At 32.9% G+C, this 144,179-nt stretch overlaps 2 protein-coding genes across 2 annotated transcripts; both read right to left on the bottom strand.

The window, feature by feature from the left end:
• Window positions 1–28,002: 28,002 nt before the first annotated feature.
• Rop (Syntaxin-binding protein Rop) lies at window positions 28,003–84,040 on the bottom strand. The gene is made up of 15 exons (XM_085820948.1): window positions 83,904–84,040; window positions 83,542–83,673; window positions 73,367–73,443; window positions 70,183–70,258; window positions 68,536–68,639; window positions 67,918–68,063; window positions 66,330–66,414; window positions 60,732–60,976; window positions 55,154–55,364; window positions 54,223–54,361; window positions 52,203–52,312; window positions 48,961–49,062; window positions 44,550–44,641; window positions 38,958–39,112; window positions 28,003–31,193 (listed from the first exon to the last, which is right to left on the bottom strand). The coding sequence occupies exons 1-15, from the start codon at window positions 83,929–83,931 to the stop codon at window positions 31,132–31,134; spliced, it is 1,764 nt and encodes a 587-aa protein (XP_085677074.1). The 5' UTR covers window positions 83,932–84,040; the 3' UTR covers window positions 28,003–31,131.
• A 9,607-nt stretch (window positions 84,041–93,647) lies between these two features.
• Window positions 93,648–131,621, bottom strand: Nubpl (NUBP iron-sulfur cluster assembly factor, mitochondrial). The gene is made up of 10 exons (XM_085820947.1): window positions 130,888–131,621; window positions 124,552–124,675; window positions 120,679–120,713; window positions 120,481–120,571; window positions 116,209–116,248; window positions 109,936–110,026; window positions 108,732–108,825; window positions 104,472–104,678; window positions 101,214–101,296; window positions 93,648–97,820 (listed from the first exon to the last, which is right to left on the bottom strand). The coding sequence occupies exons 1-10, from the start codon at window positions 130,954–130,956 to the stop codon at window positions 97,740–97,742; spliced, it is 915 nt and encodes a 304-aa protein (XP_085677073.1). The 5' UTR covers window positions 130,957–131,621; the 3' UTR covers window positions 93,648–97,739.
• Window positions 131,622–144,179: the final 12,558 nt, after the last annotated feature.

The following is a 144,179-nucleotide window of genomic DNA, read 5'->3' as shown; positions in this document are numbered from 1 at the left end:
AAAGAGAGATGTCGTTCATTTTTATTATGTCTGAAGACATGATAAAAATGAACAAAAAGTATTTATAATATATATTACATAATATATATATTATATAATATATATATTATATAATATATATATTATATAATATATATATATTATATAATATATTTTTTATTTTTAAAATTTTTTTTTCAAATCTCTCAGAAAATATTTTCCAGCTCATCTCAAAATGACCTTCCTACTCAGTTTCGAAAAAAGAGACTGTGTCTTACTACTCTCCATTTTTTCAACTTTCTAAGAAAAAAAAAACTATTTTACCACTTCATCTCCCACCATGAGCCACCTTCATGCTTTCTGAAAAACGACACGTTGGTATTGTCTTCATGGGTGTTTCTCTGAGATCCTTTAAAAATGGTTTCAGAATCCACTCGACAGGATTTGTCAAAGTATTCCGAGCTTCACTTCAGAGGGCGTGCGCTGCTAAACATACCTCATTTCAGGGAAAAGAGTTCCACGAGTCGTTGGAGGAGATATCCAAAAAATATAACATGGTTGTGAGTCAAAATAAACGAACCCTTTTCACTTAGGAGCCATCACGAGATTTCAGTGACCACGAGAGGTTGGAGAAGATATCCAAAACACATCTCGTGGAGATGACTATCTCGTAAGAAAGAAAGCTAACCATCCCATGACACCTACACAAACACACATGTTTTTTTTTAAAAGGATCAAGCTTTTATAAAATCATTTCGACTTTGAATAGGAAAATCATGTTTTTAAGAGAGGGTCTTATCTAAAACGTAGAGTAAAAGATATGAATCATGCCGGGTATAGGTAACCCTAAAATTAGGCATTGAAATTTTTTAATAGATTCATGATAAAAAGGAAATAATACAACGTCTTACTTGCAACTATTTAAAAGAATCCTTTGAACCCATACTTGAAAAAGAAATGAAGAAATATCCAGCTAGCTCGTCTAAAGTTCAGAAAGGTTAAGAGATTCTCAAAGAATTCTTCTTTAAAACATCTTGGATTCCCAATTTATGTAGAGAGGGAGACGTGTTGCCTTTTCAACAGCCCACAGTGTTCTGAACAGAAACTCGAAATACTTTTATAGAAAAGAGAAGGGTTGAAAGTGAAAGTCGAAAAACGAAATGAGATCGGCTGGGAAAATATTTCAGAGCTCAGAAAAAAAATTCTGAGATGTAAAAAAAAAAAAAAAAAAAAACATTTGTTAATTTTTATCATGACTTCTAGACATGATAAAAATTAACTCATTCCCCTTTTGTATGGGAATGTTGTCTCCCACTTTCTAAAAATAGACCATGACTCATCCAATCTTTTCTTGGAATTCTATTCTTTAGAAAGAATGAGTCATTGTCTATTTTTAGAAAGAGTGAGACAACATTCCCAGACAAAAAGAGAAGGGAGTTAATTTTATCATGTCTAGAAGACATGATAAAAATTAACAAAAAGATTGTTTTCTTTTTTTTTTTTTTTTTTACATCTCATAATTTTTTTCTGAGCTCTGAGAAATTTTTCCTAGCCGATCCCATTTCGTTTTTCGACTTTCACTTTCAACTCTTCACTTTTCTATAAAAGCATTCCACGTTTCTGTTCAGAACAGTGCGGGCTGTTGATGAGGCAACATGTCTCTCTCTACCCAAATCTGGAACCCTAGTCACGAGAGAATATGAGACTAGAAAAATAGTTTAGCTTATTGATTTAAAAAATGTCCCATGCTAGAACTCAGATTTATAATCAGAGCGGGGCTTTCCAGTATCCACTTCCAAGATTTTAGATTTGCCATGGGTGACATGTTCCCAAACTCATAAATTCTTCAATTATAGTCCCCTTCTTTGACAAATGGCTAAGAAATTCTTAAAGAATATCATGAGATTGGGTAAAGAGAGAGACGTGTTGCCTCTTCCACAGCCCACACGGATCTGAAGTGAAACGCGGAATGCTTTTATAGATAACTGGGGAATTGAAACAAAGTCAAAAGCCAATCGAAAGTAAAATCCCAACAGAATTCCACAAGAATGAGTCATAGTCTATTTTTAGAAAGAGTGAGACAACATTCCCAGACAAAAAGAGAAGGGAGTTAATTTTTATCATGTCTAGAAGACATAATAAAAATTAACAAAAAGATTTTTTTTTTTTTTTTTTTTTTACATCTCAGAATTTTTTTTCAGATCTGAGAATTTTTTTCCCACTCGATTTGATTCACAAAACCAGATATATTCAAATTATTTCTATAGAGGATTCTCATCTATTTAAACCACTCGCGTTTCAGCTTTAAATCAGTCTGTGCTGTGCACTGGAGCTGAATACACGCTTCTTCCTTCTGGAAAGAGGTTTTGTGAAGGTGTGTGGAGATATTGTTTTCAGCTGTCAGACATTTTTTTTTCCAACAGCCGACTCGATCGTTCAAATGACACCGTGGAAGTTGGAGAGAGGTCAAGTCGATTTGGAGGACGGTAAAGCATTTGAGGGCTATTTGCCTTAAGAAATGCCTTCGTGGAGGACTTTGGAAGGGAAACTGGCTCGTATTCACGTTACACATGGGGAAAAACCACGAAAAAAAAACACCCATGCAGCCAGCTTGAAAGTCAGTCGTTCACGTTTTACAAAATATGAAATGGATTTTATAAAAACATATTGGGATCGTATTCAAAATTGGATCATTCTGTTGTTTTATCAGAATATACCAGTATACGATTGAACAATTCTATTGAATCACATGATTTTGCCTTCTTGAAAGTCATTTGTTAACGTTTCACAAAATATATATCAGTATAAGATGGAACCATCGTGATTCGTTATCCTGACTAATGGAGTCAGCAGTGGATCACAAGACCTTGCCTTTTTTGAAAAGGATTTGTTAAAGTTTCACAAAATATATATCAGTATACGATTGAAAAAAATCATGATCCATTATCCTGACTGATGGAGTCAGCTGTGGATCACAGGATCTTGCCTTGTTGAAAACAATTTGTTAAAGTTCCACAAAATATATCAGTACACAATGGAACTATCGTGATCCGTTAATTCTGACAAGTCTAGTCAGCTGTGGATCACGAGATCTTGCCTTCTTGAAAGTCATTTGTTAAAGAAGTTTCACAAAATATATCAGTATACAATGGAATAATCGTGATCCGTTAATCCTGACTGATGTAGTCAGCTCTGGATCACGAGATCTTGCCTTGTTGAAAACAATTTGTTAAAGTTCCACAAAATATATTAGTATACAATGGAACTATCGTGATCCGTTAACTCTGACGGGTCTAGTCAGCTGTGGATCACGAGATCTTGCCTTCTTGAAAGTCATTTGTTAAAGAAGTTTCACAAAATATATCAGTATACAATGGAACAATCGTGATCCGTTAATCCTGACTGATTGAGTCAGTTCTGGATCACGAGATCTTGCCTTCTTGAAAGTCATTTGTTAAAACTTTCACAAAATATATCAGTATACGAGGGAACAGTCGTGATCCGATTACACTGACGTATCTAGCCAGCTGTGGATCACGAGATCTTGGCTTCTTGAAAGGAATTTGTTAAAGTTTCACAAAATATATCAGTATATGATGGAACAATCGTGATCCGATTACACTGACGTATCTAGCCAGCTGTGGATCACGAGATCTTGGCTTCTTGAAAGGAATTTGTTAAAGTTTCACAAAATATATCAGTATATGAAATAATAGCATGTTTTCTATAAAAACAGCTATTGAGTAAAACATTTCTAGCCTTGAAAAACAAAAACAGTAGCAGGGGGGAAAATATTACCCTACCTCAAAGTATTGAAAGGAAATAAGAATACATTTCAATAAAATGGGTGACTCAATAAATATTTGTAGTCTATGAAATACAAAAGAGTAAGAAAAAAATGTTCACATACCTTCACAGAAGCTCTTCCCAGGAGAGTGAGAAGCGTGTATCCACGTTGAGTGCACAGCACAGACTGATCTGAAACTGAAACGCGAGTGGTTTAAATACATTAACGAGTTGCTTCTAGAAACCGACTGTGAAAAATTCTCAGAGCTCTGGAAAAATTTTAACACATAAAAAAAAAAAAAAAAAAAAAACCTTCCTTTTTTCTTTCTTAATTTGATGTCTTCACTTTTTTTATTTCTACAAGGTCAAAAGAATGAAGACATCAAATTAAGAAAGAAAAAGGAGGGTTTTTTTTTTTTTAAATTTTTTTTTCAGCTTTGAAAATTTTCTTCCCAGTCGTTAACATTTCGTTTTTGGACTTTCAGTTTCAATTCTTGGACCCATGATGTTCTTGTAGTATATTCCTATACAAATTCACTCCTTTTCCCCAAAAAAGATATCTTTTTTTTTTTTTTTTACCTTCCAATTTGTATAGCTATATACTGAAAACAGGCTTTAAAGTCCGTTTGTAGTATGTTCCTATACAAATTCACTGCCTTCCCCCCCCCGAAAAAAAAAGATGTCTTTTCTTTTATTTTTTTTACCTTCCAATTTGTATAGCTATATGCTGAAAACAGGCTTTAAAGTCCGTTTGTAGTATATTCCTATACAAATTCACTGCCTTCCCCCCCGAAAAAAAAGATGTCTTTTTTTTTATTTTTTTTTACTTCCCATTTGTATAGCTATATGCTGAAAACAGGCTTTAAAGTCCGTTTGTAGTATATTCCTATACAAATTCACTGCCTTCCCCCCCCCGAAAAAAAAGATGTCTTTTTTTATTTTTTTTTACCTTCCAATTTGTATAGCTATATACTGAAAACAGGCATTAAATTCCGTTTGTAGTATATTCCTATACAAATTTACTCCCTTTTCCCCAAAAAGATGTCTTTTTTTTAATTTTACCTTCAAATTTGTATAGCTACATACTGAGAACAGGCGTTCAAGTCCGTTTGTAGTATATTGGTATACATGGTCTATTTTTAGAAACAGTGAGACAACATTCCCACACAAAACGGGGGTAGGGTTAATTTTTTTTTTCTGAGCTTTGAAAAATTTTTCCCAGTCGGCAACCAAGTGAAAATTCTACAGCCAAGACGATTGGCCTTTTACTTTCACTTTCAACACTTTTCTATAAAAGTATTCTACGTTTTCTGTTCAGAACTGTGCGGGCTGTCCAAGGTGCAGCATGCTTTTTCTCTCTCTACCTCATCTGGACCCAGGACCACTCTTCTATAAAGAGATTCTTGGAACACAAGCTTTTTTCCAATTTTTGACTTCTCACAGAATAGAAATCATTCCTCCTTTTAGGGGAAAATGTTTCCCATTTGAAAAGCTAGGACCCCTCGTTTGGATTTCATCAGCAACCGTTTATCAGGGTCTAGCGAAATTGGATGATCCATCCATGGATCATCCAATTTCCCATCCGTGGTTTTTATGCATCAAGATTTCAACATAGTTTAAGAAAAATCCTTCAATCCTATTTGAAAGGAGATGACATTTTCCCATGACGGACATTGAAAGACATTGAAAGACATTTTCCCATGACGAAATCTCTCTATCCCACACCTTCTTCTAAAGTGAAGTTAAAGAGATTTTTCATACCGGGTTTTCAATTTTCACCTCAAATCATACCGTTGACGACGTGTGACACACAAACCGTGACATAAATTTCAGTTTTCATGACAGCTAACAGTCTTGAGGTTTAAACAAATGTATGAAAGAATTTATTTTTGATCCGTTTCAGCGATTGAGTGGGCTGGGAAAAAAGGCTCTTTCCATGACAGCTAACACGCTTGAGCTTTAAACATGTATGAAAGAATTTATTTTTAATCCATTTCAGCGATTGAGTGGGCTGGGAAAAAAAGGTTCTTTCCATGACAGCTAACACGCTTGAGCTTTAAAAATGTATGAAACAATTTATTTTAAATCCATTTCATCCATGACAGCTAACACGCTTGAGCTTTAAAAATGTATGAAACAATTTATTTTAAATCCATTTCAGCGATTGAGTGGGCTGGGGAAAAAAAGGTTCTTTCCATGACAGCTAACACGCTTGAGCTTTAAACATGTATGAAAGAATTTATTTTTAATCCATTTCAGCGATTGAGTGGGCTGGGAAAAAAAAGGCCCTTTCCATGACAGCTAACACGCTTGAGCTTTAAAAATGTATGAAACAATTTATTTTAAATCCATTTCATCCATGACAGCTAACACGCTTGAGCTTTAAAAATGTATGAAACAATTTATTTTAAATCTATTTCAGCGATTGAGTGGGCTGTGGAAAGAAAAAGCTCTTTCCATGATACCTAACACTCTTGAGCTTTAAAAATGTATGAAAGAATTTATTTTTAATCCATTTCAGCGATTGAGGGGACTGGGAAACATTTTCTTAGAACTCAGGGAAAAACAAGGCTCTTTCCATGACACCTAACACTCTTGAGCTTTAAAAATGTATGAAACAATTTATTTTAAATCCATTTCAGCGATTGAGTGGGCTCGGAAATTTTTCTTAGAGCTCAGGGAATGTGTGTCCAGGTTGAATGCACAGCACACACGGATGGGTAGTCGAAACTCGAGTAGGTTAAATATATATACGAAATTTGGGTCATCGAGTGGACTAGGAAAAATTCTCAGAGCTTTGGAAATAGTTCTGAGTTCAAACATGGGACATGAGAACAGAAATGTATTACAATCATCATGTCATCATTGTTTTCGAAAGCCAAAACAATTCCTCATGAAAGAACATCTTTTTTTCCTGGTTGTGGGATGGAGTAGAGTTGCTGCATCTTGAACAACCCACACTGATCTGAACGGAAATATGAAATGTTTTTATAGATATAAGAAATGAACTGAAAGTGAAAGTAAAAATTAAATTGTATTGGCTGGAAATATTTCTTGGCTGTTGAATGGGAAAAATATTTCCAGAGCTGAAAAAAAAAAAAAAAAAAAAAACTTTTCCTTTTTTTCTATTAATTTGATGTCTTCACTTTATTTACTTTGGAATGGAGAAACCCAAAGACTATGACTCATCCTTTCTAAAACATATAATTCCTAGAATGAGTCATGGTCTATTTTTAGAAACAGTGAGACAACATCAAAATTTTTTTTTTTTTTCCTGAGCTCTGAAAATTTTTTCCCAGTCGGCAACCAAGTGAAAAATTTCCAATCGGCTTTTACTTTCACTTTCAACTCTTTTCTATAAAAGCATTCCACGTTTTCTGTTCAGAACCGTGCGGGCTCTCCATGGTGCAGCATGCTTTTTCTCTGTCTACCTCATCTGCAACTCTATGACAGCTAACACGCTTGAGCTTTAAAAATGTATGAAAGAAGTTATTTTTAATCCATTTCAGCGATTGAGTGGGCTGGGAAAAAAAAGGCCCTTTCTATGACAGCTAACACGCTTGAGCTTTAAAAATGTATGAAAGAATTTGTTTTTAATCCATTTCAGCGATTGAGTCTACTGGGAAATATTTTCTCAGAACTCAGGGAAAAAAAAGGCTCTTTCCATGACAGCTAACACTCTTGAGCTTTAAAAATGTATGAAAGAATTTATTTTTAATCCATTTCAGCGATTGAGTCTACTGGGAAACATTTTCTTAGAGCTCAGGTAAAAAAAAGGCTCTTTCCATGACAGCTAACACTCTTGAGGTTTAAAAAATGTATGAAAGAATTTATTTTTAATCCATTTCAGCGATCGAGTCTGCTGGGAAACATTTTCTTAGAGCTCAGGGAAAAAAAAGGCTCTTTCCATGACAGCTAACACTCTTGAACTTTAAAAATGTATGAAAGAATTTATTTTTAATCCATTTCAGCGATTGAGTCTACTGGGAAACATTTTCTTAGAGCTCAGGGAAAAAAAAGGCTCTTTCCATGACAGCTAACACTCTTGAGCTTTAAAAATATAGGAACAAATTTATTTTTAATCCATTTCAGCAATTGAGTCTGCTGGGAAACATTTTCTTAGAGCTCAGGGAAAAAAAAGGTTCTTTCCATGACACCTAACACTCTTGAGCTTTAAAAATGTATGAAAGAATTTTTTTAATCCATTTCAGGGATTGAGTCTACTGGGAAACATTTTCTTAGAGCTCAGGGAATGTGTCTCCAGGTTGAATGCGCAGCACACACGGATGGGAAGTCGAAACTCGAGTGGCTTAAAAAATAAATATACGAAAGTTGGGTTATCGAGCTGACTAGGAAAAATTCTCAGAGTTCTGGAAATAATTCTGAGTTCAAGCATGGGACATGAGAACCGAAATGTATTACAATCATCATGTCATCATTGTTTTCGAAAGCCAAAAGAACATCTCATGAAAGAACATCTTTTTTTCCTGGTTGTGGGATGGAGTAGAGTTGCTGCATCTTGAACAACCCACACTGATCTGAACAGAAAAATGAAATGTTCTTATAGATATAAGAAATGAATTGAAAGTGAAAGTAAAAATGAAATTGAATTGGCTGGAAATATTTCTTGGCTGTTGAATTGGAAAAATATTTCCAGAGCTAAAAAAAAAAAAAAAAAAAAAAAAAAAAAAAAAAAAAAAAAACTCTTCCTTTTTTTTTTCTATTAATTTGATGTCTTCACTTTGTTTACTTTGGAATGGAGAAACCCAAAAACTTTTTAAAACATATCCTTTTTAAAAACTTATCTTATCTTATAAACTTTAAACTCATCCTTTTTAAAACATATAATTCCTAGAATGAGTCATGGTCTATTTTTAGAAACAGTGAGACAACATTCCCACACAAAAGGGGGGTAGGGTTAATTTTTATCATGTCTAGAGGACATGATAAAAATTAACAAAAAGGTGTTTTTTTTTTTTTTTTTTTTTTTTTTACATCTCAGAAATTTTTTTTTCTGAGCTCTGAAAATCTTTTCCCAGACGGCAACCAAGTGAAAAATTTCCAATCGGCTTTTACTTTCACTTTCAACTCTTTTCTATAAAAGCATTCCACGTTTTCTGTTCAGAACCGTACGGGCTCTCCATAGTGCAACATGCTTTTTCTCTCTCTCTACCTCATCTGCATCTAGGATGTTTTTCCTTCTTCAAGAAGTGAAATTCTTTGGGAATACCTTACAATTTCACGAGCTAGCTGTTTCTTATATTTCGAGGAGATTTCAATGAAATTGTTTATAGATGTCACCTATTGCAGATGGGGAAAAAGTCTGTACTGGATCGCTGGAGACATCTCACCCAGATAGGTCACGTTATATTTTTTCCCACACCTAAATAAATTGGACATGAGCCATCCTTTTGTTTTCTCATCCAACAAAGATAGACAGTGCAGACCGTTTTGGGTTTTCACTCTTCGCGAACCGAGACGAGCCGCAGCGACACTTTGCGTTTTCTCTGAGCGCAATAATGGATCACGTGAGCAACCATTTTGTTTCCCATCTCACCCAGATAGGTCATGTTGTATTTTGTTTCATACACCTAGCCAATTTTGGACATGAGCCATCCTTTTGTTTTTTTTTTTCTATCGAACCAAGATAGACTCTGGAGACAATTTTGTTTCTCAACGGAAAAGTAAATTTTCTGAATGGGTACCGGTGTTCGAATACTTTTGTGACCGACTGTACGCTGATCTTCTGCTTCATAACAAGGTACGTTGGTTATCAAAATGGAAAAATTTAAAACGTTTCGCGTCCCTTTTTCCGAAAATTAAAGCATTTCTCCTTGAGAAGGGTGTTCACTATCCAGAACTAACAGACGATCAGTTGATCCAAAACTTTCATTTCATGGTAGACGTTACGTCTCATCTAAATCAGCTTAATTGTAAACTGCAAGAGAAAGGAACTTAATTTTTTTTTCGGTGTTAGAAGAAGTAATAACATTCGAAAACAAATTACCCATTTTTGCACAGGATTTTGAAAGGGAAACATAGTTTCCCTTTTCGAGCCTGCTGAAGCATCGCCAAGAAAATAATTCCTCTATTGATAAACACCATTTTAAAACAGTAATTTTAAATATGAGGGAAGCATTTCTCAGTAGGTTTCAGGAATTTAAAAACAGCAGAGCAACTTTAGCATTTGTCAAAAATCCTCTTTATTCTACGATAATGGAGTTGAAATTTTCTCCTTTTGAAATTGGCATTGGTAGCTTTGAAATACAATTGCTGGGTTTAAAAAACAAGGAGATATGGCGCTCTAAATTCGAACGTCTTTGTGTTGAATTGGAAATACTGGAGAAGAAAAAATGTGATCTTAGTTCACAACACAAGTGGTCTGCTTGAATGACCTGGAAAAGGAAGACATGATCATTTTCAACTCTTGGAATAGTATTCCTGACTCTTACGATCAGCTGAAAAAGCTCGCGTTTGCTGTTCTTTCACTTTTCGGTCCTACATATATATGCGAACAATCTTTTTTAAGCATGAACATTATCAAGAGTAAACTGAGAAGTCGTCTTATTGATGAGAACTTGGAATCATGCCTAAAAGTAAAAACAACAACATGCAAACCTGACTTACTCAAACTTTCCAAGGAGATGCAAGCACATTATTCGCATTAATAAATATTTATTAAATATTAAATTTAGTTTTAATTTAGTGTAATAAAAGTTTAGTAAACGAGCAGATTTGGCTCCTAATTTTTCAAAAAAATTGTTGTAATGTTCATATTTGGCTCTTTGGCTAATAAGTTTGCCGACCACTGAACTAGAGCTATCATTGGCCGCATGGATGAGGTTCATGCTGCCCCGCTCCTATTGACAAAATTTTTGTGCTATTTAATATTTTGGAAGGCATATTTAGGAGACATTTATCTGGTCTAAATAGAAACTATGTATCTGTGATACTGTGCTCAGAATTTAATAATTTCTGCATTTATTTTCAGTCTGTGGGGACTTAGGTAACTTTGTATTTACTCGTAGCTTATGTATTTGTAGTTTTGGTTTGTATTTTATTAAGTGCCTTATATATTTTCGTAACTGTCTTTTATATGCAGTGGCGTAGCTAGAGGGGGCAAGGGGAACATCTGTTCCCGGGCGCAGCATCCAGGCGGCCCCAAATTGATGCTACGAAATATTTAATGAAATGTTTTCTATTCATGGCACACGGAAAGGGGCCCAAATTCTTCAGTTGTCCCCGGTCGCTGGAATCCTAGCTACGCCATTGTTTATATGCCATGCTTCGATTCTCACGTCTTCGTCTAAACAGCCCCAACTAATTTCCAGACATTTCTTGTTAATAGTATGCTTCTTTAACTTCGGGACTTTTGTAATTACTGTTAGAATCTTCTTTTTTAGTTCGCTTTGATAAATTCGAAAGTGGATTTTCTTCGATGAAGGTAAGATTAGTGCACCTAGTTACTCCGGTGTTGCACCATTCTACTCAGAATTATTATTTGCATTCTGTTGAGGAAAACGGAAAGTAGAACATATGGTAAGCCCACCAGAGGCCGAGCGGTAAAGTCGCTGAACACTGGTAGTTCGGTCCGAGGTTCGAATCCCGCGAACGGGCTGGCTGCATGGGCGTTTTCGTGGTTTTCCCCATGTGTAACGTGTATACGAGCCAGTTTCCCTTAGAAAGTCCTCCACGAAAGGCATCCCTCCCCTTAGGCAGATAGCCCTAGTGTGCTTTGCCATAATTAAATACACCACACACCACAAGAACATATGGTAAAGATCCGAATCTTAATAACTCATTAATTTAAAAAATAATAATCTTATAATTTATGCATCAAATCAAAATATAATCTAAATTTAAATAAATGTGTACATATTTTTCAAGATTTTCTAGATTTTTTCTAGATTACATATTTTTCTAGAAAAGGAAGGAAATGATGGTCTAGCAATCGTGAAAGGAGAACATGGGACAAAAAGGGTTGAGAACCCCCCTATCGTGTGTACTGAATTTAATTAATATTTAAACAGCAATGGTGCAACTAGTTTTGAATTTTCAAATTACTTAATTTCGCAGTCACTGAATTATTTAAATGCGAAAAGTGGAGAGGCAGAAATGAATCTGAAAACATAAGTTATGAAAATAACTTAGTGTATATACTATTAAGTAATTTAGGATAGAAATATAATTGTTAATAAATATAAGTCAAACTGCCTTCGTATTTCTGGTGAATATATATCTTTTGAGCTATCATATATCAGATACACATGGCAACCTTATATAATTTTAGGCAATTTTTGGTATAATAAGCGGGATTCAATGCCGGTGACAAGAGCAGTTGTGAGCAACAAGATAACTGGTAATAGATAGCTTATGCAGAATTTAAAAGAGATGAAAGCGGGTTAACACCAGATCAAAGAAGGTCAAGAAAAGATGGAAGAGGGCATCAAATCTGTTAATGAAAGATAAAAGCAGTCCAAGAAATGATTGAAGCAGATCAGCAGGAAATTAAAAGAGGAATTATTGCCATAATAGAAAACAAATTCGAGGCTCTGAAAGTCAGAATATACACTGTTAAAAATGAAGTTGGAGAATAAGAAAAAAATGTTTCTGTGGTCGAATAACAAATCGAAGAACGAGTTTCGGTAGTCGAACAACAAATCGGTGACAAAGTTTCTGCTGCAGTCGCCAAGAACTTTGATAGCTTAAAAAAAATCCATAGTGACATTTGGTCATAATGCTGATGCCTTTAAATTCTTAACTATGTCCTCTCGTCCCATTTCTAAAGCTATCCACTTATCATGTAAACGCTTCTTGGCAAGTGTACAAGACTCAGTTCTCTATAGTGGTGGACACAAGTGGATGGGATTTTCAAGTCGAGGCCTTCCATCTCACCGCTTCTGTGAGAGCAAATGCAGCGGATGTCCTTTAGATTCTGCGAGAAAGCCAGAGGCTAGACTCTGAAGCTCTATCAGGCGCGTTGGAGCTGTGCTTTGGCGAGAACTGTATTAAAGCCTAGGAAGCTTCACATAAAATGGAATGCCAATGGAAAATTAAATGTAAATATCCCGTTTAGAAGAACTGCCTGCTATCATACACAGTATGTCGCATATATCACAGACCCTTGCATACTCGGATTAGATTTCCAAACGAAATAGATTTTTTCCTTGCACTTAAATCATGAACTTGCATTCTGCCTTTGACGACATAATTCTATTCGAAATCAAAGGAGACAATTATGTCCACAAATAACAGCTCAAGATGATATCACAGTACCAGCGACAACAGAATTTTTAGTATTTAGATCCACAGCTGAAAACAGAAATTTCCAGCAATGCATAATGGAATATCCTAACTGTGACAGCCCGAAAGGAGCAATTGTAGGCTTGGCACTTGTCGACCTGTCGAGGACAGTCATTGGGGTTAGAGTTGCCAATGTAACTAATAACGCGAAAGCCATTAGGAAAGGTGAAGTGGTTGCAGCCTGTACTCCAGTAATCTGCATTAAACGAAACATTAACCCTAAAGAATCTGAGTTTTCGGAGTCCCTAACAGCGACATTATTGCAAAATGCGCAGCTAAGCGAGAAGAATAGTGTGCAGCCGAAGCTGTCATTTAAGAATTTCAAGATATTCCCCTCGCATAGCTTCTGATACAGAATAGAATTGATGAGGTTAATCCACTAATCAAGCAACGTCAAGATGTCTACCGATTGCTAAACAAGAAGAAGCAAGGAAAGTTCTAATGGACATGCAAAGACGCGACGTTATTGAGCCTTCTGCAAGTCCTTGGGCTTCACCAATGCTCCTGGCCAGAAAGCAAAATGGCTAAACTAGACTTTGCATTGGCTATCATGGGTTGAACAACAACACGAAAAAAGACAGCGATCCTCTTCTTAGAACTGACGACAGCCTGGATACTTTTTACAAGTGTTCTCCAACGCTTGATTTAAAGCGTCGATATTGGCAGGAAGAAATACACGCTGATGACCGAGAAAAGACGGCATGTACTACTGGACAAAGTCTTTGGCAGTTAAAGGAGATGTCATTTGGATTATGCAATGTGCCGGTAACATTCCAGCGCCTCATGGAGACCGTGCTGAGAGCTTTTTCCTATGAAGCCTGTTTGATATACCTGGAGATATTATAATCATCGGAAGAAGGTTTGAGGAGCATTTAGAAAATATCTGGTTTTAACGAAAGTTTTCCTCCAAAAACCGTTCTTAATAAAGTTGGGAAAAAACGTGAAAATAGTTCCTTTAGTGTAGGTAGTAATCGCCACTCAAGTCTATGAATTTCTGCCAACGTTTTGGTAGTTTTTCAAATCCTTCGACCCAGAAACTTGGTGGCCGCGATTCCAAAGAAAGATCAACCTCATTTCGGACGTCCTGTTCAGAATGGAAGATACCACCCGAACAGAGGCGTAGCTAGGGTTTTCAGCTCCCAGGGACAACTGAAGACCTTGCGCCCATTTCCATGTGCCACGAATGAAAAATTTCATTCTGAAATTTCTTAACATCAATTTGGGGCCCCTGGATGCTGCGCCCGGAGACAGATGTCCCCCTTGCCATGCCACTGCATCCAGAAGATGTAGCTGTAGAGGTGAAAAAAGGTAGAAGTCCGAAGTAGCAATGCCGAGGCTATATGGTGCGTGTGGCAAAAGATCCCATTCGAGTCCGTACAGAGTTCAGCCGATGAACGCAGGCACATGTGGTCTTGCATTATCTTTATGGAACATTAAGTTTTTGCGCTGGAACTCAGTTTGACGCTTTTCGTTGACAGCAGCAGCAACACGGACTAGCATCTCGTTATACACCCTACTATCGAGCGTTTACCCACGGTAATCCCACCAGATACAAAACATGATCTTTTTATTAGTCAGATTGCGCTTTGTGTCGCTGCAGATGGGTTCACCGGGCGCACACAAAACCCTTGTCGACCTGTGTTGTTGAAGTAAATCCACCTTTCATCAAAAGTGACGTTCCGGGTCAGAATTTTGTCCTTTCATTGATAGTCGAACTGATTAGTGCAAGTCCGAATACGTCTGTCCTTATCTGTTTAAGTCAGCTCATGCGGAACCCAGAAATGGAACTTGTACGTCAAGTTTATGCGACGCAGAGCACGACTAATAGACATGGCACCAACGTCTAACTCCTTAGCAAGCTCTCGAGTACTTGCTGATCTTTTTCCATAAGTTCTCGCTGGCGGACCTCATCAACACCAATAGGCCGGCTAGAGCGCTCTGCTTCTTGAATGTTATAGTCCTTTTTCGAACTTTCGGTACCAAACCTTCAGAGTATCATATGATACTGCATTAGTACCTAAAGCTGTATACATGATTTGGTGACATTCTGTAGCTGACTTTTTGCTATAGAAGTGGAAATAAATGATGGTTCTAATCTGCTAGCTTGATAGTTCCATTTCAAACACCTTGTACTTAATGATAACTATATTTTTTTACGAATTTCACAACACAATGTTCCAAAGCAAGTCTCTTTCATCAAATACCCAAAATCGTTTGACAAAATATGACTAAATACGCCAACGTGAACTGTTTGCGCAGACGACATTTGCGGTCGCGGGAAACTTTCCTTGAAACTCTATATCAGGAAGGTGCTTCAGAAATCCAAGGAATCCAGTCTGTTATGTCCTGCTAAATGTGAATTGCTCAAACAATTCAAACAGCAAGTTTTTGTAGACAAAAGAATGTAAGGATGTATTTAAACACCTCGAGTAGGCTTTAACACATGCGACAATCCTGAAGTATCATCAGCTTGACAAACCATTTATTCTTGACACGGGATGCGAGTAATGAGAGTGCCGGTGCTCTTTTGTCTCAGAAAATAAATGTCCTAGATCGTGTCTTGACATACTGGAGTAAGTGCCGGAGAGAAATTGCCGTGTCACCAGAAAAAACGTTGGTCTCCACAGTGAAAGCTGCAGAATATTTTCCCCATTATTGGGACGGCAGAAAATTCCTGTTCTGCACAGATCATATATTGTTGACCTGGCTCTTACATTTCAAGAATCCCAAAGCCATATGAATACAAACACTCCAGGAATATGAAATCACTATTCGTCATCAGAAACGCTGACGCCTTGTGTAGAAAACATTGCCCAAATACCTGCCAATTTTGTTCTAGGGTAAAAGCGAAAGACAACCTGGTTAATTCTGTCCATACCAGATTACAACTTTAACACCGCTTGATCCAGACCCATGAACAGGTGAGAAAGCCAGGAAAGACCAGTTGGATACAGCAACATCAAACCCATAATTGACTTAATGGAATCTTAAAATAGGAAACCTACCTGGTAGGACATTTCGATCAATAGTCCTAAGACAAAGCAGTATTGGACTCTCTTTGACAAACCCCACATTCGAAACGGCGTCTTGTAACGGAAGCTCGAATGGGATAATGGAAGAGGGTTCATATGGTAGCTGATGCTTCCAAGATCTCGGATCCTTGATATTCTTAAAGCAGTACGTGGTAGTCCGACAAGTGGCCATTTCGGAATAATGAAGACTTTGCGTAGAGTTCCAGAGCGCCATTCAAAAGACTAAGTAGTTAGCTAATAAGAATATGCTTCTAAGGGATAAGACTGATTTATCTCTCTATACGTTTTGCGAAAACAATGTTTCCCAAATTGCATTTCCGTTTATTCAAATTTTCATCACTTCAGAAAATGCGAGGATCCCGAATTAGCTGGTTTCATGTGAATGTTTTTACTTTTTTCGATGTTTAACAGGAAAGGGGAAAAGTTTTCTTTAAAAGTCCTTCACTAAGGCATCCTCCCTTTATGCAAATACTGCTTTGCCATAAATCAGGGGTTCCCAACCCTATGCCCACGGGCACCATGGCACCCACCGATCGTTTAACGTGTGCCCACCTCTGTACGATCACAATTAAAACGCTTTAGCTTTCAATAAAATTCTATGTGAAAGTTTTGTCATCTTTAATAAAATAGAAATCGTGTCCAACGCAGATACCAGCACAAAGCGAAATGCGACTGATCTCTCTTTTCATGTGCATGCCTATCCAACTATAAATTCACCTTAAAAACGTAAATGGTGGGTAACGTCCAACAGATATTCTAGAATGTGCTCTTAGGGACAGAAAGGTTGGGGACTCCTGACATAAATTATTAAACCAACAAACTGAAAATGCGAGGCACTGATATGTTTTGATCGTAACGACACACATTCCGGTGACCTCAAAATTACGACTTATGTATAGCTAATGTAAAAGAACAAGGTCATTCTTCCTCCCCTTCTCTTGCTGAATGTATCTCATTTGTTGCGGTGTGGTTGAAAATTTTATAATTCATCAAAACTTTCTCCAGCAAACTGTACAGCCACATGCGGCTCTGCCTTGTTAAATGAGCCTTGCTTCGTAATAAGCAGTTGTTTTACTCATGAGACATAGAATTCAGCAAAAATATTTTCATGCTATGGCATTTGTTTATACTGATCACTAACTTAATTTTTTAATAAACGTTATTATGGATTTAATAATTTCAAAATGTGCAAAGCACGTTAAGTTGTAAATGAAATACAAAAATTTTGTTTCTGGACTTTCTATTCTGGAAAAATTGTTTTTAGAATAGGCGTTAATTATCAAGATAGAAAAAAATACATGTACAAGGTGTCTAAAAAATGTAGCGACTAACTTTTACGTAGGGCACATCATAAAAATTGAGAATTATAAAGCAACTCAGGACCAGAAACGTCGGGGTAAGTGGTAGCAGAGGTAGAAGATCAGAAAGGATATAAGAGAATGATTAATTTGAAACATTTAATGTTCATCATGAATACAAATGGTGTATGAGATAAATACAGATCTAATGTTAGAACAGATGCTCGAAGTCTGCACCATCATACACCAAACATGCATGACACAGACGGAGCGGACACGGTTCAATACACTGGTAGCAGCAGCGCAGATCAGTACTGCCTCGAGATCGATTTCAGACTCCGCTGGTTCTTGATACATAATAGCTTTGAGGGCTCCTCGCAGAAAGAAATCAGGTGAGCATGGAGACCAGGAAAACGATTCACGACGCCTAATCCATCAATGCTGGAATAAACTGTCCAAATGCCTATGAACAGCAAATCCAAAATGAGCAGGCACCCAATCATACTGGAACCATTTGTTGCGCCTCACATTTGATAGAACATCATAAATCAAACCGCGAAAATCCTGCTAAAAAACATTTGATAATTCGTCGCGGTCATGAGGGAGGTAAAAGGATTAAGAAAACTTGCCCCTACATTTACTGCGATGTGATGTTGTGCCGCATGGTGGTTCTCTTGACGTCTCATCAGTGAACAACACATAAGCTAGGAAATTTACACCTCAGACACTTTGCTGTAGATACCACTGTGCGTAATGCACACATGCAAGATGATCATCGGGGAGCAGTAACTGAAACACTTGGAGATGAAAAGTGTTGAACATTTAAAATGCCAGATACACACAGAGGTTATATATATAACTTTACAGCACATTATGGTTTAGCGAATCATAAACAAGACACAATAAACAACCAATCAAAAATAACAAAGAAAATATAAACAAATAAAATAGGATTAAGTTTCAGAATACATCGGACGTGACAGAAAGCTATAATTCTTTTTAATCAATAAGAATGCGAGTACAGATACCTCAACACCCCCTTAACCCTCTCACTGCATACTTTTTTGTACCAAAATAGGTTCAAAAATTGCGTAATTTTTTATTACATATTTCAGATCTGCATATATTTTAGAGTTAAAATATAGAAAAATTTTTTGTAAAACAGTTTTTTTCACTATAGAATTAGATCATAGAAAAAGGTTGTCAGAATACTGAAATTGAAGAATGTTATAAAAGGAAAATTTTGAAAATTAATATTGGTTTAATTATGATTTTTTATTTAAAATAAAAAGGTAAAACATATATATTAATGGAAATATTTGCATAATGTAATATTTTGCATCACTATCGAACGTTTTCAATAGAAACTGAATTTTCAGATTCATCACGATCTGCAGAGGAATCCGAGAAATTTTCATCAGTTTCTCTATAACTATCTTCAATACACTTAAAATCAGTGGTTCAGAACTACTATCAATGTTGGAAATATCGTCAGGAATATAGGTTAGATCACTCGCGAAACGCTTCCTGCCAGACATCTTCGAGCTCTGAAAAGCGCGCGCAAAATGCTACATTACGTATTCTTGTATATTTGGCAGAAATGTGGACAACCAACGCCATTTGTTAGCACACATCTAAATAAACAATTAAACATCACAGAAAAGCCGAAAGGAAACCTTGAACGGGGAAAGAGCGCGTTGCACTGTTAAATAGACGGCAAAAATTCATCCCCGCGGAAATCGCGGGGTTGCGCAAATTTTGGTACTTTTACGTTGCCTATGGAAATCGCGGGATGCGCAGCGAGAGGGTTAATCGCATATTATAGAAAAGATAGAAGAGTTACACAATTTTTAAACAGCTCAATGACAATAGTTCATGGAATTTTGTTTTGGACAGAGCCTTAGTTAACATATCTGCGATTTGTAAACTTGATTATACATACTCAGTTTTAATATTATTTTCTTTAAGTCTTACGAGTGAACTTTAATTTTATATCTATATGTTTCAACGTAGCTGAAACATTTTCATTAACAATACTTTTATACATGACTGGTTATCTTCAAAAATATAAACATTTTCAACACTGGAAATTTCATTTACTACATTTTTTATCCATAAAACACCTTGAATACCTTTGCATAAAGCAATTATTTCAGCTTCTGTTGATGAAAGTGCAATACACTTTTGCTTGTTACAGCAATACATAATAGGACAGTTTGAAAACATTATAAAGTAACCAGTAATTGATTTCCTATCTTGAGTATCTCTCCCCCCCCCCAATCTGCATCTACATACAAACATAAATTTGCCCTTTTCAAATAACCCTTATTGTATATCAATTTTAAATTTAAGGTGTTTTCCAAGTACCTAAGAATTCTCTTTAGAGCACACCAGGCAACATTAGTAGGATGCTCCTGCAGTTGGTATAAGCAATTTATTGCAAATAAGATATCTGGCCTTGTAATATATGCTAAGTAAAGTAAAGATCCAATTAATTCTTTGTATAGGCCATGAAGTGCATTTCTTTTCTGAAAATCAGCTGCTGTAGATTTTGGTTCAATGGGAGTTTGGGGAGTTTTACAATCAGACATTTTATATTTATCAAGTAATTTTTCAATATATGGTTTCTGATCTAAATATTAACAATCAGATTCAAACTTCAGTCTAATGCCTAAAAATTCTGAGACACTTTCAGATTTTGACATTTGAAATTCTTTAGATAACAATGATATTATAATACTTGTTTCTTTTACATCAGAACCTGCAATTAACAAGTCGTCCATATAAAGATCCATAATTACTTTCTTACAATTTAGATTTCTGATGAAAATACATGGTTCAGAGTCCAATTACTTAAAATCTAATTTAATAACAAAATTAAGAAATTTCTGATACCATCGTCGAGGAGACTATTTAAGACCGTATAAACTCTTTTTAAGTTTACATTTCTTACCACTCATATCATCATATCCTTTGGGCTGGTCCATGTAGATGGTTTCTTCTAACTTACCGTTCAAGAAAGCTGTCTTGACATCTAAAGTAAAATTTGCAAACCTTCATTATTGATGATTACTAGGATTAAACGTAAAGAGCACATACTAATTACTAGAAAAAACGTGTCTGTATAGTCTATGCCTTTCTTTTGCATGAAGCCACGAGCAACATGCCTGGCTTTATAAATTCCATCTCGTTTTTACGTAGAACCCATTTTCAGAAAATGGCTTTTTTTATCAGGGGGTAAATTTTGTAGATCCAGATGTCGTTATCTTCCATAGATTTTATTTCCTCATCCACAGATCTTTTTCTTCTTTCGGTACATTTACAATACCATCCAAATGTCAGAGTGTCCTGTTGTGAAAACATCACTTGGTAAGTCTGAGATTAGGATACCTAACTGGTTATGTCTTTTCTCTTGTAGATTTCTTTTATTCCTCCTTCTTATTTGCAGCATTTAATTCGCCGTTATCAGGGTCTGAAATTGATTTGTCTTCATTTTTAATGTCATCATTGTCATTTTCCTCAAATCAGAACTATTGGAAATGTATTTTTGATTTTCTACTTTCTTCATTAAATTTAACATTTCTGGAAACAATGATGCGTCTTGTTTCTGGAATCACTAAACAATATCCCATTATAGAATAATCTACAAATATCATTCTGACAGATTTTTCATCTAGTTTCTATCTTTGGGATGGTGGCACACGAGTATAAGTATCACAGCCAAATACATCCATATTTGACAAATCAGGATTTTCACCGTACTTCAGAAAATAAGGAACATGATTGTCAATTGAACTATTTGGGAGTTCATTATTTATATAAGCAGCCGTAAGTACTGCTTCATCCCAAAAGAATTTTTTGTAAATTTGCCTCAAGTAGCTCTAGCTTTTTCCAGCACAATTCTATTTGCTCTTTCAGCAAGACCATTTAGAAAAGGTGTGTATGGAGATGCAGGATCTATTTTTACACCTGCGCTTTTAGCAACTTCATAAAGTTCTCCACAAACGGCAAAGTTATTAATGGCATCAAATGACACAACACCAAAAACTTTTTTTCACTTTCGCTTGAAAAACCTATCATATCATTCACGAAAAACCAAAACAAAATAAAAATTCCACGAACGATAAATTTTGACACTGGCATAGAAGGTTCAATGAAAAAAAAAAAAAAAAAAAAAAAAAGATCAGCGCATTCAAACTTTTGACGAACCACGCTCTGCTGTTGACTATTTAAAACGCCATGGTTCGAAAAACATATATCGTATTTGATGGCATATAAGACGCACTTTTTTTCCTAAATTTGGTCTCAAAAATGTTACTTGCGTCTTATACGTGAAGGACACAGGTTAACTTTCAATACTGAATGCTATTTTTAGCCCGGATAAAGGTCTAGACACACATGTTTTCTACATCTGCCATAATTACTTTGCGCATGCGTGAAATATCTGTTGTCAAAAAGCATCAAAGCTCGAAGCTGATGTCGAAGTTCGAACAGGTTCGACGGTCACATTACGTCTATGGAGCCTTTCCTTATTTACATAGACTTTCTTTGACTCAGCCGACACACGTGTCGGTATCGGTGCTACTCTGTATAAACGTGGCGGTATCGGTGCTTAAAACTATTTGTTTAAAAAAAATACCCTGGAAAATATGACTACAGGAAACGAGAGATTAAGCTATACAATTCGGTATAAACTAGGAAGGTTAAACTATGCCAAAGTGCATGGAAACAGAGCAGCAGCAAGGCATTTCGGTCCACCACCTACCGAAAAAATGATACGTACTTGGCGACTGCAGGAAGATCAACTAAAGACTGCTAAAAAACAAAAACATAACCTTCGATCCCAGCTCCATCTTGGCCTGAAATTGAAAATGCCGTAAAAATGTGGGTGATAGATAAGAGGAAATCTGGGATAAGTGTTTCAAACAAAATGATAATCAATGAGGCCAAAGGATTTTCAGAAAATTATGGGAATCAGAACTTTTCAGGGTCTGAGGGCTGGTGCTACAGGTTCATGAAAAGGCAAGGCTTATCAATGCAAACAAAAACAACTATTGGACAGAAAATGCCAGCAGATTATGAAGAAAAATTACTACCATTTCATAGGTTTGTTATTAATGCACGCAAGAAAACTTCTTCTGAGCTCTGTCAAATAGGAAATATGGATGAATTTCTACTCACATTTGATGTACCATCCAACAAGACTGTGAGTATTAAAGGGTCTAAATCAATAACCATAAAAACCACAGGTCATGAAAAAACCCAATATACGGTAGTTCTAACATGTTGTGCTGATGGCACAAAACTACCGCCGTTTTTCATATTCAAAAGAAAAACTCATCCGAAAGAAAAACTTCCAACGGGTGTAATTGTTAAGTTCATCCGAAAGGCTGGATAGACGAAGCTGGAATGAAACTGCAGTTACAAAACGTATGGGCGAGGCGACCAGTGGACTCTTAAAGTAAACCCTCTCTTTTGGTTTTGGATCCGTTTAGCGCCCATAGAACTGAAACCATAAAGAATAAAGCGAGAGAATTAAAAACCCAGATAGCTGTCATTCCTGGTGGACTGACTAGCCAATTGCAGCCTTTGTGGCTTACCATTACTGTCCTGCTACTTCTTAATGACACGTAATTACACAAATTTTGGTGTGGTGGTGTATTTAATTACGGCAAAGCACACTAGGGCTATCTGCCAAAGGGGAGGGATGCCTTTCGTGGAGGACTTTCTAAGGGAAACTGGCTCGTATACACGTTACACATGGGGAAAACCACGAAAACACCCATGCAGCCAGCCCGTTCGCGGGATTCGAACCTGGGACCGAACTACCAGTGTTCAGCGACTTTACCGCTCGGCCGCTGGTGGGCACACAAATTTTGATACACAGGTGCAAACACATTATGGTGCAGTTGACCTGTGAAACATTCTCGATAAATTCGTTCAACGTCCCATTCATTGCCCTCAGCTGTTCCATACACTAAGTGCATGTCTGTTAACTCACCATTCGTGCACCAGTGCTACAGGTGCTATTGTACAGTAAAGTGGCCATTTCTCTGGTATCCACAAAGAAAATATATCTAATAATTGTTCAGCACGCTTTTAAATAGCATTAAATTATTTACAAAACCAGTGCTACAGGTGCCATTCATTGTACAGTGAAGTAGATCATTGCATTAAGCTACATTAATTTTCATATTGAATATTCTTAGAAGAAAAAAATAGCAACAGATTAATATTTAAAAAATTAAATTCATGTGTCTAAAAGTAAACACATTAATAATAAAATTAACATAATGTGACTTCAATATTTTTATTCTTTATGTATTATTTAAACAGACAATATTTCCTCCATACCTACAAACCTTAGATTTATAGATGAGTCTCATGAAGTAACAATTTTCTGGAAGGAGAGATACAAATTTCATATATTCTTTCTTTGCCTCAACATTGTACACATATTCATTCTCTATTCTAATGGCAATGGTAATAAATTTAGCGAGATAAATCAGAATCTTAAAATGATAATACTGACTTCAAAAATCCAACTTAATTCCTCAAAAATCACTCAATAGTGAAAAGGGAAAAACAGAGATATGCTTGAATGATAAATAAACATTTAATTTTGTAAGTAACAATGAATTTGGTGAACCTCCCCCCCCCCCAAGATAATGAAACTTTAGAAAATGGTAAAAACATTTTTAAAGAAAATCTGAAAACTTAAACCCTCAATAAAATATACTTTTGGTTGGGAAGTTAACTGTGCCTATATAGGGATACGAGCATAAAATTATTAATGAAGAATGGATTTTATTCGGAGGGAAACTATTAAGTATCTTATTCAGAGAAAATGGCATATAATCACATGTTAATTTCTGTTAAGTGCAAAACATTATGAAATTCATGATTTCATAAGTTCAACAATTTCAATAATGAAACCTGGTGTATGTGTGTATTTAATTTTTGGCAAAGCACACTAGGGCTATCTGCCTAAGGGGAGGGATGCCTTCGTGGAGGACTTTCTAAGGGAAACTGGCTCGTATACATGTTACACATGGGGAAAACCACGAAAACACCCATGCAGCCAGTCCGTTCGCGGGATTCGAACCTCGGACCGAACTACCAGTGTTCAGCGACTTTACCGCTCGGCCGCTGGTGGGCAATAACGAAACCTGAAGTAATACTATTGTTACGAAATCGGTATTTAAAAAGCTAATGTTAGTTCAATTATAAATTAAATGGTTTTATTTCCTGCACAGTGCAGCGCGTGACGAATTTTAAAAGAAAGCTAAGCCGGAAAATTGAAAGTACAAGAGCGCGTGCATTTAACATTTAATAAATATCTCTTTTTGATTTCGAGAAAGTACTAGAAAGTTCTCGCGCACGATTTTAAAATCTTATAAAAGGAGGAAAACCTCTCAGTTTGTAGTTAGTTACTTTGTTGTTGTTTAAGAGTTTGTTTAGAAAACTGCTCTTGTTGACTGTAGCGAATTCGCTGATTAGCTTTCTTTAGCTGTTTTGAATTAAGTTCTATTGAACGTTTGAGTACTTAACAGATAACTACTGTGAGATATTGTACTACTACACGATTATTTTAGGAAATTTAAGCATATTTGTTGAGATAATAATAAATTTTTGTTCATTTTTCATCGGACTTGTGCATTCATTTCGTAACGAACCCGTACGCACGCAACAATTTTTGGTGTCAGAAGTGGGAATTTTGAATGCCAATTACTAGAGCGATGGAGGAACAATTGAGGCAGCTTATTACTGCTTTTGCTGCATTCCAAGAAAAGATGGAAGCTGACCAAGCATCATTTAAAGAACAGATGACAGATTATGTTAAAGAGGAGATGAAATTCAGCCAGGAATCTGTTAAGGACAAAATGAAAGCCATTCAAGCTGGTCAAGAAGAAATGAAAAGAGAAATTACTTGCATAATAGAAAACAAATTTGAAGCTATGGAAGGCAGAATTGACACAGTTGAAAATAAAGTTGGACAAATTGAAGAAAAAGTTTCTTCCGTAAAAGATCAAATTGAAGAAAGAGTTTCTTCGGTGAAAGAAGAAATAGAAGAAAGGGTTTCTTCTGTAAAAGAACATATAGAAGGGAGAGTTTCTGCTGTGGAGGAACGAACTGAAGGAAGAGTTTGTGCCGTCCAACACCAAAACGAACAACAAATTGATGATAGGGTTTCTGCAGTAGCCAAAGAAGTGGATATTTTAAAAAAATTCGTAGCAACGGCAGGGAACAATAGTGGTTTTAAATTTTTATCCATGCCTCCTCGTCCCTCTCTGAAGTTATCCACTTATGATGGGAAGACCTCCTGGCAAGTGTATAAAACACAATTTTCTATAGTGGCGGATGCGAATGGATGGGATTCCCAAACTAAGGCCTGTCATCTCGCCGCTTCGCTGAGAGCAGACGCAGTGGATATCCTGCAGACGCTTCCCGAAAACCAAAGACTTCACTTCGAAGCTCTATCCGGCATTGGAGCTGCGCTTTGGCGAGAAATGTTTAAAAGACTACAGCAGGCTTCAATTAAAATCCCGTCAACAGAAGCCCACCGAAACACTTCAGGAGCTCGCCACGGATGTTGAAAGGCCGTCACATCACGCCTTTTCGGAATGCCCGACAGAAACAAGAGAAATCCTCTCACTGCAATATTACATCGATGGCACCCAGGACCCTGAAATAGAGAAAGCTATACAAATGGCGGATGTGAAGGACTCGTCTGGTGTTTTCCAAAAAGTGCTCTGTCGTACGCAATGAAATTTGAGGCAGTCCAACAAGCAACTCATAGAGACCGCTACCCAGTCAGAGCTGTGCGAGTCCACGAGCCAGTGGATCAACTGATGGCTCGTTTAGATGATTTATCCAGAGAATTCGACGCTTTGATATGGAGTAGCAGTGAGAACAAAGTGGCTGTAAGGTGTTGGAGATGTGGTTCTGAAGGCCACCTACGAAGGAACTGCAGAACACCCCAGAGCACGGAAAATAAGGCATACGATTTAAACAGACAACTAAATGCCACAGGAAGGAAAAGGACTGACAAGAAACCAAAGTGCTGGAACTGTGGAGCTGAAGGCCACGTACGAAAGAATTGCAGAACACCCCAGGATACGAAAATTGAGACCATTTCTCAGCAACAACGCAGGAAACAAATTAATGACCATATTAAGGAACGGAGGTTGCCAGATAATGAAAAATCTTGTTTTAAAGCGCTCAAGATTTCTACAGTGAGTGGCAACAGTAACGAACTATCAATCAACGGGCATATCGATGGAGTTCCTTGCAATATGATCATTGACACAGGAGCTAATGTTACCATCATTAGAAAAAAATTAGCTGAACAGTTTAAAGATAAACTTATTTGGATGCCCTCCTGTGTTACCCTTCAGACTGCGTCTGGTGACAAGATCGACATAGCTGGAAAGTTAAATGTGAACATCACGTTTGGAAGTGCAGCCTACCATCACTTGGCTTATGTGGTGGATATTACAGATCCATGCATACTCGGATTGGACTTTTTAAGGAAATACAATTTTTCCTTAGACTTCAAAAACAATAAGCTGTTCTCAGCATCTGAGGACATGACTATCCATCTTCAAAAGGGATCCTCACCTGAGAACGCCGACGCCTTGTCTGAAAGACCCAGCTCAGAAAGCTGCCGATATCATACTAGGGTCAGAGAGTAACACCAGACTACCGGCTTTTCTCCATCTCAGATGCTCTTTGGTCCAGACCTTCGTCTGCCTTGTGACCGCCTGTTTGATCACCATATGGATGCGCCTTCATCGCCTGAGGAATACATCCAAGATGTCCAGGCCCGTTCTGAAGTGATGCACCGTTCCGCACGAAAGCGAGTCAACTTGGCAACAGAAAACGTGAAGACCAGATATGACACGAGAGCTACTGGACACAGATTCAAAGGAGACAAGATACGGTTGTGGAATCCAATTCAAAGAAAAGGACTTAGTGCTAAATTACACTCACCTTCGGATGGTCCATATACATTCCTGAACAGACTGAATGACGTCATGGTTCGGATCCGCAAGTCTTCGAACTCTTACGACAGGTTAGCTCATTACTATGGCCATATGTAGTGTACTATGTAGGCCGTATGTACTATGTAGTGTAAATAATTGTAAATAGTGTAAGACCATGGTCCCTTTTTGTTTTTAAATGCGTATTTAGTATTTGATTGCATTTATTGTTCTTTTTTTTTTTTTTTTTTTTTTTTTTTTGTTATTGTAATGTAATGCTTATTATTGCCTTTAGTTGTAAGTTTGGCTTCCTGTCCAGGGATTGCACTGCCCGGGACGTGCAGTATTTGGGAAGGGGCAGTGTTTGCAACACCATTAATTAAAAATTAATACAACATCTGAAAATATTATAAATTATATTAAAAATTAGATAAAATAATTTATTTTAACTATTCTTCAGTGCTTCTGTGTTTCTGAATTTTCAAACTGTATAAAATAAATGCTAATAAAAGAATTTTACATTTTAAGCATATAAAGGTCTCAAGAGTGTTCTATGAACCATATTTAATTATAAAATTTCCTTATAAATGAAGAAGAGAAATAATAAAAACAAACCATATATTTAAATAGCACTGCAATTTTATTCTATTATTACAGTCTACATAGCTAATAGGAATGTCAATGTTAAGTTACAATGACTAGAACTATAATATAATAAGTCATCGAGTTATTTATGTTTGAATACTGTACACAATCTCTAAGACAACACAAAGAAACACTTAAGTTATCATTTAATTGCATGTTTATATATCCAATTGCCTCTTACAGTAAATTTATGTTTGCTAAGCTCTTTAATCACACAAGAAATAAACAAATTAAATTTGGCATTCGGTCTATTATAAACATGCTTCAATGCACTTCTCATACTATTATTAACAAATTATGTTATATGCAATGATTATCCATAGTCTACTGACATAAAATGTTACAACAACTGAAATTTCGATAAAAATTTATAACAAAGAAAATATTTACTCAAACACCATCTTAAATTATCAAGATTTTAAAAGAAAAGTATTTTTGGGTTTTAAGTATCCTTATTCACTAAGCTTTGTGAATATGCTATATGCTTCAGTGACAGTTACAGAATCCAGGGGATAAAAATGTTTACAATAGAAGGTTAAATTCATTAGCAGTTTAGGAAACATTTAGCAAAGTTCTTTTTTTCCCCTTAAAAGCTTCAAACAATAATAATAAGAGCAGTTAAATGAAAAAAATTCTTTCTTTAGATAATTTTATAGCCTGGAACAATAAAAATTTTAACAGGAGAATCTACAAACATGCAACTAGACATTACAACAAATTAATTTTCTTCTTCTTAATAATAATAATAATAAATAGTAAAATAAAGTTCTCATAGATGTAATTTTATCAATATAATGACAGTATTCTCTTAATATAAAAAATGCCAATACATATTTTTTGCAAAGTCTGCAGCAATTCATGATATAATGCTAATAAAAAAAATTACAAAACTGCAGTAACTACAGCCTTGGCATTTTATACAGTCAATTAATTTGAAAATTAAATATAAACCATTTCATATAACTGTTTCATTACTATAAACATAATTACAATTCAAAATTTACTTGCTTCTTGCAGTTATTAATAGTAAAGCTAAGTTAACCGGAAATACAAAGACTATGAACAATCAAATGTAATTCAATTTATTTAATATTCAAAGTTTTATAAAAGAATTTCACATGTAAAAATTCAGAAAACTATAATTAGATAAGTTAAATACTACAAAACATTTAGAAAATGTGAATGTCTATAGTTTTGATTTCTAAAGTGCTACATTTCATATTGATAACTATCCAAATTCTCTCTATTTTTAACATACACAAGATCAATAAAAATAATGTAGTAAAATTTGATCCAAATACTGCAGCATTTATCTTTTAAACTTTGAATAAATCAAAAAATGATTTATAAAATTTCAATAGCAAGTTCAAAAGAAAATACAGACCCCTAATGTTTAAAATGCAAAATCAGATTAAATGTACTTTAGTAACTATACTATAGCATATATACAAAGATATATGATAAGAAAACACACATAATGTACTGATTATAAGTAATATCAATATGTCATTATACATATACAACATCTCACATAAAATGATATATGAAATACAACACTTAATTAAATCTCATGCATACACAGAGAAAAATATAAGATAATTAGCTTTCGGATTATAATAAACTAAACTTTAAATTATTACACTTGATATGATTTAGTTTTTAATAATAAGTTCAAAAGTATCCACAGTCTCACACTTTACACACTTTTCTTAGCAGAAAAACTTAAAAAAATAAAATTTAAAATGAAACAAAAGCAAAGTTATTAAAAAAAAGCGAAAGTTTACAGTTTTTTAATCCGTTAAACAATGCAAAGCTATACACATATTGCAAATCAGAAGTGTGCAAACATAAGAAAGTTTGAATTATGAGATGATGAAGGAAAGGGACCACAGAAGAGTGTTATTCATACACATTTTTGAATGGCAAACAATACATGAACATAAACTTTATGATTAAAGACTTACTCTTTCAAAACTTATTGAAAAATGACATGGAGAAACACAGTTCTGATTTTAAAAAAAATGTTTATGACAAATTTGCATCAATTCTTACTTTGAACATCTAATGCTTGCTAAATCTGATATTTATATATATGATATAACTATTTTTACGTTACTAACAAAATTATTATTTCACCAATCTGAATATTAAATAATGAAAATGATTTAAATTATCACATAATTAGCTTGAAAACACTCATTATAAAATACTGATAACTACTTTTATTTGGACCCTCATAATTAGAACTAAAACCTACTTTCACTTACTCGGTGGCATACTCATTTCAAGACAAGCATAAAAAAATATCCAGGTAAAACAATATATACACGTTAGCAAATTCTGTCTTTCAACAGTTTTAAATGAGTTAAATACTTGATTATGAAAAACAGCATAAAATACTGAAAATTTTTATGAACTGCAATATATAAACAATTTTGAACAGAAAGCTTAAGACTTGGGAAAAAAAAAAAAAAAAACGTAAGATCTCTAATGAATCATCATGTGCTTTTACAAATACAACCATTTATCATTTTTAAAATAAGCAACTTTATGAAGAAAAAAAATTCAAAAAATTTGAAAATATGATAAAAATACAGTGTTGAGTCTTGACACTTTTATTACACAGACGAATTCTTTACAAAATCCAGTAATGCCAAGATACAACTATATCAATGATAAAGGTGAAAAACTCTGAGAACAATTACAAACCTATTAACAGTTCAACAATTATCTACATTACAAACATTTATAAATTAGCATCTGTAATATTTATTACATTTTACCTTGAGTATTTTAAATGCATTCATCAAGTAGTCCAATCAACAAAGTGAAAAAGTAGTGTGCAGCATCAATAAATCTATCAGTGGCTAATTATCACATATTTAAGATGCCAGCTGATAAAACTTGCACCGAAAGCACACAAAGCTACCCAAGTTAAAAACATCACAATTACTCACTGGATGAAGAGGATACTTATTTTTAGAATTTAAAAAGGAGAAAATTATTCATATAAATGTACTTCAGGCATGACTAGCAGGAAACTGTACATGAGAACTGGGCTAAAAGACGTGCATGAAATAAGATCTCAGAAGCACACCTCAAAATTTAGCTAGTTAAATCTCTCAGATCAGTGAGAAATCCTTCTGGAGTCAGCAAGTGGTCACTTCCTGAAAAGAAAAGAAAGCACAGTTATAAATATTTATAAAATCTGAAATACAAAATGTATAAGCATAAACAAAAAAACTTATTTTAAATGAATAATAAGAGATAGAAAAATATAATTTCTATAGTGTCTGCTTCAAATAAAAAAAATCAACTGATGAGGTTTTTAAAATGATTGCCTCCACAGGTGATGAATGATATGGTGATGATGTGTGATATAAATGACCCTTAGTAAAATACTGCATCAAAAGAATTAACATATTTTGAGGTCTTCAGAAGACTTGAAGGCCTCGTAAGAGACTTTAAAATACGCAAACTAAAGTCAGGGCACCATGGAAGCTTATGCATGCTGCCTGGATAGATGACAGACTTTAAAGAGTCAGGCCAGAATGAATGCTCATGCATGTTACCACAACAGACCTACTAGTTTGGCCTGAAAGTCGAAAAGATAATATCAAAAATAACCTGTGATCAGCACGGAGGCAATATTTGTCTTGCTGAAACCAACAACTCTAATCATACATAATTCTTGAAACTTCAAGAAATATATCTTTTCAAGGAAAGCATTAAATTAAGCTGTATTTACAGTTCTTTCAACAAAAGGGACCGAGAATCATTTGAAATCACCATCATCACAAAGCAATCAAACTGTGATTTTTCGACAGCATTTCAGGTATAATATGTATCTTTGTAATGCTATTCATTCAGATGCATTCACTTTAAAAATCTAATAAATGACTGCCTTTTATTTCAGGTATATGCCTGAAAAGTTATATATTTCTATCACTCGCTATCCTCTTTCAATGAAAATTTTTTGCTTGTTTAAACAAGATTATTTATATGCAAGATAAAAATATGAAAGCAAACTTATAATTTTAATTGGCTATAACCTCTATTGTTTTTCATTTAATTTGGGGACTTCCTTTCTCTGTCTTAAAAGCAGTGCTATAAGCCTAAACTGCATCATTCAAATTAAATCATGCGATCCTATCTAACGCTTAATGCAGATACCTCTTGCCTAGTTACTAAATAATTGTAAAGCAAAACTTTTTTTAATCAAACTGAAACTTTTTGACTTCTTTGATTCTTCCTCTTAATTGATGCAACACTTTCGCTTATGCTTTTCTCCTGGCAGGATGCTTAGCGGCTACCTTCTTTGTTCACTGAATATGTGCTGAGCTAACAAAAATGTAGGGCGCATAAGACGCTCATCTGTATGTGAACCAAATATTGCAAATTTCCTCAATAATAATTATCTTGAATCCGGCCATGTCTGCCTTGCCAAGTTTCTTCGCTAAGCATCTATTATGCCACCACCAAGTTCTAAACCATTCGTATAAAGACATATATATATATATACACACACAGATACACTGAAAAGATATACACCTACGACATGACCCTATATTACAGCACAACAATAACCAGTGGCTTGCGAGCTGGCTGCTTTTTCGAAGACTCAGTGGCATTGCATTAACAGCATGAAGAACAGCCTTATATCAGATTACTGGAGGTTTTAACGCAGGTGCTTCCTCCCATGTCTGCACAAGTATTGTTCATTGGCAATTAGCACAACTTGGTTATAATAGCTAACAGTTATCTCGGGTTCCACTGGTAATGGAAAGACATAGCTAGAGGAGCAACCGCTGAACAAAAGAAAACTGGAAATGTGTCATCTGATCTGATGAATCAACATCCCGCTGCTGCAGGCAGATGGCAAAGTTTCTGTGTGCCTTAAACCACAGGAAGCACTACAATCATAACCTACAGAATTACTTACAATATAACATCTATAAAATTTTCAAGATTATCTCAAGTTTCCCTCTACAGAAATAAATTCATAGGGAAGAAATTTATTTAGATTTTAAAAATTTCTTTTACATTTTTAAAACTTACAAAAATTAAATGTCATATTTTCACATATTTATAAAATGTTACAAGGTAAATAGGAGGATTTAAGTTACTTTTAACTTACAGAACTTAATAAAAATTATGCATATGTAAACCAAATTATAATTAAAATTAGTAATAGCCCCTTAATTCCTTATTTTAATTTGGCTACTTACCGCATTCTAAAAATAGCAACAATTTTTTTCTGAACTGTGTCATTTCCAGATTAATCTTATCCTATGATTTTTACATAACAATGATGATGTAGCTAACTCAGAACTCAAAATTTGAGAAACCAAACCTTTCTCTTAATAAGCTGCCATAATGGATAAATGCACACTTTGCTTCTACCTCTTTTCTAACAAACATGATGCCTCCCTGCTTTCCTATCGCAATAATATCAAAAATCTAAATGTTCTTCAAAAGGCACATTAATGTGCCAAGTGAATTGTGACTGCAAATATCAATTAAAATAAAAATGAATATTTAATCTGTGTTGGCTGCTAAGTTTGCTCTTCATCATGTATCAACATTTCAGCACTATTAATGTTTTCTATAGCATTATGAAATGCCATATTTCTGTGTGTCTATGCAATCAATGTTCTACATCATAACTTCTAGGTATGCTTCATTACAATGAATGTATGTTTTCATTACAAGATTCTATATACATAGTTTATATTTTAGATAATAGAAAAAGAAACTTAACAAAAAGACATGGGTTTTCTAGGCAGAGCAAGCAGGCAAAAAATGTGATGCATAACTGTAGTTATATTTATTAACCCGTCAGCACACGCGCTGGGGTAAAATCCACCCTACGTGTATTCTTTCTTTAGAAAATAAGGGAAAGTTGTACGTGACCTTTCCAGTACGTCCTGTACCTTTCAAGGTCAAGGTTAGGAAGGGGTCATCCAGAGGAATTTTTCCCCACGTCCTTGGGATTTTGTGTTTTCGCAGAAGAAATGTGAAATGGGATTTTAGCTACCCCGCGCGTGTGCTAAGGTTTCACTTCTAGAGAGATTTTCATTGAGATGAGTGCGTACGAGCGAGAACAGCAACGACTCCGGGATCTTCTCGCAAGTGTTGAAACTGATAGTGAAATTGAAGATTCCAATTCTGACAGTGATAATATTTCTGAAAGTGCTCACGAAACTGATTCCGACCAGGAATGTGATAATTCACATGATTTAGGGAGCATATCTTCTATGGTTTCAGATGATTTTTATATAGGAAAAGACGGAACAACGTGGAGTAAAAAAGTACCTCAGAAAACGTTCGGATACGGCAGCACAATATAGTGACACATTTACCTGGTGTTAAGAAAAGCTTCAGAAATTTGAAAACGCTGGCTGAGTGTTTACTGCAAATTTTTGATGATGAAATAATGGAAAATTTAGTGAAATCCACAAATATTTACATTTCATCAATAAAAAGCAAATTCTCTAGAGAACATGATGCACAAGACACAAACGTAGCTGAACTGAAGGCATTGTTTGGACTATTATATTACGCTGGAGTGCGGAGAGCAGCACATCTCAACGCAAAAGATTTGTGGTCAACTGACTGAAGCAGAATAACCATTTTTCAAACAACAATGTCTATCAACCGTTTCCACTTCCTGTTGAGGTGTATTAGATTTGATGACTTAAATTCAAGAGCACAGCGAAAAATGACGGATAGACTTGCACCCATTAGAAATGTTTTTGAAAAATTTATCAAAAACATACAAAACACATATTCTTTATCTGAATATTATACTATAGATGAAAAATTAGAGCCCTTTCGAGGAAGGTGTCAATTTAGACAATATATAAAAAGTAAGCCCGCAAAATATGGAATAAAAATTTTTGCTTTGTGCGATTCTCACACTTTCTACACATACAACCTAGAAATTTATGCAGGTCAGCAGCCTGTCGGTCCATTAGACAATCAAATGCGGCACTGGATATTGTACAAAGACTTATTGCACCCATAAGTGGCACAGGAAGAAACATAACTATGGACAATTGGTACATGAACATTTCTTTGGCCAATGAATTATTGAAAAAACACAAATTGACATGCGTTGGAACTCTGAAAAGATAAGCGTGAAATTCTACAAGAATTTCTGCCAAATAAAAATAGGCCCCTGTACTCTTCACTTTTTGGGTTTAGAGCTAAAGAATTAACTCTTACGTCATATGTTCCAAAAAAGAATAAATCAGTTCTTGTTCTATCATCCATGCATGAGGATAATAAAATTGATCTATTGTCAAAAGAGCAGCTCAAGCCCGAAATGATAACTTTTTACAACTCTACAAAAGGTGGTGTTGATACTGTAGATGAGTTATGTGGAAATTACTCAGTTTCAAGAAAATGCCGCCGTTGGCCTCTAACGGTATTTTTCGGACTAATGAACATTGCTGGTATAAATGCTTTTAATATTCATAGATTAAATAACGATCAAGTGAATATGAACCGAAGAGCTATTCTCAAAGATTTAGCATTAGAGCTTGTAAAAGAACATCTCCTAAAAAGGGCTGAAATTCCATCTCTTTCGAAGGAACTCAAGACTGGTGTAAAAAGGTTGGCAGGAATAGAAGATGCAGGAGAACTTCAACCTAAGAAATTCCAAAAAAGGACTTCAGGACGCTGTGATGTATGCCCCAGAAGAGACGATCGTAAAACCTCTGTATCTTGTACAAATTGCAACAAATTGGTTTGTAAAATACATGTTGTAACACTATGTGAGGATTGTTCAAAACGAGGGTTGATCTTTACAATATGGTAACTGGTAGTTTGGCGACATTTTGGAGGCGATAAAGGTTACTACCTGGGACTTTGGTAATAATGTGAGCAGTACTCAGTTCCGATTACGCATTATTTTGTGTGAGGGAAATGAGAGATCATGGGATATGTCATGTGATATTAATGGACGAATTACGATTCTTTAATCGGAAAAGGGGGAAAATCGGGAAAAAATCTGGAAATTTTGTATTTGGCTTTATTCTGTGTTGTGTGAAACAGTGTTCGTGAATTTTTGGATCCCATGGCCGTAACTAAAGTGAATTCGAAATGGGTATTTATGTATGTATTAATTTAATGTATGTGCTCATTTATATTTTAAGTAGTGTTTTTGAATTTAATTATATTTTAATTAAATGATAGTTATTTTGTGAATTTTATGTTTGTAGGAATTTGGTATACGTTTTAGTTGAAGTAAACGTGCATGGAAATAATTTAAATATTTGATACTAAGTATTTGTAATGCTTGCGGTATGAATTCGTTGGTGACGTGTATAATGTAATAGATGATTTAGAGGTAAAAGTTTTTGGATATTTTATTTATTTTATATGTGGAAATGTTCATATTTGGAAAGGGTAAATACTTTTTCGCGATCAGGTAATTTCATATATGTTCTTTTTACCGGGTTTAAAGATTGAGAAAATTGTCATGTATTTCCATGAAATTTTTCTAATTTATGAGAAAAAAGCAGTGTACATGGATATAGTGAAGAGTGTGCGCAATGCCATTTTTGTGCAATTCTGGGATTTTTTTTAAGTAAAAATAAGTCGGCGTGTACATGGTTTATGTGTATGTGTTATTTTGAAAAACGCGTAAGGAGTATGGTATTGTGCAATTTTTCCCAATTTTGCAGTGAATATTTGTCACGATTAAGCAGTTTTGTTAGATAAAATTTCTAGCATAAGTGTAATTCGGCTAGTAGATTGTTGGAAGAAGTGTTCAGTAGATAAAAAGAAAAGAAACATGTCTTTACGCGGCGGGAAAAAAAAATAGAGGGTTGCTGTAGGAGAGTTGATCGCCAAATTTTCACCAAAAAAACGCCAAGTTACCATAATGTAAAGATCAACCAAAACGAGATAGTTGGAATAATTAAAATCAGGTAAGAGAAAAAAAACCTATGAGCTATTTATTTTTTTTAATATTTGTATTTAGTATCTATTCTTTCATTTGTATAATTAATTGTATGACATTATATTAGATTTTATTGAAAAAGCTAGTAAGAATGCGGGCTTTTAATATTCCTATAGTGCTTTATCAAAAAACACCCTTTAAAATAAACTCTTTAAAAGTTTAAAAGATAAGTACATATTAAAATTGTTTTTTCTAATTTAAGAAATCATATAAATGCGTCTTAAATAAATTAGTAATTTTGTATAAATTTCGATTTTTATGGCTTACCTTAGGTAAGCAATATTGAAAATGCATTTACTTATGCATTGGGGTAAAAATTCCAAGCAACAAACACTGGGGTAAAATTTGTCCCGCGCGTGTACTAACGTAGCACACTGATGCGCGTGTGCTGAAGAGTTAATAAGCTTGGAAAGTCCTGAGCAGCAACTGGACGAAAAGATTTACCACTGCAGTTACTGCAGGGAAAGCATGAGGTAACATGCTGCAGAGTGATGGTAAACATATCCTTCAAGACATGATGTGTTCATGACATGATGTAAAATTTTAAGTTCAGGTTCTGAGTAAGCTACGTCATTCGAGTAATGCAAGTCATTCAAGATGGATTGATCTAGAAATTATGCGGTACAGAAATGCTATTGTTATGATTTTTAGAATAGAGAGAGGGAATTAAGGGGTTACCGCTAGTTTAAATTTTAATTTTGATTTACATTATTTTTTATCTTGCATATATATAATATAAAAAATACGATGGCTTTGCTCTATGCGAACAGGCAACTTCTAATTAACTTTCCACAATTTAGGATCTCCCCCCTAGTACCTTCGAGAACATTCTAGCCTATTACGTAACAGCTAGTATAAATAACGAATGCGCCCCATTTTGCAAACAGAAGCTCCTCTCCTCCTGTGCTACAACACCTCGCTGCTGCTTATCTCATCCTTCCTTTGTTAGAATAGCTATGACGTCAAAAGCCTAGATTTCCTCTTATTCAGCTTGAAACACTATTGGATATGTAATTTAAAGAATTTCATCTAAAAGGAAAATGATATGATATTTGAATTAAATAAAGAGGTGCAATTAAAAGCGAAATCATTCTTTGTCATCCTTCTGCTGTATTCCACTCAGCCAAGCTTTGTCATTCATGTCCACGACTGCCATATCATCACACATACATATATGTAATGAAAGCATAAATTTTGTAAGCAATGCATTGGAAGTTAGTTCTCCGCACTTTTTCTAAAGAATTTGCAAAATGAAGTAAGCACCATATTTGAATACTCGATAATATCTAACCATAAGAAAAATGAAATTGCAGATAACTTTTCCCATTGGAGTTCTAGGCAGCAGGTACACAAAATGACATGATATAAAATGAATGATTTGGAACTTGGCGGTGGCGTAACAGATAAGCAGCGAAGAAATGTGACAGACATATCCAGATTCAAGATTACTTTATTATTGAAGAAAAGGAAGTCGGAATTCGCAATATCTGGTTCACATACGGACAAGCGTCTTATGCGCTCTCCATTTTTGTTACATCAGCACATATTCCTTGAACAAAGAAGACAGCCGCAAAGCGTCTGACCAGGGAAAGATGAAGTGAAAGCGTCTCAACAGGATAGAAGCATAACGCAGAAGAGAGTGAGTGTCGCAGTAGTAATGCAGAGGAAGAAGAGGGGAGGCAAAAGTTTCAGTTTTGAGTTTTGGTTTACAATTAGGTGATTGGTCAAGAGAAATCCGCATTAAAGGTTATGTAAAATCGCATGATTAATTTGAATGACACAGTTTAGACTAAGGCGCTATTTTTAGGACAGATAGATGAAGTTCCCAAATGAAATAGAAAATAAAAGAGGTTATAGTGAATTAAATTTAGAAGTTTGCTTTCTTACAAATATACAGCGTCAAAATTTTATGAAAGTGACAAACAAAAATTCCATACTGGGATTAAAAAGAGATTATTCTCACCTATAATTACTTCCCAATTTTTGTATTCCTTAGTAACTTCATATGCACATCTCAACTCAGAATAGCAAGTTCCTCCAACAACGAACACAATCAAACGTGGAAGATTCTTTACATTTGGGGCATTTTTGTCTTTGTGCCAGTGACCATATCGCACACTGGAAAATAAATTATTGATCTATTATAAACATAATGAATAAACAGAAAAAGTTTATTTCAAATTAGCAAAATAAAAAATATAACATTATCATTTTTACACTATTTGTTTTAAATTAGAATAATTTATATTCTAACAAAAAAAAAAAAAAACACATACACAACATTTTTCAGACATATGTCATTTTCCAACATATTTCAATCCCCTTAAATTGAACTAAAATGAAGTTGACTACGAAGGCTAAATGCAAAAGCTGCTTTTAGCTCAAAAGCCATCCTTCAAAACATGCCCCCCCCAAAAAAAAGTAATCAGGAGAAGCAAGGTGTTAGGTACTTTTTCAAACAGTTATGTGATTAAAAAATGTAAAATCTGCTAAGACAGCTTCTTTGGAATACAATTAGGAAACAGCTGGTCTCAGTCTTTCCATAGGATATTGTATGTGCTGCTTAATGATTTATTTATGAATAATATCCCAGAAAAAGGCCAAGCATAACAGAGAAAAACATGATTGCTGAAGTCAATAGCTTTCCCATGTCTAGAAATATTACACTGGTTATCATAAATTAAGGAAAAATCACAAAAATCACAATTACTGAAAAAGTAACACGTAGAATGTTATGAAATTTACCCACAACACACAGTAAGGTATCAAATAACATAAAAAGAAATTACCAGACAATTATGGTAATATAGAAATTAGCACATGTATAAAATGAACAAATCAAAGATGTCAGTTTGCTATAGTAAAAGTACCTTCAACATGGAATATAATCACCTCTAGAAGCAATACAGCGCATTCAGCGATGTGTGATGCTTTCAATTATGCGGTCTATCAGTTCCACAGGAAGCGAAAGCCATTGCTCTTGTAAAGCAGTTGCAAGTGCGGAATGGGTCTAAGGGACAGATTGAGAGCAACTACACGTCTTCCTAAAGCATCCCAAACATGCTCGATAGGATTCAAGTCCAGGGATCGAGCTGCCACTCCATGCGCATAATTATTTCCTGTTGAAGATAATCATATACGATGTGAGCCCTGTGTGGTCTTGCATTGTCGTCCCGTAACAGGAAAACATCACCTATTGCCCCGGCATATGGGCACACATAAGCATCAAGGATGTCATCTCTATAAACATGAGCATTCAGGTTCCCCTCGGAAAAATACGGAGGTCTGTGCATCCACCCAAAGAGATGCCACCCCAAACACACACACTGCCTCTTCTATATGCATCTCTTTCACGGATGTTTGACAGATGATAACGGGTTCCAGGTTCTCTCCATATCAAATAACGGCTACTATCGCATTCTAGACTAAACCTGGACTTATCCGTAAAGAGAATAGTACTCCATTGCTCAGGCGTACAGTGGACACGTTGTCGTGCCCACTGCAAATGGTCCTTCCTATGATGTGACTTGAACGGCACGCAAATGGTTTTCACCTCGCATACAGCCACCTTCGTGATGCCTTGTACGCACAGTTGACGTTGACTCCAAGTTTCCAGTGGCTGCAGCAATGGAAGATCTAAGAAGAGTCAGAGTAGCAGTTCTATTCCTGAGTGCACATAATGTTAAATATCGGCCATCAGCGCTCGTCGTAGCAGTTGGCAGTCCTTGGCTGAACCTCCTAGGTGCCAAATCTGTGACTTGAAATTGCCTCCAAAGTCTATGAACCACAGAAAGACTCACATTTAGCCATCTGGCCACTTCTGTTTGACTTTGTCCTGCCTCTAGTCTCCCAATGGCTCTCTATCGTAGTTCTGGTTGCTTGGAGATCATTGTTACGATTTGGCTATCTCAGATTTCTGATGTCACTATCACAGTGAAATATGTGGGCTTGCTCTCAGACATGGACTTTTATGCTCGTCGCAAATGATGTTTCCAAGTGCAGCGCCACTAATTTGCATATTGGAGTTTTACTCAGCTACTCTTACTTGGCAACATATTCAAATTTTACACGGTTTGACTTATTTTTGAGGGAGTTATTGCCATTTTTGTGATTTTTCCTTAATTTATGATAACCAGTGTACAATAAAGTAGAATATATTGGTTTATCAGTTAGTACTGGTCATACTAGTTTATTTATAAATTGTTTATGATTTCTAATCTTGAACTAGATAATATTAATTAGCAACTTCACTTCTGCAACCTACTACAATACAAAGTCCGAAACCTGGACGTCCATTATCCGGAATGATCTAAAATCCGAATGTCAAAATCATCAACACCGTTTTTCTTGCAGGCTTTATGTATGCGCAGTTAATTCCCCCCTCCACGCATAATAAAACATCTGAAGAGTCTTGATTCTTAATTTCATCTCGACACTAAATAAAATACCTTGTTATTGAAGAAACAAACAGTTTAGCATAAATTTGTACGATCAATAATTTGGCTCTGTTGCTGCATATCTGCTTTTTGGCACACATCTCAAACCAAAACATTTCCCATAGATGCATCGTTGATCTGATGCCAACCTGGCAAATAATTATTTATAATACTTTCCTTTCAATACCGCATGTTTATCAAAACATGACAACTTGAGTAATGACTCATGTGACGATACCTAAACAATTTTTTTATGTTAGTAATTGAATAATAAAGGAGTATGGTAACCATTTATCTCAACATTATGCTTGGTGATGATTACAGATTTAAGTTAAATGCACTAAAAAAGGTTGACGAGGAAAAATTTACCAAAAATTTCTCCCATATGCTAAAAATAGATTTTGTTGATGATACTCATAGACACAAAGACTACATTTAGGGCTATTTGAATCAAGAATAACTGATTTGTTATTCACATAAACCCAGAACCAGCAGCAGGACTTGTACGGCCGCGACGAGTCACAGAATTTAGGACACACAGAGACTGCATCAGGCGGTAAGATATCTAGCACCGGCCCTCAATAAGGCTTAAGTATATACGGGAATTTATTTATTCAGAACTCTGATAAGTCTTAAGCATGTGCAATAAATATACATAAGTATAATAAATAACTAATACAATTCAGGCTTAATTGTCTCAGGGCACGATAGAATCAAAATAAAATTTAAAGGAACAACTTGTCATTAGTCACCAAGATCATGATGCATAGCCAAATATGTATAGTGAAGGATAGCTAAATTTGCTGATGATAACTGCTAATTTTAAAGGTTTCGGCTATCGCAAAACAAAGGTGAAATTTTCCAATTAACGGATTTTATAAAGAAATGTGGAAAAGCGGTAATAAATGAAGATGATATAAAAGAAGTTTTTCATTGTGATGACAATGCTTCTCAATCATCAATCAATTAATGAACGGTGAAATCTGTAGTATGGTTCTAGATCTACAAAATATTGCTGCCAACAGTGAAGAAAGTGACAGAGAAGTTACTGAAAACGAGAAAATTTTGATTGACAAGTTAGTCGGAAATCTGGAAACAGGACTTCAAGAATGCAACTAAACAAGAGATTACATTTGTCTACAGAAATAAAGAGAAAGTATTAGCACAAAAAACGAAACAACTTACATTAAAAGAAATGTTTAATAAGGTAAACAAATATAAAGCATTTTTTTTTTGTTATAAATTTTAATAACCTTTAGATCATAAATACTTCATTATTTCATAAATCACGATTTCATATTTTTAATTTTATAATTTCTATATGCCATCTTACTAGATTTAAACTGATGATCTAATATACGGAAAAATCCCACATCTAGAATCGCTGAAGTCCCGACGAGTCAGGATTTTGGATTTTGTACCGTACTCTGTTCATAAAAACAAAATGAATGAATGTTGACCCAAGAGTCAATTAAAAAACACCACACTTAATAGCTATTGATGAAAACTAGTTTAATAACAGCTATTTAAAAACTTGAATTTTGGCTTCAAAATCTTAAATGCAAAAGTCCACAGCATGTGCTAGCTCAAATATGCCATTATGAAAAAACCAGAATGCCCTCTGATAACATGCATCTAATGTTTGTTAAGAAGATATCTACTTGAAATAATTCAATGCATTTTTGTGGCATACTCCTGCACATTCTATGCCCATTAGTAAAAAACATTTTTCTAGGCAAATTTAATCATTTATATACAGGGGGACAGTTATTGAACTATATGAAATAAAAAATAAAATTTTCAAAATCTATTAAATTAAAAAATTTTATTCAAATTTGGAAATTAATACAGATATTCAAGTTTATGACTTCTTCGATACGCTTGCCATAAATGTCTACGATGTGGGACAGACGAAAAGCAAATTTCTGCAAAACTTACTAAAGTGTCAAGGTATCGATGCTTTCGATGACCTTCCTAATGGCTGTTTTGAGCTCAGTGATGGGTTCGGTGTTATTAGAGTAAACTTTGTCTTTAATACTGCCCCCAAGAAATGAATCACTAGAATTAAGACGAGGAGAATATGGTGGACAAGCAATTCCATTCCAGTCACCTATGGGTGCCCCAAAGCCAGAAAGTGCTCTCCCAGGACTTCAAATACTCTATTGGTCGGATGGGGGTCGTGCTCCATCTTCAACATGGAATGACATCTTTTCAAAATCTGGGTAACTTTGAATAAGAAGGATAACATCTAAAATTTTGACATAACTTTCAGCACTAACTGTCCTGTGATGAACATTGCACCAACTATTCTGCAACTTGATACAGCCCATTAAACAGTTACAAATTTGAGGCAGAGACACTTCTTGATTTCAAAATGGGAATTTTCAGTCCCCCTAATGCGAATGGCGGAATAGCCAAAGAAATTGGCCCTGGCAGGAAAAAATATGTTGGCCCTAAGGCCCCATATGAAATGTCGCTATACATATAAGTTATCAGTGTCATCATCATAAAAATTAATTTTATAAAATAATTATATATACAAATAAACTACACACAATAAATAACAGTGACTAAATCATTATATAAACAAAACAGCAGTTGATTCATAATTAAAAATTTTAATATTTTTTAATTCCAAGTGCCTGACTGAGCAAATATTTCCTCCATTATATCTCAAATTTTTGCTTTGTTCATCAATAGCAGTGACTCCATTGCTTCATAGTACTCCTTAATCTACTTTTTACAATTTTTAATTTTGAAAAAGCTCTTTCGCATTCAACTTGCATTGTAAATAGGGTAAGTACAAGCTTTTAAGCAAAAAAGACACTGGCATACGCATTACTATACAAATTATATTTCAAGAGTAATTTATATACACACAGCTTTGGATTAATGCTCATTAACAGATAGAGCACTTTCTCCTTCTGACTCATCAGATTCAAAATAATGATTTTCAATTGAATTTTTTAGTAGTTCCCATTTAATTACTAGAAGATGAAACAACAGGTTAAACCAGTTTCAATGAAAACAAATTTCCCCAATTTTTTACAAAATGGCACGTTTACTATCAATAAATAATATACTTATGAACTGAAACCAGAAATACTACAGATCTATACCTGGTTGGTGTCGGACGTCCGTAATTAGTTGGAGCTACACGTCCTGCTAAGAACGGAAAATGCTTGGCATCCAATTTATCATCTATAGCATCCTGTACATAAAAAAGTTTCACAAAAAGACATTGATTAACAAAATATATAAAAACTGTAAAATAGTTACACAAAAAGATAGTGGGTAATGAAATGCATAATAATTAATATACAGCTTAATTCACTCAATACAGCTTTCAGGCATCATAGCACAAAACGCCGTCATTGAAAATAGAGAGGTTAAAAAACATTGCAGCTTTAAAACATAGTCATAGAAAATATTGTGGTAAAAAATAAAGCTTCTACAATCCTCACACGATGATAAAATCATATACCCGCATTTTCAGGCTACAAATAGTTTACATTAAAATTTGCATATTAGCATGCTAGTGCAAGAAGGATTGAAGAATATTTTTACTTTTATATTTCATTTTTTAAATGAACTAACAAATTTTTGATAAAAGAATAAGAAGGCAATTTAAGCATTCATAAACTTAATTCACATACTTATATTCATAAACTGAATATAAGTAGAAAATAGTGCTAGGTATAGCAGTTAACAGAATTTTAAATTTATATAGTTAACTAATAAATGTCATTAATTAATTAATCTCTTAATTTTTCATGAAAAGAATAGAAAAGGAAGATAAGTAACTGCATGTGGTTACCTCTATTAAATTTGTTTAATTTATAAAATTCTGTTAATATTCTAAATGAGGCTTGAAATACTCTTTAGACTTTAGCATAGCAGAATCGTGCATGTTTTCTCCCTTCGTTTAATAATGACAAGTCATTTTCAAGCAGTCTTTTGTTTCCGCCATGGAAGTCGTAAAATTTGCATGATTGTCAGATGTTATCTGTGGTCTAATTAAGTTGCTATATTTGTAATTTTCTTAAGTTTATTTTCTTTATGCTTCATGAATATATTTCATTATTATCAAATGCTTATTCAATTACTTTTTTTTTTTTTCTTTGCAGATAATATAAATTTTGGGAAATAATCTAATCTTCTCAGTTTCTTCCTCCCATTAACTATATGTTTCTGAAGATACAATTGCTATTTACCCTCTAAATACAAGTTGAGAGATTCTAGAGAAAATGTTAATTTCCTTAAAAATTTCAATTATGGTGTTACATTAAAATACAGATTATTCTATAATTCCACACAAATGTAAAATGACCTGCCCATTTTAAAGCAATTAATGCCATTTTCCTGTTGCATCAGGTACTAAAGCTATTATAATTTCCTTCTAAAATTTTTGAGGGGAAGGAAAAGGTAAGACAGTTGTACCAAATCCTGATTTAAAAGAAATAATTTTTCCAGTACAACAGTTGTACCGCCGCTTTAAAGAAGTCAACTGCTTTAAGTAAAATTAATTTTCTACTCATTTTCAGTTTTTTAATACTTAAGTTTACTTCTTAACTTCTCAGCAAAAATTTATTTTCTTTAGTTAATCTTTTTAAAATCTTTAGTTAATTCAAAAATATAAAAGTAAAAATATCCCTCATGCCTTCCTATGCTCACAAATCATTATGCGAATATGCATTTACAACTTTTAAAGCCTGAGAAACTCATGTCTGTGATGTTAACATCATGTGATGATTTCCAGATGCTTTATTTTGCACCACAATGTTTTCGATGATGATCTTTTTAAACTATGAGATTTTTTTATTGCTTTATTTTTTTACCATGATGTTTTGTACTATGATGTTTTAGAGCTGTGATGTTCTTGCCTTGCTTTCTTTACTCTTACAATGTTTGTTTCTCTCACATTGTTTTTCTATATTGTGAATTTTTTACAAATCTGTAATAATTAAGAAAAATAAACTAACCCCTCCCCCATATTTCCAAATATAAGCCGATCTGCATGTAAGCCAAGAGTAGATGTTTCTTCAGAAATTTACCCAAAATTCAAAACTTTACAAAATTTTCCTTTTTGTAGCCAAAATGAAAAGAAAAATTCTGTAACATCCAAACATGTCAACATCAGGGTTCAAGTGTTGCCAAGTAAATAAAATAGATGGAATATTTTTCAATGAATCTGGAGTAGACTACAATGTGAGATGCCAACAACAATAATTTTACTGGTAACTCTATTTGAAGCAAGGGCATCTTCTCCAATCACTTGTTGTCTTGTATTGATCTGTGATATCTGTGCTGTCTTATTTTATTTTCCATTGTGCCTACAACACAACAAACCAGCAATATATAAAGTTTCATAAAATGAATAACTCATTTTACTTAAAACTAACTTTTTCATAAAAAATAAAAGTGACATTTTGGCGATTTGAGTCCAGTCAATTTAAAAGATCCACATTTTTTTCAAAATTAGCAGATCTATATATTAGTTGACCCTGTAATTAAGGTTTAGAAAACGCTCTGAAAATTCTTGGCTTATACATGGAAATGTAAGATAAAGGCAAATATAATGACAGATATGAATTAAAAAGCTGAAAATAAGTTTTTCTGATACACACACAGGGTTCATAGCCACATTTTAGTTAAAAAAATAAGCACCTATAAGCACTTTTCAAGCACATTTTAAGAAAAAAATAAGCACCTGTCTAATTACATTATACACAACTGCATAAACATTAAAAGAAAAATTACACTTGCAATTTAAAATATGAGCAATGCAATATTTATTAAGAGAATGAGCATTACCTCAACCGTGGAAAACAATTACCTTTTTTTTTTTTTTTAATTTTAAATGACAGTTCAATTTACAGAATTAGTTTACAATGAGAGGAAAAAAAACTATGCAGAACTAAACTATATTACAAGATTTAATGATGAAATTTCAGTTCAAAATATAGAAAATAAATAATAATAAGCCATATTAATTGTATTTGCTTGGCAACTTATAATAAATACAATTTATTTTTTTCACTCATATTAATATTTAAATAATTTAAATCAAAATTCTGAACATTTTCTAAATTTTCATTGTATAACAGTTTTCCCTTAACATATATTCCAAGCAAAGTAATTTAAGTAAAAAAGAGGAACATTTCTGAAATCAGGAGACTGGAAATTGCTTCATGTAGTCATACTTTAACAGTAAAAGCTTAACTAACCCGCATACTCGGAAATTGCCGAATATTCCGTATAATTGAGCGTAACTGGAAAAAAAAGAAGGGGGGGAGATTGTAGCCGTTCTTTAGATTTCTCGGCTAAATAAATGATTTTGACATTTCGATATATGCATCATATAAAAATAGACCAACGGAACTGAGAAATATTCTGCTTAGAAAGAACAGTAAAACTCTTTTAAGTGTTCATAAATAAATCTCAGACTGAACATCAAAATTAATTATCTCTGCAAAATACCGCAAACGTTATTGTGTAATACGTGCGGCGTAATTCTTCCATACGTGATATTACGCAATCGGAATCAACAGCTGCCGGTATTCGGAGAATAAAGAACTAAATAAAGGAAAAGAAAGAGACTTACTAATCTGGGTGTTTTTGACTCTAATTTTGAACAGACCGTTAAATTTCCGGAATAGAATCATTCTTCACTTGGGTTGGGTAGACCGCAAAACTTTTAGTCCTATTCAATCCAGATTGGACAGGACACACAAAAACAATTTAAAAAAATTTTTTTGACTATTCGATTACTTTTCTTTTATTTAAGCCATTCCAAATATTATTCCTTAGAAAGCTAATCTGTGTAAAAAAAAAAAAAAACCATTTTTGGAAGTTTATCTAAACTTCAGCAGCTACTGCAACTATATTATTATAAATATTCATACATATGCTCATAATATAAGCATAACGATCATAATAAACACGAATATGAACAGACCACGCAGAACGAGAATGTAAATTATTAAAATCTTGATAGAAATTCAAACACGTGTAGTATTTCGGTGGGAGGAAAAGAATACCGAATGTACCGGAATTTTCTACGGTTTTCGCAATTCTTTGACCAATAGAACGACGTGCACCTGTCTGTACTCTCGCACGCACCGTAGGTTACCTTAATGCAGAGAAGGGGGGAAAGCTATTTCCGGGAGTATGATTCCCCATCCGACGTTCCATATAAGGAAGAAAAGTTGTTTATTTAGTTTCAGCTTTGGTACCCGGGGAGGGGGGGGGGAATTCGCGTTCATTAAAAAAGCACTAAAAGCAAAAAATAAGCACTAAAAACAAAAAAATAACGGCTTTAAAGAAAAAGTAAGCACCTATAAGGACCTTTATATTTTATTTTCAAATATAAGGACTTATAAGCACTTGCAGGGACCGCTACGAACCCGGACAGTCTTATAAAAGCCAAATATCATTTTTAACAAGCAAATCAATCTTTTAAGAAAAACTGCATTACGAAAAATTAATAAATTTTGTTTTTAATAACCATGAAAATTCTCCTGAAAATACCTCCATTATGTCTTTAATAACGGGTGTCCACCTGGACATTTGATAAGTTTGTTCGGTAATCCTTTCTTTTCTTGGTACTTGATATGGCTTTTTCCTGCTTCCCTACAACAATGAAAATAACACTGTTTTATAATAATCAGCCACATCTAAATAACACTAAATTAAAATTCGTCAGCCATACTATTGATTATAATGTTTATTTGCTCAAAATTCATAAAAACAAGTGAAAAAACAAGCTAAAATGAGCTACCATAAATTTCAAAATATATTGTCACAAAGTAAAATTTTGCTGCTAAAGTACAGTCAAAATTAAAACCCAGATATAAGCTGAACTCCCAAATTTTAAATAGTACAAGAATAACTGGCCATCTATCTCAGCTAGACTTATCAGATGACTTGAAGACTTCAGACATTTGAAAAATAGGGGAGAAACATTCATCACATTTGTAAAAAAAAACCACATCTGTGCTTGATAAAACTGAAAATGATATTATTTGTGAAGCATATGATAGTAATGGTAACAGTAAAACGGAGAATACTGCCATTCATTTAGACTTGCACGCAGCAGTTTTCCAAGAGCTGTTGCAAAATTCTGATTCAGAATCTGATAGTGTGTTTGATTAACGCATGACAAAATTAAATAAATTTAAAAAAAAAAATATGAAAGCTTTCAAACTTTATATTATGTCCAAAGACCTTTTTTTTTTTTTTTTTTTTTCATTTAAACATACATATTTCAAGTGACCCTTTGAAAGCATTTGAAGTAAATATATTTAAAAACAACATACTTTTAGATTTATTAATGGATAGTGTCACGTGCTGAAGATAAAAATGTTTTTTTCCATACAATGTTGCCACTGACACTTTGAGATTGTTGGGTTTGTTAATAAAATATTTGTTGAAATATAGCATTTACTGCTTGTCTCAGTAATTCTGTTTTGTAAAGCATTTGCTATTTATTTTCAGTACTCATACCTAATATTATATATGGCATACAACAAAATAAAGAGCCAAATTTCAAAGAAATATAGTTTATGTCTATATTAAACAAGTGACAGCCAACTTCTGTACCCACGAATGCAATTTTAAGTTGTATCTTGGGCAATGATTACTAGCAAATATTTAGGAATAGATCTTGGAACAAATAAATATTAATTATTTCAGAATACTCAACTTAATTTCAAATAAATACATGAAGATAGTTCATGATTACACACATTAAAATATAAGAATTAAGAGTAAAAAATTTTATTAACTTAGCTTCAGATCACAAAAAAAGACCTCATTGGCCACATATGGCCTACAATCGACAGTATCAAGCATCAAATGTAATGCCTAAAAGACATGAACAGCAGGATAGAAAACATTAAAATAAATGTGATGGGATGACACATTCCCAGGAAATTTTAATGGTTTGCTTCCCAATAGTTAGATTTTCAGGTTTTGTTTTAAATTATGGTAATTAGATTAGAATTGGTAGCAGATAAAATGGATATGTCAGAGGTAACCCTCCTTTAAGTATACACTGAAATATATACCCTATTCCAATGATTATTACCCCATATATAAACTGCCAGAATCACATGAAAATTTTTGAAAAAAATGCCCTCAAAATTTCATCTGTGGCAGTGCACTTTACTAATTAATATATAAGTATCTAACGTAATTAATTGATGTACTGAGGTAAACTCTGGCTGCTATTTTTTGTTTATGAAAGAAAAATAGTATTAAAATATTGTCATGCAGCATCCCATACTAAACATTCATTTTTTTGGGCAGTCCTGTTTCAATTCCCTTGCGAGATGAAGATTTTCGGATTTCCAAATCCTCACAATGGAAGACCACCACAAAGTGTTAGGAAAAAAAACTTTAATGCAATAATACCTAAAACATTTATAGCACTATCTCTTACAGACAGCCCACAATAAAGCTAAACTTGTTCAGGAACTTTGTGGATATCTTAAACTACAAAAACTAAACCCCACTATCTAAATGACTGAACCCCACTGCAGCTTAGCACAATCATATCTGAATTCCGAAGCAACATACTAATTACTGTTTCTAGTGACAAATGAAACTTTGGCAAACTAAAATAAATCTTCATTCGTTACATATTATTTCCTTATTATTATCTTCATTTGGTCAAGAAAAAATTTTCAAATATAGTCATTCTCTCTGCACACAAATGAAATGTCAAGTATTTAAGAAAAAATATTGAATTTGCATCATAAAAAAAATATGAAAAGAAATCTTGAAAAATTAACGTAATGCTTTTTGTGTTAATTGTAATACTAATCATGTTATTTCAATGCTGCTTAGTATTTTTTAATGTTTTAGTTTAAAAACTGTGACAAGTGCCATTTTTTCTGAATACATTAAACTAAGATTAAATATGATATTGGTAAATATGGTAAAATTATAAGAAATAGTACTGTGGTTTGAAATAGTTATGCTTAATAAGTATAAAATTTATAGATATAGTTAACTTGAGTGTGTGTAGATATTCCCCCACCCAAATAATCAGACACTCTGCATGTTATACAGAAGCATATATTTACCTATTTGCCTCAGGCGAAAAATATGCAGGTACGACTCTGACCATGGTAATTTCTTTATGCTCTTTCCTCACATAGTTTCCCTCTTGTATCAAACATTGTTGACATAAAGTTCTTGCCTACAAGTTTTTATTTGCTTTACTTTGATTATCTACTGTTCACATGCTCTGTTTACATCATTCTCCTACACAAGTATACACAGATCCTTGAGCAACTGCACTGTTACATTAAAATCCAAATATTCACTGGAAAACAGATATGATCTGAATTTTTTTATATGTTACACTTTAACAAAATGCACAAACTGCCATTCAGTATTTTTCTTTACATCACAACTATTATTCATGCCGCATTTGTTTTCACTTTATCTTTTTCTGCTTGTGCATATACACTTCATTCTCACATTACAAAACTCCTGCCATGTTATGTATCAGTGAATCTATTATTTACATACAGTTGTTATTGCATATCAAAATCTATAGATCATCTGTCAAGTTGGCTATATGGCTAATGCTCACATGGATACTAACTTAGGCCATATCCAGTATCAGATGTGCTACAAAACTTCTAATGAAATTTTATTCATAGATTTTGATTTGATGACTTGTATTATTTATGCAAAATAATTCATTCTGACTTAGCCTGATTAAACTGCTTAATGTTAAAGGTGTTAGAAGTCATACTTACATCAGTTACTATATTGACTCCCAGCATAGCCATGTTTGTTATCATTGCTTTCTCAGTTGGTGGAATCTGTGCATGTTGGATCAATTTAGCAAGATTCTCTTCTGTAATACCTGTAGACAGTGAAACAAATCAACATTTAATGAGTTTTATATATATATACACACACATGCAATATATATATATATATTTCTCTTCATATATATATATCAAGAGGAAAAATAATGTGTGTATAATGCAATTTACAATAAATCTATATGTGCAACAAGGCTGAATGTAATCCATTTTCAAAATTGTAACAAATATAAAATACTGTTGACTCCCTTTTTGGATTTAATCTCTAGCTTATATGGTAGCATTTTTTAAACTGATACTATTCAGAACTATCTGTAGCTCAAGCTATCAGCAGGAATGCTACCAAATTTGGTAGGGAGAATATGACAGCATGGGGAAAAAAGTCCCTAAAAAAAATTAGTTCCAAAAGTTGCCTTTTGGGAAAAGCTGTGGTGTTATTCTAGTCTACATAACTAAAAATTTGAATGAAATGCAGATAAAATTTTAAAATGCAAATGCTCAGTTACTTAAATGACAGGAGCTTCAATAATTGAGTCTATAAAGACAAGGGGGAAACACTGAAGATCATTCCAAATGGTAGCTGGGTTTAGCATTCGTCTCATTTTACCTTAACATGCATTACTTGTGACATAAGTTGCTTTTTCCCGCTTGCCACCTTGCTTCATGGATCTAATGCAAGAAACTTTTTTCTGTAGGGTTATTTGGAGTTCAAGGTGTATCTTGATGGGGTCCTGATCTTGATGACTTCAAAGGTCAACATATCATGGGCTATGCTGAGCATTCCTAGTGACATGTTACATTTAGCCATCAAGAATGTGATATAAAGGATACAATATGTGATCGTGGTCACACCAGGGTCTATGCCCTTATCAAGATTGAATGAAGTATTATGGTGCACTAAAATACTATTACTGTAATACTCTGGGGTAGCTCATTTGCTGTACTAAAGCAATGCTGCACTGAAATTTTTCCTTTGTCATTGATTTGTCTAATTTTCAGCTATGTAAACTATTGATTTGTCTAATTTTCAGCTATGTAAACTAGAGCAGCTCTATATTCCCCTCCCCTCCATGAGTATCTTTTGGAACTAATTTGTTTCACAGAATCTCCTTTCGGCATAAGTCCCCTTACCCAAGTTTGGTCACATTCCAGTTGATAAATCAAACTACAGATTACTCTGAGTTGTGTCAGTTTAAAAATAAACACTATTCTATTCTTTAACGAATTGATTGTTCAAATATTGAGATGGAAAGATTGCACAAGTAATTTAATTTCCAAAGAACAAATGACTGTTAACAGTTACAATAACAACATGACAAATGAAAAGTACTCTGGATAAACTACTGATAACTATCATAATATTATATTTTTGAAAGAAACTTGCATTTCAATATGAAGGCATAGCAATATTAACATTACAATATCTGATGGATATCAAAGCAAAATCTGATGCTTATTGTTATTTCATTATACCTCTGAATATCTCGAGATGCAATGATTAATGTGAATTCTTTTCTTTATTTGCTTCTGTTCACCTATCAGAGTATTATGTGACATAATGTATGCTTTCTGCAGTCTGTTAGTGTAAGCTCTGAATTTCAGTAGTTGAAATGTTGATTGCTGTAGTCCAAATGCTTACTTTTCCATTATCTCAATAACAGTTTTATTAATCCACGGTGCAGGAAATTAATTTTAACCGTAGTAACTGGACATGCCATGCTTATCTAGCACAATTACCTTGTAAAACCCTAGGTGTGTTTATATTGCTAAATGTTTCCTCTACCTTATGACAATGTATCATCATATCACAACCAGATTTTTAATTTCAACAGCTGTATTTTTTAGTTGTTCCTCTGCAAAAACTCATTAAATCATTCAAACTTGAGTAAAAAATTAACAAATAAAGTATTTATTTAATATTTCAATTCCTGTTTTAAATAGAACTTACCATTTTTTGAAAGTATATATAGCAGTATTATACGTATTTTATCAAATGCACTAACAGCACCATCAAGTAAAATAGGAACAATGTTCCTCATAGGATCCTTTATCTTCTCACCTTCAGCATCTGTACCCATAGCTAAATCCTACAAATTACAAATTAAAATAAAAAGTAAGCAATAAAACAATTAATAAATACTAAATGAAGCTGAACAATGAATAATTTTAAATTACTTTACTAGCAATATGTTTACTAGCAATAGCAATATGTTCATGCTTTCTATTCAATTAAGCATTTTATGACAGAATACATACCTTAGCATATCGAAAATGATTGCTTTGCATTTTGTACATCACGTTTCATAAAAAAAGTTTTTTTTTTTTTTTTTTTTTTTTTTTTTTTTTTTTTTTTACAATTCAAGAATTACTACTACATAGAAAATATCCCACCTCCCTGTGAAAGACTTTCTAAGGGAAACTGGGTCATATGTATGTTGCATGTGGCAAAAACTATGAAAATGGCCAGCCTGTTTACTGGGATTCAAATCCCAAATTGAACTACCCGTGTTCAGTGACTTTACCACTCGGCCTCTGATGGGCCTAAGAGAGACAGATATGAGTATTTCATAAGAACAGCAAACGTATTTCAGAAACCAAAATTTTTCGCTTAAAAGTATTCAAATAAATGAATCATTAATGAAAATAATTTTTAAAGTAAGACAAAAATAACAAAGGCAAACTTAAAAAATCTGAATTAATGAACATTATTAAATCTTTAAAAATCCTTAAATCAGTTTTCCAACTGAGAAAAACAAAACGTCAACATAATTTGAAGTAAATCAAATTATGTTTTAGTATTTAAAACCTGCTTTTATAATATGAACCATAATAAAATTAATACAAAATATTAAAAGATTAGGAAAAGTATTTTACTATACTTGTTCAACTTTACATAGTTTATCAACATTCCCCTGGTAACACTTCATGCAATCTTCAGCTAAATGCAAATAAGTGGAATATTTGCTCAATTCTTTCTGATACTGAGGCATTTTCTTTATCATCACAGATAAATCTTTAAAACTTGCTTTATCAGTTGATGCTGCCATTCGTTTGCTTTCAATGAATGTCTTTAACTGCTTGGTAACACTCCTATGAAAATTTTTAAACATATACAGATTAAGTATTATTAAATACATAATTATTTAAACTACATATTTTGAATAATAAAAGTTATGTAATGATTCCTACATCTTTAAAAATTTACATTAGTCTCTACCTGTAACGGCATTTAACATTGCAGAGAAAGTATCATAAAATTACACTCTGCAATTAGTGAAAAGAAACCATACGTACACAAAATCTTGGATAATGTTCACACTTTCAACCTTATCAGCTTTTATCTGTAACTAGAGAGAGCTCTTGATATATGGTGGTAATTAAAAAAAAAAAAAAAGTGCATAAATGCATAAATTTCGAAAATTCTGGGTTTTTTTTAGCTGGAATACGATTTAGCATCGACTGGTAGAAATGCCATCTAGTAGCATGAAATAGTAAGGAAAACATGAAATGGAGAAAAATATTCAGTTTTGAAGTTCCACAGCGAGTGGCATAGGAAAAAAAAAATACATAATGTGAAGTCTTGAAACAAAATCTTGAAGCTGAATATAAATTACAAAACGTGATGAAAATAAACAACTGGCTATTCAGGAATTCAAAATGCTAAGTACACTGCATACAAACACAATTATTGACTAATATGCCACATTATGGTGAACTGCTCATGGTTTTTTGCATAGGGTCACAGTCCGTAAGGTTAACGATGTGGTTTAGGTTGAAAAAGAAAACATTATGCAAGCTAGAAAGAATAAAATCTTCTGTTGCACTTTCTGATCTTTATATAATTTCTGGTTTCTGATAAACCATGGTACGCTTGTGATGATCCTTAAAACCTTATTCTGAAAAACTATAAGTTTTTCTTGTCAGTTTTTAAAGCTAGCCCATATAGGTTAGTTAGTTAGTTCTAAGCATTGGCCCCCCAGCCCACCTAGCAGGTAAAACCTGCCATATGGTTATGGCAGGTAGCCCATATAGGTACCTGCTCCTGCTCACTACTCGATACACCACGAACAATGATGTCTACACATCAAACTACTGCAGTAAACTCGCAAAAATCGTCGGCCAATCAAAATACAACTCATTACATAAACTACTCCATAGTAGAAATGCAAATGATTAAAACTTGAATGCCAATGAATGTAAGCAATATGCTTACTGAAGACATATCAAAGAAGCCTTAGCGATTTTCAGGGGATATACCTGTTTATTATTCAATGTAAAATTGTCATTAACAATGACCAAAAATGCTTCTATATATTCAAACACTGTATATACAACTGAATGTTTTCAAAAGTCGTCATATTGAAGGCCTAATCGAAGGAAGTTCGACTGCTTGCTGAATTTGTGATCATTTCATAAGATTTGCACCAAAAGTTCATGATAGTACATATGCACAAAACAAAAACTGTCGTCAGCTCAGAATGATAAATATGATATTCTTCTTTTACAGATATCCAAAAGGCTTTAACAGACAATTCCTTATGTTTAATCATTAATGCACAATTAGTGGATATAGCTGACAGTTCTCCTTTTATTAATGTTAAAAATCAAAATCATTTAAAGTTTACATGAATAGGTTTCTAATTCAATAATACTGCTTCGTGTTAAGTGATGCAGAATAAGAACACAATTTTCCTTCTAAATTTATCAAATGCTCAACTACTATAGGAAGTGTTTAATTTATGTAAGTGTTATTTACCAATGGAAACCTTTCCAAATTACTTTCAATAGATTTCACCCCCCCCCCAATCTGTAGTTTTCTCTGAATTTGTTTTTTTTTGGGGGGGGGGGTCAGTGGATGTAAGAATACTTTCTTCTTGCCCTTGCATGCTAGTATTAAAAAGATACCGAGTTGCTAAAATATATCCACCAAACACTGTAGACCTCGTAACCTAGGATCTGCACCAAAGGAGGTTACAAAAATGTAACTGTTTCATTCATCTCTTCGGAAAACTCATGAAGTTTTCGTAGCCCTGTACATGGATAAGTACTTCTCTGGCGTCTCCAGACCTGTCTTCGATGACTGTCACCACACAGCTGGAAGCGAGATTCGTTGCTAAAGACTATATGTCCCCAGTCAGCATTACTCCAACCTGATAGAGCCAAGCACCACTGTAATCTGGCTCAACAATGTGCAGGCATGAGTGGCAGATGGTGAAATAGTCAGTACAAGCAATAGATTTTGCTCTATCAGCTGCCTGTGAATGGTCATGGTGGGCACTCGTGTGTGGTCTGATGGCTCATAGCGTTGAATCGAGTGCTGTGACAGCTGATATGACAATTTCTCTGTCCTCCAGATCTGTTATGGCCCTAAGTCGACTGCTACTATCCACGACGCTGAAATCTTCCATTGTCCACCCATTCTTGCCAGCATCTTCTAATTGCCACATCGCTTCAACTCGTATGATGAACGATTCTCCAATTTGACCAATCTGCCTCTTTCAATCCAATGATATGAGCTCCTTATATACATCTGCTGGATGAGCAGTTCTGATGTGCTGGAGATTGCACTTTTCATACATTGGACATCAAATTTTAATCATTTGCATATTTGGTCAAAGCATTTATGTATACGAAATTTCAAAGCAATCATATGATTCCTTTTTGGTGTGCCAAATTTTTTTTATAGTGTATATTTATTTTTATATCTGGACACATACTTTTCCAGAATAATATAAAGCACACCAGAAAATCTTCTAAGGCACATCAATGTACCCTGTATGAACCACTGTCTTAGAAAGTTAATTACATTGTAGGGATTTATATTTATTTTAACTAAACAAGTTAAAGTTTTATTTTAAACATCTCCATTCCCCTAATTGTCAGTGCCAGAATATTTAAATTTTGTAGCGCGCGTGAAGGAATGCAAATTTCTACTTTTCAGGAAGTATTTAAAAGCCGAGTTTTGGTAGGAGAAAAGGGAGAGTTAGGCTCTAGCTGCCACCTCTGCCATAGGTACGTTTGCTTATTGTTGGTTCAAGTGGCTTAATTGAATTTAATTGTTGCCGCTAGTTTCGAAGGAGGTTTACGTTACGGGATTTCGCTGAGCCCTATAGTTTAGTTCTATCATTTGTTAATATCTGCAACTTTTAGTTTCATTACCTGACTTACATTACCCGAGTTACTGTCCAAGCAAAGGCGAAGTTTGTTATCACCGAGTTGACACATTGTAAATTTTAAAGAATTAATAAAGGACACTTTAACCCTTATCCTGTGTAGCTTCCTGTTACTCCAGTTTTCAGACAGAAGTTCACCTACTGGACACTATAACATATTTGCACAAAGATAGAGACAGTTTCAGATATCGGCCACAAGCACAGTGACTTAGTTCATCACACCTGGAATCATCTATCATATTTCATAGCCTCCCTAATTCTGTTGTGTTTTCTGACACTCTTTTACAGTACTCAATTATTTATTTTTCTATAATGACCTTGAAACAGAAGTATACATAAAGTAATTCTCTTATTGTACATTCCAACTTTGGAAATAGAATACACTTCAAAAAGATTATTTTAGCTTATAGTTTCCCAACGTGGATATTACTGCCAATTAGCAAAATATAATAAAATGTTTGAAATATTTACATGCCCATTTCATGTAGATGTGAACAGTGTTCCTGAAAATCTGTAAATGGAGTTAATCGAGTTACAATGTAAGAATGACATGAAACAAATTTTTGCACCCACATCAAAAATTATTTTTACAACACTTAGATTACATCCAAGATATTTCAACTTAAGATATTTGGCACAAGGCTTTGCAAGTGCTTTTGTATCCAGATATGTTTGTGAAACATTTTTCGAAGATAAAGTTTACAGAGTTCTTCTCGTGCTTCATTAACTGAGGCCAACTGAGAAAATCAGATAAAATGTGCAACATCGAACATAAATACAGATTTATAAAAATTAAGTGAAGGATATGATAAACAAATATCTCATTAATTAAGACTAGAAAGTTCATTATATTTGAATAGTATAACAATAAAGTAATATATAACAATAAATTTTGTACTTTACGGTAAAGTTTATAGATAGTATAACAATAAAGTTTCATTCATTTAGTATTTGTATTGCATTTTTTAAAAGCATGTTTACCTAAAGTGCAGCCTGCTATACCATTCCTAATTATCAGTGGCCTGAGAAACCATTTGGCTTGGCCAGGTCTGATATACAGTATACCCAAGAAGCAAATCCTTTTGGTATATTATTCATCAGTTGTATTATCCCAGCAACCATGAAAGTTGATAAAGATTCTCCCTCCAATCTGTGCCGATAATTTCTGACGCATTCTGAATGAACTGATGCCTCTTTATTTCATAAACAATCAGTATTCATACCGCTTCATTTTTGTGCTTCGTAAAATAAGGCTTTCGTCAATTTCTACTTTTTTGTTAGGCCCTTTGATTTTACCGAAGTTCTGTTTAGAATGCTACAGAGTACAAACTTCCCACAGGTAATTGCCCCAATCTATTATTGTTTTGGTGACTATATTCAGCTGACCATATTGTGTTCATTAATACAAACTTTTCCCATAACTTTGAAAATAATTCACTCTTTGCTGTTCTGTAGAAGTCAAGCCCCAAATTTTAAAAAAAATGCAAAATGTGAGGGAAAAATACAGCAATGACAGTTAATTCAGATCCTTTTTTACAAAAGTTAAAGGTCAATTATTGAGAAACAATCCAGATTACATCAAATGAAAGTGCAAATATTATGAGTGTGCTGTCACATGTATCCACAACTGACACTGCTTGGCAACACTTTCATGATTAACAGGTAAGTATCACTCTTTCAATAACTCCTACTGTTACATGAATTTGTGCATGTTTTGGAGGATCATTACTATAAACATTTAAACATTACATAAAATCTAACAGTTATCATTATTATTCCATACTGCATGATGAGTTCTAATCAATAATTTGATGTAATGCAAGTGTATTATATACCTAAAAAGTTTAATGCACTTTCAGCCAACGTCTACAGACTATATTCAACAAGCATCTAATATATGACTGTAACAAGAATAAGAGACACTGAGAAAAAATGAATTTTAAAAAAGGTGGCAGGCAGTGAGTCAAAAAAGGTTGGGAAACTATGTTCTAGCCTCAACACATTTGTTATTCATTTTCTACACATTAGCTGCACAGCTTGATCATTCTGTTGCAAATCTACTACATACTGAAAAAATTTGTTATGTAGATATCCATGGTCACACTTGAAATTCAGATTGAAGACTTACAATTAACTCAAATACAGCATAAATGGTTTCATTAATTCAGTTTTAAGCCCTTAAAGAAGAGAAATCAGGTCATTCGTACTCAGAAATGTGATCCTCTTATAATATTTACAATTACAGCAGAGCTTAAATTTTACCATTTATAAAACTGCCACTTACGTAGATACAATAGCAATGTGTTGATGACGCAGTTCGACCCACAGATCATCATTTTCATCCAACAGAACTTCCTTTTCTTTTACATTAACATCTGGCCCAGTGGAAGTTTCAAATTTGTAAACATCATTCTGAATAGGAAGAAGATCATAGGCCATGGCTTGGAAAGTTAATTCATGCAAAAGTGGTGACACGCAGTCAAAACCCCTATCTAAGATAAGTAACTGTGATCTCATTTTCTCAGGACCCTAAACAGAAATATTTAATTAAATATAGGATGATTAAATTTTACAATTATCAAATTAAGTATGCATACAACAAATTTTAGAGGGAAAAATAAAATATAATATGGAAATAAAAAACTTATCAAAATTACATTTAAAAATAATTGGTACCTTAGATAAGATATTTTTAGAATTGTAAAATACTGATGCATTTCAGCAAGGAAGAGTCAATAAAAAATAAGAATATTAAAAATGCTTTTAAATTACATGGTTTTATTTTAATTACACACACTAAAAGAGAAAAAATGAGTTTTAGCTATCATAACAATCTCATTCATATGACACTAAAAATAAAATCGTGGATTGATAACAATAAAGGATTATAAATCAAATCTGTCATAAGGAAATTTAAGTGAATTGATTGTAATGAAAATTATATACAGTGCAAAGCCCGAAATCCGGTCGTCCATTATACGGAATGATCTAAAATCCGGACCTCAAAACCACCACCAATGTTCTTCTCCTAGGCTTATGCATGCGCATTCGATTCTCTGCCCCCCCCCCCTGCGTATAATAAAACATCTGGAGAGTCATGATTCTTAATTTCACTTCGACACTAAATAAAATACCTTGTTATTAAAGACACAAACATTTTAGCATAAATCTGTACGATCAGTAATTTGGCTCCGTTGCTGCGTATCTGCTTTTTGGCACACATCTCAAACCGAAACATTCCATATAGATACATCGTTGATCTGACGCTAAACTGGTGAATCATTATTTATTATACTTTCCTTTCATCACTGCATGCTTATCAAAACAAGGCAACTTGAGAAATAATACATGCAGCGATGCCTAAACACTTTTTTTATGTTGACATTACGCTTGGCGTTGATAACAGATTTAAATTAAATGCACTAAAAAATGTTGGCAAGGAAAAATTTACCCAAAATTTCTTTCCTTATGCTAAAAATAGATTTTGTTGATGATACTCTTAGACACAAAGACTACATTTAGGGCTATTTGAATCAAGAATAACTGATTTGTTATTCACATAAACCCAGAACCAGCAGCAGGACTTGTACGGCCGCGACGAGTCGCAGAATTTAGGACACACAGAGACTGCATCAGGCGGTAAGATATCTAGCACCGGCCCTCAATAAGGCTTAAGTATATATGGGAATTTATTTATTCAGAACTCTGATAAGTCTTAAGCATGTGCAAGAAATATACATAAGTATAATAAACAACTAATACAATTCAGGCTTAACTGTCTCAGGGTGCGATAGAAGCAAAATAAAATTTAAAGGAACAACTTGTCATTAGTCACCAAGATCATGATGCATAGCCAAATATGTATAGTGAAGGATAGCTAAATTTGCTGATGATAACTGCTAATTTTAAAGGTTTTCGGCTATCGCAAAACAAAGGTGAAATTTTCCAATTAACGGATTTTATAAAGAAATGTGGAAAAGCGGTAATAAATGAAGATGATATAAAAGAAGTTTTTCATTGTGATGACAATGCTTCTCAATCATCAATCAATTAATGAACGGTGAAATCTGTAGTATGGTTCTAGATCTACAAAATATTGCTGCCAACAGTGAAGAAAGTGACAGAGAAGTTACTGAAAACGAGAAAATTTTGATTGACAAGTTAGTCAGAATTCTCAAAACAGCAGTTACAGGAGTTCAACAATGTAACTAAACAAGAGATTATGTCTGTCTACAGAGTTAAAGAGAAAGTATTGGCACAAAAAAACGAAGCAACTTAAACAACTTACATTGAATGAAATGTTTAATAAGGTAAAATAATAAATATTATTATTATTATTATTTTGTAAATTTTGATACCTTTAAGATCATAAATACTTCATTATTTCATAAATCATGATTTCATATTTTTAATTTTATAATTTCTATATGCCATCTTACTAGATTTAAACTGATGATCTAATATCCGGAAAAATCCCAAATCAGGAATCGTCGAAGTCTCGACGAGTCTGGATTTCGAAATTTGTACTGTACATCATTTCTATACTATAATTTCTATTGCTTCTGAAAATTCTGTTAATGCACTAATAGCCTTGGAAGCTTTGCAATTTCAGTTGTAGTTACACTTGACCAAAAATACTACATGATTGCTAAAAATATCTTTTTAGCTTTTAAAGCATTAATTAGCAAGCTTAATTAAGTCTAATTTAGAAAGTTCTTTCATATATCTATTTTATTCCTTTTAGTCCACAGACTATGAAAATTAATAAAAAATCACTGCAACAAAATGTTGAAAATTTACATTTCCTAATCGAGTAATATTCAAATCAACTCATTTATTTGATTTAGAGATCCATTCTCATCATCTGTTAAAATTATTGGGCTGCTAATGATGAAAGATTAAGACATTTGATTTAAAAGTCCACTGTTAGCAATTGTACAATAAAAAAAAAGATTAAGCAATTTTTTAAAAAACCACCAAATCTGGCATATCATGCAAGAAATTAAAAAACACCTTAATTTAGAACAGCCTTTCTCAAACCTTTTTCAAGTGGGGCCATTTTTATAAATTAGATTGTTCTGCAGACCAATTTACTTTATTTGAATACAGTTTTGTTAACCAAGTTAATGCAGTTGTTAGAAAGTTCTCAAAATCTAAATAAATAAATAAATAAAGGGTATCTCATGTGTTATTTATTTGAATGCAGTTTTGTTTGTTTGTTGAGCAGCCTGGGTTTCTTGGATCTGTCATGAAGATCTGTATTTAAAGAGCCTTTATTAGCTAAATATGTATATTTACCTATTTTAGTCTTTATTTTCATGAAATGATATTGATCAAGGTGGCATTTATATTATTAATGAAAGAATGAAAGCAAAACATCTTAAATTATAAGCTAATATGTAACAAGAGAAAAAAAAACCTGATGACCAGATAAAACCAGTCATGGTGCTCAGAGGGTTAATCATTAATAAATACAGCACAAGCAATAAGTTTCATAAAATGTCAGTCTTATATGAGAAGAAATTGCCACATGGTATTTCCAAACTCTGAGATTTTCAACTATAATATAGTGGTGTATGCAGCTGATTTGCATTTTTTGTCTTTTCGGAAATCCGGAAGGGGGGAACAAAAAGCACCTTTGAAGACCACAGATTGAGAAATGCTGATTTAGAAGATTGTTATTTTTTCCCATATACAATGAAGCAAAAATCAAAATTTTGCTAGTTGGCCATACTACAAGACCGACAAACTTGCAGGATGTGTAGGGGATACAGAGACGACTCGAAATCACATAGGAATGCAGGGTCACAAATGCTGTATTTGTGAACTATGATGCAAAGAAGCAGAGAAAAAGAACAGAAACAGCAACACATTAATGGGGGAGAAAACCTTTTATTGAAAGGTTGCACTATAACAGGTGTTCGAAATTACAACCAGAATTCGTCTGGCAGGCCTGACAGCAGCGCTGGTGCATGGAATTCCTTACTTTCTGGAAGATTTCTGTCATGTCATGTATCTTCCTGGCAGCTACAGATATTCGAGCAACAAGGTTTTCAACTGAAGGAACAGGCATCTCGTACACTAAACACTTCATGTGACCCCAGAAGAAGAAGTCCACACTGATAGGTCGGGTAATCTGGCAGGCAAATGAACCGAGCCACCACGACCTATCCAAGTAACTGTTCAGAAGTTACGTCAAGGTGCCAATCGTGTAACATGGAGGAGCTCTGTCATTCTGGTACCACACGGAGCGGCACAATGACGGAGGAACATGTGCTGTGTCAAGAAGTTTAGGCAGGACTTGTTGCAAGAAGATCAGGTACGCCCTACCATCCAAAGGACTGGGCAGAAGGCAAGGTCCAATGCGGTAGTCTCCAAGAATGCCGGCCCAAACATTGATCAAGAATTGCTCTTAAGCTGCACATAATTGCATATAATGAGGGTTGTGTTACACTGATTGAAGGCTCTCTCATGTGTAACGCATGCTTCATCCGTTAATAATACAGCCACAACAAATGCTCTGTTTATAGCAGTCTGCTGCAGAAACCATGTAGCAAATATCCTCCGGAGTTAATAATCCTCAAGCTCTAATAACTAGATGCAATGAGGACGATACCCACTCGTTTGCTTTCCTGCAAGTATTCACCATACAACGGATTAAGATAAACCCACTTGTTAAGCTATTACTCAAGTAATCGTACTTGGATCGTCTTCTACCAGACGTAAGACCGCCTCCTCATTGTCAGGTGTCCTCATCATTCGCTGGCGATTCATTGTAGTTCTCGTTACACAACAATCTCACATACCCTTCTGTTCATACTTACGAAGGTCGTGTGATTTGAAGCATGCCTTTTGGGGTAACGTTCCTGGTACAACTGCCAAATAGCATGGCTGTTACAATCTACAGCTCCATACATGATCAACATGGCGACCAGTTCATCGTTTGAATACGCGGTCATCCTACTAGCTTGGGAAACAGATCACAAATAACAATTTCCAGCAGGATCGCTGTTTACGCAACCTTTTGTTCAGCACCATCTACTGCAAGACTGCAGGGAGGAATCTTCCGGAATGTAAGGAATTACATGCAGCTCCACTGTCTGGCCTGCCTTACAACTTCTGGTCATAATTTCTAACATTTGTTGTAGTAAAACCTTTCAATAAAATGTTTTCTGTCCCATTATCTGTGTTGCTGTTTCTGTTTTTTTTTCTCTGCTTCTTTGCACCATAGCTCGCAACTATGGCATTTGTGACCCTCATTCCTATGTGATTCCGAGTTGTCTTTATACCCCCTACACACCCTGCAAGTTTGTCGGTCTGGCAGCGAACCACCCTGTATATATAATATATATATATATATATTATATATAACTTGTAGAAAAAATACAAAACATATGTGGGGAAAAATTTCATGAAAATTGGATCAAGAATTAATTTCATAATTCGATCCAAATAAACACAACATTAAAAAAACTATAGAAAAAATATCACAACTACTACAACTTTTGTTTTATATGTTCAAGAAAATAGTGATAAAAGAAATATATCTAGAATAAAACAATTCTTGAAAATGATTAAAAAAGTTTTAAATTTTTAATCACTTTAACCTAAAAATTATTTAACCCCTTCAGGACGGGTGTATCATATATGCATCAGCAGCTAATCCTCTTACAAGATGGCATGCCACTTAGCGCAACTCACCTTGAAGACAGCGTGTTGAACCAGTCCATCACCCGGTTGCTAGTGTTATTTAGGACTAATGCATATACGACATACCCGTCTGCAGAGGGTTTTTATTTCAGCAACATGCCCTTGTGAAGGGGGTTAATAGTTAGCATTTTATATATATTAAGATTAAATAACAATGAACAGTTATACATACTTCTCCCATTGTAGGCTCATCTGCTTTGTAGGCATCTAATTTTTGTTGAATCAATTGTGCTAATTCTACATTTCGATCAAATTCACTATAAAAGGATAAAAGAACAAGTATATGTACAAGTATTTACACCATATTTAACAGTAAAGTGACATATTAAAATCTTGCTATTTAATGAATTTTTTTATTGTAGATAATATAATCCATAATTAACATACAAAACATTTACTCAAAAATAAGTCATCCACATACATTTTAGGATAAACTTTTAAAAATGAAAACTAAGTCAATATTTGATGACAGCATGGTTCTACTTAGAATTCATTTGATTCTTATTAGAATTAAATTCAAATTACATAATTAAGTACAATATTTTACTATGGTATAAAAAAGAAAAATCAGCATTAAATTTATTACCTATTTGTTTTCAGACATACCAGTAACCAATAAAGCAGATGCAGGTCTTATTGAATTTGCTCAACTAGATAATTAGTGAAGTCTATTTACTTTACATATATGGTAATTACCTCTGTGATTTATTTAGCATTTAAACAGTAATTATTCTATACAGTAAGTTAATCAAATTCATTCTTTTTTCTAGAATTTCATTTAATGAAATATCCAATAACAAGACTGCCAAATTTTAGAACAGAAATACAGCAAAAAAAGGAGTTCTTATTTTTGAGTGAGTATGACATTAACTACAGAAAAGCAGGATTAATTAAAGCAATTTGTTTTAGTATCATGGCAATCTTTCTAAATATGTTTTGAAGCAATACTACAACAAACATATTCATATTTTTGTAATTATGCAGAATTCAACCCTACATGAAGAAAAGAAAGAGTAAAAGGGAAAAAAAAGTTTTTTTCCTTATGACTATATTTAAATTTTTTAATAATTCATCATTTTATATTATGCATTAATAGTTCAATAATGAGGTAGGTAGTATGTAATTTAGCACTTTTAGTTCATTACTTTTTGATGATGCCACTAAACTTGATTGTTATTTTAACAATTTTTCCCCTACTGTTTTACTATATGTTTGAATATGAAAAGCCCTGAATTTTTTACTTTATGAAGTTATTATTATTGACTTATAAAGCTACTAAAATTTAAATTTACTGGAATTAGCTTTATTTATGTATTCTTACTTATTTGCATTTAGTTCCATATTTAAAAACAGTATTTTAGTAGTGCCATCTAAGAAATAACTAACTAGAAGCAGTATGTCACATACTTTATCCTTAGCAATTTATTAGACATTAATTCTTAAATCTATTCATAAACTTGTGTACTCAGCAGTTTCCGAAAATCTATACTGATGTTTATATAATCTATCAAAAATTCTTTAACAAAAAATCTCAAATGAAATACACAATAATCATCACAATTTTTAGACAATGAGCTTAATATAATTACATCTAATATGGGGAAATACTAAGCAATAATAAGCAAATTCAGGATTTATTTATCTACTTTTATTTCTACTAACATTTTCTCAATTTAAATTTGACATTCAGCCTAAACAGATGTTCTATACCAGATGTTCTTGTTCTATACCTTAACTAAATTAATTTCAAATTCACTTACTATCGATATCGAAGGTTCGGATACTCTCCAAGGGTTGCACAAACAGTTGCTATTTGTTCAGCAATGCGTTCAAGATTTGCAGAGTGAGAACTTTTTGAAGGATTGTAATATAACTGAAATGTTTCTGGATAATCCAGTGAAAAGACCTAGGATAAAAAATACTTAATAATTAAAATGGTTCTTTGCATTTAAATATGTGTATCAAAGTCTACAAAAAAATAAACCAAATTATCTAAAATTGAAAACATTTTGCATAAATGCATGCCTATAATTAAGCTGATAAAAATTATAATTATTTATTTCAAAAGTGTTTCTTTTAAAAACACCTTTCCTTCCTCTTCTCTTGAGTAAAAGTTTGTCAAATTGGAAAAAACAAGTGGGGAGGGGACACTAAAAATGCATCTGAACTGAACATTTATAAATAAATGTGAAAACAGTATGCCAAATTAATAAATGACAAAACAGCAAAGTATTAAAATGCTAATACTATGATTTATTAAAAAAAAAAAAAACAAGTGCTAAACTGAATCTACTAATATTGAATATGACACACCATTTTCCTCATTAAAATATAAAGTACCTAGAACTATTATACAATAAAATAAAATACAGTTTTACCTGAGATTCATAAGGAAGAAAGGCAATATTGATTTCTTTCAAGGTTTTTATATATTTAGCAGTTGGCGATTTGCATAGTTCATTAAATAATTCATCAGGACATGCTAAAACAAAATTTTATTATCATAAAGTTGTTACAAATACATATAAATCAGTACAATTCTATTATTGGGACCACAAAAAATCACCAAACTATTGCTGATGCCAATAAGTACTGTAATCCTAACACAAAGAAGGAAGCATAATCATAAAGAACTATTTAAGAATATTATTTTCATTTGATAAAAGGTTAATTTCATGTATTAAATTTTTTATTACAATCCATAAAAAAATAAAACAGTTAAACAACTGAAATTAAACAGAAGGCACAAAATTTTTAATTTCTTCCAACATTGCAGAGAAAATATCAGTTTTTGGGGGCAAAAGCAACAACATAAATTAGGGTAAATATGAATTGAGGTTCTGTTGAGCAGTGCCCTGATGGCATTTATTACATCATTTAGCACTGCCCAACAGCCACTCTACTGTTTGTGTACGAGACCCACTTTTCGAGTCCATGAAATTATATTTGTGACTGACAGTAAAATGTTCAAAACAAGTTATATGCTTTCCAGTAAATAATGCTTCTTTCTGCAATTCTTTTACGACATTCAATAAATTTTTTGCCAAATGATTTGTAACAACAAGTAAAAAAACATTCGTCTCATTCTTAGCATAATCCACCCAAAACCCTGGTGAAAGAACATACCCAATATTGTTCTTTCTTCGGGAGAAAAGGCTTTCATCTACTTTAACGATCTTGTTACATTTGGCAATTTTCAACTCAGGCTAAACAATTAAATCTGTGTCAGATATCTAATGCTTGTAACTGTTCCAGGTTACAGTTACATTGTTGTTCATCTTCAGATAGAGTTCACAAAATTCAATAGCTGTTATCTTCTGACATCATAATAACATTAAATTCAAGGCTACTGCAGCTATATTTCTCTGTTAATTGTATTGATAAAACAATCTCATTTCTTTCATAATTTCTATTGCAAATAATGCTTTTCCTTTGAGGTTAAGTTAGGTTAAGTTATTTAATTACGGTTAAGCCTCGAGGGCTATCTGCCTAAGCGGAGGGATATCTTCGTGGAGGGGTTTCTAAAGGAAACTGACTTGTATACACGTTACACATGGGGAAAACCACGAAAACAAACATGCAGCCAGCCCGTTCGCGGGATTCGAACCTCGGACCGAACCACCAGTGTTCAGCGTCTATACCGCTCGGCCGCTGGTGGGCGCTTTTCCTTTGAAAAAATTACATTGTGCACTTTTCATCCTTGGATAATTCCCAAAATGTTAGATCCATAGCATAATCAAAGAAATTAAAAAAATTAAACTAATATTTCAATGGCAACTTAAGAGTCTAGAACTATATAAATTTACACACAGTCTAAAGTAACATGCATTTTGAGAAACCTAAATTTGCATGCAGTCTGCAATTAAATGTGCACATTTGCTAGGTTTAGCATTTCGATAAATATATTTTTATTAGGATTTTGTATAGTCCCCAATAACGGAATCGTACTTATAAATCATACAATGATAAGAAGCAATTATTACAATCATTAGTTGAAATGCATAATACCAAATCTCTATATTCACCTTCTGTGAAAAAAATATGAGCAGACCTATACATGTTCCGATTCACTTGAAAATCCCGCATTAGTCGTTCAACAGACTAAAAAAAAAAATAAATAAATAAATAAAACTGAAGGAAAATAGATGCAAGGAATAAATTACATAATGCATATTTATAATTGACATTTACATTAAATTTATTATAAATTCAATCAAAAAATTCATTAATAGAATGTACATTTAGTTGCAATTAATATCATGATAGCAAAAATACTTTTTTTAATCCTTCTTTCCCCATGTATTAAAATTTAAAAGAATGATGCATTATGCGAAATTTTAAAAATGATTCTATGTTTTACATTTAAACAGCTGAAAAAATATCTAATCATAAATCAATAATTATTCAAGGAATGTTAAAATATTATATGATATAGATTCATAAGATAAAATAATCCATAACATTATAAGATAAAATAATCATGCGTGATGCAGCAAAGCAGCAGCAAATAATCTTAAGATCAATATGTTTCCTGCCTTTTCAGCAGTCACTGTAACTGCATTACTTACCACTCGAATCTCTCAAAAACGACTTTTGGTTATGAGTACATGAAGATCATTTCATTCATAAAGGTCATTTCAGTAATAAAATGACTGAAGTAATTAAGTAATAAAATGACTTCAAGATAATTTCAGTCATTCTGTAATGATCATTTGACTGATGATTCGCAATTTTGGTCACTTCATTCTTAATATTTAAAATAAAGAAGCAGTAATCATTTCTCCATTGCTAGAAGAAGCAAACTTTCGTAGCAAGCTTTAAAAAAGCAGTAATTATTTCTCCATTGCAAGAAGAAGCAAACTTTCCTAGCACGCTTTAACTCTTTCGCAACGAAGTTGCCCGTAACTGTTCATTCAGGCAACGGCAAACCGCCCCAACACCTCGTTTATTTTCTACCTAGTGCTTTCCCCCTCCACGTTAGTGTATGGCTCATTGGTTTTGCGAGTTGTTAAGAGACATGTCAATCATTCTTTTGAAGCAACTAAAGGAGACATACGGAAAGCTATTAACGTTCGCAGGTGCAATCCGGCCCTAAGGTGAAACTGCACACAATGGATGAAACCGCTGAAAAACCCCCGAGAGAGAAGCAGTCATTTCACTTAAGTAGGTTATTGTTAATGCTGTAGCTATTTACTAGGCAGGGGGAAAGGAAAACGATTCCAAGACAAATTCGTAAACACGGGCGTTTTCGATGTTTGATGAAAACAGATCTGGTCGTCTCTCGATGCGAAAGAGTTAAAGAAGCAGTAATCATTTCTCCATTGCAAGAAGCAAACTTTCCTAGCATGCTTTAAAGAGCGGATCTCTCTTTCACAGAAGTCTAGCAACTCAATGGCAGTCTGGCCAAGACTTTTTTTTCTTTTTAATTTCTAATGGGCGCTGTCTAACCTCGTCAACAATACAGAATCTAAGCAGTTGTGAGAGTAATCACAAGAAATAAATCATACAGTTTTACCATATATTCAATAAATACTAGAGATCACAAAAATAAATCAAAACAAGAAGTGCTAAAAAAATATGGTTGCAACAGAAAGCAGGCATTCATTGGCAAGTCATTTTTATTTCTGTAGCCTACCCAAGTTTCAAGAGTAAGATAGAAGTACAGTACAAAGCCCACAATCCGGACTCGTCGGGACTTCGGAGATTCCGGATAAGGGGTTTTTCTGAATTATAGATCATTAATTTAAATCTGGTAAGATGGCATGCAGAAATTATACAATTAAAAATATGAAATCCTAATTTATGAAATAAAGAACAATTATGATCTAAAGGGCATCAAAATTTACAAAAAAAAAAGCTTAATATTTATGCATTTACTTTATTAAAAATTTCTTTCAATGCAAGTTGTTAAAGTTGCTTTGTTTTTTGTGCTAATACTTTCTTTTTAATTCTATAAACAGACATAATTCCTTATTCAGTTACAAAGTTCCACTGTTCCTGTAGTTGGTGTGTCGAAAATACTGACTAACTTGTCATCGAAATTTTTTCATTTTCAATAACCTCTCTGTCACTCTCTTCACTATCGGAAAGCGGTTGATGATTGGGGCATTGTCGTCACAATAAAAAACTTCTGTTATATCATCTTCATTTATTACCGTTTCTCTACATTTCTTTACAAAATCCAATAACTGGAAAATTTCGCCTTTAGTTTGCGATGTCCGAAAACCTTCAAATTCGCGGCTATCATCTTCATCATCCTCACCATGAAATATGGCCATAAATTATGTCACGCATTTTTTAACGTATCTGGAGACACATCCTCCACGATCTTGCAATGCTCCACATAGCAGATTTTATGCTAAAAAATAATTATCTAAAGGGTATCAAAATTTACAAAAAAAAAAAAAAAAAAGCTTAATATTTATTTGTTTACTTTATTAAATATTTCTTTCAATGTAAGTTGTTTAAGATGCTTTCACAAAAAATTCAAAAAGTTCCTTTTTCTTTTGTCATATATAGTGGACTTTCCAATGCCATACTTCTCGCTTAATTTTGAGACAGGTAGGCCTTTATCCATTTTTTGCAGCAATTCCACTTTTTGTTTATAGGACATCGAAATATGCTTCCGCTTTGTACATCCTTTGGCAGCTCCAGAATTGGAAACTCTTTTTGACATAATCAAAAGTTCAAGCTTAATTTTTATAAAATTGTTCTAACAGTCTGCAAAAAATAATAAGCTGCATCCAATTAGAAGTTTACAGAACAGCACAATCTGCAACACTAACTGAAATGCCTTAGATAATTTTAGCCTAGCTTATACCTTCTGTTATACATTAAACGTGCATGCGTAAACGCATATGCGCATAAAGTTTGTAGCTTTGAGGTCTGGATTATAGATCATTCTGGATTATGGACATCCGGATTACAGACTTTGTACTGTACTACAAACTTGATGAAAATTTAACTTGCCTTAAAAGTATAAGAAGTTCCTGAAACTTTCAAGAAAATCCATGTGATCACATTTTCTATACATTAAAAATGACTCAAATTATTTATTAATTATTCAGGATAAATAAAAAATATGAAATATAAATGTCACATAAGCAATTATTAATTTTTTTTGCTTCCTTTTACCACTAATTAATTTTAAATAAATTACAAAATATTTAAAAATTTTGATCATTTTAAAATAGAAAAGGAAAAAAGGACCTTATCAGTAGGTGTTATCAAGTAGATAGCTTCCATGTTAGGTAACGGCTCACGAATTTTTTCAATATCTTCCACAACTGCAAAAAAAAAATTAAGCATAAATAATATATAAAAGCACACAAATAAGGCATTTCTTTTGATTTCCAACTAAATCAAAATTTCTTTTCCATTCAAAATACTAATAGTAATATTTTAAAAATATATCAACATTTTAATAAAACATTCCTGCATCCTATCAAGGAAAGAAAGCATTTATGAACAAGAAAGGGACTGACCTTTTATAAATTGTGTTAATTTTAACAAACCCCTAAAAGTTACAAAATTTATAAAATGCCATTGAAATCTTGAAAGTTGTATCTTATTTATACTGTAACCTATACCATTTAACTTAAACTATATGTCTAATTCTGAATTTCAAAATTTTAGATTCATTTTTAAAACACTGATAACTAATCAAATGTCAGCAACTGTATATATATTTTTAGATATTTACAGATAAACACCAACTTTGAAGTTATATGTCTTCATTTAACATTTCCAAATACATGGAAATTCTAGAAACAGAAAATCCATTACTGATACAGTGTCAGACAAAATCAAAATAATAGAACCTATCTCTTGCACCTTATCCAGAAACTGTGAACATATACCTATTTTTGTGTGGTGAATAGGGACCGCATAAAAAAAATCACATAAAACTTCACGAGTAGCTATAAAAAGTACCGTCATTTATAGTTGACTTTTTTCAGTTATCACGTAGACAGTTAACAGTTTTTGCGATGACTGTTGTTTCTCTAGACATTTGTATATGTCTTGGTAGCCGGATATACAAGATTGAAGCTCCTTTTTTTATTGATTATTTATTTATTTATTTATTTTTATAACTTTGTCAATTTTGTTCCAATTTGATTGAAATTTTCATATGCCATAAAAAAATCACACATAAAAAGACTGCACATAAACTGGTTTGAATGCAACTGAAACCGATTCCACGATAATGCAAATTAAACGACTGCAATCAATTTACTTATTTAAATTTATAATACATTCCATTTCTTTCAAACTATTGTAATTTATAACACATAACAATATGCTTCTGGTTAATACATAACAATATGCTTCTGGTTATGCTTTTTCTCCAATTAAGAAATGATTTGAACTTTGTTTATAAAGTTCACAATATCCAATAGCAACAATAGAGCTCAGCAAAAATTTTTCACCTGATTGTGAGACTACTACATATCACACAGCACCATTCCAAAATAAAAGAAATAATTCATATATACAGAATATATCATACATTAAACAGAATTCTACACATACTGTACAAAGTCTGAGATCCGGACCCGTCAGACGTCAACGGTCCCGGATTTGGGAATTTTGCGGATATTAGATCACCAGTTTAAATCTAGTAAAATGGCATCTAGAAATTAAAAAATTAAAAATATGAAATTGTGATTTATGGAATAATAAAGCATTTATGATCTAAAGGGTATCAAAATTTTCAAAAAAAGAACTTTATTAAACATTTCTTTCAATGCAAGATGTTTAAGTTGCTTCGTTTTTTGTGCTAATATTTTCTCTTTAATTCTATAGACACATATAATTTCTTGTTCAATTACAAAGTTCCATTATTCAAGTCCTGTAATTGCTGTGTCGGGAATTCCAACTAATTTGTCAATCGAAATTTTTTCATTTTCAATAACCTCTCTGTCACTTTCCTCATTATTGATGGTATTTTCTGGATCCAGAGCCATACTACAGATTTCGCCGTTTTGTTAATTGACTGATGATTGGGGCATTCTCATTGCAATGAAAAACTACTGTTATATCATCTACATTTATTACTGCTTCTTCACATTTCTTTACAAAATGCATTATTTGGAAAATTTCAGCTAATTGGTTTGCAATATCCGGAAACTTTCAATTTCATGGCTATCATCTTCATCATCCTCATAATAAAATATGGTAGCTGGACATAAATTATGGCAATTATTTTTTTAAGTATTCTGGAGACACATTCTCCCACATCTTGTGATGCTCCACACAGCAGATTTTATGCTAAAATATTTCAAATATTACTGAAAAGTCTTGCCATTATTCAAGAATTTTAACACGGATTTTAAAAATGCTACTTTATGTTTGCATTTCAGTGTGTGCACTACTCGAAAATCCACAGGCTGAATGATGGTCGTATAATTTTGAGGAAAGAATAATACGGATACATTATCTTTCACTAGTGGAGTCTGAACTGTACAATTGTCTAAAATCAGAACAATTTTTGCATCATCAGGTAAACCAACCGAATTCAAACATTGCCGAGCCTCAAGTATGAAGTGATTTTCAAACCAATCAATCATTAATACTTATGTCATCAATGCTCTTTTATTTGTGCGATACATAACAGGGAAAATCTTTACTTCTTTAAATACTCGAGGTTGTGTATTTTTTCTGGCTACAAAAAATTTACACTTGCATGTTCCTACAGCATTTGCACATGCTAAAATTGTTAGCCTCGCTTTGGAATCTTTGACACCAGTTGGAGCCTTTTCTGTAGAGAATGAATAGGTATTTCCCAGTACATATTGCCAGAAAAGACCAGTTTCATCAACATTGTAAATGTGTTCTTCATATGGATTTTCACTTACATTGTTGGCTACGTATCATGAGATTGGCGACAATAGGACAAGTTGTTCTGCTAAATTTTGTCTTGCATCTATCGTGCAAGAAAACTAAGCTTGAAGTGTATTAGATATTTATTATACTTACATCTATTTCTGGCAAATGCTTAAGGCTAACCTAAGTATTGAATAAATAAATTCCAACATATACTTAAGGCTTATCGAGGGCCAGCGCTAGATATCTTAATGCCTGATGCAGTCTTTGCAGGTCATAAATTCTGCAAACAAATGCCTCGATAAGTTCTAAATTTCTGCCGCCCATATATTTTTGGTCCCAGTGATTTACCTTATAACTAAAAATTTTGGCATCCCTTAACTTTGTTGCTCGATGTTTGTGTAAATTCCAAAATTTCGTCTTCCCTAAATTCTGCCATCCGGTGCTGCCATATGAGCTCTGGCGCTGGTTCTGGGTTTATGCGAATAACAAATCAGTTATTCTTATTTCAAATAGCACTAAATGTAATCTTTTGGTCTATGATCATTAACAAAATATATTTTTACCATATGGAAAGAAATTTGTTCAATTTTTCCTCGTGAACAAATTTCTTCTTCATTCTTAACTTAAATCTGTAATCACTACCAAGCGTAATACCAACAGAAAAGGCTACCATACTTCTTGTCATTCAATTACTAATATAAAGAAAAAAGTTCAAGCATCGCTGCACAATTCATTACTCAAGTTATCATGTGTTGCATAAACATGCAATGATGAAAGCAAAATATAATAAATAATATCGCAGATTATTAGCAGGTGTAAACTCAACGATGCTTCTTTGTAGAATGTTTCGGTTTGAGATGTATGCCAGCACATAATACACAGCTGCGAAGTCAAATTATTGATAACGCAAATTTATGCTAAAAAATGATATTTTTTTCAATAACGAATTTTTTTATTTAGTGCTGAAGTGAAATTAAGAATTAGGACTCTCCACGTTTTATTATGGGGGAAAAAAAAAATCAAATGCACATTCGTAAAGCACACAAAACAAAAACAAAATAAAAAGTAGTTAGCTTTGAGTTTCCAGATTTTAGATTATTCCGGATATTGGATGTCCAGATCTCAGACTTTGTACTATATTATATTTTCTGTGTATCTTGCATATTTTTCTAAAAGGTGGCAGTTATTTATACAGTACAAAATCCGAAATACAGATGTCCATTATCCGGAATGATCTAAAATCCGGAACTCAAAACTACCAACAACGTTCTTCTCCTAGGCATTACGCATCCGCATTTGATTCCCCCCCCCTCCACGCAAAATAAAACATCTGGAGAGTCACAATTCTTAATTTCACCTCGACACTAAATAAAATACCTTGTTATTGAAGAAACAAACAGTTTAGCATAAATTTGAACAATCAGTAATTTGGCTCCATTGCTGCTTATTTGCTTTTTGGCACACATCTCAAACCGAAACTTTCCACATAGATGCATCGTTGATCTGACGCAAAACTGGCGAATCATTTTTTATTATACTTTCCACAGCGTGTTTAACAAAACATGACAACTTGAGTAATAACTCACATAACGATGCCTTAACATTTTTTTTTAATGTTAGTAATTGAATAATAAAGGAGTATGGTAACCATTTATGTCGACATTATGCTTGGCGATGATTACAAATTTAAGTTAAATGCGCTAAAAAATAGTGACGAGGAAAATTTTACCAAAAATTTCTTTCCATATGCTAAAAATAGATTTTGTTGATGATACTCATAGACCCAAAGATTACATTTAGGGCTATTTGAATTAAAAAAACAACTTATTTATTATTCACATAAACCCAGAACCAGCACCAAAGCTCATATGGCCGCACCGAGCCCCAGAATTTAGGACCCACAGAGATTGCATCAGGTGGTAAGATATCTAGCGCCAGCCCTCAATAAGGCTTAAGTATATGTGAGAATTTATTTATTCAGAACTTTGATAAGTCTTAAGCATGTGCAAGAAATAGACATAAGTATAATAAATAACTAATACAATTCAGGCTTAAGTGTCAAAGTGCGCGATAGAAGCAAGATAAAATTTAACAGAATAACTTGTCATTAATCGCCAAGCTCATGATGCATAGCCAAATATGTATAGAGAAGGATAGCTAAATTTGATGATGATAGCCACTAATTTTAAAGGTTTTCGGATACCGCAAAATAAAGGTGAAATTTTCCAATTAATGGATTTTGTAAAGAAATGTGGAGAAGCTGTAATAAATGAAAATGATATGAAGGAAGTTTTTCATTGTGATGACAATGCTTCTCAATCATCAATCAATTAACCGTTTGAGTCCGGCGAAGTGCTATCACACTTCACTTGTCGTATGCCAAAAATACGGCGCAGTGCGATAACGCTTCTCTTGTTTTGTATCGAGAATGCGAAGATGCTGCTGTTGGTTAGTATACTTTACGCAATTATTGAGAGCAGTTGTAGTGAGATCAGTAGCAACTGTTTTATAGGAATTGGAAATTGTTTTCATTTTTTTACCAAGTGTTATACTGATAATTATGAAATAACTCATGTCAAGTTCTGATTCATTTGAAAGTGACTATGTTATGAGAAGTGATAATGAAAAGTATAGTAATGACCTTGAAAGTGATAGTGGAAGTGACATCATCATTCGTTCTAAGAGTTTATGAGTTATTAGTGATAGCAGTGATGATGATGAAGTAACTGCAAGTACCTCCGATGACGATATTATTGATGAGTTTTTACCCGTGGATACAATTTTTTTGAAAGAATCAAATACTTTTCCTGAAGTACCTGGACCAAAGCACGCCCCTCCTCCTGATGCGAAAACAATTGAATATTTCAATAATTTTTTTTCAATTTTCAATAATTTTTTTTTCAAGTATACGAACCAACAGCGGCGTCTTTGCATTCTCAATACAAAACAAGAGAAGCACTATCGCGCTGCGCCATATTTTTGGCATACGACAAATGCAGCGCGTGCTGGACTCAAATGGTTAAAGAATGGCGAAATCTGTAGTATGGTTCTAGATCCAGAAAATACTGCTAATGATAGTGATAGAGGAGTTACTGAAAATGAGAAAATTTCAATTGACAAGTTAGTCAAAATTCTCGAAACAGCAGGTAGAGGACTTTCAACGGCTAATCTTTTGAATATGGTAACAGGTAGTTTGGCGACATTTTGGTAAGGCGATAAAGGTTACTAGCTAGCACTTTAGCAGTGTACATGGATATAGTCAAGAGTGTGCGCAATGCCATTTTTGTGCAATTCTGGGATGTTATTTTAAGTGAAAATAGGTCGACGTGTACATGGATGATACCGTGTATGTGCAATTCGTAAAAAACGCGGCAAGCAGTTGGCGATTCTACACACTGTCCCAATTTCGCACCTAATCTTCATCATGATTAAGTACTTTTGTTCCATAAAAGTTCTAGCATAAGCGTAATTCGGCTAGCAGATTGTAGGTAAAAAATGTTGGAAATGTTGAGTAAAAAAAAAAAAAAAAAATGCCTTTACTTCATGAAAACAAAATGGGATCCAAACAAAAACTAGCAGGTTGCTGTAGCAGGGTTGGTCGCCAAATTTCTCCAAAAAATCACCAAGTTACCATAATAAAAAGATTAACCCTTTCAACAATGTAATTTAACAAGAAATTATGTCTGTCTACAGAATTAAAATGAAAGGTATTAGCACAAAAAACAGAGCAACTTAAACAACTTACATTGAAGAAATGGGTACTATTTGGTTTTGAGGGCCGTAAAAAATCACCAAACTATTGTTGATGCCAAAAATAATTGCGGCAACCCTAAGGCAAGAAAGGAAGTATAATAGTAAATAACTATTTAAGATTGATGTTTTAATTTAGATGAAAGTTTAATTTCATATAATACTTTTTTATTATTATAATTTATATAAAAAAGACTAAACATGACTGAATGGGAGTAAATAACTATTTCGGATCATTATTATAATTTATATAAAAATTGCTAAACATAACGGAATGCATGCCTACATCGCTATTTCGCTACCGAGTTATCGCTAGAGCATAATTTCATCTCGTTGGTTGTTCGAGCATAATTTTCTATAATGAATGATGCTTTTTCTTTGAAAAAATTCTCGGTAAAGTGCAGGATCGCCCACTTATTTGTTTGCCGCTTTTTACATGGGTAAAAACAATTGGATTTTTGTCAATTTTCTTTTACTTTTAAGTGAAAATAGGTTGATGTGCGCAGTGCCATATTTGTGCAATTCTGGGAATTTTTTTTTGAAGTGAAAATAGGTCGATATGTACATGGATACCGAGTATGTGCAATTCTTAAAAACACGTCGAGCAGTGGGTGATTCCGCATTTTACCCAAAATTCTATTGCACACTTTTCGACATGGGCAATTCCCAAATTGTTAAATCCACAAGATATCAAAAAAGAATTTAAAATCAAAAAAGGATTTAAAAATTAAACTAGTATTCCAATGGCGTCTTAAAAAAATATAGAACTATATGAACTTACATAATCTGAAATCAGCGTATACGCTAGATTTGGCGTGCTGCTAAATGGGCGCATTTGCTAGATTTCGCGCTTTTGTGCATACATTTTCGCTGCATTTTTTTTTACGGTCCTCAAAATGGAATAGTACCTAAAAATGTTTAGTAAGGTAAACAAATAAATATTAAGCTTTTTTTTTTTTTTTTTTTTTTTTTTTTTTTTTGTAAATTTTGAAACCTTTTATATCCTAAATACTTCATTATTTCATAAATAAGATTTCACATTTTTAATTTTATAATTTCTACATGCCATCTTATTAGATTTAAACTGATGATCTAATATCCGGAAAAATGCCAAATTCGGAGTAGCCGAAGTCCCGACGAGTCTGGATTTCGGACTTTGTACTGTATCAGCAATATATAACAGAATTTTCTTAATTTTTAAAAATTTTATTATTTTATTAGTTTTTGCATTCTTTACATATGCTGGTATGTTTATTTGACAAAGTCACATAATAATTTGTAGATTAATCTGTTATCGCCCACCTCTATCGCTGCGTATCTGTATATATTTCTTTATCAGAAAATTACGGTATTTTAAGAACATTTAAAAGAAGAAATCGTAGCAAATAAATTAAAATTTTACATCAGATTAGATTTGTAAAAATTATAACAAAGCACATTTGGGCTATCTGCTGATGAAAAGCGAGATCTTCACCGAGATTTTTCAATGAAAACTCGCTTTATTTAACCATACACTAGGAAAACCATAAAAACTTTCATGCAACCAGCTCACTCATTTGGATTTAAACCTGAGTCAAGCTATGATTGTTCAACCATTTTACTACTCAGGTCACTGGTGGCCTTTTGCCACTGGTGAGCACAAATTAGAATTTTACTAAATGGATATAAGATATAAAAAAATAAAAAAGAACTGTCACTTTCATTATGAGATAAACATAAGCTGTTAACCCTTGTTACAAAGTTCACTTAAGTCTGTATATATCAAAACAAATTAAAGTAATATTACAAGATTGTTTTCGAAAATTACTTATTTCAGAAATTTATATACACATATCCCCAATTTCACATTCTTTCATTTACGATAAACCTGAATTATTACCTTTTTCATTTTGGGGGGGAAGAGGGTTTTCAATTTTATGAAAATATCTGAAAAGCAGAAAAATAATTTTTACAATTTGCCTTGTGTAGTAAACAATGAAAAAGAGGATTTTTTAGCCCAAAGGACGTTAGCCTAGAAGGGCTATTAATTTCAAAATGGAATTTTGCATTGAATCATTTTTCAAACTGTTGCCACCAAATATTATAGCCATGAATTATATTTAAAGAAACTAAATAATGAAGAATCTGCATGAATGTTTCTCACATTATGAGGAAACAACAGTACCTGGAGCCATCAAATTTTGAATAACGTAGTTCTTGAACCAAACATGGGCACTTGGAAGTCCAAATTTTGAATTTGTTTTATTATCTATTTAAAATTTTGTAAAACTTTAACGAATTTTTGATTAACAAACTCAATGATTTCAAAGCAAGCAGTGGCAACACTGTACGGAAAAAAACTTTTTTACTTCCAGCGTGCATCGGAAACTCTAAAGATATGTTGTTTTCAAATATTTCATGATATTGCTGTTGAATTTTATGTGTTTTAAGTATGAAGAATATTATATTTAATAAATAAAGGTAACATAAAACATAAATTTTGTTTACATAAACATAAACATAAATTTTGTATTACGCCCAAAAGGGCGTAATACAAAATTTGAAAGATTTTTTTTCTTTTTTAAGGAGAGAATGCAAGTTAGGGCATTCTGCAGACTATTTTGATTGCTAACTGCGTAACAAAAATATAAATCAATCTAACCAAAGAAGCATACCAATCAATCACAGAATATGATAAACATAAAATTTCTACAGTAAGGCAGCCAGGTAAAAAATAGCTTATGGTTACCTGTTGAACACAAATGATGACAACCTTTTCACTTTTTAACAATCTCTTCTCTTGCATTTGCCACTGCTTAGAGTCACATTAATAACAACATCACTACAGTGCCAATGACAGAATTTGTAGAATTAGTGTGGCTGCACTGGACAGCAGAATTTCAAAGTTACACAGTTTACATCAAGCAACAAAAAAGCTTTGTTCCAGTCCTTACTAATGTTAAAAGTTCCACGAAATTCATTGCCTTAATAACCTGGAAAGGGTAAAATCCTAGTTTACGGTGCAGCCTTGGCGCGACTTTGAAAATTATCGCCAACACCAAAAATGATCCAAAGAACGTCTATATATACACTATATACTAAGTGTGTATATACATAGTATATATATACTATATACATAGTGTATACTATGTGTAACTATATATTTTCTTTGAATGACCTGTTAACTACTCATCGTATATGTCCCATTTTTACTGCTCATCATAAACTCGCCAAATCCCGTGTGCACCGGATACTAGGATTAAACCCTGGAAAGTTTTAAGCAAGCATTCTCAGCTTTATATTTGTCTGTACAGCTGAGAATGTTCAAAAAAAATTACACTTGCTAATTATATCTGCTTCTTTGTTTTATGTCATTAAGAAAAGATTTCACAAGAATGGTCCACTTCCTAAAGCACAGAGAATATGTATTTCTGAAACTTGTTATGGTAAGCAAGTAAAAATGCACGTCTTGTAGCTGAATCCAATTACATTATCTTAAAATTATCAGCATGGTTAATTAAAGTAGTTAGGTATTATGCTAAGTCTGAATAAATCAAAAAATAATAATAAACGAAATAATAATAATTTTATTTTTAATACGATTATTTTTAAAAGCCCTGAATCTGAATTACGAAAAAATTAACGAAATCTGAATTAATGAATACTATGCCATAAATTAACCCACAGAGGTTACAATATTCAGTAACCTGAAAATACATATCAATAAAAAGTTATTCATACAAATGCTCCACATAAAGGAGCAAACGATCTTCAACTGTAAATCTCGACATTCAGAGAACTAGACAAACTTATTAAGGAAAACTTACTTGTTATACCCTCTTGGGCTATTCTGTGCATCTTACAACATGCTGATATCATTCTCATCCCTAATTTATCCACTACGAGGACTTTCCAATCGCCCTTCTTTTTTACAGCTCGTATCACATCATTCATAATTTCTGTAAAATAATAAGGATAAAAATTTTATTTAAAGTTTGAACACAATTTTAAAGAGATATTATACACAAATAAAACTTCACATAGTTTGCAGGAAACACGCCCCTAACAATCATATGGAGCTAATGCGTAAAACTGAAATTTTCTTTGCGATGTAGATCACTACACAGACATCACCTTTTCAAGTTTTAGTATGTAAACATTCTCTAAAAAACTGTAAAAATTTACTTACTCGCTCCAACTACATCTTTTAACGCCATTTTTTGCGTAATTCGCGAATATCTTTAAAAAATATTTACGTCGCGTATCGCAATCACAGGCAGTTCAGGTTCTGATGACAGATATCGAACACGCATGCGCCAAAAATTCCGTATCCTTTATTCTTTCGTAATAGGGTAGGACAATAGATCATACAACATTATATATATATATAATGTATAATGTATATATATAAGTAAACTTCTCCGATTTATTTTGGTTAGTATATCAGTTTTGTCTAGCTTTTTACTGAAAATTTTTCTGCTTGTTTATTAACTTCTTGACATACAATGATGTCCGGGAGACGTCATTGGTTTTATGTGCCATTGTAAACTTTGATGTCTCTGAGACGTCAAGCACTGTCTTCAGCGAACGCCGCGCAGTATATTATTATTGTTATATAGCAATTTAAATTTGGAAATAACACGTTCTGTTTCTAAGTTTGCATATGAGTGTTCATAGTTGAGCCAAATTAAATGATATTCTTCAGACGCGTATTTTATTTGCATGTCAAGGGGTTAATCAATCATAAGATAGTGTTCATAATCTGTAACTATTCAACGGAAGTTAAAATTGCATATTAAATGACAGACGAAATTTTTTTCTGTCTGCATATCTTTCCTTCGCATCTAAACTTGATGTTTCCCCCCCTGCAAGCAAAAACACAAACAAGGCATGAAATTCTGGACCTATGATAATACATCACAACACTAAATGGTTATAAGATCTTCATCTGTAAATAGTGAATATAATTTAAAATTTAGTACCCATTTCATAAAATTTGTGCTGTTTTCAAGTATACTGTGTTTTACTTTCATGGCATAATGTGTATCAGGTACTTATCCGTTATGCACCTGCCATGTTCTTGGCACCTGAAAAAGAGAACTCAAGCACCAGTTTTTTTTTTTTTTTTTTTTTTTAATTATAAACAATTTCTAGTTATAAAAGTAATTTATAGCAGGTTATAAAAGCGGTGAAGCTATGGCAGGAAATCGTTCCCCAGACAATAATACTTGCGGTTGGAGACCTGCGTCCTTCAAAATAAAGGTTAACATTGCACCGCTGGCCCAAGGGATAACCCCGGTTACAAAGGCCATTTGATCCCTAAACAAAGCGTGTCTTATTGCTGTACGTCAATTAAAAAAAAGTAGATTCTTTATTATTAAAAGGATGTGCGAGAAACGGGAAGGGGAAACTGGAAACTTTCCTACTGCAGGTGAGAAAGAAAATCCCTTTGACTTATTATCTCACCGGGTATGGGAAGTGCCTTTAGTCTTGTGAAAAGCTTTGGTTACAGGGACCTAGTTGATTCTTTCGACTTAAGTTTTTGGCCAGTGAATCAACAGAGATATATCGACGAGAAGAGTGTTCAGAACAAGAAAAGTGAGTTAACCTCTCCTCACGTTTCTGTTTAAAACGCAGAAACTTCGACATTACTAGATTTAACTTGATTCAGCATGCTGCTGAAAATGTATCGGATTATAGAGTACGTTATGGGGTTTATAAAGAGTATTAAACGCAGTGAAATTCAGAGGTCAATTAAGCCTAGATATTTCGAGACCTGAGTGAAAGTTACACAACGAAAACATTTTGCGAAAAAGATTCTAGACCTTGCAAGTGGAAAGTTTATAGATAAGACATCTATAATTTACTCTTCATGCTTTCAAAAGGCAGACTTCAATTTCCTGATCTTGATTGCGAAGTAAAACATCCATGGCTGTTACTTTATAGAAATAAATATGGTGAATTAGTGATCTTAAGAGTCTCATAATCAATTTCTTCATCTGAGAGTTGAAGCTACCATAACCCAAATTAGAGCAAAGTTTTGGATCATAAAAGGAAGCTGATTCTTCAAATCCATGTTGAATAAGTGCTTTTTATGCAAGCAATATAAGGTGCGTGCCGATATACAAGGAATTACGCCTTACCACCTGTCCGTATTCTATATTCACCTTCACTTTTTTGTGACACGACTTCACAAAGGACAGCAAGGATAAACATTACACGCTCCTATTTAATTGCGCTAAAACTTGAGCCTTACATTTAAAATGTGTTCTTTCTAAGAACGTTGAGAACTTTAATCTTCTTCATCAGGTTGAGTTTGTCAGGCATCAGACACCTCTGCTATATAGCATTTTGCACCCAGCCCAATGCTTCCTAGCTCCATTTGTTTGGGTCGCCCACTTTATTTATAAAATTTGATAACCCGTTCATAGAGCTCAGGTATAACTTGAGAATACCTAAAGTAGTCAAGCGAGTGAGGGCGAGGGAAATCCCACTCATGGCGTGCTGTCTCCTTGTTCTTACAGCATTTCCTGCATATAGAGTCTTGTAGAAAAAGTGCCATAGTATAAAAGTGTTTTCTGAAATAGTAGTGCCCCGTGACGAAGCCCACAACTATTTATATCTTCTGTCTTGGCACTTAAGAATCAAGAAGGCAATAAGAGGCAATCTTAGCAGAAGGCAGAGTCTTAGCTAGGGTTTTCAGCGCCCAAGGACAACTGAAGATTTCGCGCCCCCTACTGCTTGCCAAGGATGGAAAACATTTAATTCTAAAATGTCGTAACATCAGTTTGGCGCCCCTTTGGATTCTGCGCCCGGGGTCAGGTGCCCCCTTGTCTCCCTCTAGCTACGCCCCTGGCAGAAGGTCTGATAATCACACTTTTAGCATGCTTTTACCCAGAAGAATCAAGCCAAACTTTATTCATCTCCCCATTTAAGGAGGATACTCTTTGCAGGCTTCATATTGATACCACGAAAAGGTTCCACACCTATTGTATTAAAAGGTGACCTCTCTTTTGCAACTTCAAATATGCCTTTTTATTATCTTCAATTCCTTTATATTCTCGTACCTAGATTAGAATTACCTTATTTCTGGTTGCCAGTTCCCTTAGAAGGTTTCTGCATTCTAAAACAATCTTTGAATTATTTTTAAATGAACTTTAAGCTTGCCTTCCGCAGCTTATTTATCGTCGTGAAATATGCTTAACGATATACTCAGGAACGCGCCAAGTATCTTCGGCGCCGTCGTGCGAAATACTGATAGGCGCCTTTCCTTTACTCTAATGAACCAAAATTACCACTTATTCCTCTACATTTCAACGTTGAAATTTCTGACAAACTCTTTAGACTTGTTAGTATTGGTATGTAGCTTTTATCTGATCAAACGACGGGTACACATACAAAGAAATATTATTAAGATTTTTATTGCACAATGAAACAACAATAAAGAAACAACAAAACAAAAAAAAAATCAAAGTTATCAATCATTATTCCAAATTCTTAAAAGATATAGGGTCAACTAAAATACCTTTAGATTGCCCATGTTTTTATATAGATATACATGATGAAAAACAACGGAAATATGTCTTATAGAAATTGGAATTTTCTAGCTTTACTTTTGGCAAATTCATTAATACGATTTTCAATATGCAGCTGCTCAGATTCTATAAAAATGATAGTAAGATTTTCTAAGCACTCCTCGCCCATTCTAGATAGTAAGTAATCCTTAATTAATTTTAATTTACAAAATGATCTCCGGTCTGTAACTAAATTGGTGTAATTAGCAATATACGTAATGCAACCTTAATGTTTGGGAATGAGTGGGTTAAATTATTTATTTGTAATCTAATCGTTTCTACTACAGACGTCACATTTTTGTCCCAATTTTGCAGAAATTGTAATTTATATAAAAGTTCTGTTTCGTCTGCATCTTTGTTATTTCAGTTTTTGTCGGTTAAAGCTTTTCAAGATTTTTACAAAAACTGATCTTGGATGTATTGATATTGGTCAGAATACTCGCCAAAATCCTTAGTATTCCTCAAAAATCTGAAAACATCAGAATGAGAGGATAACAGCTCAGCTCTATCATTTACAGCTGAAAGAGTAAAGTCTAGCTTTCCCCCCTTTTAATTCTTGGTTTTCAATTGGCTGATTTTTCACTTTTCACGAAAATATGTAACCTTAAAATTTATAGACATTTGAATTTCGCATCTACTTCCAAGCAAGATGCTAATTCTTTGCATCTATGAACATGTCACTGAAGCCTTTATCTGATCGATATCGCTTTAAAATGGTATTCAGGTTGTTCAAATTGTCGCAAACATGTGAAATATTGAACTTTTTAGTTTGCAGAATCGTGTTAAAAACATCAGCTTTACTTAGTGTCTTTTAGCACAACACTAACATAAGTAAAAATTCATAATTTTTAATTTCTTTAACTACAGAAGTAGCTAGAAGTTTTGTAGTGTTGTCAAAAATTTTTTGTGGGCAAAATTTCATAGAAAGCATCGTGAATTTCGCCTGCCTGGAATTCGATAGAAGTTACTGCATTAATTCTGCTATACCATCTCGTGTCTGACAAAGGTTTTAACGTTCAATTTGAAATGTTACTTTTCAAAACAGACCATAGTCGGGCTGAAGCAGAAAAATATATAGCTCTTGGACAGTCCAGAGAAAATTTATACTGAACATATTGGATTTCACAGTGTTCTTTTATGACAACGTTCAAACTGTAGCTACATCAAGGTACAAATATTGCTCGAGAATTAATGTCTAAAATTTTTTTCTATCTACCTTTCGTATTCGAACCATTGTCGTATCCTTGCCCGCGCATATTTTAAATATTTAAACCGTAATAATCAAGTTTTCTGTAGAAAGTTGGTTAAACCTTTACCTGTCACTTACAGGACGGAATGTTATAAAAAATGTTTTTCGACACTAAATTAATTGTTTTTTAAAATTGACACACCTCATGGAGACAGAAATTTGGTGGCTCACAGATCGGAGGTAATCATACTCCTGGTGGCTCATACATCGGGAGTACGATAAAGCAATATAGAAAAATATTTGGGTTTTTTAAACTGAATTTAAAATATTATAATTTAATAGTTTTGTTTCGAATTTTATAGATAAGATAAAGTGGCATATAGTTTTGAGATTTATTAATATGTACAGAGATGACTGGGTCAATTTTGCTATCATTTCTATACATTTCAAAAAATTTCTTTTCACAAACAATTTATTACTAGGGCCACGAGAAGCCAAGTTTTTTTTTTTCAGCCAAAATTTGAATTGTACAAATTATTCTTTCAATGGCACTATACATGTGCTTAGTTTTACTTTTATTAAATTTTGCATTTCAGAATCTAGGATTTGATTAGTTTTTAATCTGTCTAATAAATCTTTTCAAAAATGTACATTTTGAAAATGAGACTTACTTTTTTCGTGAATTTTCAAATGTTCGCTTAAGTGATGGCGATCGCTGAAATCGTCTTGGTTACGTAATATTTTTAAAGGTCAAAGTATTATTGATGTCATTGAACAGTTTACAACAAAAACAGAAAACTATATTTTTATAGTGACCAATTTCACTGAAACTTTTCACCAATTGACAAAATTCGAGCGAAATATTATCCACTTTTGTCTTTAGGATGCACAGTTTTATTCTAAAAATACATAGGACCGTTTTCGCTTGTTTGAGGTGATATACTGGACTTGGATCGTTAAGAAAGAGGCAATAATCGTCTTCGGATGATTCTTCTTGTTTACTCGAACATGATGGTACCGATTGTAACGTATCAGAACCTAAATCTATGGGATCCTCATTGGATTACTTTCCTAATTCTGATGGTAATTTCGATGTTGATGTAAATGGAAAACACGAGTTATAAGTAGAAATACCGATATCAGTCTTCAAAATATGTTAGCTTTCGAAAAAAGTCGGTAACTTTTATATTGCTCTTCTCCAAGTCTTGCTCCCGTTTTCTGCTTGTTAAGCAAGTTTTGATAACCAGACAATTTCTTTTTTTCTTCTTCGGCCATCTTACATAAAATCACTAAAAATTAAGAAACACAAAGTTTTATATTAAAAAAATTCCAAATTCAATTTTTTAATTAACTGTTTATTAACTGAAATTTCGTTACGCTTGTATAGAAATTAGGTAAACTGAATGTACAGTTAAAATTATGTAAGTTTTTTAAAGTTGAATAAAGCAATATTATAATAATAATTATTATATATGAAGCTCAATTCACTTAAATCATTTACCTTATTTTCCTCAATCACTACATTAGAAAATCAGGACTTACAAATACATACATTTGGTACGTTCATACGATTCATAACAATGAAATATTAAAAAGATGCCCGGACCATGAAAGCATTTAAATAAACCCAAGATTTTGCAAGCCTAAACCTGCAAACTTTTGACTAAACAGTGCACCTACCTAGAGCCCCTAGAGGAAGAGGAGTGGTACAATTTCACCAATTAGTAGATAATAAAATTATCATAAGTGCCTTTAAGGCCTTGGCGCCATTGTGCAAAATACGGCCATTTCCATATGGATGGTGCGTTTCTGGATATACTCGGACAGTACCAATGTATTGATGTGTGCTGATCTCGAGTTGTGAAAAATTACAATATCCATCTGTGCAACATTTTTCCTCCCACGGTATAAAATGGAAGTATATTGTTGAAAAATATGCATGATGGGAAGGTTCTGGAAAAGGCATTTTAGAACAATTAAAATTTGTTGGAGAAAACAGTTAGGTGTTTTAATCTCTCTTAATGAGCTAGAAACAGTTTTCATTGAAATCCAAGCAACAATTAATTAAAATGCCAATAACATACATCTATGATGACCTTTTGGAGCCCTCACTACTTAAGTCCTATTTAATTCCTAATTGGTAAATGTTTACTTTCTCTTCCGGTTGAGTATCCACAGAACACCTAACTGGGTCTAGACTTTCCTTGATCTAAAGCTATAAATATCAACGAACCTTGTTAAATTATTTTTTGAATCGTTGGTGCAAGCATTACTTGCTTTCTTTAAGGTCATAAATATATGTCCACCTTATTAAATGGACTGGTCAGTTTGTTGATGGTGATATCCTTTTACATGACGACCACTTCCCTAAGAATTTTTGGAGAATAGGTAATATAATAGAAACTTATCCTAGGAGAGATGGTCAGTGTGACCAGTGCAATTACTGTACAATCTCGAAGCATAAAATTATTAGTACACAGCAACTGTGTAATAATCTGATTTTGTTGTGTTGCACATATATCACTTATTCATTATTGTTGTCAAATGCTCGTTTTCAGGTATAATTATTGTAAATTTTGATTTCAGTATATTGATTCATGTTTCTTATCTAGTAACTGTAACTATTTCTTATTTAGTAGCTAACTTTAAAGTTATTTTACTGAGTTTAAACATTACTTGATTTTTATTTGCAATTTGATGTTGTTTAAATAGTGTTTAAAATGTTGCAGTTTATTTAGTAATTAATATTCATTCACTACATATTTGGTTTATTTGAACTCAAGAGTTCACAGGTAGCGAGTGTTGAAAATGAAATAGATGGTGTGGCTTTGCAGCGAAATAAATATAAACAAGAAAAAGTTTTGGTTTACAGTGAATTGGCAGAATATTCTGTAATGTAGGAATGAGAAGAAAAGTGCGAATCGGTTCATTATGCAATGTAATTTCTGTGAATGGTCAACTTCATAATAGAGCAAACATATATATATATATATGCAAGTACAAGATATAATAAATGTCAATGAAAACGAACCAAGTGATGCAGTGTTTGTGTGATGGGCTGCTTGTGCTGTTGTTGTTCTTACTGCCTTTATTTTCACAATTGTTGATTAAAGTCACATACTTCAAATTAAATATCTGTTTTAAATGACAAAAATATTCATGTTTTGCAATGTCAAATTTACACAAAAATTAATTTTTGATATATAATGACATCTAACTTTTAATGCGATCCTCCAGTTGCTATACTTATATTTAGGAAAGTTTTATACTTGTTATGACACAATAAAATTATAAGACTCCTGTACTACAAAAATTGACCTGAACATGTTATTTCAAAATCTGTAGTTTTTGATGTCATTCTCAACTTGCCATGGATCGATTAAGTTTAAATGAAGCTCAGCAACAAGTGTATAATTTAATAGCCCATACAAGAAGTCGTGGTGTACATGTCAGATTTTTTTAATTAGCACTCAAAATTTAAAATCCCCATTGTTAACTGAACCTGGTATGCATTCAGTATCCCTTTTTTAATTACTTTCTTGATTTATTCTTTCATAATTCGAAATTTAGGTTCAATCCAAATAAAATTTACACATCCCCCCCGATTTATTCAAAAAAATTTGTATTTATAAATAATTTTGATGGATTTTTCGAAAGAAAATTCTTAATTATAAACTATAAAATTTTAACATTGTTTTAAAACAGACACATTTTAAGGCAAATCTGCAAAAAACAGAGATTTTTATTAAAAAATCTGAAGATATACATGAATTTATATATTGCATGTTTTGAAATTTGGAAACCTTGTCATAAACGATAACAACACTAAATATGGTCAATGCAATCTTCAAGAATTGTCCAGAACTGTAGCTAGTGTTTTCAGCAACCAGGGATAGCTGAAGATTTCATGCTCTCTCCTGTTTGCCAAAGGAAAGCATTTCCTTCTAAAATTTGATACCATCAATTTAGCAATCCCTGGATGCTGTGGCTGGGGACAGATGTCCTCTCTTGCTATGCCACTGGAATTGCCAGTTATTTTTAACCTTTTCGAATAAAATTTTACTGAGAATTATTCATATCAAATTTATGCTGAGTTTGCATGATGCATAATAAATTTTATTAATAAGATATAAAAAGCATTTTTTAATTAAAAAGAATATTAATCGGATTTTTAACATATTTTTTTTCTTTTATGTTTGTAAAAAAATATTCCTTCGCCTTTTTATTGTCTGTTGTTTTTACTTTAACTTTACTTAAATCAAATTTTTTAAAACTGAGAAAAAAATTGATAAAAATGATCTGGGTTGATAAAAAAATTTTAAACAGCAACTGATTATAATTAGAATGATTCAGTATTTTAAAATATAAAATTTGTTGTACTAAAAGTGTACTAAATAATATTTTAATATTATATGAACTGAAATTATATCGATTAATGGTAAGTAAACTTGTTTTATTATATAATTAATTTAACAGCTTTATTATATAATTAAAATAAAATTTAAAATATATAAGAGTATGTATTACTTTCTCAAAACCTTACATACAAAAGAACTCATAACAGTAGATGTTCCGAAATATGCAATTTTTTTGTGGTGTCGATTCTTGAATTAATACTCTAGAATGAATGCTAAACTGTACATGCAAGTGCAAGTAAAAATCAACAACTGGAATATCTTTTTATAGCTAGATCCAAACATGTAAAGCAAAGGGATTAAAAAAACTAAACTTCATTATCCATCTGTATAGACAGTTAGTAAATACATAAATTTCAAATATTCAAATTAGCAATATTTTAGAAGACCAAGCTTTGTTCTTTACTAAAAAAACTGACATTATTTTAATTATACTAAATTGAATTTTCCAAAATTTATGATTCTCTTTTGCAGAATCTTGTCATATTATCTTAGGTTATTTGAATATGGCAAAGCATAAAAGAGCTATCTGCCTAAGGCAAAGGATGCTTTTGTAAAGGACTTTATAAGGAAATTGTTTTGAATTCACATTACATATTGGGAAGCTACTAAAATGTAACAAGCCTATAGAGGAAGGAATAGAAGGAGAGGCCCTGGGCGGTTTCTCCCATTGAACTGGTTTCACGCAACGACACCCCTTTCCTTGTTTATCAAAACATTCAGTACTTTCTCATTTTGACATTATGTTTGATGGGTTTCAACATGTTTGATGGTAAACACTCTGCAGTTATATCATAAATGTATATATTTTCTTTTCTATAGTATTGCAGAATCCTAATTATTTGGAAGATTATTTTTACAAATATATTTCATTCTAAAAAGAATTAACTTCCTTTGCTCAGAATAGTTTTAATTTAAATGAAATATTTTCATGCATTTTTATTAATTATGCTAGAAAGATATTTTTATTTAGTTAATGATTACAAAAATTAAAATCAAAGTTTTATTGTATTATTAACCCTCTGAACGGCATGACAAACTTTATTTGGTCATCAGATTTTTTTGTTACTTGATATACATTAAAAAGGTCTATTATCAACATTTAAATTAATACTTAATAATATAAGAAATCTAATTTCACAAAAATAATTTTGATGTTTCATTAATTTTCTCACTTTCAACATTATTGCCGCCCATGTATTTCTTCAGAAGTTGTATTCATAACTTGCAACTTAGCAATCAAGATCATGTTTTCCATATATTTTAGACCTGGAATCAATTTGATTCAAGTTCTACTCTTTATAGTGCAATAGCTGATTTCTAGCTTTGCTTGAAAATCAAGATTTTTGTATTCTAAAAAAGTTACCAGAGCCAACAGAGAACCTTCAACACAGAAAAACACCTTCAAAGCAAAAAGGAAAAAAGCTGAGACAAAATGCATTAGAATAATAGAAATATTTAAACAAGAAAATAGGTAAGAGAACAGATTTTAAAGGAAAGGAATTTAATTAAGTACCTACATTACTTTTCAAAATGTACTTTTTTTTAACAGAATTTTAACCTCCTTCTATCTTACCACACAGCCCATAACTGGTACATTTCAAAATATAAGTATGAGTTATGTTTATAAAAAAATATCAGAAAATTATGCTAATTATAATATTAATAATTTGAAATAAACTATAACATGAATTAGAATACTACTGAATTAATTTTATTCCAAATGAGGAAAAATGTTAAATGAATTACTATCTCATTGATAATTCCTGCTTTAATAATCAGGGAATGTTTTTAATTAAAAAAATTTAGTTACCACATTACCCCTTTTAACTAATCTTGTTTGAAAATCAAGAAAGGAAAATTATGCAAGCATTTTAATTTTCAAAGAATGTGGTTACATTAAGAACATAACACATGAAAAATAGTTACGGATAAACTATTACTGGGATACAAATAAGTCTCTGCTGTTTGACAAAAACCCAGTAAGTTAAGGTTATAATTGTCTGATGTAAAACATCATACTGTAATGCTGGACATCTGCTAACAACATAACCTTGAAATATCAGCAATTTTGTATCAGCATTAAATATTTTTTTCGTGCGAAAATGTCAATTTTTTTAGCCGAATGAGTATCATTTGTGGCAACTTTGGATTTACTTCTTTAATTTGAATAAATCTGCAGCTGAGGTGCATTGATTGCTTGTAGAATCATATGGTGAGGTTGCTTTAATTGAGAGTGTTATGAATGAGTTCAGAAGTTTAAGAATGGTGAATTTCACATCAAAAACAAAGAACGAAGAGGAAGGATAGATGTGTATGAAAACGCAAAACTGGAAAGCATTATTGGGTGAAGATTCATGCCAAGCGCAAGAAGGGTAAGTAAGGAACGCAAGGAAAATGGGTTCCATACAAATTGAAGTCGAGAAACATTGAACACTGATTTTTTACACGTAAAATGCTATCTGCCAGACAAAAATGAAAGTTTTTTTTTTTTTTTTATTTTATAGTCAGTGGTAATGAAAAATGAATCCACTACAATAATGCAATGAAGAAATCATGGGGACCACTTGGCCATGCTTCAACATCAACAGCCAAGCCAAATATTCATGGAAAAAAAATAATCAGGTTGTGTATATGGTGGTATCATCAATCAACTTGGTATCATGTATCACAAGTTACTCAAACAGAATGAAACCATTACCAGAGCTCTCTGCTGAACACAAATGATGAGATTGAACTGAGCACTCAAAGAAAAATGTTCCACTACTATTCCAGATATGACAAAATTATTCTCCTGCAAGATAACACTCATCCACATGTTGCGACGGCAGTCAAAACCTACTTGGAAACACTCACGTGAAAAGTTTTCCCCCTCCCGTTATATTTAGCAAATACTGCTCCTTCTCATTATTACTTGTTTCGATAGATGACACACAGCATATCTAAGCAGCACTTCACATCATATGAAGATACCAAAAATTGGGTTGATCTGTGCATAACCTCGTATACTGACAAGCAAGATGGGAAAAAAGTGGATAGTGATAGACAATATTTTGAATAAAAAAAATAATGTACTGTTCTTTCACAATAAATGCCCAATTTTTGATAAAAAAACGGCAGAGACTCATTTGTACTCTTGATAGTAGCTATCACAATATTATTTCTTTAAAAGAAACGAACATTCCAAAAAGAATATAATTAGTAATATTAATATTATAATATCTGATGGATACTGGGCCTCCATCTGACAGTAACTGAGTCAGACATGTGTGTGCAGTTCAAGTACTTTGGAAAGTCCAGTGGCACTAATTTTGCCTCCAATATCCAAAAGGTACATCGGAGGAACAACAGAGAAAGGAGGTGAATAAAAGACTCAAATTTAGAAAGATCGAACCCATCAGCAGCAGATAAGGCTACAATGAATTGGAATGTAAATAAGGAAGTAAGGTGAATGCACATGTTTGAAAAATTTCTTAACTGTTAAAACACCTGCCACACTAGGTAATTTAACAAAGAACTCACATAAAATATATTTCAAATAATAAATGCAAGAGAAAATAAAATGGATAAAATGCTTATATAAAAATGCAAATACAAATTGAATAAACTGAATAAAAATAGCAATAATCACAAAATCAAAGAACTAGCCCTCAGATAGAAAAACTATGTACAACAGAGGTAGGGGGAAATTATGCAAATATTTAAAAAATTTTCAGAACCTTCACTGAGGGAAAAAATGTGAGGAAATACAGTATTTCTGTATATCAAATGCACAGGTATTGGAAAAAGTATTCAACTACGAGGGCCATCCAGGAAGTAGATTACGTTTCCGTCTGTGTCCGCTAGGGGCGGGGCTAGCGCGGCCATCTTGGGGTCAGAGCGTTGCGCAGCTCAGTCTGCATCTAGCCGTGCTAGTGAGAGGTTCGTGCTGTGCTCCGTTCAGATACTGTGACGGTTTGAAATGTCTGCGTTAATTGAAAATCCTGCGAGCTGCGCTCAGTAATAAGGTTTCTGACTGCAAAAAACTGTAAACCGATAGAAATCTATCGGCAGCTTCCTGAAGTGTATGGGGACAACATTATCACTGAAGGTGGAGTGTGTCAGTGGGTCATAAGATTTCAAAATGGCCGAACCAATGTTCACGACGAAGATCGAAGTGGGAGACCCAGCATAGTGACCGCCGAACTTCTCGAAAAAGTCGATGCTAAAGTCCGTGAAAATCGAAATTTCACAATAATGGAACCTTCTTTGAGTTTTCCACAAATTTCGCGAAGTTTGTTGCATGAAATCATCAGCGAAAAGCTTGGTTACCACAAGTTTTGTGCAAGATGGAAGGCAAGAAGAGGTAACGAAGTGGTTGAAGGCGCAGGCGGCCGAATTTTTCGACGAAGGAATTTCCAAGCTCGTACATCGCTACGATAAATGCCTTAATTTGTATGGTGACTATGTAGAAAAGTAGTATTTGAGTGTGGCTTTCATCTGTATATAATAAAATTTGTTTCCTATACTTTGTTTATTTTTTTATTCCAAAATGTAATCTACTTTCTGGATAGCCTTCGTATATACAAAATTTAACTGATTTTGCTACCAAGACTTCTTATTTTGAAATAATAATTAGTATGCCTCAGTATAAAATTAGTACAAAATTACAACAAATGATATTTATTTATTTTTATCAAAATTTAATTTAAATGCAAATCTCTCAGGAAATACAGAATTTAATTATCCTCGAGATATCTGCTAAAGAATTCTTAGACATAAAACAAAAGGAAACAAATAAATAATAAACAAACTAGTAATTAAATTAAATTAAAACTTGACATTAATTTCTAATTTTATATGATGGTTCACACTTTTGAGAAAAAAGGATCTTCCCAAGGTGGAAGACTACTTGTCACCTTCTCAGCTAAATCTCGATATATAAGAGCCTAAGAAAGAAAAATATAAGTCATTAGATTTTTACTTTTTTATAATATAAAATGATTACTTATGCAATGAACAGAGACTTTAAAAAAATAATATAATATGGCAAAAAATAAATTTATTTTATGCTCATAATCAAAGTTGTACTTAATTTTTTTTTTTTAAAACCGGAGGCCAAGCAGTTACCTCATGCCTCTCTCTCTCTCTCTCTATATATATATATATATGCACACACATATATATACTGAAAATTGGGAAACAAACAAAAAAAAAAAAAAAAAAAAAAAAAAACTATATATATAATACACAAACAAATACAAGCTAGCTCTCTCTACCTATACACTTTTACATTCACAAAGGTAATTATTTCAAATCATACTACCATAACTCTTTAATCATAAGTTTATATATTCAGAAAAAGGATATATATTAATAAGAGATATATAGTAATAATATAAATAGCAATGCAGTTATAATATAAAAAATTGCACTAACTTTCTACCTTTTTTGGGGGGGGAGGGTAATACAGCTTTTCTTGCTTTTAATGAAGCAAAACAACCAGTAGTTTTTTCAGATTCTACTTGATCATTTAATTCGTGTTGTGTAAAAAAAAAAGGTTCTTGATGACGCGAAGATCTTACACACACACACACATATATATATAAGATATAACAAAATATGATAGCTGCTTAAAAAAAAATAATTGGTGACCTCAAAATTAACATTTCTAGATTTGGTGCTCTCCCAAATTCGGGATGTTTCTACATTATGTAATGCTACTGGAAAAGGGCAACTAAAACTAATATTAACCAATCACAAACTAGCTCTACTTATATCTCAGATTTAGTATAAATATCCTTTCGACTCTTACTTGTGTCATAATTTTGAAGTACAGTCGCGATGCCTGAATGGTAGGTAGGGTGAGAGGAAGAAGTTGATACTAAACTAAGTTCAATCAATTATAATCTTTATTTCTAGATTTCCAGGCACACTAGAATAATTCTTTGTAGACAATATACTCTTTAATCATAACAATTGCGATAATTTCTTATATGCATAGGTTTTTTTTTTTTAAAAAGAATGATGCAGGCATTTTACAGAAGCGAAGCAAGGAGATATTAGCAAGATGGAATTTAGCAGATTAATGATGTAATTAGCTTGCCAAGATATTTATACTAAATCTGAGGTATAAGTAGTTTATCTGTGATTGATTAATATTAGTTTTAGTTGCCCTTTTCAAGTAGCATTACATAACATAGAAACATCTCAAATTTGGGAGAGCAGATGAATTTAGGTGAAGAGCACCAAACCTAGAAATGTTATTTTTGAGGTCGGCAATTATTTTTTTAAAGCAGCTATCGCATTTCTTTAATATATAAGATATAATAAAAGCGGTATCGAGAGATGAAAAATATTCCTGTGTTTTATAAGGTATTTTCTCTTTATATAAATAAAGCATTTTATAAACATTTTATAAGGTATTTTCTCTCTTCTTTCTGAGTGCCTTCTTGGTTCAATGGTTAGCACAGTACATATTTGAGAGGTTCAGGGTTCGAGTCCCGGCAAGGGCACTGCATATTTTTAACATTTCCTGCCTTAAAAAAAAAAAAAAAAAAAAAACCTAATGGCTCTACAGTGGTGCCTGAATTAAGGTGGTGGATAATGTTGATTCTTTCCCACCAGGAATTTTGCGATTGGGTCTCCTAATCGCCAGTTGCCCTTCAAAAAGGGAAGTATATAAGGTATTTTCTCCCTGCTTTTGGTATGCCTTCGAGGTGTAACGGTTAACACATTTCGTGTATTTGTGAGGTCCACGGTTCAAGTCCCGGCGAGGACACTGTATATTTTTACATATCTCCTACTTTAAAATGGAGGGGGGGGGAAACCTCAATGACTCTACAATTTCTCAAATAAATTTGCACCTGAAACTAAATTTACTCACTGCACCAGCTTTAGAAGCTTTAGTAGCCAAAATAATGCCCGGAAACCTGAAAATCGTTTTGAATCAAGCTGTGAAAATTGTTAATTTCATTAAGAGCTGAGCTTTAAATTGAAGAATAATTATGATTTTATGCTAAGGGATGGGCAGTGAGTATGAAGCGATTTTGCCACATTCCAAATAGAGGTGGTTATTCACAGGCAAAATTTTGAATTGTCTTTTTTAACTTTGATCAGAAATTCAAATTTTCCTCTGTAATTCAAAATTTGAATTGCAAAGATATTTATTTAGTGAATTTTGGTTGCCGCATTTAGCATATTTAGCTGATACTTTTGGAAAGTTAAATAAATTAAATTTAGGATTACAAGGACAAAGTGTTAATTTGTTTACCATTAGAGGTAAAATAAATGCAATGATAAAAAAAAACTCAATAATCAAAGAATTCGACAATAACATTTTAAGCTTTTTATTACTTTTAGAAAGTTTTTTAACCAAAAATAATTTGAAAATAAAAGAAGAATTAGTAATCAGCATTAAAAATCTTTTGTTTTTTATTGATAAATAATTTCATCACATATTTTCCCCGAGGATTATCACAGACAAAATTGGATTAGAAATCCATTTTGTTCAAGTATATCTGAAATTCTATTTCCTAAAGAAAAGGAACAATTGATAGAAATTTCCAGTGTTTAAACTCTAACTGAAGATTTCAAAAATAACACACTTAATATCTTTTGGCTAAACTTGTTAACAAACAACAACAACAACAAAAATAAATAAATAAATTAATTAAATAAAATAAAGCATTATAAATAAAGCTATTAAATTTCTATTGCTTTTTTGCATAATCTATTTCTATGAACAAGGATTTTCTTCCATGTTATATTTGAAAAATTAATACAGAACAAAATTAAAAGTGGATCCTAATTTGCGGTTAAAACTGAGTCAAGTAAGACCACACATAAAGAATTGATCTCTCTTAAACAAGCTCAAATTCCACACTAAATTTTAGAATTAAAGTATTACAACTTAAATTTTGTTTACTAAAACCAGTTTTTAATCTAATATTTTTTTATGTGTGTATATTTAATACAAATAGTTTGTGAAAACAGCAGTATATATTTTTTAAAAATATTTCTACTGAGAAATTGAAAAATAACCATTGTAAAATGTATTGGTGGTCAAAAGATTGAGAACCGCTGCTTTAGGGTATTTTACTAGTATTCATAATACACAAGAATAACTCCTTTTCATTGCTGCACTTTTATATTTATGAATACAACAAAAGAAATAAAATATAAAAGTGTCCACATTTCTAAATTTTTATATAGAACAATAAATCACAGTTTCTAAGCTAAGACCGTATTAAGATATTTAATAAGAATATGAAAAACAATCTTATTTTAACAAGAAAATTAAAAAGAATATTTTCCTAATAACTATGAAAAATGCATATTACCAGTTCATCTTCTGGATTTGATACAACAATAGGCTGGCCAGAATCACAAGACTTGCGTATTTGCATATTTAGAGGAACATCAGCTTTAAAAATATAGGCACAAAACTTTGTGACTAATGTATTAACTAAACTTCTAATAAAACAAGCACCAAATAGTAATAATATTAATTAAAAATAAGATATATACATATTGTCTCATTGACCATGAAACTGTTGCCAAGCAGCACAGTTTAGTGCCAATTATGGATAAGCGTGATGTAACAACATGCTCATATCATCTGTGCTTTCATTTGATGTAACCCTAACTGATTCTTGATAAACTATATTTTGTTTTTATGAACAATGATTTAAATTAATTGTAAGCTGTATGCTTTTTCTTTGCAATTAAAAAAAAAGGGTTGATTAAAATTTAGGTTCTGCCTTCTACAAATAAGTGCACTTTAATAGACATGATATGGTCAGTAAAACTATAGCAGAATGGAACAATTACCCACAGGAAATTTGTACAGTCAAAAGTCTTTAATCGGGACTCGTCGGGACTTCGGCGATTCCGGATTATAGAACATCAGTTTAAATCTGGCAAGATGGCATGCAGAAATTATAAAATTAAAAACATGAAACCGTAATTTATGAAATAAAGAACAATTATGATCTAAAGGGTATCAAAATTTACAAAAAAAAAAAAAAAAAAAAAAAAAGAGCTTAATATTTATTTGTTTACTTTATAAACATTTCTTTCAACGCGCGCATGGGTAAAGCATACATTACGCATAGCCAAAATTAGAAAATTGCAACCAGAAAACTATTTGATGTGTATTCGTGATATTTATAATGAATTTTATTTAAATTATATAAAAGACAGAGTACATCGAGATGTAATACTACATTTAGTTAGGAATTATAAACCGAATAAAATAAAAACATCTGCCCTGAAGATAAGGATAGTGCTGACAGATCAACTTCCAATTCATTGCGCACCGCGACGGTTGATAAACAGATTGATAAACGATTGATAAACAGATTTCGGAATGGTTAGAGAAACAAAGGATATATGCCTTTATCCATTTTTTTCAGCAATTCCACTTTTTGTTTGATGAACATCGAAACATGCTTTCGCTTTCTAGATACTTTGGCAGCTGCAGAATCGGAAATTCTTTTTGACATAATCAAAAGTTCAAGCTTACTTTTATAAAATTGCTCTAACAGTTTGCAAAAAATAATAAGCCGGATCCAATTAGAAGATTAAGGAACAATGCAATCTGCAACATTAACTGAAATAGATAATTAGATAATTTTAGCTTAGCTTATACTGTTCGTTATACATTAAATGCGCATGCGTAAACGTATTATGCGCATGCGTACACGCATATTTGCATGCATAAAGGTATTACGTGCATGCGTCAACACATTAGGCATTGATGCATGAGCAGAAAGTTTGTAGCTTTGAGGTCCGGATTATAGATCATTGAGGATTATGGACATCCGGATTAAAGACTTTTGACTGTAGTAGCATTCTAAAGAGATTCCAGTAAAACTGGAAGGCCCAGCAAAATAGTAGAAATGAATGAAATGAAGCGTGATGAATACTGATTGTTTCTTACATAAAGAGACGTCAGTTTCTTCATCTGAAGGAAAGATGCAAATTTGGCAAGATCTCAACCAAATTTGATGGTTTGATGACAGTCAACTTTCACAGGTCGATGGGATAATATGCAAGTACCAAAAGTACCGTAATTTCGCACGTATAGTCCGTGGACTATCTGTGTTTAAAATGCGAATTTTTGAAGCTGCGGACTATCCACCAGTGCAGATAATACGCTGGTTGTTCATGGTTAAAATCGTTGAAATTTAAAAAACACGCTGTCGTGAACTGCTGAGGATCAAATATAAAAAAAGCGAGAGATTCCAAGAAAACATTTGTATATATCGTATCGATAGTAAACCATAGAGCATAGTGCAGAACGAATGAGTAGTAGCAAGTACAGCTCCTAAAATCCAGGCTGGGCGCATCAAGCGATGCCGGGATATGAACACTCACTTAGCGCAACCAGAGTATTGTATCCCAGTATCCTTCGCACTGCTTTAGCGCAACTGCCGGGAGGGGGAAAAGTAGTTGATGCGTCAGCTCGGTTTTTAGGAGCCTTAGTAGCAAGTACCTGGAGTACGAAAAAAAAGCGTGATTCGTTTACTTATAAGCGTGGTTTGGCAACACCGAGTGAGTGGGGTCGAAGGTCACATTTCATTACCACTTATCACGAGGACAGCACGTTGCACAGCATTTTGTCTTTCATCTTCGATAACATTGATGAAACATCGCCTTTTTTTTCTATTTATACTTAGTTCTTTGTTTCTAAAATACATTAATGTTGCCGTATTAAAAAAACGTAATTTCGGACGTACAGTTCGCGGACTATCCGATGGTGCAGACTATCTGACGATTTTTGAAATTTTTTTTATATAAAATCGTAACTGCGGACTATACATGCGAAATTACGGTAATTATAACGCTAAACTATTTGAGGTTCAAAGCATATGATATTGAAATAAAATAAATATGATAAATGAACAGCATATTTATTAACAAAACCAAATTAAAATTACTAGGCATTAATTAAAGTGAAAATTTGTTTTGCATCTACAGACAGTTCCCTTCCCCCTTTAATTTAGACAGTAAGAGATGATACAATTTATTGAAGAAACTATGATATTTGTGCCAATTTTTGCACATAGTCAGTTTTGAACAAACAGTAATGGAAAGCAGATGTGTAAGGGAATGATATTAGTTTTTGGTGGCACTGTGATACTTATACTAGCTTCTGAACACAGTCAATTTTGAACAAATAGTAATGGCAAGCAGATGTGTGTAGAAGAGCATTCTGAGGACTATTTATTTAAAATAAATTCATCTGTAAAGAAATTATTTTACATATATTTCAATTCTCTATTTGTTAATCAAGTTAGCTGATTACTTCCAGTATTCAAAAAGCCATTGTTTAGGAATAGCCTCCCAATGTCCCGCTATGAAAAATTACATGTTGTATTCTTACTGCAGTTTTTCTCCTGAAGGAGTTACTTTTAATAAATTAATATTCTTCAATGATTTCAATTTATTTTGTAAATTGTTTGGAGTTTCTTCTTATACATGAATTAATATCAATATATTTTCACCCCTTAATTTCCGATTCCTACTTTGTGGTAAAAAATCATAATTTGCAATTAGGTATACACAAAGATTAAAATAAAGAAATACATTGTTACCTAGCATATTTAAGCCTAATTCAGAAGCCAGCTTCAAAGCCCCATCCTCTCCAAATATATGGCTCTTTTCTCCACATTTTGGACAGATGTACACATTCATATTTTGAACTAAACCAAGTATTTTAACATTTACTTTCTGGAACATAGCAGCACCTTTGCGAGCATCTAGCAAGGCAATGTCTTGTGGTGTTGTAACAATGACAGCTCCTTAAAAATAAATAAATAAATCATAATGTATACATCTTTTTTTTCTGTGTTTTTTTATGCTTATGTATAGAAATTATTGATTTTGCACTTTAAAAATTCTAAGCTATTTTATGATATGTTAAAGCAATGAATACAAATTACTCACTTAACCTCTGTTATAAAAATATCAAAATACAGTCAAAAGTCGTTAATCCGGACTCGTCGGGACTTCGGCTATTCCGGATTATCGATTTTTCCGGATTATAGATCATCAGTTTAAATCTGGTAAGATGGCATGCAGAAATTACAAAATTAAAAATATGAAACCGTAATTTATGAAATAAGGAACAATTATGATCTAAAGGGTATCAAAATTTACAAAAAGAAAAAGCTTAATTATTTATTTGTTTACTTTATTAAACATTTCTTTCAATGTAAGTTGCTTTGTTTCATGTGATAATACTTTCTCTTTAATTCTATTAAACAGACATAATTTCTTGTTTAGTTACAAAGTTCTGCTGTTCAAGTCCTATAATTGCTGTGTTGAGAATACCGACTAATTTGTCAATCGAAATGTTTTCGTTTTCAATAACCTCTGGGTCACTTTCTTCACTATCGGAAGCGAATTATAATGACGAGGAACTTTATTTAAATCATATCAAAGACGGAGTACATCGAGATGAATTACTACACTTAGTAAGGAATTATAAGCCAAATAAAATAAAAACATCTGTCCTGAAGATAAGGATAATGCTGACAGATCAACTTCCAATCCGCTGCGTGAAATTGATAAACAGATTTCGAAACATACTTTCACTTTGTAGATACAAATTACATATTAGTAAATATATATCGAAAATTCTATTTGACATAATCGAAAGATCAAGCTTACTTTTATGAAATTGCTCTAACAGTCTGCAAAAAATAATAAGCCGTATCCAATTCGAAGATTAAGGAACAACGCAATCTGCAACATTAACTGAATTAGATAATGTTAGCTTAGCTTATACCGTCCGTTACACATTAAACGCGCATGCGCATAAACATATTCGCAGCCGTAAAGGTCTTACGTGCACTCGTAAACATCTGTACGCATGCGTGAACGCAATGCATGCGCAGAAAGTTTGTAGCTTTGAGGTCCGGATTATGGGTGTCTGAATTAACGACTTTTGACTGTACCATAATTTTAAATAGGTTAATTGGTTTGCATATAAATGCTCCTTCCTAATAATTTACATATTCAGATAAAACATTTTAATCCTTAAAATTAGGCAAAAGTTTCTAAGGTTGCTTTTATTGTCTAATTTTAAACAGTACATTGGCATATTTCTCTTCTAATTTGATTTTAATCTTTAATTATAATATAACCAAATTCAGTTACAGTGTAATATATATTTCATTAGAGCATGATTTTATGTTTATTAAATAAACACTTAATAAATATTTTTTATGAAATTATTTAAAATTTAATTATTTTCACACTGTTCTGTGAAATCCTAACTTTAATTCATAAATAATATATACAATTTATAGAAAAACCCTAAAGTCTTCTTTTTTAATTTCACAGTTTCTCTTTTCTATCTAAACACAGTAAAATGTTATGAAATGCATCATCCCAAAATTAATGCTATCAAGTGATTCTTGTATAATGTAGAGATGATGCTTACCTAACAACAGCAGAACTGAAGTTTTTCTTACCAAGCAGTATTAATTTATAAGGCAAAAGTAGTGAGACACAATTATGTTCTTTTTTTGAAAAATAAAGTAATTTCACCATTCTCAATCAATGCTTGCTTTCATTAAGTAAAGATATAAAATGTTATCTTTCCTTTTTCTGTTGTCAATTTGAACTGCAAAGATGAGATTTAATAGCCTTCTCAAATTAAATTTTTAAAAAATCACAAGCAATGTATTTAAAAAAAAGTGGCAAAATAATTTCCTATAAATTAAAAAAAAAATTTTAAACGTTTTTCCAGAATTTCTGGAATTTTCAGCTGAAAAGTTACTAACCCTTACATTCATCCTGTTTAGGCTATACGAACAACGGAAAACATCTTTACACTGCTGCTCTTTTATATTAATCCCCACCTTTCTCTTTCTTCTAAAGACTGTCTAAGGCAAGTGTAACACTTACCGTATTTGATGGCATGCATATAAGACGCACTTATTTAGATGGCCACACACAAGGAAAAAAAAGTTTCAATAGCGTGGTTTCTTTTAGTTCTCGCATTTCGTAAAAGCCAAATAAACAATTATTGAATGCAATTACTTTCATGTATAAGACGCGGGTAACTTTTTTGAGACCAAATTTAGGAAAAAAAGTGCGTCTTATATGCCGTCAAATACGGTAATTCTTGGAAACCTAGCACATGCAATAAACATGCCTTAGGTTTAGATTATTTGATTATGGCAAAGTACAACAGGGCTATCTGCCTGAGAGAAGGGATGCCTTTGTAGCAGACTTTTTACATTAAACTGGCTCGTATTCATATTACACACGGGGCAAGCCATCAAAGCACCCAATGCAGTAAGCCAAACTGCCTGGAATTACATCCAGATTAAACTATCAGTGTTCAGTGACTTTACTACTTAGCCACTGGTGGGCATCAACATATCTTAGGAGATCTACTATTTCACACACTGAGTCAGATCCATCGAGACAAAGAGCTTGAATCAGTTCTTTGACTGAGCTATCAAACAACATTCTGTTCAAGACTTATTCATAATTGTTAAATGTGCATTTTAGATGGAAATATGTAACAGATTTAAATCATGACATTTATGCTTTTTGTGTGTGCATGTGGGTGTATGTGAATGTGTGTATAAAACTGTTAACATAAGGTGAAACAGAAAAACAGAGAAAAAAGAAGTTAAGTAATTGCATGTAATAATAGGCGGGCGGTGCCCGTACCTGAGGACAAATATCCGGAACTGACCACTGGCGGAAGGAGACCCGGTGTTTGTTCTAAGGGTGCGAGTGCCGAGGGATGGGGTTCGCCTTGTCTCCCACAGTTCGGCATCGTCCTCTTCGTGGCAGCCCCTTGTAACTATACTGGCAAAGGCTAGAGATAGGCTGGCTAGCATAGGCTAAGGGTGCTGGGCAACTAACCCTGTGGTCCGACTGCGTGGAATTACTGGAACCGACCATTTATGGGAAGAGACCCCGGGGTTTTCCAGATCACTGGCTAAACTTGTGTCTGACAGCGGCCTGCAGAACAAATAATCAGTCTTCACATAGATTAGGAAAATCGTTTATTCGGTGGTTGGTTCTGGCTTGGCAGGGACCATACTGGTACTGTCTTGTCTCGGACCTTGACATGGTCAGATTTCAACGGCCGTCTGAGGTGGTTGGCTCCTCTCGGTCGGTGTGGAGGGATGGACGAAGTCTGGCTGTTCTGGTGTCTGAGTAATAGTACTGTGGGAGGGAGCGGTGACCTCTCACGTGGGAATTGTAACTTTGTTTTGAGTAGTCGGAGTTGAGATCAGCCCTGTGGATTTCTTAGTGATGGTTGCCGTCGGTCTCTTCTCTGAAGAATTTTATCTAGGGATATATTCCCTTCACAGCAGCCTGGAGGGGTGGTGCCCTCTTGGATAGGCCCTGGAGTCTCAGTTCTATCAAACCTTGTATGGGAGGCTTCGAGCCTTAGTGCTCTGGCTCTAGTTTACTGCATGTAATAATAATTGTAATTAACTTTTTTTAAATGAATTTATCCGTAACTTCTTTTGGGATATGAGACAATACTAATGAGTCTTTTTGTGCGATACATCAGACATCATTTCATGTGTGATCATTCAGACTAATCAGTGTTTGTTAATTTGTACACTATTTTTGAAATAGTGTAAAAATTAACCCTCCCCCTCCCCATTAAATTGAATACGGCGAAAGCAGGGTTTCAACTGTATTCTCTAATATTAAAAAAAAAGAAAAGAAAAGAAATTGTTTTAATGCACTTTCAATAAGTATATACTTTATACAGAAGTACATTATTATTTTAAGTAAATATAGGATCTTAGGGATTTAATTTTAATAACTATTCTAAAAAATGAAAAAATGTAAGCAAAATATGAAACTACCTGATACAGGTATTGTTTGTGAGATCGACAGTTGAGTGTCTCCAGTACCAGGTGGCATATCTACTATCAAATAATCCAGAGGACCCCATGCAACCTGCACAAGCAAAACTTCTTTCAGAACTAAAATAAGGAAAAAGTTTTTTATAGAATTTTATTTTTTCTATTTTTTTTCTTTTATATAAAGTCAAAAGTCTTTAATACGGACGTCCATAATCCTATAATCCAAACCTCAAAGCTACAAACTTTCTGCGCATGCGTAAATGCATTTGCGTTTACCTTTACACATGCGCATAATACGTTTACGCATGCGCGTTTAATGTTTAACGGACGGTATAAGCTACGCTAAAATTATCTAATTATCTATTTCAGTTAATGTTGCAAATTGTGTTGTTCCTTAATCTTCTAATTGGATCCGACTTATTATTTTTTGTAGACTGAGAGCAATTTTATAAAAGTAAGCTTGAACTTTCGATTATGTCAAAAAGAATTTCCGATACTGGAGCTGCCAAAGGATCTAGAAAGCGAAAGCATGTTTCGATGTCCATCAAACAAAAAGTGGAATTGCTGCAAAAAATGGATAAAGGCATATATCCTTTGTTTCTCTAACCATTCCGAAATCTGTTTATCAATTTCACGCTGCTGTGCGGGGGGGGGTGGGGGACGTTGCGATGCGCAATGAACTGGAAGTTGATCTGTCAGCACTATCCTTATCTTCAGGGTAGATTCGGCTTATAATTCCTTACTAAATGTAGTATTTCATCTCGATGTACTCCATCTTCAATATGATTTAAATCAAGTTCCTCATCATTATAAATATCACGAATACACATCAAATAGTTTTCTGGTTGCAATTTTTTAATTTCGATTATGCGTAATGTATGCTTTATGCATGTGTGAGTTAAAAGAAATGTTTAATAAAGTAAACAAATAAATATTAAGCTTTTTTTTGTAAATTTTGATACCCTTTACATCATAACTCTTCATTTCATAAATTATGGTTTCATATTTTTAATTTTATAATTTCTGCATGCCATTTTACCAGATTTAAACTGATGATCTATAATCCGGAAAAACCGAGAATCCGGAATCGCCGAAGTCCCAACAAGTCTGGATTAAAGACTTTTGACTGTATTAATTATAGTTAAGGAGATAACTCCTTCAAAGAGGAACAAAACTAAATTGTTTATTTAAAGTAAATAGATACCTTTCGAAACAGTCTTTCAATTGCAGACATCACCATAAGTCCTCTCCAAACAATTGGTGATTTTTCATCCACTAGAAAACCCATGGACATACTAAAATGTATAAGTACGAAATAAAATAAAGCAAGAACTAAGCTATAAATTTTTAGAAAATACAGATTCTTATCAAACACTTTTTTTCAACCTAGATAACAACTACGAGCATTAAATTTTTCAGTTATTAAGTGCATAACACCAAGACTAAACAGAAACTATTTGACTGATAAAGAAGCAAATAACTGAGCTTTTAAAATTTTGCAGCAGCAGTGAACCTTAGTACTCCTGAGAACATAAACAAACATACCCCTATCGATAATTATATAATATTTTCTAAGCCGATGAATCTCTAATCCAGTTAAGACAGTTAAATATACAGTGTGACAACCATCAAAATATCTAATTTTGCAAACTAAAGTAAATTTAAGTACTACATAAATAAAGGAATTAAAACTTTTGGTTCTTAAGGTAGTACTAAAATTACTTTTATGGAACAAAGTAGTCAATTATTAATTTTTTGAATATTTTTCTTTCTTCCTTTGGATTAAATACAATCAATTGATCCTGTTTGCTTGAGCGTTTAACTGAATATGGTGAAGCGCCCAAGGTCTATCCAACCAGGATAATGTAATTTATCATATATGCTTTGTTCGGATTATAAACCAACGTTTTAAAAATAATTTATTAAAGTTCTGTAAATTTATACTTTGTACTTTTTATCTGAGCAGTTAGTGTTATAAAATAAATCAATAGTGAAATGGTGTCAGAAACAGTTAATTTTTGTTTTTGATAATATGCAACTAACTGAGTTGCTTTCAAAGTTGACAGTGCAAATGCATTTATGCATATTTTTTAAAGGAAGAAAGATTTTAGGAGGTGAAAATTTTTGCAAATCAGAAAATAAAAGCTTCAAGTTTAGAACTATAAATAAAAGTTATTGAAGATATTTCTGCCATTCTGTTCCAAAGGTAGTGCACGTTTTTGAAACTGCCAAATAAAATTTAGAACTTAAAATTTTAACTATGTTTTCCTATTTTACATAAAAGATTTCTTTTCTGTATTTTTAAGAATTATTCACCTGGGAATATTTTAGAAAACTGGGTGTAAAGTAATTCATTATTTACTTATTTTACAACAGAATTCACTAAGCATCTTTGTTATTAATTCATAGTTTTATTACTATAACAATTTTAATAAATTGCCATACAACACTTAAACACTTTTTAAGGAGGTTCTGAAGCTCGAAATATGATGAATCCATTACCCAAATTTATAAATGCCATCATCAACTTCTAAGATAACTACTTCCAGAGACCAAAATTATCCACAGCCATAGGTGGTTGTTTAAATCAGTTTTAATCTACATATCATCATATATTTATTAAAATACTTTGTTCCACCATTAGACAGATTAAACTTGTCGCATACTTTTTCCAAGAACTACGAAATTTCGGCTTCCCCACAGCAGTTTGAATTCTACTTTCTTTAGCAAGAACACCATTTGGTTATCTTTAGAATGCAGTAAGATTTCAGCAAATTTACGCTTTTCAATTATTGTTTCAAATAGGTTTTTAGCTGTTCAAAGCTCAGTTTTAACCTTTTTATTTATAAAATCTCCAAGTACAGTTTTTCACTTTCTTGAGACTAAAAAATTTGTTTCAACATAATTGGGGACCTCCCAATTTTTGGTTTGTTTAAATGCTTATTAGTTTTGCTCTTTATTTATACTTAATTTTGAATTTCGTATAAGCATATATTGGTTTTAGACCAATTTTTAAAAAAAATTTTTGTTGAATTTTAATATACATAATGTAACATTCTATTGTTTTTAGCTGTCCTTCTGGCACCATGTATGTTTCATACATTGGTTTTAGAGTTTTTTTTTTTTTTTTTTTAATTTTAATGTACATAATGTTAAGTTCTATGGTTTTTTAACAGTCATTTTGGCACTATGTAAGTTTATGTTTTTTTTCCTTCAAGTATTTCAAAAATGTGTAGGGAAAATTCTGGTACATTTGAGATTCGAGGTTTCATTTTTATAGGAATCAAGTCTTTAATAAAAATTGGATGAAATCTTTTAACGGTTTTTGATCTCAAATGCATCAGGAGAATGAAACATAGTTTCAAAACATATTAATCGACTTTTATGAAGCTTTAATTCATTTTCGCCTGATGAGTTCTGAACTGGAGTTTCAATAAAAGGAGATTAATTTTTTATTTGTATAATTTTGTATATTTTCCCTTTCGAATTTTTATTTTGAGATTGTTCTACTATGAATTTCCTAGTTAATTCTATTAGTTTTGGTATTATGTTAATAACTCTTATATAAAAACTGCAATTGTATTATAGAAGAATTGCCTTGCTTTTATTCCAATTTACTAATTAATTTAGATGCTTTAAGTTTATCATATACTTATTTACATAAGCAGTACAGGAAACAGCTTTGAAGTTATAGTTCCTTTCTAGTTTCATAATTAATAATAAAAATGTTCTGTATTAGATTAATGTAGTCAACTACAAACTAATAAATAATCTAAGATCTTAAATCTGTGAGTAAATTCTAATTTAAAATCTTTTTCATTTGTAAATTAGTTAGCAGTTCTTTATTTTTATTCAATTAGTTATGTAGTAAATGCAGAATATTCTAATTTTAATGTGCTAAAATTTATGACAGTTTAATCTTAGTTTGAAATATAAGAAATAATGATTATTTAATAGAAAATAGTCTTGTTAACTCACACTTTTCTATTTCCATTCAAAATATTCAATGGCTGCTGCCTTTTTAAACTTCGAATTCACCATTGGCCAAGCAGTAAAATGGCTGAACACTAATAGTTCTGACCTGGGTTCAGTTTCAGGTGAACGGGCTGGTTGCATGAGGCATTTTCGTGGCCTTTCCCATGTGAAATGTGCATATGAATCAGTTTCCCTTGGAAAGTCCTCCACAAAAACATCCCTTCTTGGAAGTCTTTCTAAGGGACACTGGCTCATATACACATTGGAGAAAATGCTCGTGAAGCCAGCCTGCTCGCAGGATTCGAACCTTAGACCAATCTACCTGTGTTCAGCAACTTTACTGCTCTGCCACTGGTGGACCTGACATTAAAAAAAAGTAAAATAGATTAGCTAATTAAAATTATTTCATTAGTGCTTTCATTTATTTCATGATCCTGCTTACATATATAAAAACTTGCATACCATCTGCATGATTATCTGAACAGAATAAAGAATTATTTGAAAAATACAGGGTTCGTCCAGAAAGCATTAGAACTAAATTAAAAAAAAAAAAAAAAAAAAAAAAAAATTCATTCATAATTTTGAACTATTGACTTAAAAGTTTTCAAAATATGCCCCTTCTGCATCAACACATTACCAGCGACTCTGCCAATCATTGAATACTCCCTAGAGCACAGAAACTGTAATGCTTTCGTTCCCTCGCTACGCCCTCTTGAATGGCCTGGACTGAGCTGTGGTGCCATCCTTTCATGACCCTTTTCAATCAAGAAAAGAGGAAGAAGTTTGAAGAAGTGACATATGAGCTGTACCTGTACTCGACACTCTGAAAAAGAGTCGTCTGCATCTGTCCAGCAATCGCTGGATCATAGAGGCTCCATCATGACAATGTGCCAAGCCACACCACCTTTTCTATCAAGAACGTCTTGACCAAACATGGCATCACAGCTTCCCCAGCCACCCTACAGTCCAGATGTCGCTCCTTCAGACTTCTTCCTCTTCCCCCAACTGAAAAGGGTCATGAAAGGATGGCATCATGGCTCAGTCTAAGCCATTCAAGAGGTCATAACGAGAAAGCTGAACATATTCCAGTTTCTGCATTCCAAGGAGCCTTCAGTGATTGGCAGAGTAGCTGGAATGAAAACTATTAAGTTGATGTTTAAAAATTATGAATAAATTTTTAAAAAAACATTCAGTCCTACTACTTTCTGGACAAACTCTGTACCTCAGATTATTTAAAAGCAATACTCTGCATTTTTTGGAAGTTTCTACATCCACTTCTGAACTTACCTGTTATATTTTTATTTCTTCCCAAACTTAGTGACACAAGTCAGCCAAATTATCTAATTAAACTGACTGCAATGCATAATAACTTAGATCTATTATATATCCACTGTCATTAGTTTAATCACCTCATTAAAAAGCATTAAATAATACATACTCTTGTGAAAATTGGCTTATCAATATATATTGTTGCAAGCATACGGGTTCGTAGTAAATTGAATGCACAAGTCTGAATGAATAAAATTTATTCTTATCGCAACAAATAAAAACAAAATGCTGAAATTTCTTCAGAGATATTTGTACAATATCGCAATATCTCCCAGTAGTTATATTTTAAACTACTAAAATGTTCAACAGAACTCAATTCAAAATACTGAGAAAGCTAATCCAATCTCACCACGAATTCGCTACAATAAACCACAGCAATAAGTAAACAAACTGAACTGAGATGTTTTGATCCCCCTTTTATTATCTTCTTAATTGTGCATGAGAATACTCTCATATTTTCTCAATTTTTCTGAATAGCAAGTGTACAATTACAAGATATCTATTTAATAAAAATGTCTAATGTGCATGCTCCTATTTTAAATTTTCCTGCGTAGCTTTCTCTTCAAATAAGTCTCGTGCTGCATTGCACGTGAATATAAAACAATTTTAATTACAAATTCTACAAAACATAGCTAAATAAATACAAAAACCGTTACAATATATATATATATATATATATACACACACACACACATAAGCACTAAGTAGTCAAAGCCAAAACAAACAGATAATATTTAATAACACAATAGTCCACATTTAGTATGGATCTTAGTTGATATTTTTCGGGGCATGCACTAAATAATGAGCTACTTTCATTTCTGAAGAATATTACTCCATGTTGACAATGGCTCTGAATTTTTACAGATTGGGTGGTGGCATTTCCAAGCTTTGATTTGAACATACTATTTCATCTCACAAATTCTGAATATGATTGATGTTGGTGGACTGAGCCGACCATGAATACAATTTCAGCACAAAATCATGCTCTCTAAATGAACTTGAGATCAATTTTTCAAAGTAATAAGGTACACTGCCCTGTTGAAAGTGACTATGTTGACGGACATCACAGTTATAAATGAGTGTACATAATCGGTAATGACAGCAAGATAAACTGTGGTGCTGACAGCTGTTTCTAAGATATATCAAAAGACCTACTGTTCTTCAGGGAAGTATTTCCCTGACAATAATTCCACAGCCACCAGCTTAAAGAGTTATTATTAAGCAGAAGAGATATCCATGACTTTGTTTCTGTTTACATTTTCTGATTCTGTCACTGTATGATAGAGCAAAAAATTAGATTCTTCAGATCAAAGTTAATAGTTTAAGTTTGATCTTTATAGATCAAAGTTATAAAGTTAAAAATGGAAACTTTTTCCATTTATCATGGGTATAGCATCAATGCACCTCAGCTTATAACAACCATGATTTCCTGTTTATCAGTGACAGCATAGACATCCTTGAGAGGATCCAGTTGTTAAAACCCTTCAATTGCAAAATACATCATATTGTAAATTCAGACATGCTTTGTGATACATATGAGTTATACTGAGTTGTATTGCTAACTTTCTGTTGCAACAGATGGTTTGTGCAGCCATCTTTCACCTCTTTCATTTAGCAGCAGTTTCTGACCAAAACTGTTGCCTGAAACTTGCTTGACATCTTTTTGCTCAAATGCCATTATCTAAACATTCGAGTTGCCTGTTGCAAAGAAAAGCTTATTAATATTAGGAGATGGTAGATTGAGTTTTCTTGCACTCATGATGATATCCTGGTCAGAATTACTCAAATCATTCATTTTACCCATTTTCACACTACACCAGTGACAACTATGTCTTCTCAAGATGAGTGCACCTCACATAAGAAATTCCTGGCTGTCACATCATTGGTGAACTGATCCATGGTAAAAAAAAAAAAAAAAAAAAAATTAAGGACTCTAATTTTGTGGCCATTCAGAAAGTGTATGCGTGGTGTGTATTATACATATACTGTTATATATAAATAAATAATATATAAACAATTATAGTTATATAAACAACTACAGTTATATAAACATAATAGTATATAAACAATTATAGTTATATAAACATAATAGTATATAATAGTAAATTATAGTTATATAAACATAATAGTATATAATAGTAAATTATAATTATATAAATAAAAAATTACTTACCATTTTATCCCATAGTTTACCAATGGTATCATGAGCTTATCTTAAAAAAAAATAATAAATATATAAATTTCACATATAAATCATATAACATTTATAAAAAATCTTCTAGTACTGGCAGGAATTATAGCACGGATCTGCAGAAGTACTGTAATTAGTATTTTAACTTATATAGAACATTTGTGCATTATTTCAATACTAACTGCACAGAAGTAACAATAGGATACTAGTATTAGATATGGAAAATTATATAAATATATATACATAAGATATAAGAAAATACGGTAGCTGCTTTAAAAATAATTGGCGACCTCAAAAATTAACGATTCTAGATTTGGTGCTCTCTCCTTCATAAATTTTCTTTGCAGATCTAATGTAATCATCTGCAGGAAGTTTCCACTTTGTATTTTAATATATTTGATATTGAAATATAAAGCAGAAATATATCATACATTTGCGCATGCTGTACATTCATATACATTGGTAGTATGTTTTATGTTTCATAACATTTAAGAAATTTTATTCATGTTATTTATAAGTTATCAGCAACTCTAATACTAACAATTATATTGCCTCTCAAAATTTGCAAGATTTGGCAACCTATCTAACAATATTTTGTGAAAAAAGTCCAAACTTGATATCCTTTGAATGTTACAAAAATTTAAAATCTCTACAATATATGCATAGAAACTTAAAAATGCAGAACTATCTGCCTGAGAAAATTTGGAAGCAAGATTAAATATAATTGGGAAAATGTCAGCAGACAAAGAATGTGTAGTTCTTAGTTCGGTTGGGGGGGATTTAGAAATTTAGTAAGTCTTCAGATGTTAAATTATTTCCTACATACATTTTCAGTATTTGTACCCTCAATATTCCTAGATTTCAGACTAGAATACATAAAGAAATTGAAAAAATTACAGAACAAGAGCCAAAATTCATCTCCCATTTTTATTTACTTATATTTTTATAGAGGATTTTTAGTGATAAAGGAGAATTTAACTCTTTTTTATTAAACTGATTTTATACAATATAATCATTCTGGATTTCAATGGAAATTTTAATATCCTTTGATGTATCATATTTTTCATTTATAGAATAAGATACAATATCTTTTAGAATGTCATTTTACTTTTCCAGGGTTCATAGCCACATTTTAGTTAAAAAAATAAACACCTATAAGCACTTTTCAAGCACATTTTAAGAAAAAAAAAAAAAAAAAAAAATAAGCACCTGTCTAATTACATTATATACAACTGCATAACCTTAAAAATTAGACTTGTAATTTAAAATATGAGAAATGCAGTATTTATTAAGAGAGAATAAGCATTACCTCAACCATGGAAAAAAAATTACTTTTTTTTTTTTAAATTTTAAATAACAGTTCAATTTACATAACTAGTTTACAATGAGAGGGAAAAAAAAAAAAAAAAAAAAAACTATGCAGAACTAAACTATATTACAAGATTCAAGGATGAAATTTCAGTTCAAAATAGAGAAAATAAATAATAATAAGGCATATTTAATGTATTTGCTTGGAACCTAATAATAAATAAAATTTATTTTTCTACTCATATTGATATTTAAATAATTTAAATCTAAATTCTGAACATTTTCTAAATTTTCATTGTACAGTCAAAAGTCGTTAATTCGGGCACACATAATCCGGAATGATCTATAATCCGGACCTCAAAGCTACAATGCGTCTCAATGACGCATGCGCATAGGCGTTTACATGCGTGCGTAACGTGCGTGCTTGCGTACGTTACGTGCTTGGGCGCATGCTCATAAAACGTTTACGCATGCGCGTTTAATGTATAACAGACGGTGTAAGCTAAGCTAAAATTATCTAATTCAGTTAATGTTGCAGATTGCGTTGTTCCTAAATCTTCGAATTGGATACGGATTATTATTTTTTGCAGACTGTTAGAGGAATTTTATAAAAGTAAGCTTAAACTTTCGATTATATCAAATAGAATTTCCGATATATATTTGTTAATATGTAAAGGATCTAAAGCGAAAGTATGTTTCAAAATCCGAAATCTGTTTATCAATTTCACGCTGCTCGGCGGGGGGAACGCTGCTGCACGCAATGAATTGGAAGTTGATCTGTCAACACTATCCTTATCTTCAGGGCAGGTGTTTTTATTTTATTTGGCTTATAACTCCTTACCAAATGTAGTATTTCATCTCGATGTACTCCGTCTTTGATATGATTTAAAACAAGTTCCTCGTCATTATAATTCGCTTCCGATAGTGAAGAAAGTGACAGAGGTTATTGAAAACAAAAAAATTTCGATTGACAAATTAGTCGGTATTCTCGACACAGCAATTATAGGACTTGAACAGCGGAACTTTGTAACTAAACAAGAAATTATGTCTGTTTAATAGAATTAAAGAGAAAGTATTATCACATGAAACGAAGCAACTTAAACAACTTACATTGAAAGAAATGTTTAATAAAGTAAACAAATAAATATTAAGCTTTTCCTTTTTGTAAATTTTGATACCCTTTAGATCATAATTCTTTATTTCATAAATTACGGTTTCATATTTTTAATTTTGTAATTTCTGCCTGCCATCTTACCAGATTTAAACTGATGATCTATAATCCGGAATCGCCGAAGTTCCGACGAGTCCGGATTAACGACTTTTGACTGTATATCGGTTTTCCCTTAACAGATATTGCAGGCAAAGTAATTTAAGTAAAAAAGAGGAACATTTTTGAAATCAGAAGACATAAATTTGCTTCATGCAGTCATCCTTTAACAGTAAAAGCTTAACTAACCGCACACTTGGATATTGGAGAAAATATTCGGACAGTCGAGCGTAACTTGAAAAAGAGGATCGGGGGGGGGGGGGGGGACCGTAGCCGCTCTTTACATTTTTCCACTAAATAAGTGCTTTTGACATTTCAATATGTGCATCATATAAAAATAAACCAATGGAACTGAAAAATATTCTGCTTAGCAAGCACAGTAAAACTCTTTTAAGTGTTCATAAACGAATCTCAGACAGAACATCAAAATTAATTATCTCTGCAAAATATCGCAAACGTTATTGCGCAATACGTGCGCCGTAATTCTTCCCTATGTGGTATTACGCAATCGGAATCAACAGATGCCGGTATTGGGAGAATAAAGAAGTAAATAACTGGGGTGTGTTTCATTCTAATTTTCAACACAAGGCGTTAAATTTACGGAATAGAATCATTCTTCGTTTGGGTTGGTAGACCGCAGAACTTTTAGTCCTATTCAATCCCCAGATTGGAAAGTGACAAAAAAAAAAAAAAAAAAAAAAGAGGTCCGTTGCTTGTTTTGCAGCGAACTGTAACAGTTTCAATATTCGAGATTTTGCAGAGAAAGGGGAGAACCTCCCAATCTTCGTACTGTATAATGTATTAGCCAAAATAATGAAATTAATTTGACTATTCGATTACTTTCGCAATTCTTTGACCAACAGAACGACGGGCACCTGTCTGTACTCTTCGTGCACACCAAAGGTTATGTTAATGCAGAGAAAGGGGAAAAATTTTTCCGAGAGTATGATTCACCATCTGACATTCCATATTAGGAAGAAAAGTTGTTTATTTAGTTTCGGCTTTGGTACGGGGAAAAATAGCACGTTCATTAAAAAAAAAGTACTAAAAGCAAAAAATAAGCACTAAAAAAAAAAATAAGGGCTTTAAAGAAAAAGTAAGCACCTATAAGGGCCTTTATATTTTGTTTTCAAATGTAAGGACTTATAAGCACTTATAAGGATCGCTATGAACCCTGTTTTCCTTACTGACTTTTATAGAAAGTAATGATTTTTTTAGCTTCAGCAGCAGTTTCCATCACCATTGAACTGCTTATTTAGTAATTTACTGGTAAATTCCAAATATACAAATTTTTCTGCAAACAAATACAAATTTTTTCTGCATTTCTTGAAAGCCAAAATAAATGTATATAATGAATTAATAACAGAGATAAAATGTTAGTCTTTACAACAAACTGCATCATAAAAACTAGCTTTGATATACATTTCTTGTGTTTACTGCAAATAAAAGATGATGTTTCACAAAAACCCATTATCAATAATGCTAGAATTTGCTTATCCATAAAAACATGTATTTTAAATTCATCACATTGGGAAAAAAAAAAAAAAAAAAATTGAACAAATAGCATGAAGATATTTGTGCTTAACTCAGACTGGGAAAGAAATTTTGTAAAGGCAAGAGGAATGTTGTTTTAAAAAAAATATTATGCATGCGTATGGTTGTTAGCTATATGAACATACTTTCAGTACATTCTGGTTGTCCTTTTAGATTCATCATACGTGGGATAGATGGGCCGTAGACATCAGCATCTAATAACCCAACAAGCTTATCCTAGAACACAGCAGTTTTAAATACATTTAAATTAAAACATCGGTAATTATAAATAATTAATTACTGTAACAAAAGTAAAAATTACATTCATTTAAACTGTTTATTACCTTTTTATTTGCACTTATTCCCAATGCCAAATTTACTAAAATAGAATAAAAAAAAGTATTTTACTATATGAAACTGATCATGATCATACAATAAATAGCATTTTTCTTCAAATATGCAATAATATGATAAAAATATTAATTTTTTCCTCATATTCTATAATACAGTAAAAGTCTGACTACCTGCCATTCAACTAACCATCTTAATTAACAGTGATTCTGCCAAATTTGTACCAATCATTCCAGCAGAAGTTTAAAAGAAAGATTATTCAAATAATTTCACTTTTTAATCTTACATAATTTAATTAAGTAACCAGAATATTTTGCAATTTCAGATACTTTTATTCTTTAAATGAAAAATTTAGTTAATGAAACTTGTAAAGCCAGCACAAAGCACATACAGAAGTATAATTCAAACAAAAAACAAAACAAACAAAAAAAAAAAAAAAAAAAAAAAACTGTCATTAAACAGCATGATTTAGTGTAAGTAATGAATAAGCTTGATGTCACAATACATTAGCATATCAGAAAAGACGAATGTGTGTGCTATGGATGTAGTCAGCTGATTGACATTCACATTTACAAAGTGTTGCTTTTATATATATATATGTATATATATTGCTATACTATTTATATTTGGGATGAAAATTGATGAATGTATCAAATGATTTGCTGCGAATAGCTTCGCCTCTAAAAATTGTTGCTGCTTTGAGTTCTATAAAAGGGTTCAAAATTTTCATTTAATTTTTTGCTCTTCTGGCACAAAGTTTAAATGTGTTAAACAAAAAAAAAAAAAAAAAAATACTAATTCAATATCTGAAAACATTGGAGAATACCAAAATATGTAATTTAATTATTCTTTGTTTTGAAGCTGCAGATGGCGACAATTTGTAAAACAATTTAAAATGGAATCCTAAGTTTTAAAACTTTTATTGGGGAAACAGGCAAGATGTTATTTTTATATACTACTTAAAACTGTGGATTTTCAGGTTCCAATTGTAAAATGCATAGGATGTTATAAGCCTTATTATCTTATGATCTAATTTTATAATCCAGTTTTGCATTTCTGCGAATTGTTTTAATATTAATTTTAAGAAATTATGAGAGGAATGTGTTTTTGCTTACTTTAATTATTTATAGTTCCTTCAGTTATTATTCCCTGCATTAGCAGTGACATCAGCATCTTGGTTAATATAATTCAGAGAGGCAAAGAAGAAAAAAAATGTGTGTGGCATGGATGTATAGCTGCAGCTGGTAGTATTTCAAAAATAATAATTCCACAGTTTCTGTGAAACACATTCACAGTGAAAAGAAACATTCTTAAAAAGAAATTCAATAATACATTTTATTTTAAATGTTTTTTTTTTTGGATGGGTTGCTGTTGCTGTTGTTATTGCTGTCATTCTCAATGTCTAAAAAAATTGCTGTAATCTCGACACCAGTTGAGATTACAAATATATATATATATATATATATATATAAAAGACTATGGTTAAAGATATGCATATGTATGTACAAAAATTTAAAATAAACTGATGTTTCAATTTTAAATGAATATAGATGCATTCATCTGATCAATGTTTATATTCACAACAAATTTTTTCAAAAATAAGAGTGATAAAAAATAATCTGAGAGTGATCATTGAGCAGTCAAAAGATTAGAGTTCCCTCTGTGAACTCAATGAGTTAACATAGACACTGAGCAGTCAAAAAGTTTAGCTCTCTCCATGCGCTTGACTAGAGTTAACATCAGTATTAACACATCAAAAAAAAAAAAAAAAAAAAAAATATTTGAGACAGATCATGGAGGGTTGAAACAAAGGCTGAATGTTATACAGGACACAGGTACACTGGCTAGTCATTTTAGTTTAAAGTATTTTTCAATTTGTTTGAGAATCGGAAGGCTCACTTGTTATATCATAAAAGATCTTTGCTCTTGATTTTATGTTAACCTGATTTATTCTTGATAAGCTAATTTAGTTTTTCTGAAGATGGATTAAGTTAACTGCTATTTATCTGTTTCTCTCTCATTTTGGAAAAATGATTAAAATTTGGCCCCTGCTCTAAACAGAAGAGCAAACAGTGAAGTATTTACAAAATTAATATGCAACATTTGAAAACAGATAACCAATTTCAATGCAAAATGATACATTGTGACAAGCAATTTAAGTTTTTATATGTTATAGTTGTAACCTGTATCTTTTGGTTATCTAACTAAATAAAGAGCAATCAGTTCTTTTAAACTTCTGCTGAAATGACTGGCAAAAGTTTGGCAGAATCACCACATATGCATATCTTTAACCATAATTTAAAAGGTCAACTAGGGATTTCATAATTGGATAAAACAGTTTTATATATATAAAGATCTATGAAAATATGCCAGTTTTTATATCTTAAATGCAGTTTTAGTTCAAAATCTTACATAATTTTAAATGCAGGCTTTTGAAATTCAAGCTGATAACAAATAAGATAATAATTTAGCCTGGAAACCTCTTTTTTCCTTTATTCAGCTTTCTTACTGTAAACTGCATTTTTATATGCTCAACTTTGCATAATTTTCATGTATCTGGCATTCAACATTTCTTGAGCTCTCCGCGAAGTCAAGCTTTTACTGTAATATAGAGCAAAATAAGAGCAGGAATTATAAAAATAATCTCAAAATATTAAATTATTTGTAGAACAAAGAAAGAAATTAAAAAAAAATATATTAATCAAATTTAAAGAATATAATGCTTAATACTGGAACACAAAAAAGAAACTTGGACATTGAATAACCATTTAAAAAGTTTAAATAGTTAAATATTCGTTAATTACGAGGAAAATGAAATTATGTAGAACTTGAATATTGCCCTTCTTCTTTTCAAGTAATCTAATTATATTCTCTAGAAAGTCAAACATTTCTTTGATATATATATATATTTAATTCTTTGAAACTATTCACTGAAATTGAACCAAATTTGGTGAGATACTAAAAGTGGTTAAAGCAATACTATCTCTATTTGGAAAATCATAACAAACAGCTCTTTTTGCACTAACTGCAAGCTTTTTGCAAATTTTTAGAGAATTTCTCAATATTAATTTAAATTTCCACAAAAAACTGCAAATGAGAATGAAAGTAATACTTTCTTAAAAAACAACATAGACAAACAAGTCTACTCATTTAATAAATTTCCCAGTGATTAAAAAATAATATTTAAACTCATTATTCAGATTTTTTATTGGAAAAAAAGGAACCTTTTTTTAATTAAGGGGTGAAAAAAAAATTACTAGTGTCTCCAAATATCTTAAAATACTAGCTCCCATACTATTTTGCCTAAAACATTTGCATAAAATACCTTACCAGAGAGAGTATGGTGATTAGAAAAGTGGACAATCTGTTAGATTTAGGTTTGAATCTTAATCAATGCATAGACATTTGTGGTTGTATGGCATTTATTACAGTGGAAGCTCCTAAAATCTGTAGATCCACAAATCCTCCAAAGTGGCTGATAGTAGAGAAACACTAGATTCCAGATATTCCAGTTTCATTCCTCATAGCATTCTTGGCTAACAGTTGCTGATATCAATGCTGGCCAAAATTCTATTCAACAAGAAGCAATCCCTTGTCTCAACTTGTATTATCATTATATATAAAAGGAGAGTACAAGCAGCATTAAAAAGTGACTGAAAAGCCACAGTTATCCACACTACCACATTAGTAAATACTACTAATGAATACCCACCATAATATGACTGCCTATAATTTAAAAGCAATGCTCATACGTATTTTAACATTGTACCCATATTTAAGTTTACATGATATCTTCAAAAACAAACTATTATGAAATTTAATAAATATTTACTACATATAATAAATAAAAATGCATTTGTTTATACCTGCAGTTGTTGATTTTCCAACTCCACCTTTACCAGAAGCGACAACAATAATATCCTTAACACCAGCAATGGGAAACTTTCGTACGACACTCTTTTGTGAGGCTGATATAGTCTTCTGATCAGTCTATACAAAAAGGAGGAAAAAGAGTCATGTACACTGAACTATATCAAAATTTATATGCATATATGTAAGACTAATAAAAATACTTTTTATGAAGCACTCAATTATTTGCTGTTGCCAATACACCATTTCAAAACATATTTTACTGAAAAATAATAATATGATGAGACAATGAGAGACGGTCATGACACAATCCTGAAAAAGCAATAATCATTATAAAATTATTCGTTTGAACAAATTATTTGCTTTAAAAAATATATGACAATGAGAATTAAAAAGGATCTAAATTTTATTTTACATACATAGATGTACCAAAAATGATGGAAATATACTTGAATTTATAAGTGATGCTTGAAAAGAATCAGATGATTATCAATTCCGTCTTAATAAAATATTTGTAGTTTTTGATTATCTGCACCTTCACCAAAAAGCTGCTAAAATGTATTGATGAAGCAATACACATGTCACCAAAAATATTTATGTGGCAATCCATGATGATGTAAAAAAGAATTAACATCCATGATGATGTAAAAAAGCAGTAACTCATAAATACTTTTGGTTTTAGAGTAGAGAGAGAGTACCCCTTGTATTATCATGAAGGTGTTGTTTCATTTATCGCCAAGTTCTTGTTTCATTTATCGCCAAGTGGTAGTTTATTTATGGTAGCCCGAGTAGTTGAATGTTATAGAAACCTTATTATGATGTAGTCGGTTTCATGATTGCGGTGAATTTGTAAGGGCTTGTGGTGAGTGTTGGTAGGGAAGTATATTGCTTGTTTTCTGGTTTAGACAGTAAAATGGCTGAATGTGGTAAGATTAATTTGAAGTTTCTGTATGATTTGGAAAGAAAGGGAAAAAGAACATTACTTGACTGGTGGTGTAAATGAAGGTTTACTTAGTAGCCATTATTAAGTGTCCTGTTCGTAGGAAGAAAATGGGTATGGTCGGGAGATAACAGCGCTACGGGAGGATATTTTTTACTCTCATTTTGTGAATTTATGTGGCGAAGCTGGCATACAGATTCTAGTTAAGATAATTTTAGGAAGTTTTTGGATGCTGTTAAGGAATTTTGTTTGACTGAAGACGTATTAATTCGTAAATAAGGTAAGTGAATACTTCCTTTGTGCAGGGCAAAGATGAATTTTCTTTTTCACGTTATTTCACTGTTTTATTTAAAATGTAGTTTATTGAGATTATATATTTTTTTGTTGGCTGCTCTTTTGACTTTTTAAATGAATATAATTCGATGCGTACATGGACAAAGTCAAGGGAGTACGCAATGCCTAGTTTGTGCAATTCTCTGATGTTTTTTTAAGTGAAAATAAGTCGATGTGCACATGGATAACAAGTTTGTGCAATTCTTTGTCTTGTTATTTTGGCTCTGTGTAGGGTGATTTTTGAAAATAACAAGTCAAAGAATTGCACAAACTCAGTATCCATGTGATGCTAATTTTAGCCAAGGGATACCCATATATATACTTTTACCATAATTTTTGGTATAAGTGCAGCCAGTATGATTGCATATTATGATCCCAAAGAAATTTCAGCATGTTTTGCATGCATAAAATGCAAAGTGGCTTATTTAAATGCATCATTTATTTCATTTTTCCTTCTCACTTTAGGATTTTAATGCAGAGGTTATGTGCAATGCCACATCTGTGCAACTCTCTAATTTTTTTTTTTTTTTTAATGAAAAATATCACAAAGTACATGGGGAGAACATCAGTGCAAGAAACCAAGAAATGTGTATATCTTGTGTGGAAAGAGAAAAGAGTAAAAAAAAAAAAAAAAAAAAAGTGGCACTAGATGTATTATTGAAATAGATGTGTAAAGATACCCACACGAATGTTTCTCTCCAAAGTCAGCAATGCATTTCTGATTTTTTGGTGAAGGTGAAGATAATCAGAAAGTATACAAATATTGGCTAATCTTTGGAATATGGTAACAGATAGTTTGGCGACATTTTGGTAAGGCGATAAAGGTCACTAGCTAGGACTTTAGCAGTGTACATGGATAAAGACAAGAATGTACTTTTCGTGATTCTGGATTTTTTTAAGTGAAAATAGGTCAACGTGTACATGGATACCGTGCATGTGCAATTCTTAAAAACGCGGCAAGCAGTGGGTGATTCTGCACTTTCTAACAATTTCGCACCTAATCTTCGTCATGATTAAGCACTTTTGTTTCATAAAAGTTCTAGCATAAGCGTAATTCAGCTAGCAGATTGTTGGGAAAAAATGTTGAGTTAAAAAAAAAAAAAAAAAAGAAAAAACATGCCTTTACTTTGTGAAAACAAAATGGTGTCCAAAAAAAAAGAAAAAAAACTAGCAGGTTGCTGTAGCAGGGTTGGTTGCCAAATTTTCGCCAAAAAATTGTTAAGTTACCATAATCCGAAGATTAACCCAAATATTTAATAATGTGACAATGACTATCTGATGAATTAGTTTAAATGATGAATGACAGCTAGAGCTCAATGCATAGGACAGCATTTTGAAAGTTCTTGAGACTTGTACAATTCCTTGCTTTACATTTTTAAGATTGTACCAAAAATACTTCTATTACTTTCTAAGTGGCTAACCACATTTGCTGAATCATAAAAAACTAGGTACTTATTATCACACAGCTCAGCAGCATTTTCTTATCAAGGGAATAAGAGAAAAATGCTGAAAACTTTATGCGCTGATGTGCGAAGTCCTTGAGAACTGTATTACAAATGTGATTAAGAGGACCATGCAACAAAATTCCACACTGATGGAATTAGGCAGCAGAAGATCGAATCGAATGCAATTTCTCTCAGTAAAACATTGCTTTAGTGCCTCACATGAATTTGCAAACACAAGCACTGATTCCTAGATAACTGGAAATAGGTAGTTTGTTTTGATGGGCTGAATTTCTGACTGGTAAGTGAAAAGATGCTAACCAATGATTATCCAATAAGTAAACAAAAATTATTTCAATTCCAAGGTAATTCCTGGTAACTGAAAAATTATAATTATTCAAAATTACAAACGCATTTATACTGAAGTAAAAATTAAGGAATGTCCTTGTTAAATCGGCCACTGTATAAGCCTTTGGCAACATCTGAAATTCCCATATTATCAAATACAGTACAAAGTCCGTAATTCGGATGTCCATTATCCAGACCTCAAAGCCACAACCTGTTTTTTTTGTACGCTTTTCGCATGCACGTTTAATGCACACTTCCGATACGCATGCTTCGTTTCCGATAGCGAAGAATGTGACAGAGAGGTTATTGAAAATGAAAAATTTTCAATTGACAAGTTAGTCGGTATTCTTGATACAGCAATTACAGGACTTGAACAGTGGAACTTTGTAACTGAACAAGAAATTATGTCTGTTTATAGAATTAAACAGAAAGTATTAGCACAAAAAACGAAGCAACTTAAACAACTTACATTGAAAGAAATGTATAATAAAGTAAATCATAATTGCTCTTTATTTCATAAATTACGGTTTCATATTTTTAAATGTATAATTTCTGCACGCCATCTCACCAGATTTAAATTGATGATCTATAATCCGGAAAAACCCCTAATCCGGAATCGCCGAAGTTCCGACGTGTCCGGATTACGGACTTTGTACTGTATAATTAAATTTAACAATTGTGGTGGCTAAAGGCAGTGACCACTTTTTTTTATGACATCTAAAGATTTATTTATATCCACAGATTTTATGACATCTAAAGGTGCTTACTTTACATCAAAACAGGAAACATTATCTTCATTTTTACAACCAGATTTTGTTAATCTTAAATCAAGTAGTATTACCTCTAAGTGTTTTTATGAATTATAAGGTTCTCCTTAATAATGAACAGATAATGTGGTACCTGAGATTGCACATACACGTATTAAAAAAATAATTTGCTAATGACTTTATCAGTAGGAGCGTAATCCGATCTGATCCATGATCTAGACCAAGAGTAATCTCCAAGGTGTCAGACCTTTGTGAATGTAAATCTTAATAGTATAATCCGAGATTTCTTACTTCCATTTATAATGAGAGGAAAATATCTTCATTTAAATTATCAAACTTATTAAATGCAAAATATGATATTTGTGTCAAAAGTGAGATAAATATTTACAAAATGACAAAATATTTACGCTTCTAGTATTGAAAGTTGGCTAGTACCCACCATTAAAGAAAAAGTATTGAAAGTTGGTATGTTTACAATGTATAAAACTTGTGTGGAGTTAATACTTTGAAAAATAGTAAAATTTGATTCCTGCTAAATTCTGATCTCCTCACTTGATGTTTGGTTATAGTTACTTTTTTTAACTAATTTGGTTAGAGTAGATTTAAGGACACCCTTTGTATTATCGTGAAGTTTGTTTCATTTATGGTAACCTGAGTAGTTGAATGATATGGAAACCCTATTATGACATAATTGGCTAAAATATGCAACCAATTACATCATAATAGATAAATGATATTATATCAAAATTATATATATATATCAAAACTATATATTATATCAAAACTATAAAGTCTAAGTTCCAATCTTGGTTATTGGTTGCAGTGAATTTGAATGAGGGGAAAAGATTTGTAAGGGCTTGTGATGTGTGTTGGTTAGGAAGTTCGTTGCTTGTTTTGTGCTTTAGATGGTAAACTAACTGAATGTGGTAATTTGAAGTTTCTGTATGATTTGGAACGAAAGAGGAAAAGAGCATTAATTGACTGGTGTGTAAATGAAGGTTTTCTTAGTAGCCATTATTATGTGTCCTGTTTGTAGGAAAGAAATGTGTATGGTCGAAAGCTGAGAATGCCAACACTACAAAGGATATTTTTGACTCTTTGTGAATTTATGTGATGAAGTCAGTATACAGATTCTAGTTCAGATAATTTTAGAAACTTTTTGGATGTTGTTAAGGAATTTTGTTTGACTGAAGACAGAAATTTGTAAATAAGGTAAGTGGATATTTCCTTTGTGTAGAGCTAAGATGAATTTCCTTTTTTATGTTATTTGATTGTTTGATTTAAAATTCAGTTTATTGAGATTGTATATTCTTTGTTGGCTACTCCTTTGACTATTAAAATTAAAATAGATTGATGGACAAAGTAAGGGGAGTGTGCAATTCTCTAATGTTATACTTTTAAGTGAAAATAGGTTGATGTGTATATGGATGCCAAGTTTGTGCATTTCTTAAATATATTTTTACCTTTTCTTTTTTATATTTCATAAATTCAAAAATGAATATTTATTTACGAAGATATTTTCAGTTAATGTTTTACTACATTCCTTTTTGACCTTTGTAAATTTATTCAATATTTAGCAAATGTTTCATTTGATTCAGATAAAATTTTTAATTTGTTTTTCGGGGCTAATCTTTGGAATATGGTAACAGGTAGTTAGGCGACATTTTGGTAAGGCGATAAAGGTTACTAGCTAGGACTTTAGCAATGTACATGGATAAAGTCAAGAGTGTGCACAATGCCATTTTTGTGCAATTCTGGGATGTTTTTTTAAGTGAAAATAGGTAGACGTGTACATGGATGATACCATGTATGTGCAATTCTTAAAAATGCGGCAAGCAGTGGGTGATTCTGCACTTTGTCCCAATTTTGCACCTAATCTTCGTCATAATTAAGCACTTTTGTTCCATAAAAGTTCTAGCATAAGCGTAATTCAGCTAGCAGATTGTTGGAAAAAAATGTTGAGTTAAAAAAAAAAAAAAGCCTTTACTTCCTGAAAACAAAAATGGCGTCCAAAAAAAAAAACTAGTAGGTTGCTATAGCAGGGTTTGCCGCCAAATTTTCGCCAAGTTATCATAATCCAAAGATAGCCGTTTTTCGGTTATGTTATACTTTTATTCTCTTGAAACAATGAAGTCTTTCAGATGCAATTGTCTCACAAACAGTGAAGATTATTGACTAAGGAATAATATCCAGGTTAGATGGTCAAAACTTGAACCTTTATTTCAACTTCTTTCACACATGGAAAAAAAAAATAGCGTACAGAAAACAGAGAGGTAAAGTTCGTCTCAGTACAGGGTTGTAATATTTTACATTAGATAACATATTACAGTAAGATTTTTCAATTTCGACAGGTTTTGCGATATTGTGAATGTTTAAGAAGACAAATTTCTCAATAGTTCAATAATTCCGCAATAAGTAAAAAGATAGAGGAATGGTGTATTAGAGTTTTGAGAACATAAATGTATTTAGATATATTCCATGTTTAAAAAATTTAATACTTACACTTCGTACGCGGCACGTTCCATTTTTCATACGGAAAGCTAAACACAATTTAAAATTCCTAGAAAGCATATTTATGCTAATGTCACAAGAAACAAGTAGTTAATATAGTTTTCTGATTACTATCTATAAAAAATACGCACATTACTATGTCAGACTTCCTACACCATCTATTAACATTTTGCTGATTAATTGTAATGCAAAAATCTGGCAGACTGATAAATGATTTGCTCCGACTGGTTAAAACAGGAAACGCTTGTTGGATAAGACAAAAGAAATTCAAACTAATTCTTCTTAAACTCCGTTTATCTTTTCACAACAGAACAACAAAACAAATACCTTCAAAACAAACTTTCATTGTAAAAATATAATAATTGTGTTGCCATTAAAGGGCAACTTAAATCAAAATATAAAAAAATAATAGGTGGCACTTTTAATCACATTAATAACTCAACATTCTCCCATCTTCTGATAAATGATATTATATCAAAATTCTGTTATAAAACTACAAAGTCTAAGTTCGTATTCCTTGAATTTAGTAGGCGTTTTAGTGTTCCGACCATTTCTGGTGCTTCTCTCCTTAAGAACTTCGTGAAGAATCTCCGACTCCATTCCTTCTTCTAGTTCCTTCTCCATTCAGTTCTTCCTTCTAGTTTGAATTACTTTAAACTTGAATTTCTAAACTGTAGATAAGTTGCACATATATGAGTAATTCTCCATTAGCGGTTTTCAAACGCACTAATCTATCATTACCATCCTTGGATGTATAGCTCAACCCTTTTGTGTTCACTGGGGAATAAAATGGGCGGTTTAAAGCTCTCGCGATTTTTTCTTTCTGTCAATTTTGTTTTAACACGAATTGTTCCTGAAAGATCTATGAAATGAGAAATATCTTGCAATCCAGATAAGTATTCTTCAGCAAAAATTCTTTTTTAACTACATTAACAATCTTTCTTTCTAATTCTAAAAGTTCTTTCGTAGTTAAACCATCATTCATTCTGTTTTCCTTAGTTTTCCGAGAGTTATTCAAGAATCTTAGAATCTATGTAACCACTTTGATTATTTTTCTACAGCTTGAAAAGTATATCAGAAACCAACCTTTGTCAAATCGTGGCATTTAACATTATCCATGATTTCTTTTCCATTTCTGAAAATACTTTTTGTTTGATCAATGTATCAGATTTTGGACATTGACCTTCCTCCTTCTTCAGCTAGGATGGTACCAATGGGAATGAAATTCTTCACAGTACAGCCTCTTAAAGGTAAATCTGTGAGGTTTTCTGAGCCAGGTATTTTCACAATTTTAAACAAATGAAGTTCTAATTCAGAATCAAACAACAAAAATCAGAGTTAATTTTCAAAATTTTCACAGTGTAAAAATTTGAAAATTAACGCTGATTTTTGTTGTTTGACTTCTGAATTAGTATTTATTCGGCGTGTTATTGTGCCTTAATTAAATGAAGATCATCAAGCTACTTTAAAAACTGCTTTGCAATTCTTTTGGTATTTCAACATCCCAACTCAGTTTTGATATCCAGTTTTCCTGGAGCCATAGTTTTGGCAAAAGAGTCATTAGACTAGAAAATCCAATGGGACTGAATACTTGCTGAGGCAATGAGAGCAAAATTCTTCTAGTTATCGGTTTTTTTTTGGGGGGGGGGAGTTAGTTACTGCACTGACATTACAAAATAAGATATCTTCATAGCGATCCCAAAATAGACCCAAGACTGGGGTTGGCTGAACCCAATTTCTTGGCCTCTTACATTCGGTACACTCCCACCCTATCAATCAGAATTTGTTTGGGGCCATCAACTCGGTAGACACTTTAACAAATTTATGCATTTCTTCCTCTGAGTCGACTGAAGTGATGCAGTTATCAACATAAATGGTTTTTTTAATTTTTCAGCGATTTCTTTTGCTTCCTGTTTTACATTCTGAAGATGGTACTGGATAACAGCTCCAAGAATGAAAGGGCCGCAGGTTACTTACAGGAAACCAAACTTTTATGTCTAAAATCTTGTTGCTTCTTATTTTTGACATCTTCCTACCAGAGAAAATGGAGATAATCTCTGTCTTCTTCATAAATGGAAATTTGCAAGAATGTCTTCTTTATGTCAATAATAAATCCTATTTATTTTTCTCTGAATTTAAGAATCACTTCAGCTATTAATTCAATGGCATTTGCTCCTTTTTCTAAGCAATCGTTTAATGAAGGGCTACCTTTTTGTTTACTCGAGGCATCAAATAAGGGTCTAAGTTTTGTTGTTGAATATCCTTTTTACACTCTGCGGTGACGAAAATAATATGAGTGAATTGAAAGTTCTTCAGACACTACCTTTTCTATAATGTTATGTTCAAGCCATTCCATGAAAGTAGAATTGTAAGCATCATAGTTGCCATCCGAAATCAATTTTGATGTAAGTTTATTTAATTATTTTCAGCAATAATTTTATTATCAGGAAGAATCTCAACCTCTTTCCATTGCAATTTAACTTCATATTTCCCTTCATTATTTATAATGACTGTCTGCTTAAAATGATCTATCACAGCTTCTAAAGCTGCTAAAGAATCCCTAGCAATATTAGTTTCTGATTTTCCATTTCTGATTTCCCCGATGATGGTAATACTAAATTGTTAAATGTTAGCGATTAAACGTTAGAGGGTGTAAGGAGAGACGAAGAATGGTGTTGTAAAACTGATCATCACAACTTAAAGGGGGCTGATGGTATGCGAAACAAAAACACAGTGAATATGAAAAACATGGGAGTAAAAAGTTACTTTAATCTCAGATATTTACAAGAAATAATGTCTTATATTTAAAAGAATTATTTAAACTGATAACCAGACACTGCAATATAGGAATCACAAGACCAGTGGATCCAGCCTACGACATGCAGATCGACTCTTTTGTCACTAAAATTAGCATGGCTGCTGATGAAGTACGTAACATGCTGAGCATCTTGTTAAAGTATATGCAAACCACTTCGCCGTCGTTGTAGTGCATGTACTGCTGTTAGTAATTGTTCATTTGTAACAATTCTTGTGAATATCAAACATCTTTTTTTTTTTTTTTTTTGTTAAACATTCATGATTCATTTTGATCTTCACATTCCTCGTACTTATGTTTACACAACACACTGTCTTATGAAAAAGGTTACTGATGCCATACATTGCCTTAGAGTTGTGATTACAAGTTTTAACATATATGCAGTATAGTATTTTCTCTTACTATCTGATAAAAATAAGGCATATAAAATCTAGAAAGCAATTAAAAACAATATCACCTGAAGTCAGATTACTCATTGAAAAACAATACGGTTATTCAACTAACATGCTTAACATTAATACGAATTCTAGACTAGCTAATTGCTTCGTTCCTGAAAAAACATATTACGCGAGGTGCATTTTACAGAGTTATTATTGTTTTTACTTCCTTGTACGAAGTAAAAAGGAAGTATTGTAATCGCGAAAAGATTCAGGCAGCATATTTCAACGAAAATATCTTAATCAAAAAAATTTAACGATATTTATGTGTGATATCTGTACGTAAGAACAGAATAAAAGACTAGTTTCCTCAATATATATATATATATATATATATATATATATATATATATAAAACTGCTTTAAAATTAATTCTGAAGAGAATTTTTCGTGGCGTCTGTATGAAATGTGCACCTCGTATTTTGGTTGCAATCGGCCGCACCAAACGCATATAAATATATTTATATATATATCTACCTTGTTACCCGGCTCAGTGATCTCAGTTTCTTTACTCTTACATGTTTGTACAATTTTTGCTTTAAAAATGATTGAATTATGTTGTTTTTATCTTCCGGTTAAGGTTTTTATGCCTTTAGTAAATCTGTATGCAATATTTTTAGAATTATCAACAATTTTAAAGTTATTTAAGTGCCGCTAAGCCTTTTTACTTCTTTGTACGAAGTAAAAAGGAAGTATTGTAATCGCGAAAAGTTTCAGGCAGCATATTTCAACGAAAATATCCCATTTTGACCTCTTTCAAATGCAATTTAACGATATATTTCCGTGATATTTGTACGTAAGGACAGAATAAAACACTCTTTTCCTCCAAAAAAATTATAAAACTGCTTTAAAATGAATTCTGAAGAGAATTTTTCATGGCGTCTGTACGAACGTATGTACGTACGTACGTACGTATCTCGCATAACTCAAAAACGTGTAGCCTCAGAATGTTGAAATTTTGTATATAGGACTATAACATGTAGATGTGCATCTCGTATTTTGGTTGCAATCGGCCGCTCCAAACGTATATAAATACATTTATATATATATCCATTCTGTTACCCGGCTCAGTGATCTCAGTTTGTTTACTCTTATATGTTTATATGTTTGTAAATTGTATATTTTTTGCTTTAAAAATGATTGAATTATGTTGTTTTTATCTTCCGGTTCAGGTTTTTATGCCTTTAGTAAATCTGTATGCGATATTTGTACAATTATCAACAATTTAAAAGCTGTTTAAGTGCGGTTAAGTTTTAAATAACATGGCGGACATATTTGTTTACATTTGAAACAGCAGAATTGTAGATTTGTTGGCCAATCTAGAGAGACTAAGCTTCGCAACACAAAAATAACGCCTTCATTTATTATTGGGAATTAAATCATGCTTAATACTTTCTGGAATTTTTTCCAGGAAATAAGTGTTTAAGATTTACTTCGTAATTTTTAATGCAGATATTTTAAGTTTTTATGGATTTTCGCGATTTGAGAACTCAATTCCTTGAATGAGAAATACTCAATCGTCTGTGAAAAACTGTTACATTTCTGTTTTGTTTGCTTAATTTCTTTCATACATCGTTTTAGCTTTATTATAGTATTTGAATAGAACATGTGGCAACGATAATTCTTCAAATGATATAAATTTTGTGCATTCAGGTCGTTAATAAACAAATATAGTGTAATGGTAAACAAATATAGTGAATTTTAAAGAGTGCATTTATTCTATTGTGGTTTATGCGCTGTCGACGAAGTAGATGTAATTCAATCCAATCAAGTGAAATGAAATTCAAGGAAAAAAATGCGTATAATTTAATATTCCGTACAAGGAAGTCATGTGGTGTACACGTCAGATTTTTTTTTATGGCGGCCATTGATTGTTTATATTTGAAACAGCAGACTAGTGGATTTGTTGAAAATCTAGAGAAACTTAGCTTCGCAACAACAAAGATAACGCCTTCATTTTATCAGGTTCAATGTTTCTTCTAACCTTCTTCGGAAACATACAGTGACCTGACTAGAACAGAGAGCTTACTAAAGCTATGTTCACTAATTGTAGTAAGTAGACAGGATACAGACGAAGGGTATACAAAACCCTTTATTTTTCTTTATATACAATGACTTCCGTACTTCGGAATACAATGACCCTCCACTCGGGGTCTAACGTAAAAGATAGCAAAATAAAACTAAACTCTAATTTAACTTTAGAATAATATACGTGTAAGATTGGCCTTATAGTAACAGGAAGCGTATGTAGCACAGAGACTGTAAACACTACAATACGTTTAATTTATCAAGAGGATTAAAACCTCTGGCCTGGAAGGCAAATAGCAACTGCGTAACTTCTAAGGTAAGCGGCCTGCTTCGAACTCACGGCTTCCTCTCTCTGCTAGGCAAAAAGGCCACACTTAAATACTTGGCGTTCGCCAGACAACTTTGCATAAAATCCTTCACGCTTATAATTCTGGCTGGAAGTAGAAAATAAGAAGTGATAGTAAAGATTTAAAATAAAATAAACGTTCGTAAAACTTAAGATCCTTACATACTTCCCGCCAGAGTTAATTAGTTTGAAACTGAGGTCTAAAACGACCTTGTTGAAAACTTTTAGCTCTAGAAACTAACGCGAGGCCAACCTTTTACAATCATAACTTAGCTAGAAACTAGAAAATTTAAAAGAAAGAAATTTGTTACAATAGCAGCTCCCGGGATATACAACAATCTTTTTTTTTTTTTCATCTGTACTGCATCTAAACAGGAGCTTTATTCAATTCTGGTTCCTTCCAGAGATCTGGAAGGAAAACTAGTTTAATGAAATGTTACAGAATGACATTGCAAATAACATATAGAATATACTTCTCTTAACATTCTTATTTCATTCATGACTATTTTAATTATCTCTCCCCGTGCTCTCTGACATGTGTTGTAAAAGAACACCAAACACGTATGTGTTTCTGTCTACGTGTGCCACACTTCCTCCTACAATCAAAACACTAACGTGTTAAAATTCAACATACGAGACCTCTTAACACACCCTACTTTTCAACTCTAAACCCTGAGGTACTATTCTAAAAGTGGCTAACTCTGAAGTGTAGCGTCAGAGAGCCTAACTCCATCATTCAACCTTTAACATATATTCGTCACGATTTAATCTTTACAGTCACACGAATAAAAAATATTTAACATTACTTTCACTTTTACCATATCACGGTATTTCTTAACATTTAAAATAACAGTTCACATGTATATAAGAACATATCAACATGCCGTTAGTTTTACACATTTGAAAACATACATTAGTAGTACATTGTTAACTTCTATTCTTTTCAAAGCAAGTGCCAATTCTTTCTACATTGAAATAATACTACATTTCAAAAAGTCTTTCAGACTAAAACTTCTCTCTTGCTAGAATGTTTTAAATAAAATTTATACAATAACTTTTTTTACAATATTTAAGTTCTTACACAACGCTATTATACATCAACTTTAGTTTTACGCGCGAGTAATTGAAAAACATAATAAGAAAATCGGTCACAACTCATTTCTCGCCCTTTCGGCGATAAAGGTAGACCTCGCATGAGGTAAAACTTCTTGAAATCTGCCACTTGCAGTAAGAATGAAAGATTAACTCAAGTTTGCAAAATAACATAAAATTTTACTTATCTTTGTAATATTCAGACATCCTTTTCTGGGCCCAGTCTTTAAAGGTATAGCAGATAGTGGCTTGGTTGATCCTCCTTCTTGTACGGGCTCGCCCTTCAGTGCTTTCCTCTGGAAGCTTCCGTTTTTCACCAGTACGGCCACCCTTGAACACCTTCCTTTTGTCCTGTGCTTGTGGTCTTGGCCGTTTGAAGGCAGCTGGTCTTGGTGGAACCGGGAAACTTCTGTCGTGATCCTGCTTGGACCTCGTTGTTGGCCGTTCAAATTTTTCTTGTACTTTTTCCTCCGCGGCTGATGGCCCTTCCGCAGTTCGGCGACTTTTGCTGCGGAGAGTTCTGTCGGATGAGTCGATCCTCCGTTTTAAAGTCGGGTTATAGTTGCCGTCCTTTCTCCCGGTCCTTTCCACATACGTCGTCCTTCTCCCTTCTTCATTCTGGGGGTATTCGTGAACTCTGTTTTCTGGACGGTGGAACGGCTTCTTTTTCTTTTTACCTTCAATTTTTCCGCGGGGCAATTTTCTTTTCACTTGCTTCTGTCTCTCATTGGCTTGCCCTTGTACTTGTCGTTTTCCCACCTCTGGAACTTGTACCTGCGGTGTCTGCCGTACCGGATCCTGCAAAAGATCTGAAAAGATTTTCATTTTATTACGATCGAAGTAGGGTTTAATTTGATCAATATTTGCGGAACAGGTTTCACCATTTCTTGCCTTTAACACTACAACAGCGTGAGTTATTTTTTCTATAACATATGGTCCTTCAAAGCGTGGAAAAAATTTGGCAGTTTTATCTTCTGGTGCTGAAGAAAGTGAATGCTTAATTTTTAAAACTTCATCCCCTACTTTATAAGTTACTCCCCGTCGTTTAAGATCATAGTATAACTTCTGTTTTCTTTGTGCTACTTCCGTATTCTTTTTTGCTTCTTTTATTAGTTTTTCTATATCACCCATTTTAAATTCTGGGGCTCTTTGTTGCACATAAAATAGTTTATCTAACGGTGTTATAACCTTTCTGCCTAGAAATAACTCAGCAGGAGTTTTGCCCGTTGTATCATGTTTTGCGGTCCTAAGGGCGAAAGCAAATTCATTGACATAGTTATCCCAGCTTTTATGAAAATTTTTAACATAACTACGGATAATTTTCACTATATTTCTGTTGACCCGTTCCGCTATATTTGATTGCGGCCGATACGGGACCATTTTTAAATGACGTATGCCCAGTTTTTGGCACATGTCTTCAAATATATTACTTACAAATTGAGGACCATTATCCGATATAACTTTTAGGGGCGCCCCGTATTTTAAAATATATATATTTAAAATAGAATCAGTAACTAATTTCGCGGAGGCTCGTTTTAAGGGAACAATTTCGGTCCATTTACTAAAATGATCAACCATAACAAGGAGATAGCGACTTTTATTTAACTGACTTTTTGGGAAAGGGCCCAATAAATCGATGCCGATTATTTCATTTGGAAATTCGGATTTAATACTATTTAGAAACCCGGCCGGGCGGAAATTAATATAATTAACGGCTTGACATGTTGGGCAGGACTGGACATACGCCCTTGTTAACTTTTGCAGTTCAGGAAAGTAGACTGCCTCGCGTACGCGTTGGATAGTTTTTCGAATACCAGCATGAGAAGCTAAAGGGCTGTCATGGAGCTCTTGCAGGATATTTAATCTAAGACTAGCTGGGATAACAGGTCGAAATTCGTTGTTGGAATTCGTAGTTTTTGTGTAGAATAATAGACCATCTATTAGTTCGTAATGGGCCGCCCTATTTCTTATCGCCACAATATCTTGGTGGCTAAAATTTTCAGGATCCTTCAAATACTCATAAATACTTCCAAACTCAGGATCCTTACCCAGTTCGGTTATTACAGTTTCTCGGGAATTTATTGTACAGCTGTCAGCATTGCAACTTTTACGGTATTACCCTGTTCGTCTAATTTAATTCGTGATAGGGCATCTGCTACGATATTTTCCTTTCCGGGGGTATGCTTGATTACCAGATTATATTCTTGCAGCTTGAGTGCCCATCTTATTAACCTTGGGGATAAATTTTTCCCTGAGTACAATCTAGTTACCGCCGCATGATCAGAATATACTGTTATCGGCGTCTTTCCAATATAGACTCGGAACTTTTGCACTGCTAACAGAACTGCAAGTGCCTCTCTCTCGGTCGCGGAATAGTTTCTTTGTGTTTGATTTAAAGTTCGGCTAAAAAATGCCACGGGCTGCTGATTTTGCGAAAGTACCGCTCCTACCGCATAATCCGAAGCATCCGCTGAAATTTCTAAATTTTCATCCTTTTCAGGAAATTTCAACACAGGGGCTTGCGTTAATGCTTGTTTTAATTTTTCGAAAGCACTATTGGCTTCAGCCGTCCACGAGAATCTTGCCTTTTTCCTTTTTAATTTTAACAATGGCTCAGCGATAGCCGCAAAATCTTTTATAAAGGACCTATAATATGAACAAAGTCCTAGAAAAGAAGAGAGCTTCTTTGCCGTGTTTGGAGTCGGATACTTTTGTACAGCGATTATTTTTGATTCATCTGTCTCGATCCCTTTTTGCGATATTTTGTAACCTAAATATTTTAATTCAGGGGCTGCAAATTTGCATTTTTCGACATTAACTTTTAGACCGGCCTCATTTAATAAAGAAAACACCTGTCTTAAATCCTGTATATGTTGGTCTAGATTATCACTAGTAATAATGATATCGTCTAAATAGATAAATGTGGACTTTCCAAGAACAGGTCTTAACACAATGTCCATGCATCGCTGAAATGTTGCCGGGGCGCCTGAAAGGCCAAACGGCATACGCAAAAATGCATAAGTGCCAGACTTGGTTATAAAAGCAGTCTTAGGCACGTCCTCAGCCCTGACCCCTATTTGAAAATAACCATTCGTTAAGTCTAAAGTCGTCATAAATTTGTTTGATTTTATGTTCCTTAAAAATTCTTCTATGATCGGTAACGGATATACCGGATATTTCGTTATGGAATTTAATTTACGGTAATCAATAGCGAATCTCCACCTTTTTGGATTCTCCAAAGGATAATCATTATTTTTCTTACATAAAACCACCGGACTAGCATAACTACTTGAGATGGGCGTTATGATCTTTTTACGTAGCATATCGGTAATATGCCATTCTATAATTTTTTCCTTATTCTTATCATACCGGTATGGTTCTTGACGAACCGGCAATGCATCTCCGGTGTCAATAGTATGGTTAGTAACCTGAGTAAATCCTGGAATATCACTAAATAAGGAAGCAAATTCACTTACCACTTGTCGGATTCTATCTTGCTCGTCATTAGGCAGGTGGTCAAGATTTAACCTTGGCGGTTCAACCTTTTCTACACGCACTGGTTTCATCGTCAGCTTAAGGGACGCTTCATTAAAATCCAGTGTAGCTTGTGCGTCTGAAAGAAAGTCTATTCCTAGAATTAAATGTGCTTGCAAATTCTTTACTATAAAAAACATCACCTTTACTTGTTCGTCCTTGATACGGATGTACAAAGGTACTTTACCTACGCACTTACATTGTTCTCCTTGCGCCGCTAATACTGTTGTATTATCCGCATTATATATGCGGTATTTGCGAAAATACTTTCTAAAAAAGACTTCTGCCACACAGGAACACTGCGCGCCGGTATCCAGGAGTGCGGTGGCCGGGATATTATTTACCAAGACTTCAATCTTCGGAAGAGTTAAATTTTTTACCATTACTGTATTTAACTTGTAGGAAGAGGGGTTTTCGTGGCCTTCGGATTTCCGCACCCTCTCGTCAGCAGAAATCCGTTTTAGTTTAAATTATTTTTCCTTTCCGTGCTTTCCTTCTTTCTCCACTGGCCTTGAGACTTTTTTCCTGGGTTGCTATTGAACTGTCGACGTTCGCCGGTTGTTTTTGAATGCTCGGGTTTCCTTGCCCACTGATTCGCTTTTTCTCCGTAGCCGTATGCTTGAGTTTGCTGTAGTCTTGGCGTACCAAATTGGTTTCGCTGTTGATATTGGCGTCTTCTTTCGACGTCCGCCGTTCTTCTACTTTCAAACTGGATTGCTAGCTCAAATAACTTTTCCAGTGTAGTCGGATTTCTCAATTCAATAAAGTCTTGCACTTGGGGTAGTAACCTCGGCAAAATCACTTGAATTATTTCAGGATCCGGACGGTTTCCATACAAGAGCTTGAAAACGTGAATTTTTCTTAAAATAAAGCTCGAGAGGTTTTCCATTCTTTGTTGATATATACTGAAAAGTTCTGTTTCTAATTTCGCACGATCCCTTACAACAGGGAAGGCTTTTAGTAGGGCAGTCTTGAAATTTTCGTAAGTATAGGTGGGACTTCCTGCTTGACCCAAGAGACTTCTGCCGATACATTTGAACCAGTTAAGCGCTTGGCCCCTCAAAGCGCTGGTAGCTAAGGTAACTTTTTGAAACTCGTGCACGGGGTAGAGCATGAAGTGGTCATCCAATTTTTCCAAAAAACTGGTTACCGGTGAGTTTCCATTAAATGTTGCTTCTGGTTTCATCGAAGCGCGCATGGTCTGGACGATGTACCCAAATCCTTCCAGGGCGGCAGCTGGCATTTCTGGATTCTGAGCCGTTTCTGCAGGCAGCACAGGTTCTTCTTGAAACTCGGCCATGGTTATTCTTCGTCGGGCGCCACTATCAGGTTCAATGTTTCTTCTAACCTTCTTCGGAAACATACAATGACCTGACTAGAACAGAGAGCTTACTAAAGCTATGTTCACTAATTGTAGTAAGTAGACAGGATACAGACGAAGGGTATACAAAACCCTTTATTTTTCTTTATATACAATGACTTCCGTACTTCGGAATACAATGACCCTCCACTCGGGGTCTAACGTAAAAGATAGCAAAATAAAACTAAACTCTAATTTAACTTTAGAATAATATACGTGTAAGATTGGCCTTATAGTAACAGGAAGCGTATGTAGCACAGAGACTGTGAACACTACAATACGTTTAATTTATCAAGAGGATTAAAACCTCTGGCCTGGAAGGCAAATAGCAACTGCGTAACTTCTAAGGTAAGCGGCCTGCTTCGAACTCACGGCTTCCTCTCTCTGCTAGGCAAAAAGGCCACACTTAAATACTTGGCGTTCGCCAGACAACTTTGCATAAAATCCTTCACGCTTATAATTCTGGCTGGAAGTAGAAAATAAGAAGTGATAGTAAAGATTTAAAATAAAATAAACGTTCGTAAAACTTAAGATCCTTGCAATTTATTATTGCCAATTAAATCATGCTTAATCCTTTCTGGAATTTTTTCGAGGAAATAAGTGTTTAAGACTTACTTCGTAATTTTTAATATAGATATTTTGAGTTTTTATCTATTTTTGCCTTTTCGCGAAGTGAGAACTGAATTAATGGAATGACAAATACTCAATCGTCAGTAAAAAACTCTTTCTTTTTTGTTTTATTTGCTTAATTTCTTTTATACATCATTCTAGCTTTATTATTTATTATAGTATTTGAATAGAACATGTGACAACGATTAGATAATTCTATTCTTTAAATGATATAAATTTTGTGCATTATGAGTTATAATATGAACGAAATGTAATATTGTTAAGTGAATCTAGCGCCAGAGTGTCGCTATGATAAACAAATACTAGAGTGAATTTTTCTATTGCGGCTTATGCCCTGTCGGCGAAGTAGATTTAATTCAGTCCAATAAGTTTAAATGAAATAAAAGAAAAAATGCGTATAATTTAATATTCCGTACTAGGAAGTCATGTGGTGTACACATCAGATTTTTTAATTTAATGACTAAGAGCAATAATTTAATTAATAGCTTGACATTTTCTTTTTCTTTCATTTTTTGATTACCACCTGTATTTTAGTTATAGTCGATTCATATTTTGAATTATATTTAAAAATTTTCTGAATAAATCATGGATTTATTTTTTGTTCCCGGGATAGATATTTAATTTTAAAGTTATTGTACGAAAATTACAGTTTCATCATTTTGCAAAAGAATTGTATTCACATTTTGTGCTTATTGTTTTACAATTGAAAATAATATTTATTGTGCAATTAAAATTTATCAATTATTTATTATACAAGGTGTTCAATTTAAACGGTGGACTCTTCATAAAAATTGTATGTGCACATATTTATAAGACTACCTTTTCTATGTCATATGTTGAAAATAATGCCCCAGTTCAATGCAATTGTCTACATCCTCTGCCATGTTTTTAGTGACAAGATGAAGCTTTGTGTGACTGGTAAAAAGTGGAGATCTTGACAGCTACTCTTCAGATAGGGCCGATCCTCGCTGGAGACAAGATGGTGCACAACACTCGGGCTGCCCAATTGTAGGGCGGTGAAATGATTATCAAATATATTAT

The sequence above is a fragment of the Stegodyphus dumicola genome, chromosome 7 (assembly GCF_044657685.1).
Source record: "Stegodyphus dumicola isolate Sdum_Otavi_A_Nest chromosome 7, ASM4465768v1".
In the NCBI taxonomy this organism is placed as follows: domain Eukaryota; kingdom Metazoa; phylum Arthropoda; class Arachnida; order Araneae; family Eresidae; genus Stegodyphus; species Stegodyphus dumicola.
This window is presented reverse-complemented; position numbering and strand designations above follow the sequence as displayed.

Coding starts and splice junctions, on each gene's coding strand:
- Rop (XM_085820948.1), bottom strand. CDS start 83,931: ATGGCGTTAAAAGATGTAGTTGGAGCGA. Junction 68,064..68,535: donor TTCTTCCTTATGAATCTCAG/GTAAAACTGTAT, acceptor TTTTTATCCTAG/GTCTTTTCACTGGATTATCC. Junction 44,642..48,960: donor TTATTAAAGACATAATGGAG/GTATTTTCAGGA, acceptor TTTTATGTACAG/GATGCTATAGATGATAAATT.
- Nubpl (XM_085820947.1), bottom strand. CDS start 130,956: ATGCTTTCTAGGAATTTTAAATTGTGTTTAGCTTTCCGTATGAAAAAT. Junction 120,572..120,678: donor GAATAAGTGCAAATAAAAAG/GTAATAAACAGT, acceptor GCTGTGTTCTAG/GATAAGCTTGTTGGGTTATT. Junction 116,249..120,480: donor ACAACCAGAATGTACTGAAA/GTATGTTCATAT, acceptor TTTTTTTTTAAG/ATAAGCTCATGATACCATTG.